The sequence below is a fragment of the Diadema antillarum genome, unplaced genomic scaffold, assembly GCF_040938485.1.
Source record: "Diadema antillarum isolate AM-2024a unplaced genomic scaffold, OU_Dant_1.0 scf00000152, whole genome shotgun sequence".
NCBI lineage: Eukaryota > Metazoa > Echinodermata > Echinoidea > Diadematoida > Diadematidae > Diadema > Diadema antillarum.
In genome coordinates, this window is record NW_027271041.1 from 133,874 (window position 1) to 278,052 (window position 144,179).

The 144,179-nt window shown below is 38.7% G+C and overlaps 3 protein-coding genes across 3 annotated transcripts; all 3 read left to right on the forward strand.

The window, feature by feature from the left end:
• Nucleotides 1-11,417: 11,417 nt before the first annotated feature.
• On the forward strand, nt 11,418-75,556 carry LOC139721929 (hyalin-like). The gene is made up of 25 exons (XM_071633254.1): nt 11,418-11,459; nt 11,972-12,179; nt 18,419-18,565; nt 18,890-19,129; nt 19,565-19,762; nt 23,943-24,182; nt 25,671-25,817; nt 26,779-26,925; nt 27,276-27,422; nt 31,705-31,786; nt 32,390-32,471; nt 32,846-32,891; nt 33,429-33,499; nt 34,172-34,179; nt 34,808-34,920; nt 52,926-53,168; nt 54,647-54,784; nt 55,130-55,378; nt 63,181-63,423; nt 64,896-65,033; nt 65,380-65,628; nt 71,923-72,165; nt 72,568-72,705; nt 73,568-73,783; nt 75,285-75,556. The coding sequence occupies exons 1-25, from the start codon at nt 11,418-11,420 to the stop codon at nt 75,554-75,556; spliced, it is 4,047 nt and encodes a 1,348-aa protein (XP_071489355.1).
• Nucleotides 75,557-77,782: 2,226 nt separating this feature from the next.
• On the forward strand, nt 77,783-82,972 carry LOC139721930 (hyalin-like). Its single transcript, XM_071633255.1, has 5 exons — nt 77,783-77,914; nt 79,239-79,481; nt 79,915-80,052; nt 81,274-81,408; nt 82,701-82,972. Exons 1-5 carry the CDS (start codon nt 77,785-77,787, stop codon nt 82,970-82,972), a joined length of 918 nt encoding a protein of 305 aa, XP_071489356.1. The 5' UTR covers nt 77,783-77,784.
• Nucleotides 82,973-93,140: 10,168 nt separating this feature from the next.
• Nucleotides 93,141-113,173, forward strand: LOC139721931 (adhesion G-protein coupled receptor G7-like). Its single transcript, XM_071633256.1, has 16 exons — nt 93,141-93,147; nt 93,938-94,162; nt 96,469-96,735; nt 97,627-97,761; nt 99,611-99,720; nt 101,531-101,747; nt 102,597-102,716; nt 103,369-103,499; nt 104,565-104,711; nt 105,902-106,087; nt 107,517-107,909; nt 108,394-108,546; nt 109,178-109,302; nt 110,396-110,679; nt 110,919-110,985; nt 112,588-113,173. Exons 1-16 carry the CDS (start codon nt 93,141-93,143, stop codon nt 113,171-113,173), a joined length of 3,153 nt encoding a protein of 1,050 aa, XP_071489357.1.
• Nucleotides 113,174-144,179: the final 31,006 nt, after the last annotated feature.

Below are 144,179 nucleotides of genomic sequence, written 5' to 3' on the forward strand. Positions count from 1 at the left end.
TTCATACAAGCACAAAAAACCATTTTTGTCTAATTTTAATTTAAAGATAACAAATTGTGAAGTTAATAATCAGGATAATGAAAGGTTATGACTTAGCAGCTAAGAATGAGTCTGCCGTGTATGAAAATTTACTTGGAAAAGCTAAAATAAAACGATTGTTTTTGAATGAAAAAAAAAATATCGGAATCACTATCATAATCTTATGAAATTATAAATTCAATCCACTTTCCACAATGATTTTTTTTTTCTCATCAGTCGTCGGAAGCAAAGTTTTTTTTTTTTTTTTTTTTTTTGCTTCCAAAAACCCACAAAGTGTATGGGATCACAGTCTAATGAATCCAACCTGTAATTGGTCGCCCTATCAGGTCAATGTCAGACATGTCAGGCATGATCCGATGAGGCAAAGATCGTCCGATGAGGATCACGCGAGCAATGTCTGACATTGACCTGCAATCGGATTCACAAACTGCGATCCTACGTGTATACACTTTGCTGACCGGCCGGAAAGCTACAGACTTTGCTTCCAACGAATAACCGATGAGAATAAAAATCTCTGTGTTTTGGTGTATAACGTTCTATCTGCATATGTCAAGAGTAGGATCGAAGTATTTAGGTGTCCATATAATATGTATCGCAGTGGGAATAGCTATGTTTACAGTAGTGGCTATGACAATTTATGGACAATATGGCTATATGGCCTTGGCTATGTGCGATTATGTACTCTTTTATCTTCGGAGGAGGGGTCTTTTAGGTGCCGGACTAGCCCTATATACATATATTCCTCTTTGCAAACATATGTTATTGTTGTTTTTCTTAACAATTACTTCAGGATTGGTAGATTTTTTTAACGAAACATAAATTGCCAACAATTCTTCTTAAACCGCGTATGATGAACAATTCAAAACTAGAAGACGAATGTTCACCCAGGCATGAGGATTATTTCGTATCATTCATCCTATTCCATCATAAATAGATACTACTTCCGTCTCCAGGAACGGAGTTTCCACAAGGCAGAATTGACAACAGGCTGAACCAGGTGCAGTTATAACAGGTAGGGTTTATGCTACATTATTTGAGATGCTGAAAATTGTAAGCGAAAAGGTCATATTGAATACACATAGGCCAAGTACTCCGAAGTACTTTTTCAAATTATCTTCATGAATTGTCTATTTAATGCTTATCTTGTTTATATGGACTTTTTTACTATTGTATCACGGTTGCAGGCGGGAGAGAAGAGGAAAAACGTTGAAAATGTCAAGTTGAGTAGCCTGCGACTTTTAAATTTCTAAAAACCTGTCCCTCTTTGCAAATATATCAGTCCCTAGACCAAGTAATTGATTATTTTGCAGAAACAAAAATGGATTGCTCGAATGTGCATGTGATGGCTGATTCAAACATGGAGTCAAAATTACATCCGCTATGACAATTGCTTCGTATCATACATCTTAAATATTCCATCCTATAAAGGTATTTCTTCAGTTCCACCAACTCACTTTCCACCAGCAGCATCGACAACAGCACCAAAAGCAATTACAACAGGTAGGGCTATAGTGCTAATCTATCTAAGATGCTTGATATACTAAAGGTAAAGCCTAAAAAAAAAAAAGTTTTATCGAACGCAATTCTAGTCCTCCATAGTACTATTGAAAGTACTCTTATGGATTGTCTACTTACTTTTTTATCTGTAAGGAATTAATACCATTGTATTATTGTTGCAGGTGAGAAAAAGAGAGCGAAAAATGTTTTTAAAAAGCAAAATTACCTGCACTGACTTGCCAGTCTGCTTGTGTTTACAAAGTCAAACTTTCATCGTCCTCTTTGCAAAGCTTATCTCTTCACGAGGTATATATAGATTATCTGCAATGACCAAAAAAAAAAAAATAATTGTAAGAATGCTACCAAAAGTGTGATCGATCATTCACGATTAGGAGTCGCAATTTCATGCAGCATTGAAATACTTTTGTAACTCTTATTAAAGCATCAGAAGGCACTACTCCAGTTTCAACAACGGAATCGACGACCACAGCTGAACCAACAAGGATTACAACAGGTACTACTTTATTTTAGATGCCACTAAATAGAGCGCAGCAAATATATATATATATATATATATATATATATATATATATATATATATATATATAACGAAGAATAAACCGGTAATGCAATATTTCGCCAACAGGTACTACTTAATTTTAGATGCCACTAAATAGAGTGCAGCAAATATATATATATATATATATATATATATATATATATATATATATAACATGTATAAAACAATGGTTTGACATTGACATTCCGCGTCGAGACTCCTGAAGAAGGTGGATGGAAGCCACCGAAAATTTGAGTTGCTCAATAAACTCTATATTGGTGAAATATTGCATTACCGGTTTATTCTTCGTTACATTGCACAGTGGGCCAGAATGAGCTCAAAGTGCGCCAAAATTATATTCCATGGTTTGTTTTTACCCAAATTTGGTGTATAAGGGTAATTGGGGGCGTAGAATTGATTGAACATAATTTCAAACTGATATGACGTCACTGTGATGCTGTTTTTTCATTGGCTACCAAAAATCTGTCTGTAAATGATGACGAATAAAGCAATGCAAATCTTGGGCTGTTATTTTTTTCTTTAAAGATTAATTTATCTTTACACATTCACTGACACTGCTTATATACTACCATTGAAAACACGATGCTTACATGTCATAGAAAGTGTATAAACATTTGGGTTTCATTAAAAGAATCAAATTAATGCTGAAAGTTCCATATTACACACGTACTGCAAAATGATCTGTTGTCAGTGTAAACTAGTTAGAATAAAGTTTATGATGTACGCTGTACGTTTGGGTGAATTTATTCACTTTATTCTAGCAGGACATAAATGTGCGATAGTAATATCCGATATAGTTCTTATCTCTCTACTTCATAATATAACCTTAGGCCTATGTAATATCAATTCATACAAGCACAAAAACCATTTTTGTCTAATTTTAATTTAAAGATAACAAATTGTGAAGTTAATAATCAGGATAATGAAAGGTTATGACTTAGCAGCTAAGAATGAGTCTGCCGTGTATGAAAATTTACTTGGAAAAGCTAAAATAAAACGATTGTTTTGAATGAAAAAAAAAATATCGGAATCACTATCATAATCTTATGAAATTATAAATTCATCCACTTTCCACAATGATTTTTTTTTTCTCATCAGTCGTCGGAAGCAAAGTTTTTTTTTTTTTTTTTTTTTTTGCTTCCAAAAACCCACAAAGTGTATGGGATCACAGTCTAATGAATCCAACCTGTATTGGTCGCCTATCAGGTCAATGTCAGACATGTCAGGCATGATCCGATGAGGCAAGATCGTCCGATGAGGATCACGCGAGCAATGTCTGACATTGACCTGCAATCGGATTCACAAACTGCGATCCTACGTGTATACACTTTGCTGACCGGCCGGAAAGCTACAGACTTTGCTTCCAACGAATAACCGATGAGAATAAAATCTCTGTGTTTTGGTGTATAACGTTCTATCTGCATATGTCAAGAGTAGGATCGAAGTATTTAGGTGTCCATATAATATGTATCGCAGTGGGAATAGCTATGTTTACAGTAGTGGCTATGACAATTATGGACAATATGGCTATATGGCCTTGGCTATGTGCGATTATGTACTCTTTTATCTTCGGAGGAGGGGTCTTTTAGGTGCCGGACTAGCCCTATACATATATTCCTCTTTGCAAACATATGTTATTGTTGTTTTTCTTAACAATTACTTCAGGATTGGTAGATTTTTTTAACGAAACATAAATTGCAACAATTCTTCTTAAACCGCGTATGATGAACAATTCAAAACTAGAAGACGAATGTTCACCCAGCATGAGGATTATTTCGTATCATTCATCCTATTCCATCATAAATAGATACTACTCCGTCTCCAGGAACGGAGTTTCCACAAGCAGAATTGACAACAGCTGAACCAGGTGCAGTTATAACAGGTAGGGTTTATGCTACTTTATTTGAGATGCTGAAAATTGTAAGCGAAAAGGTCATATTGAATACACATAGGCCAAGTACTCCGAAGTACTTTTCAAATTATCTTCATGAATTGTCTATTTAATGCTTATCTTGTTTATATGGACTTTTTTACTATTGTATCACGGTTGCAGGCGGGAGAGAAGAGGAAAAACGTTGAAAATGTCAAGTTGAGTAGCCTGCGACTTTTAAATTTCTAAAAACCTGTCCTCTTTGCAAATATATCATTCCCTAGACCAAGTAATTGATTATTTTGCAGAAACAAAAATGGATTGCTCGAATGTGCATGTGATGGCTGATTCAAACATGGAGTCAAAATTACATCCGCTATGACAATTGCTTCGTATCATACATCTTAAATATTCCATCCTATAAAGGTATTTCTTCAGTTCCACCAACTCACTTTCCACCAGCAGCATCGACAACAGCACCAAAAGCAATTACAACAGGTAGGGCTATAGTGCTAATCTATCTAAGATGCTTGATATACTAAAGGTAAAGCCAAAAAAAAAAAAGTTTTATCGAACGCAATTCTAGTCCTCCATAGTACTATTGAAAGTACTCTTATGGATTGTCTACTTACTTTTTTATCTGTAAGGAATTAATACCATTGTATTATTGTTGCAGGTGAGAAAAGAGAGCGAAACGTGTTTTTAAAAAGCAAAATTACCTGCACTGACTTGCCAGTCTGCTTGTGTTTACAAAGTCAAACTTTCATCGTCCTCTTTGCAAAGCTTATCTCTTCACGAGGTATATATAGATTATCTGCAATGACCAAAAAAAAAATAATTGTAAGAATGCTACCAAAAGTGTGATCGATCATTCACGATTAGGAGTCGCAATTTCATGCAGCATTGAAATACTTTTGTAACTCTTATTAAAGCATCAGAAGGCACTACTCCAGTTTCAACAACGGAATCGACGACCACAGCTGAACCAACAAGGATTACAACAGGTACTACTTTATTTTAGATGCCACTAAATAGAGTGCAGCAAAATATATATATATATATATATATATATATATATATATATACATATATATATAACGAAGAATAAACCGGTAATGCAATATTTCGCCAACAGGTACTACTTAATTTTAGATGCCACTAAATAGAGTGCAGCAAATATATATATATATATATATATATATATATATATATATATATATATATAACATGTATAAAACAATGTTTTGACATTGACATTCCGCGTCGAGACTCCTGAAGAAGGTGGATGGAAGCCACCGAAAATTTGAGTTGCTCAATAAACTCTATATTGGTGAAATATTGCATTACCGGTTTATTCTTCGTTACATTGCACAGTGGGCCAGAATGAGCTCAAAGTGCGCCAAAATTATATTCCATGGTTTGTTTTTACCCAAATTTGGTGTATAAGGGTAATTGGGGGCGTAGAATTGATTGAACATAATTTCAAACTGATATGACGTCACTGTGATGCTGTTTTTTCATTGGCTACCAAAAATCTGTCTGTAAATGATGACGAATAAAGCAATGCAAATCTTGGGCTGTTATTTTTTTCTTTAAAGATTAATTTATCTTTACACATTCACTGACACTGCTTATATACTACCATTGAAAACACGATGCTTACATGTCATAGAAAGTGTATAAACATTTGGGTTTCATTAAAAGAATCAAATTAATGCTGAAAGTTCCATATTACACACGTACTGCAAAATGATCTGTTGTCAGTGTAAACTAGTTAGAATAAAGTTTATGATGTACGCTGTACGTTTGGGTGAATTTATTCACTTTATTCTAGCAGGACATAAATGTGCGATAGTAATATCCGATATAGTTCTTATCTCTCTACTTCATAATATAACCTTAGGCCTATGTAATATCAATTCATACAAGCACAAAAACCATTTTTGTCTAATTTTAATTTAAAGATAACAAATTGTGAAGTTAATAATCAGGAAAATGAAAGGTTATGGCTTAGCAGCTAAGAATGAGTCTGCCGTGTATGAAAATTTACTTGGAAAAGCTAAAATAAAACGATTGTTTTTGAATGAAAAAAAAAATATCGGAATCACTATCATAATCTTATGAAATTATAAATTCATCCACTTTCCACAATGATTTTTTTTTTTCTCATCAGTCGTCGGAAGCAAAGTTTTTTTTTTTTTTTTTTTTGCTTCCAAAAACCCACAAAGTGTATGGGATCACAGTCTAATGAATCCAACCTGTATTGGTCGCCTATCAGGTCAATGTCAGACATGTCAGGCATGATCCGATGAGGCAAGATCGTCCGATGAGGATCACGCGAGCAATGTCTGACATTGACCTGCAATCGGATTCACAAACTGCGATCCTACGTGTATACACTTTGCTGACCGGCCGGAAAGCTACAGACTTTGCTTCCAACGAATAACCGATGAGAATAAAATATCTGTGTTTTGGTGTATAACGTTCTATCTGCATATGTCAAGAGTAGGATCGAAGTATTTAGGTGTCCATATAATATGTATCGCAGTGGGAATAGCTATGTTTACAGTAGTGGCTATGACAATTATGGACAATATGGCTATATGGCCTTGGCTATGTGCGATTATGTACTCTTTTATCTTCGGAGGAGGGGTCTTTTAGGTGCCGGACTAGCCCTATACATATATTCCTCTTTGCAAACATATGTTATTGTTGTTTTTCTTAACAATTACTTCAGGATTGGTAGATTTTTTTAACGAAACATAAATTGCAACAATTCTTCTTAAACCGCGTATGATGAACAATTCAAAACTAGAAGACGAATGTTCACCCAGCATGAGGATTATTTCGTATCATTCATCCTATTCCATCATAAATAGATACTACTCCGTCTCCAGGAACGGAGTTTCCACAAGCAGAATTGACAACAGCTGAACCAGGTGCAGTTATAACAGGTAGGGTTTATGCTACTTTATTTGAGATGCTGAAAATTGTAAGCGAAAAGGTCATATTGAATACACATAGGCCAAGTACTCCGAAGTACTTTTCAAATTATCTTCATGAATTGTCTATTTAATGCTTATCTTGTTTATATGGACTTTTTTACTATTGTATCACGGTTGCAGGCGGGAGAGAAGAGGAAAAACGTTGAAAATGTCAAGTTGAGTAGCCTGCGACTTTTAAATTTCTAAAAACCTGTCCTCTTTGCAAATATATCATTCCCTAGACCAAGTAATTGATTATTTTGCAGAAACAAAAATGGATTGCTCGAATGTGCATGTGATGGCTGATTCAAACATGGAGTCAAAATTACATCCGCTATGACAATTGCTTCGTATCATACATCTTAAATATTCCATCCTATAAAGGTATTTCTTCAGTTCCACCAACTCACTTTCCACCAGCAGCATCGACAACAGCACCAAAAGCAATTACAACAGGTAGGGCTATAGTGCTAATCTATCTAAGATGCTTGATATACTAAAGGTAAAGCCAAAAAAAAAAAAGTTTTATCGAACGCAATTCTAGTCCTCCATAGTACTATTGAAAGTACTCTTATGGATTGTCTACTTACTTTTTTATCTGTAAGGAATTAATACCATTGTATTATTGTTGCAGGTGAGAAAAGAGAGCGAAACGTGTTTTTAAAAAGCAAAATTACCTGCACTGACTTGCCAGTCTGCTTGTGTTTACAAAGTCAAACTTTCATCGTCCTCTTTGCAAAGCTTATCTCTTCACGAGGTATATATAGATTATCTGCAATGACCAAAAAAAAAATAATTGTAAGAATGCTACCAAAAGTGTGATCGATCATTCACGATTAGGAGTCGCAATTTCATGCAGCATTGAAATACTTTTGTAACTCTTATTAAAGCATCAGAAGGCACTACTCCAGTTTCAACAACGGAATCGACGACCACAGCTGAACCAACAAGGATTACAACAGGTACTACTTTATTTTAGATGCCACTAAATAGAGTGCAGCAAATATATATATATATATATATATATATATATATATATACATATATATATAACGAAGAATAAACCGGTAATGCAATATTTCGCCAACAGGTACTACTTAATTTTAGATGCCACTAAATAGAGTGCAGCAAATATATATATATATATATATATATATATATATATATATATATAACATGTATAAAACAATGTTTTGACATTGACATTCCGCGTCGAGACTCCTGAAGAAGGTGGATGGAAGCCACCGAAAATTTGAGTTGCTCAATAAACTCTATATTGGTGAAATATTGCATTACCGGTTTATTCTTCGTTACATTGCACAGTGGGCCAGAATGAGCTCAAAGTGCGCCAAAATTATATTCCATGGTTTGTTTTTACCCAAATTTGGTGTATAAGGGTAATTGGGGGCGTAGAATTGATTGAACATAATTTCAAACTGATATGACGTCACTGTGATGCTGTTTTTTCATTGGCTACCAAAAATCTGTCTGTAAATGACGAATAAAGCAATGCAAATCTTAGGCTGTTATTTTTTTCTTTAAAGATTAATTTATCTTTACACATTCACTGACACTGCTTATATACTACCATTGAAAACACGATGCTTACATGTCATAGAAAGTGTATAAACATTTGGGTTTCATTAAAAGAATCAAATTAATGCTGAAAGTTCCATATTACACACGTACTGCAAAATGATCTGTTGTCAGTGTAAACTAGTTAGAATATAAGTTTATGATGTACGCTGTACGTTTGGGTGAATTTATTCACTTTATTCTAGCAGGACATAAATGTGCGATAGTAATATCCGATATAGTTCTTATCTCTCTACTTCATAATATAACCTTAGGCCTATGTAATATCAATTCATACAAGCACAAAAACCATTTTTGTCTAATTTTAATTTAAAGATAACAAATTGTGAAGTTAATAATCAGGAAAATGAAAGGTTATGACTTAGCAGCTAAGAATGAGTCTGCCGTGTATGAAAATTTACTTGGAAAAGCTAAAATAAAACGATTGTTTTTGAATGAAAAAAAAAATATCGGAATCACTATCATAATCTTATGAAATTATAAATTCATCCACTTTCCACAATGATTTTTTTTTTTCTCATCAGTCGTCGGAAGCAAAGTTTTTTTTTTTTTTTTTTTTTTTTTGCTTCCAAAAACCCACAAAGTGTATGGGATCACAGTCTAATGAATCCAATCTGAATTGGTCGCCTATCAGGTCAATGTCAGACATGTCAGGCATGATCCGATGAGGCAAGATCGTCCGATGAGGATCACGCGAGCAATGTCTGACATTGACCTGCAATCGGATTCACAAACTGCGATCCTACGTGTATACACTTTGCTGACCGGCCGGAAAGCTACAGACTTTGCTTCCAACGAATAACCGATGAGAATAAAATCTCTGTGTTTTGGTGTATAACGTTCTATCTGCATATGTCAAGAGTAGGATCGAAGTATTTAGGTGTCCATATAATATGTATCGCAGTGGGAATAGCTATGTTTACAGTAGTGGCTATGACAATTATGGACAATATGGCTATATGGCCTTGGCTATGTGCGATTATGTACTCTTTTATCTTCGGAGGAGGGGTCTTTTAGGTGCCGGACTAGCCCTATACATATATCTTATAACTCTGTTTGCCTCTTATTCAGTGTTATTCATGCTTCTGTGCCTTTAACGTGCGAGAAAAAAAAATAATAAATTTAAAAAAAAATGCCGCCCTCATGCGGCCCCGTATGATATAACAGCATTCCTAAGCGGCTGCAAGGTCCAAAATAGACGTAATTTGTCGCAGAAAATCGGCTCTAACACAAAAAGTGGAAGAAGGTGGCAGCCAAATCTGGTATCAGCTTAAAGCTGAGACATCAGGAAATGTGGTGGTAATAGAATTTAGTTGGAAATCCGTGGCAATCTAAACTTTTCATTAGGGTATATTAAAAAGACAAATAATTAGCCTCTTTTCCAGGATATTTAGCGTAAAATATTCATGAACATTAAGTTTCTTTGCATTTTTACGGCATTCATAACGTAAAATGAACTCTGACAAATATGTGAGAGAAATTACAGGTTGATATCTCAAAAACTACATGTTGAAATTTCTTATATATTAAAGAGGTTACAATTTGCTTTGAAACTCTTAAAATATTGTATTTTGCTACTTCAGGTAGGAAATATACCCCTTTAATGCACATACCTGATTTAAATATCTCAATGGTATATTCTTCAAAGTATTGCCTCTCAAGGGCGCATGTCAAAAATTAAAAAATCCCAAGTGCCCAAAGTGACTTTTGGCGCACTTTGGTATCTCTCTAGCCCACTGTGCATTGGAGCCAATACGTGAATTCGCAACATGTTTGGACCTATATATATATTGATTATAATTTTAGGATTCAAATGTACATTTGAAAATAATAGCACGTGTTCCAAAGGAATCCGGCATTTTGAATGGAGCCGCACCAATTAATTCATCGAGAAATTTTAAAATTTATAATCTCAGCTCATAACCTTGTGCAGCCATCGCTGCGACAAGACATATGAACGCCACGTATTGATGGTCCTTTGCCGTACCATGCTAATCAGAGATGTACTCATGCGAGGAACGCTGGGGACAAAATGGGAAATCCCTTTTGGTTTTTTTTTCAGTATCTGCTAATTTGCTTTGACATGCATCAGCGGTTTTTAACCTGCTTCTGTACCTGTTGAGTGTGTAACGATAACTATCGTTATTTTAAGTCGGCAAGGTTGTTGTTCTCGTTCTTTTTTTTTCTCTATCTCTCTCAGTTGCTTCTACCTCCTATTCAATCGCTTTCCCAAGTGCAGACATAATATTATTAAGTCTTTTGAGAGGGTATTTGAGGGGTATGCTGACGTCATTCTGTTACTTTAGAAAGACCCCTTGACGTGATCTTTTTTCCGGGGGACAAAAAGGATTAAATAGAATTTAAAAATGTGTGTACCTTCCATTGTTTACTTTTCAGAATAAACGTGCAAGCTCGATTTAGGGTAGATAACTGAGGTTTCGAAGCATTTAGATATATTACTCACTCTCAGAAATACCCTCAGCTCAGTTATTGTCAAACTCAAGTCAAAGTTATAAATGATGACATTATGAAGTCGCAACATTATAATAAAACGAAAATGTTTATTTTGTCAGCTAACCACTATCACCAACCGCTATCATTAACCACTATCATTAACTACCACTAACCGTACAAGTAACAACCTTTGCCCCGGATTGATGCTATGCTTCTTCATGTCGCAACCCGATTCACGTTTACCTAGTCGAGAATTTGTATTTCTGTGTGTTTTTTTTTTTCTTCTTCTTTAATCAACCAGATCTTGACGAATGTTTCACAGCTTCACATGACTGCCATGAAAACGCAACATGCATGAACACGCAGAGTTCTTTTACCTGTCAGTGTAACACTGGATATGACGACTTCAACCAATCCTTCCCTGGACGAAATTGCGTCGGTGAGTGTTTGCTTTTCTCAGGGTGGTGTTCCTCTTCCAACCTCCCTTGTTCACTGCAGGCAACAATAATTTGTGTTGTTGTGAATATCAGCTGACTGTATGGCTGCTATGGAAAACTGGTATGTGTTTCACATAATAAACTCCTAGAGCCATTAATCATTAAAATATAATTTTGCTTGATTTATCCTGCATTTCGTCTCACGGATTATGGTGTTAATTGCAAATTTCTGTTGAATTCTTGATAAGAACGGAGACCGCAAATCATTTTGATAAGATAAAGCTGGTGATTTCATACGGGTGGTGTTCCTGATATTACTTTTTCTTCAAGAATGATGAGCGCGACTTTCAGATGACCATTCCCTTTCTGCATGTCTCGCATTTTGAATGCCAATTAAAGCTCTATGAAAATTAATAAAAACCCAAATTTAGTCATCATTTAGACTATATAGATTCAATAATGTCTCTTCACAGATGAGACACTTCCAAACATCACTGGATGTCCAAATTCGCAGTCGGTGTTCACACTTCCTGGATTGCCTTACGCGATTGTTTCCTGGATTGAACCGAACGCATCAGATTCATCTGGCTACGTGTCTCTTGTGTTCAACGGACCGGGCAGGAATGGCGGGAACTACAACATCGGGGAATACAACGTTACGTACACTGCGACAGACGGGAGTGGCAATTCTGTCATATGTTTCTTTTCAATTACCATCACTGGTGAGCATTACTGCTGAATTGCTCAGTCAATAAAATCTGTCATGTCGCATACCTCTGTTTCCAGTCCCAGAGAGGATGATTATTTTTCTTAATATGAAAGCATAACAAGTGCGAGAGTGGATCTGCTAGATAGCCATTTTCCTCATAGTATAAAATCGTAATAAGCAAAACTATCCTTTCTAAGCAGATAACAATGTGGGAACAAGTCTTATTGGGGCTTCCTTCACTTAACGCAGATGAGCTTGGTTTACGTAACCTTTCTGCATAGGATCGGGACATGCTGTCTGAGCCATCTCGTATTAAAGATCGTGTTTACCTTCGGGAGTAGTGATTTAAAAAATATTCAAGATATCACTGTTGATGCATATGTGCAGGTCAGTTGTGTCACAAAACAACCTACCATATATATGTATTGAATTGAATTGAAATTGTTTATTGGTATCAACATCGTCGCAGCCAAAGGCCGAATTGTGACGTTTTACAGCAAATGATCTAAAAGAATACATTAAAAAAGCTCAAAAGAGGAATATATGTACAAAAAGATGAACTACACACATAAACATCCATAACAAACTCAAATGAAGTGTACGACTTATTCTATGAAATATAAAATATTACACTTAAAAAAGGAATCGCGAGATTAATTTTGCACAATATCATGATATACATTTCAGATTGCAAAAAAAAACATTCTTTTTTTATCTTACCTCCCATTTCTCTCTCTCTCTCTTTCTGTCTTTCTCCCTCACTCCCTCCCTATTCCTCTTTCCTAAGTATGTTTCACTGTGTCTATATTTCCCTCCTTTTCTCTCCCTTTCATCTCCCTCTCTCTCTCTCTCCCTCTCTCTCTCTCTCTATAAATAACTCAATATTCATATCAAATTAAAATCATTCAATATCAGCCAATATGGTAATTCTTCTAATACTTATATATATATATATAACAATGAATACATTTTCTACATTATGTACATTATCATAAATATCTTATAATTTTGGATACTTCAAAAGATACACAAGCCATTATCAAAATCAGTGACAAGGACCCGAAAGTGTGAAATAATAAAAAAACAAGGATACCACTATTACATGTATACAAAATGATGTCTTAACCCGTGTATATCATTGTATCTATCAGTTACACAAAAAAGTACAGTATACATTAAAAAAAATGCTAGGTATTGACCTTTATTCTCCTTCAATATCCTATGATATCATTGAATTCATATAGGATACAACATATTCTTTTAAACAAACACAAAAAACAATCATACAAAGCTGATAAACAAAATTCACTGTAATTATACTCATACAAGAGATTTGCCGTGATCAAAAAGGAAGAACAAAAAGGAGAAAGAAAGAAAAAAATAAGGAAAAAAATAAGGAAAAATTATATAAGATTAAAGCATTATTGTATCCTGAATAGTCTCAAATCACTAGGTAACCATAAAGATTAATATTGTTGGAATGGGTAGCCCTCCTGTGAAATCCATAACATAACATATACATGTATAATCTTACGCATTGAAAACTCTTGCTGAATTCAAAATGCGTGTGAAGTGTGGTATGGGACTGTTTCTGAATCTACTTGTTCTTCACCGGGGCTCTGAGCGTTGGGTGCCGCTCCTAGTGTTGTGATCATGAGTTTTGATGGGTGGCAGGAGATGATGCAGTTTGGATGTTGGGCGTTGCAATGGTTTGGCAAAAGTCGTACATAGCTGTTGTCTGCGGTCGGCCAAGGATGACAGGTTGCACTTTGCCAACGATTCAGAATATCGGGTATATGTGTTCCCAAGAATGATGCGACATGCTCTCTTTTGAATTTTCTCGATAAGCCAGTTCGTAATTAGCTCATGTACACATTGGTACAAATGACCTTTCTTTTTTCTCAGTTGGTTAGGCACTTCACTCGTTTTCAAAGCGGCATAATGCATAATCTTGCCCGACGTAACACTTCATGGAATTCATGTTCAAACAAAGAATGAGCTTGCGTTCAGAGCAGGTGATCAGAATACTCCATCAGTTGACAATTTAGCAGGCATCCATTTCATTGTTTTGTATTGAATGCAATAACAGCCTATTTCCTTTTATATTGCGAAATACCATTCTTGCTGTCAGGTGGATGTGCTGGCAAGCACCATTTAGATAAGGATTACATGAATAATTATGGCATCACAGATGCTTATCTCAGTGAATTTATAAACCAAAATGCCTGTTGGTACAAATGACCTTTTTCTGCTCATGCGCAAAGTGGAATTACGAACTGGTCTATTACCTTGAGTTGCCGCTCTGTGAGACCACTAGACCACACTGGCACGGCGTACTCCAACACTGGTCTCACAAAAGTGGCGTATACCGTAACGAGGTCACAGACAGGGATACCGTAATGCTTCACCATGCGTAGCACATACAAACGATTATTTGCTCTTTTCACCATGTACTTGTACTCCACATGTGTATCCCACTTAAGGTCGGCTTGTACGAATTCAAACTCCGAGGAGTTTGACTGTCTTGCTATCGCGCAGCGTCACATCGTCTAACATGAGGGTGTTTGGCTCATAGCTGCTCCTTCCAAAGCACACATCCATGGTGACACATTTTTGGGTGTTAAGTCGCATCAGGTTTGTTGCAGCCCTTACAAAAAAGTCCTGTGGTACTCCTGTGGTAATTACCACAGGACAATACCACAGGACAGTACCACAGGAATTGTCCTTTGGTATTTTGGGACGTACCACAGGACAGTACCACAGGAATTCCTGTGGTATTTTGGGACATACCACAGGACACTACCACAGGACAGTACCACAGGAATTGTCCTGTGGTATTTTGGGACGTACCACAGGGCAGTACCACAGGGCAGTACCACAGGACCAGTCCCACAGAACAGTACCACAGCAATTGTCCTGTGGTATTTTGGGACGTACCACAGGGCAGTACCACAGGACAGTACCACAGGACCAGTGCCACAGAACAGTACCACAGGAACTGTCCTATGGTATTTTGGGACATTACCACAGGACAGCACCACAGGTCATTACCACACAGCATTACCATGGTACCACAAGAGAGTACCACACAGGATAGATCGAATAAAAAAAAAGAATCTGGGAGAATAATAGCCACACATCAAGGAATATTCATGATAGGCGCAGTACCACAGGACAGTACCATAGGAACTGTCCTGTGGTATTTGGGGCATTACCACAGGACATTACCACAAGACAGTACCACAGGACCAGTACCACAAGACAGTACTACATACCATTACCACAGGGCAGTACCACACAGCATTACCACAGGACAGTACCACAGGAGCAGTACACAGGAGAGTACCATAGGAACTGTCCTGTGGTATTTTGGGACAGAACCACAGGACATTACCACAGGACAATACCACAGGTCCAGTACCACAGGACAGTACCATAGGAACTGTCCTGTGGTATTTTGGGCCATTACCACAGGATATTACTACAGGACAGTACCACAGGACCAGTACCACAGGACAGTACCACATAACATTACAACAGGGCAGTACCACACAGCATTACCACAGGACAATACCACAGGAACTGTTCTGTGGTATTTTGGGACAGTACCACAGGACATTACCACAGGAAAGTACCACAGGACATAACCACATGACATTACCACAGGACAGTACCACAGGACCAGTACCGCAGGAGAGTACCACAGGAACTGTCCTGTGGTATTTTGGGACAGTATCACAGGACAGTACTACAGGACGGTACCATGGGAGAGTACCACAGGACAGTACCACAGGAACTGTCCTGTGGTATTTTGGGACATTACCACAGGACAGTACCACATGACAGTACCACAGCTCCAGTACCACAGGACAGTACAACCAGAATTGTCCTGTGGTATTTTGGGACGTACCACAGGAGAGTGCCACAAGACATTACCACAGGAACTGTCTTGTGGTATTTTGGGACATTACCACAGGACAGTACCACAGGAAAGTACCACAGGACATTACTACAGGTCCAGTGTTCCACAGGACAGTACAACAAGAATTGTCCTGTGGTATTTTGGGACGTACCACAGGACAGTACCACAGGAGAGTACCACAGGACATTACCACAGGAACTGTCCTGTGGTATTTTGGGACATTACTACAGGACAGAACCACAGGACAGTATCACAGGAAAGTACCACAGGACATAACCACAGGACAGTACCACAGGACAGTGCCATAGGAACTGCCCTATGGTGTTTGATGGGGACATTACAATTACATTATTTCATTATTATTTATTTAATATTACATCATCTGCTGTGTGATATTGTCCTTTGGTAGTCTGGTGGTATATGTCCCAAAATACCATAGGAAGATCCTATGGTACTGTTCCACACAGAAGTACCACACAGCAAATTAACTGCATAGTATCACACAGTAGTACCACATAGCAATACTACACAACACTACCATGAGGCGAAAACACACATATACAGTAGAAAGTACCCCAGAAAAATACCACAGGATATTCTTTTTTTTTCTTAACATTTCATACCACATGACTATCACATCAGGAGAATATCACACAGCAGTACCACAGAGGAGTACCACACAGAAAAATCTTAAGGCGGAACCAAATGAAATAAAACAAGCGCATATTCCTTAATCAATTGATAGATGAGTTATGCTGTCAATTATAGCAATTGATTTTCCATTACTTAACCTGTCCTATACTCCACTACAGTATTACCTATTAAGTGAAAGTGCTGATGTAAAGCATGTGACATTTCATGTGGCACTTCTGTGGTACTCCTGTGGTACTCCTGTGGTACTCCTGTGGTACTGTGGTAAATTGATTGTCACGTGTATCACTCGTACTGGCACTCACGGCAGTGTTTGCATAAAAATATCATTTCCTGCTCGAAATGGTGTGTTTGTCTAGAACAAAGTATTAGAGGATCTTCGTCCTGCTTGGTATCATTTTACAATGTTATAAACATGTGCACTTTTTTTCTCGTTTCTTTAGCATTTTCAACAATGATTTATGAAGAATTTGTTTCTCGATCTTTGATTTTATTAATCTGTTGATTTCTTTTTTTTTTGTACGTACATAATTTCATCAACTAAAGACCATGTTCCATTAAAGTCTTTCCTCCGCGGTTACAACGTTGTACTCGATTTTATCCATTTTCTTTCGATATTTAGATCTGGAGTCTCCGAACATCACTTGTCCCGACGACATCACACAGTCAACAGACCCGGGATTGTACAGTGCTAATGTCACGTGGTCAGATCCCTACGTTACAGATAACTCGGGGGTCTTTACTATCATCTCTACTTCTTCATCGGGAAGTGTATTTCCAGCCGGGAATACCACTGTATATTTTACGGCTGAAGATTCAAGCGGGAACGAAGCGACGTGCAATTTTACAATAACAGTCGTCGGTAAATATTTCATTTATTATTGGTAATTACATTATGACGAGCATAATCATCATCATTTTTATCAATAGGTATTCCATTTTGACCTGCTGACCTTAATTTCCCCTTCCATGCTGCTATAACTTTAATGAGTTGGTTATTTTCGTGGTTAGAAAAAAGATATGTATTTGAGATTTCGTCCACTTAAACAGCGATACAGAGTATGTGTTCGTTTATGTTTTGATTTTTAGATACTGAGTCTCCGAACATCTCTTGTCCCGCCGACATCACACAGTCAACAGACCCAGGATTGTACAGTGCTAATGTCACGTGGTTAGATCCCTACGTAACCGATAACTCTGGGGTCTTTACTATCACGTCTACTTCTTCGTCGGGAAGTATATTTCAAGCCGGGAATACCACAGTATATTATACGGCTGAAGATTCAAGTGGGAACGAAGAGACGTGCAACTTTACTATCACAGTCATCGGTAAATATGTTGATCAAAGGATTATTGTCGGGCATGAATTTCTGGAGTATATCATAATAACTGAAAATCATAAACAGATCAAACGAAGGAACGTGCAATTTTACTGTCACAGTTGTCGGTAAATATTTCCTTCATTATTGGTTGTGACATTTTGACAAGCATAATTATCATCATTTTAATCTATGGCCAATCCATTTTGGCCTCCTGAAATGAATTTCCCTTCCTTGCTGCGGTAATAGGAGTTCGTTATTTACGTTATTACTGTTGGTAGAAAAAAATATATGTATTTGAGATTTCGTCCACTGAAGCAACGATGAAGACAATGTGTTTCTTTGTGTGTTGATTTCTAGATATGGAGTCTCCGAACATCTCTTGTCCCGCCGACATCACACAGTCAACAGACCCGGGATTGTACAGTGCTAATGTCACGTGGTCAGATCCTTACGTAACCGATAACTCTGGGGTCTTTACTGTCACGTCTACTTCTTCGTCGGGAAGTATATTTCCAGCCGGGAATACCACAGTATATTATACGGCTGAAGATTCAAGCGGGAACGAAGAGACGTGCAATTTTACAGTAACAGTCGTCGGTAAATATTTCATTCATTATTGGTTGTGACATTTTGACAAGCATAATTATCATCATTTTAATCTATAGCCAATCCATTTTGGCCTCCTGAATGAATTTCCCTTCCTTGCTGCGGTAATAGGAGTTCGTTGTTTACGTTATTACTGTTGGCAGAAAAAAAGATATGTATTTGAGATTTCGTCCACTGAAACAACGATGCAGATTATGTGTTCGTTTGTGTGTTGATTTTTAGATCTGGAGTCTCCAAACATCTCTTGTCCCGCCGACATCACACAGTCTACAGACCCGGGAGAGTTCAGCGCCAATGTCACGTGGTCTGATCCCTACGTAACAGATAACTCTGGGGTCTTTACTATCACGTCTACTTCTTCGTCGGGAAGTACATTTCCAGCCGGGAATACCACAATATCTATTACTGCTGAAGATTCAAGCGGGAACGAAGCCACGTGCAATTTTACTGTCACCGTCGTCGGTAAATCTTGATTATATTGTTATATTACGTGACTATTAAAAATCTCGACAGAAATGGCATAGACAGGCCTATTTATATTCACAGCAAGGTTTGTACAGGCATTTTATTTCCTCCTTAAAATGGAATCCTTCTCTTTGACTATAGTACTTAGAAAAGAAGCGAAAGAAAAAAAAAAACCATTGTAATGTTGGCACCATTGACTAATAGATTTTAACCTCTTCAGTATGTTCAAAATTCTTCCGCCGTTTAATAGCGGTGAACAGAATGTGTTCATTTACAATGTTTTGAATTCTTTATCTTTTGATTTTCTTTTTCTTCTTGATTTTGTATCTCGCTATATTCTCTGAAATTCACGACTGCGTCGCTACCATTCTGGCGATTTCTCCACATTTATAACGTTGTACAAATTGTGTTCCTATCTATTTCGATATTAAGATCTGGAGTCTCCGAACATCTCTTGTCCCGCCGACATCACACAGTCCACAGACCCGGGATTGTACAGTGCTAATGTCACGTGGTCAGATCCCTACGTAACCGATAACTCTGGGGTCTTTACTATCACCTCTACTTCTTCGTCGGGAAGTGCATTTCCAGCCGGATACACCTCAGTATCTATTACTGCTGAAGATTCAAGTGGGAACGAAGGAACGTGTAATTTTACTATCACAGTCGTCGGTAAATATCGGTTACACTATTTCACATGACTTTTTCGACGAAATTGGTAGGCGTATCACTGATACTAGTCTTCACGGCAAAGTTTACCCGGACATTTTATTTCTTGCTCGAATCCCTCAGTTTTTCCAGTGCTAAGTAAGTGAGGAACGGATCGTCGAACTGGCTGATATCATTGTAAAATTATAAACATATGTAACATTTTACACCATATATAGTACTAAAAATAATATTTCATACAGAATGTGTTCATTCTCATTTTACTTTGTTTAATCTTTGTATCTTTTCATTTTACATGTTGCATACTTCTTGCTCGTTTTCGCTTTTAATCGGCTTTCACAATGTTGTACAAAATGTGTTCCTCTATCTTTTGATCCTTCAGATCTAGAGTCTCCGAACATCTCTTGTCCCGCCGACATCACACAGCCAACAGACCCAGGATTGTATAGTGCTAATGTCACGTGGTCAGATCCCTACGTAACAGATAACTCTGGGGTCTTTACTATCACATCTACTTCTTCGTCGGGAAGTATATTTCCAGCCGGGAATACCACAATCTCTATCACAGCCGAAGATCCAAGCGGGAACGAAGCGACGTGCAATTTTACTATCACAGTCGTCGGTAAATATTGATTACGTTATTATACGTGACTATATCTCTACAGAAATGGCCTAATCATGCATATCAATATTTATAGCAAAGTTTGAACAGACTTGTTTCCTCCTGAAATGGAATCCTTTGACTATAGTACTTAAAGAAGAAGAAAAGAAAAAAAAACATTGTGATATTGGCACCATTATACAGATAGATTTAAACCTCTTCAGTATGTTCTAAATTCTTCCGCCGTTTAATAGCGGTGAACAGAATGTGCTCATTAGAATTTTGAATTCTTCATCGTTTGATTTTGTTTATCTTCTTCACTTCGTATCTCCCTGTAATGTCTGAAATTCATGACTGCGTCTACCATTGTAGTGATTCCTCCGCATTTACAACGTTGTACAAAATGTGTTCCTATCTATTTCTATATTAAGATCTAGAGTCTCCAAACATCTCTTGTCCAGCCGACATCACACAGTCAACAGACCCAGGATTGTACAGTGCTAATGTCACGTGGTCAGATCCCTACATAACCGATAACTCTGGGGTCTTTACTATCATCTCTACTTCTTCGTCGGGAAGTATATTTCCAGCCGGGAATACCTCAGTATCTATTACTGCTGACGATTCGAGCGGGAACGAAGGAACTTGCAATTTTACTATCACAGTCGTCGGTAAATATCGGTTACACTATTTCACATGACTTTCTCGACGAAATTGGTAGGCGTATCACTGATACTAGTCTTCACGGCAAAGTTTACCCGGATATTCTATTTCCTGCTAGAATCCCTCAGTTTTTCCAGTGCTAAGTAAGTGAGGAACGGATCGTCGAACTGGCTGATATCATTGTAAAATTATAAACATGTGCAACATTTTACACCATATTATAGTACTAAAAATAATATTTCATACAGAATGTGTTCATTCTCATTTTACTTTGTTTAATCTTTGTATCTTTTCATTTTACATGTTGCATACTTCTTGCTCGTTTTCGCTTTTAATCGGCTTTCACAATGTTGTACAAAATGTGTTCCTCTATCTTTTGATCCTTCAGATCTAGAGTCTCCGAACATCTCTTGTCCCGCCGACATCACACAGCCAACAGACCCAGGATTGTATAGTGCTAATGTCACGTGGTCAGATCCCTACGTAACAGATAACTCTGGGGTCTTTACTATCACATCTACTTCTTCGTCGGGAAGTATATTTCCAGCCGGGAATACCACAATCTCTATCACAGCCGAAGATCCAAGCGGGAACGAAGCGACGTGCAATTTTACTATCACAGTCGTCGGTAATTGATTACGTTATTATACGTGACTATATCTCTACAGAAATGGCCTAATCATGCCTATTAATATTTATAGCAAAGTTTGAACAGATTTGTTTCCTCCTGAAATGGAATCCTTTGACTATAGTACTTAAAGAAGAAGAAAAGAAAAAAAAAAACATTGTGATATTGGCACCATTATACAGATAGATTTAAACCTCTTCAGTATGTTCTAAATTCTTCCGCCGTTTAATAGCGGTGAACAGAATGTGTTCATTAGAATTTTGAATTCTTCATCGTTTAATTTTGTTTATCTTCTTCACTTCGTATCTCCCTGTAATGTCTGAAATTCATGACTGCGTCTACCATTGTAGTGATTCCTCCGCATTTACAACGTTGTACAAAATGTGTTCCTATCTATTTCTATATTAAGATCTAGAGTCTCCGAACATCTCTTGTCCAGCCGACATAACACAGTCAACAGACCCAGGATTGTACAGTGCTAATGTCACGTGGTCAGATCCCTACATAACCGATAACTCTGGGGTCTTTACTATCATCTCTACTTCTTCGTCGGGAAGTATATTTCCAGCCGGGAATACCTCAGTATCTATTACTGCTGAAGATTCGAGCGGGAACGAAGGAACGTGCAATTTTACTATCACAGTCGTCGGTAAATATCGGTTACACTATTTCACACGACCTTTTCGATGAAATTGGTAGGCGTATCACTGATACTAGTCTTCACGGCAAAGTTTACCCGGACATTCTATTTCCTGCTCGAATCCCTCAGTTTTCCCAGTGCTAAGTAAGTGAGGAACGGATCGTCGAACTGGATGATATCATTGTAAAATTATAAACATGTGCAACATTTTACACCATATTATAGTACTAAAAATAATATTTCATACAGAATGGGTTCATTCTCATTTTACTTTGTTTAATCTTTGTATCTTTTCATTTTACATGTTGCATACTTCTTGCTCGTTTTCGCTTTTAATCGGCTTTCACAATATTGTACAAAATGTGTTCCTCTATCTTTTGATCCTTCAGATCTAGAGTCTCCGAACATCTCTTGTCCCGCCGACATCACACAGCCAACAGACCCAGGATTGTATAGTGCTAATGTCACGTGGTCAGATCCCTACGTAACAGATAACTCTGGGGTCTTTACTATCACATCTACTTCTTCGTCGGGAAATATATTTCCAGCCGGGAATACCACAATCTCTATCACAGCCGAAGATCCAAGCGGGAACGAAGCGACGTGCAATTTTACTATCACAGTCGTCGGTAATTGATTACGTTATTATACGTGACTATATCTCTACAGAAATGGCCTAATCATGCCTTTTAATATTTATAGCAAAGTTTGAACAGATTTGTTTCCTCCTGAAATGGAATCCTTTGACTATAGTACTTAAAGAAGAAGAAAAGAAAAAAAAAAACATTGTGATATTGGCACCATTATACAGATAGATTTATTCCGCCGTTTAATAGCGGTGAACAGAATGTGTTCATTAGAATTTTGAATTCTTCATCGTTTAATTTTGTTTATCTTCTTCACTTCGTATCTCCCTGTAATGTCTGAAATTCATGACTGCGTCTACCATTGTAGTGATTCCTCCGCATTTACAACGTTGTACAAAATGTGTTCCTATCTATTTCTATATTAAGATCTAGAGTCTCCGAACATCTCTTGTCCAGCCGACATAACACAGTCAACAGACCCGGGATTGTACAGTGCTAATGTCACGTGGTCAGATCCCTACATAACCGATAACTCTGGGGTCTTTACTATCATCTCTACTTCTTCGTCGGGAAGTATATTTCCAGCCGGGAATACCTCAGTATCTATTACTGCTGAAGATTCGAGCGGGAACGAAGGAACGTGCAATTTTACTATCACAGTCGTCGGTAAATATCGGTTACACTATTTCACACGACCTTTTCGATGAAATTGGTAGGCGTATCGCTGATACTAGTCTTCACGGCAATGTTTACCCGGACATTCTATTTCTTGCTCGAAACCCTGAGTTTTCCTAGTACTAAATAAGTGATTAACGGATCGTCGAACTGCTTGATATTGTAAAATTATAAACATGTGCAATATTTTACACCATATCTTAGCACTAAGAATAATGCTTTAAACAGAACTTGCTCATCAATCATTATAGTTCGTTTAATCTGTTATCTTTTATTTTGTATGTTGCATATTTTTTTTTTTTAATTCAAGACTCTGTATCGTGTTCCTCTATCTTTTGATCTTTCAGATCTAGAGTCTCCGAACATCTCTTGTCCCGCCGACATCACGCAGTCTACAGACCCGGGATTGTTCAGCGCCAACGTCACGTGGTCAGATCCCTACGTAACCGATAACTCTGGGTTCTTTACTGTCACCTCTACTTCTTCGTCGGGAAGCGTATTTCCGGCCGGGAATATCACGGTATCTATTACAGCTGAAGATTTGAGCGGGAATGAAGCGACGTGCAATTTTACTATCACAGTCATCGGTAAATATTGGTCTTAGGATTATTGTTGTGCATGGATTTCTTTAGCATATCATAACAAGTAATACTAACAGTAACGTCTGTACGATGATTTATTTCTTGCTGAGAGTTGTCTGTTTGACTACGACGTTTACAGCCAAAATATGTATACTTGCTATCAAGGGCGCCGGAAGCGGGGGGGGGGGGGGGGGGGATGGGGGGCATGGGTGGCATTTGCCCCCCCCCCCCCCCCCCCAACAAAATGTTTGGGGGGGGGGGGGGCAAAACGAGTTTTTGCCCCCCAAAGTGCCCCCTGTAACAAATAATTAATCACTGATTTAAAGACCAAAATGAACAATAAAGGCATATTTCTTGTCTAAATGTTGTAATTTCATAACTGAAAATGCAAAAATTTTCGACCCTAACGGCGCGAAAATAATACACTAACAACATACATTATTGTATCTATACACTAATAGTAACTTATGAGTAAATTTAGTGTATAGATGGTAGCCTCGTATCCTCGAGTGTGCCCGCTGAAACATACCTTTAGTAAACCTTACATTTTTCATTTTCTTCTTTGCTTTCTAGCAGTATAAGAATATTTTTTTATTGTTCGAACGATGCGATCACGTTTAAGCTTTTAATGAGTACATTTCAGATAAATTGCAAAGTGAAAGTGGCTCGCTCGTTCTGCTTATAGTAAAATGAAAAGTTTTCATAAGTTATTATCATAGTCCTTCGCAGTGATTTCTTTTACTATGTTTAATTCCTCAGAAATTTAATTTAAAATGCTCTATAAAAGCGACTTTTATACTCTGTTTTTACAAAAAGTCCCTACCGTGGGAGGGGTATCCCCCCTCCCACACCCTCCACTCGCTCGGTCGCTTCGCTCCCTCGCCGAGGATCTCGCACCATCACATTATTAATGTACTCCCGTATGTTAGGATCATAGTCCTTCCAACTGATTTTTTCAATATGTTAATTCCCTAGAAATTTGCTTTAAATTCTCTATAAACGCGACTTTTATGCTCTGTTTATACAAAAAGTCCCTACCGTGGGAGGGGGTATCCCCCTCCCACACCCTCCCCCCGCTCGGTCGCTTCGCTCCCTCGCCGAGGACCTCACACCATCACATTATTATGTACTCCCGTATGTAATAATCATAGTCCTTCGCACTGATTATTTTCACTGTTTAATTCCTTAGAAATTTGCTTTTAAATGGTCTATAAACGCGACTTTTGTACCCTGTTTTACAAAAGCTCCCTACAGTGGGGGGGGGGGGGGGTATCCCCCTTTCCAACCCCCCGCTCGATCGCTTCGCTCCCGCGCCGAGGATCTCACATCGTCACATAAATGTGCCCCCGTTGAGATTTTGCCCCCTCAAAACCAGAAGTGTTCCGGCGCGCTTGCTTGCTATCATCATTGTATAGATTCAAGACTGTATATTTCTCAATTCTCCCAAGAATACAACAATGCACAAATTGGGTTCTTCTATCTTCTGATCTGTAGATCTAGAATCTCCGAACATCTCATGTCCCGCCGACATCACACAGCCAACAGACCCGGGACTGTTCAGCGCCAATGTTACGTGGTCAGATCCTTACGTAACCGATAACTCTGGAGTCTTTACTATCAGCTCTACTGCTTCGTCGGGAAGTATATTTCCAGCCGGGATTTCCACAGTATCTATTACAGCTAAAGATTCAAGCAGGAACGAAGCGACGTGCAATTTTACTATCACAGTTGTCGGTAAATATCCGTTCTGCTGTTTCACACGACTTTTTCTGCAAGATTAGCAATGTACGTGGATCACTAATACTAGTCTTCACGGCAAAGTTCGCAGGAACATTTTATATCCTGCTGGAATCCCTGAGTTATTCCAATACTCAGTAAAAGAGGAAAGGATGGTTGGTATCAGGGTATGATTATAAACATGTGCACATTTTGCCATTTTTTATTCAGTAAAAATGATATTTCATACAGAATTTGTTCATTGTTCTTTTGATTTTGTTTAATTCTTTGATTTTTCTTTTTGTTCAATATATTCTTAAATTCAAGACTCTCTATCTTTGTCGTAATTCCTCCGCGGTTGCAACATTGTACAAAGTTTGATCCTTTGTTTTTTCGATATTTAGATCTGGAATCTCCGAACATCTCTTGTCCCGCCGACATCACACAGTCTACAGACCCGGGACAGTTCAGCGCAAACGTCACGTGGTCTGACCCCTACGTAACAGATAACTCTGGGGTCTTTACTATCACCTCTACTTCTTCTTCGGGAAGTATATTTCCAGCGGGGAATAGCACAGTATCTATTACAGCGGAAGATCCAAGCGGGAATGAAGCGACGTGCAATTTTACTATCACAGTCATCGGTAAGTATTGATCATCGGATTATTGTCGCGCATGAAATTCTTGAGCACATCATAATTAGTACTATCTACAGTAACGTCTGTCCTGATGATCTTGCACAGATTCGTGTGTGACTACGACGTTTACAGTCAAATGATTATTTGTACTTGTTATCGTCTTTGTATGAATTCAGGACTGCATGCACTGGATTCCTCCACGTATACAACAATGCACATATTGGGTTCCTCTCTCTTCTGATATTTAGATCTCGAGTCTCCGAACATCTCTTGTCCCGCCGACATCACACAGTCAACAGACCCTGGACTTTACAGCGCCAAAGTCACGTGGTCAGATCCCTACGTAACAGATAACTCTGGGGTCTTTACTATCACCCCTACTGCTTCGTCGGGAAGTATATTTCCAGCCGGGAATACTACAGTCTCTATCACAGCTGAAGATCCGAACGGGAATGAAGCCACGTGCAATTTCACTATCACAGTCGTTGGTATTGATATTTAATTGTTATTCATTACTTTCTTGATCAAAATGAAATTGATGATATTTACCGAAAATCCTGCTATATGACTTTAGTATTTTTTTTTTTTTTTTTGGTGTGTGTGTGTGTGTACGAATGTCCGCTATTATGTGCAGCCCTTCTGTTGACTGGCATCATTGTTAAAAGACAAAACTGCGTGCCATTGCATAGATTTTCCGCGGTTGGAACGATGCACAGAATGGGTTCTCTATCTTTTGATCTTTCAGATCTAGAATCTCCGAACATCACTTGTCCCGCCGACATCACGCAGTCTACAGACCCAGGAGTGAATAGCGCCAGAGTCAATTGGCCAGATCCCTACGTAATAGATAACTCTGGTCTCTTTACTATCACCCTTACTGCTTCGTCAGGAAGTATATTTCCAGCCGGGAATACCACAGTATCTATTACAGCTGAAGATTCGAACGGGAACGAAGCAACGTGCAATTTTACTATCACAGTTGTTGGTAAATATCGATTATATTATTGTACCTGACGAGGTCATGACAAAAATGGTATCAACTTGCATGCCTTATATTCACAGCAAAGTTGTTAACAAATATCTTATTTCCTGCTGAAAATGAATCCCTGTCTTTGGCTTGTATCAATTTGAAAAAATGAAGAACATTATGATTGTTGGCAACACTGTATTTATAGATTTTAACTGCACAGTATATTTTCGGTTCTTTCGCACTTTCGTAGGGGTGAACGTAATGTGTTCATTGTACTCGGAATCCCGTCAATTTTGATTTTCTTTTTCTTCTTGATTTCGTATGTTGCCATAATTTTTGAACTTCACCAATTTGTATATCATTGTTGCGATTCCTTCGCATTTACAGCGTTGCACAAAATGATCTCCTCTTCCTTTCGATATTTAGATTTAGAGTCTCCGAACATCTCTTGTCCCGCCGACATCACACAGTCTACAGACCCGGGATTGTTAAGCGCCAGTGTCACGTGGTCAGATCCCTACGTAACAGATAACTCTGGGATCTTTACTCTCACCTCTACTTCTTCATCGGGAAGTGTATTTCCAGCCGGGAATACCACTGTTTATTTCACGGCTAAAGATTTGAGCGGGAACGAAGCAACGTGCAATTTCACCATCGCAGTCGTTGGTAGATATTGATGTTGATATTATTCTTTATCCATGAGTTTCTTGATCAAAGTCAGATTGATGATATCGAACGCAAAGTCTGTTGTAAGACTCATTATTTTTTTAATTCGAGGTCCGCTATTTTGTGCAAACCTTGTGTTCGGAAACATCATTGTTCAGGAGTTACCTGCAAAACCGAAAACAATATATGTGACCCTGCACCTCAAAACAAACAAAAAGTCATCAGACATGAATTTTTAGTTAAGACCATATTCTGAAAGAGCAGACTTTAAGCTTTAAAATGATGTATAACTTAAATCAAATGGACTCTCCTAACCTATCTAAATATTGGAAAGAAAGCACAAACTCAGGAAAAGTGGGAACTGAGAAAAGAGGCTCTAAAGTACAGTGTCTATTCAAGCCCTTAATCTTTACCAAACCGTGCTGGCTGTGCGATGATTGGGACAAAAAACAGGAAGTAAACCACCAGAGTAACAACAATGAAGGGATTATCAGATTAAACTGAAATTAAGCATGCCTCATTAACACATTCTGTCCATAATTAATGCCAACTTTCAAAGCAGTAGCACTATCCTTTCAAAAGTTATTAGAGTTGAAAGTGAAGAGTGTGGACAAGGTTTTTCAGAAATGAAAAAGGGATTCTAAAGACACACCTAATCACACTATTCTACCAAAAATGTTCGAGATAAATTGCTAAAAAAAACACACTTCCCTGCCCGTTTTATGATACCAAATTTTAGCATAATGTAAACGAAAACCCGCTCTTTCAGAAAATATGAAAAAGTCAAGTTCGACTAGGTTGACCCATTTCACTTATTTTCAGTCCTCACGCAAAATCAGTGTGTGCGACTTTATGTTCGTTTTGAGGTGCACGGTCACATATATCTTTGATTGAGAACAACTCTAGTCTTGAAGTCATTAAATGTATATGTAGTAGAACCTTAACTTTTCATCATTCAAATTAATGATTTTTGCAGATCATCCGACATACTTTCTTTTATACTTTTTGCAGTGATTCAAATATTTTCTTCTCCCACCAAAATCCAATTACTCTTGTCCACACTGTCAATTCTGAAATTTAAAAAAAAAAAGTAGCTTAATGGATAAGAGCCAATAAATTATCACTTAATCTTCAGAAAACCAAGTATATATTATTTACTAAGTCAATAGAAGTTTTACGCACGGATATCATTTTTGATGACATTCATTTAGAACGTGTATCTCACATAGTTTCTCGGTATCACAGTGGACGATAAACTTTCATGGAAGCCTCATATTATTAATATTAGTAAAATAATTTCGCGTAATATTGATAGCATTAATAGACTTAAATCTCATTTTCCGTTGTCTTCTTTGCTGACGTTGTATTTTTCATTAATATTACCTTTCTTGATAATGGAATTTTTTGCATGGGGTAGTGCCCATCACACTTTATTAGATGAAATATTGTAATTACAAAAAGGCACTTCATATTATTTGTGGCGTTTCACCACGTTCCCATGCAGATCCATTATTTGTTAAATATGATATTTTAAAAATTAAAGATTTGTTTTTCTTTCAGCTGGATCAGTTTATGTTTAATTATAACACAAATGCACTTCTCATTATCTTTAATTCAATGTTTCCATGAAATCAATCTTTTCATAATTATCCCATATCCCAATTATCTAATAAGTTTCATTTACCCATCCTGAGAACTTTATTGGCTCAAAATACATTTATATACACCGTCAATAGATTCTGGAATTCTTTAAGCTGTGATATAAAAAAAATTCTCTATCCTTGAATTCGTTTAAGCGTAAGTTGATTTTTTTTTTTAAATTCATGCTAATATATATACCATTCATTAGCTAACTGGTCTATACAACCTGAGGGTCCATCGCCAATCATTGAATTCATCATTTTGTAATTTTTACATCATCTTAATTGTACAAACGTTGCTGAGCTGCTTGAGCTCCGAAGCACTTCAATCACGTCTGTCAATTTCCTCTTCCGATCCCGATGTTCAGCGTGTGGGCTTTTCCTTTTTTTTTTCCTTTCTTTCGCTTATCCTGTTGTGCTTCATTACTTTCAATGGTATACCCTTTTGTCAAGTCATTTAATGTCGTTGTGCCTTCTCCTATCTTGTTCTGTCCTGTCTTTGTAAAAAATATGTTCACAAGAATCCTTTGAGTGGGTCACAATTTACAAGCATGCTTTTCAGTGGACCTCTCAATTCTTTTTTTTTCTACAAGCGCAACTTTGTATTTTACCGGTATGCATGTATAATTTTTTATTTGTTAACAATTATCTTCTGAATCATTTTGTGCTGTGTTTGCTGAAAAAAGAAAGAATGAAATAAATAAAATGAAATGATGTTGTAACATTGTTGAAGGTCAAGACTGCATACCATTGCAGCGATATTCCAAGGTTTCAACAATTCACAGGATGGGTTCCTCCATCGTTTGACCTTTCAGATCTAGAGTCTCCGAACATCACTTGTCCCGCCGACATAACGCAGTCTACAGACCAAGGATTGTACAGCGCCAATGTCATGTGGTCAGATCCTTACGTAACAGATAATTCTGGGGTCTTTACTATCACCTCTACTTCTTCGTCGGGAAGTATATTTCCAGCCGGGAGTACCACAGTATCTATTACAGCGGAAGATTCGAGCGGGAATGAAGCAACTTGCAATTTTACAGTTACAGTCGATGGTAAATAATTATCAATTATACTGTTTCCCGTGACTCTTTCAAAAAAAAAAATGGAACGTATATCATTAGTATTAAAGGGACATTCCAGACGATTTTCATAATTTCACATCATGTAGTACATAAATCGACAACTCCATGTATAGATTTTTTGAATTTATTGTGGTTCTTGAGCAGAGAAACAATAGTTTGAAAAACCTTAAATTACACTGAACAAGGATGATGACATAGGAGGTTCACATATTTAAGAAATGTAGCAGTGTAATCCCATTACAATACCGCTTGCTAACGAGTTCACCTGTGTATAATCTATGCATGCCTTCTTCTTTTGTTCTGCTTCCTTGAGCCCCAACTCATGCATTCTTATGGTGACTCTGTCATGTCATCATCCTTGTTCATTGCAATTTGTTCTAAATTTTGAAGATATTCTTATTCTTCATCCCAATTATCACAAATTCTGAAACTCTGTCCTCAGTATAACTAACTTATAGTGGTTCAAATGTAAAAATCTGAAAATCATCTGGAGGTTTCCTTTAAGAGCAAAGTTTGGGCAGACATTTTATTTCCTGCTCGAATCCATGTGTTTGTCTAGCACATATTAAAAGAGAAAATACCATCACGTTGGTGGGTAACATTGAACAGTTCTATAAACATGTGCACCCTCTTCTTTTGATACTTTAGCGAATGCAACAATAATTTATAAAGAACACGTTTATAGATATTTATAAATCATTTAAATTTTTTTTATTCATTCTTCCGGGTTCCCATAATTTCTAAAATTGAAAACTGCGTACCATTGTCGTTGTCCTCTGCCGTTATACGAACCCTCTTTCTTTCGATATTCAGATCTGGAATCTCCGAACATCTCTTGTCCCGCCGACATCACACAGCCAACAGACCAGGGACAGTTCAGCACCAATGTCACGTGGTCAGATGCATATGTTACAGATAACTCTGGGGTCGTCACTATCACCTCTACTGCTTCGTCGGGAAGTGTATTTACAGCAGGGAATACCAGAGTATACATTACAGCGGAAGATCCAAGCGGGAATGAAGCCATATGCAATTTCACAATCACGGTCGTCGGTAAATGAATGAATACTAACTACTCATGATTTTCTTAAGAAATGTTAATTATTGAGAACAAAATTCGACATTACTTTCTTGATAGGTGTGTCATTACTGTTTTTCAATGCCAAACAACCCTATTTCCTGCTGAAATTCGTAGTAATATGTAAACTATGATGGGAAAACAATTAATTACGTTCTTAGTCGTCGGTGTTCAAAATCAAGCTAAGAAACATCTCCGTTGGTCTTTGACTGTAGCAGTACTACACAGAAATATCTTTTATTAACGGTATAATTGATAAATATTTCACTTAGATCTGGAGTCTCCGGCCATCACTTGTCCCGCCGACATCAGACAGTCCACAGACCCGGGGCAGTTCAGCGCCAATGTCACGTGGTCAGATCCCTACGTAACCGATAACTCTGGGGTCGTCACTCTCACCTCTACTGATTCGTCGGGAAGTATATTTCCAGCCGGGAATACCACTGTATATTTCACTGCTGAAGATTCAAGCGGGAACGAAGCAACGTGCAATTTCACAGTGACAGTCGTCGGTAAATATTTCAATCATTATTGGTCGTGACATTTTGACAAGCATACAATCTATTTATCATCATTTTCTTCTATAGCCAATCCATTTTGACGTCCTGAAATGAATTTCCCTTCCTTGCTGTGGTGATAGGAGATCGTTGTTTGGATTGTAACAGATAGCAGAAAACGACATGTATTTCAGTTTTCGTCCACTAAGGCAATGATACAGAGATAGTGTTTGTTTGTGTTTTGATTTTTAGATATGGAGTCTCCGAACATCTCTTGTCCCGCCGACATCACACAGCGAACAGACCCGGGACAGTTCAGCGCCAATGTCACGTGGTCTGATGCATATGTTACAGATAATTCTGGGGTCTTTACTATCAGCTCTACTTCTTCGTCGGGAAGTGTTTTTCCAGCCGGGAATACCACAGTATCTATTACAGCTGAAGATTTGAGCGGAAATGACGCCACGTGCAATTTTACTATCACAGTCGTCGGTAAATATTGATAACAATGTTATTCGTAACTTTGTTCTCATAGTAACTTTTCCACCTTTTAGGGCCATGCCATCAAATTGTCTGCTGAAATGACAGCTTGCTCCTCATATATGAATACGTATTAAATGACTTACACTGTGTCAAATTCACATTGCAGTTTGCATAAAAGGAAAATACCTACTTAAATAAGGACAAACTGTTTCGTCGTCATTCCGGATTAGGGGAAAAACATTTCAACTGGTCATTTTGCGGCGGTAGCAACGGTATGCAGAATTATGTTCTTTCATCATATCCGCTCTATCTATTCACAGATCTGGAATCTCCGAACATCTCTTGCCCCGCCGACATCACACAGCCAACAGACCCGGGACAGTTCAGCGCCAATGTCACGTGGTTAGATCCCTATGTAACCGATAACTCTGGGGTCTTCACTATCACCTCTTCTGATTCGTCGGGAAGTATCTTTCCAGCCGGGAATACCACTGTACATTTTACGGCTGAAGATTCGAGCGGGAACGAAGCAACATGCAATTTCACAGTAACAGTCGTCGGTAAATATTTCATTCATTATTGGTCGTGACATTTTGACAAGCATACAATGTTTTTTTCATTATTTTCATCTATATCCAATCTATTTTGAACTGCTATGATTAATTGATTTCTCTTATGCTGTAATATAAATGAGTTGTTAACGTTACTACTGATATTAGAAGAATGATATATTTTTGAGCTCTCGTCCACAAATCAATATTGGTTTGCTTGTGTTTTGATGTTTAGATATGCAGTCTCCGAACATCTCTTGTCCCGCCGACATCACACAGTCTACAGACCCGGGACAGTTCAGCGCCAATGTCACGTGGTTAGATCCGTACGTAACCGATAACTCTGGTGTTTTCACTATCACCTCTACTGCTTCGTCGGGAAGTATCTTTCCAGCCGGGAATACCACTGTATATTTTACGGCTGAAGATTCAAGCGGGAACGAAGCAACGTGCAATTTTACAATAACAATCGTCGGTAAATATTTCATTCATTATTGGTCGTGACATTTTGGCAAGCATACAATGTTATTCTCATCATTGAAATCTATAGCCCATCCATTTTGACCTGCTGATATTAATTTCCCTTCCATTTTGCTATAATGTAAATGAGTTGTTAACATTACTTCTGCTATTAGAAAAATGATATATTTTTCAACTTTTGACCACTGAAGCAATATTCGTTGGCTTGTGTTTTGACGTTTAGATATGGAGTCTCCGAACATCTCTTGTCCCACCGACATCACACAACCAACAGACCCGGGACAGTTCAGCGCCAATGTCACGTGGTCAGATCCCTACGTAACCGATAACTCTGGGGTCTTCACTATCACCTCTACTGATTCGTCGGGAAGTATATTTCCAGCCGGGAATACCACTGTATATTTTACGGCTGAAGATTCAAGCGGGAACGAAGCAACGTGCAATTTCACAGTGACAGTCGTCGGTAAATATTTCAATCATTATTGGTCGTGACATTTTGACAAGCATACAATGTATTTATCATCATTTTCTTCTATAGCCAATCCATTTTGACGTCCTGAAATGAATTTCCCTTCCTTGCTGTGGTGATAGGAGTTCGTTGTTTGGATTGTAACAGATAATAGAAAAAGATATGTATTTCAGATTTCGTCCACTAAGGCAACGATACTGAGCTAGTGTTTGTTTGTGTTTTGATTTTTAGATATGGAGTCTCCGAACATCTCTTGTCCCGCCGACATCACACAGCGAACAGACCCGGGACAGTTCAGCGCCAATGTCACGTGGTCAGATGCATATGTTACAGATAATTCTGGGGTCTTTACTATCAGCTCTACTTCTTCGTCGGGAAGTGTTTTTCCAGCCGGGAATACCACAGTATCTATTACAGCTGAAGATTTGAGCGGAAATGACGCCACGTGCAATTTTACTATCACAGTCGTCGGTAAATATTGATAACAATGTTATTCGTAACTTTGTTCTCATAGTAACTTTTCCACCTTTTAGGGCCATGCCATCAAATTGTCTGCTGAAATGACAGCTTGCTCCTCATATATGAATACGTATTAAATGACTTACACTGTGTCAAATTCACATTGCAGTTTGCATAAAAGGAAAATACCTACTTAAATAAGGACAAACTGTTTCGTCGTCATTCCGGATTAGGGGAAAAACATTTCAACTGGTCATTTTGCGGCGGTAGCAACGGTATGCAGAATTATGTTCTTTCATCATATCCGCTCTATCTATTCTCAGATCTGGAATCTCCGAACATCTCTTGTCCCGCCGACATCACACAGCCAACAGACCCGGGACAGTTCAGCGCCAATGTCACGTGGTTAGATCCCTATGTAACCGATAACTCTGGGGTCTTCACTATCACCTCTTCTGATTCGTCGGGAAGTATCTTTCCAGCCGGGAATACCACTGTACATTTTACGGCTGAAGATTCGAGCGGGAACGAAGCAACATGCAATTTCACAGTAACAGTCGTCGGTAAATATTTCATTCATTATTGGTCGTGACATTTTGACAAGCATACAATGTTTTTTTCATTATTTTCATCTATATCCAATCTATTTTGAACTGCTATGATTAATTGATTTCTCTTCTGCTGTAATATAAATGAGTTGTTAACGTTACTACTGATATTAGAAGAATGATATATTTTTGAGCTCTCGTCCACAAATCAATATTGGTTTGCTTGTGTTTTGATGTTTAGATATGGAGTCTCCGAACATCTCTTGTCCCGCCGACATCACACAGTCTACAGACCCGGGACAGTTCAGCGCCAATGTCACGTGGTTAGATCCGTACGTAACCGATAACTCTGGGGTTTTCACTATCACCTCTACTGCTTCGTCGGGAAGTATCTTTCCAGCCGGGAATACCACTGTATATTTTACGGCTGAAGATTCAAGCGGGAACGAAGCAACGTGCAATTTTACAATAACAATCGTCGGTAAATATTTCATTCATTATTGGTCGTGACATTTTGGCAAGCATACAATGTAATTCTCATCATTGTCATCTATAGCCCATCCATTTTGACCTGCTGAGATTAATTTCCCTTCCATTTTGCTATAATGTAAATGAGTTGTTAACATTACTTCTGCTATTAGAAAAATGATATATTTTTCAACTTTTGACCACTGAAGCAATATTCGTTGGCTTGTGTTTTGACGTTTAGATATGGAGTCTCCGAACATCTCTTGTCCCACCGACATCACACAACCAACAGACCCGGGACAGTTCAGCGCCAATGTCACGTGGTCAGATCCCTACGTAACCGATAACTCTGGGGTCGTCACTATCACCTCTACTGATTCGTCGGGAAGTATATTTCCAGCCGGGAATACCACTGTATATTTCACGGCTGAAGATTCAAGCGGGAACGAAGCAACGTGCAATTTCACAGTGACAGTCGTCGGTAAATATTTCAATCATTATTGGTCGTGACATTTTGACAAGCATACAATGTATTTATCATCATTTTCTTCTATAGCCAATCCATTTTGACGTCCTGAAATGAATTTCCCTTCCTTGCTGTGGTGATAGGAGTTCGTTGTTTGGATTGTAACAGATAATAGAAAAAGATATGTATTTCAGATTTCGTCCACTAAGGCAACGATACTGAGCTAGTGTTTGTTTGTGTTTTGATTTTTAGATATGGAGTCTCCGAACATCTCTTGTCCCGCCGACATCACACAGCGAACAGACCCGGGACAGTTCAGCGCCAATGTCACGTGGTCAGATGCATATGTTACAGATAATTCTGGGGTCTTTACTATCAGCTCTACTTCTTCGTCGGGAAGTGTTTTTCCAGCCGGGAATACCACAGTATCTATTACAGCTGAAGATTTGAGCGGAAATGACGCCACGTGCAATTTTACTATCACAGTCGTCGGTAAATATTGATAACAATGTTATTCGTAACTTTGTTCTCATAGTAACTTTTCCACCTTTTAGGGCCATGCCATCAAATTGTCTGCTGAAATGACAGCTTGCTCCTCATATATGAATACGTATTAAATGACTTACACTGTGTCAAATTCACATTGCAGTTTGCATAAAAGGAAAATACCTACTTAAATAAGGACAAACTGTTTCGTCGTCATTCCGGATTAGGGGAAAAACATTTCAACTGGTCATTTTGCGGCGGTAGCAACGGTATGCAGAATTATGTTCTTTCATCATATCCGCTCTATCTATTCTCAGATCTGGAATCTCCGAACATCTCTTGTCCCGCCGACATCACACAGCCAACAGACCCGGGACAGTTCAGCGCCAATGTCACGTGGTTAGATCCCTATGTAACCGATAACTCTGGGGTCTTCACTATCACCTCTTCTGATTCGTCGGGAAGTATCTTTCCAGCCGGGAATACCACTGTACATTTTACGGCTGAAGATTCGAGCGGGAACGAAGCAACATGCAATTTCACAGTAACAGTCGTCGGTAAATATTTCATTCATTATCGGTCGTGACATTTTGACAAGCATACAATGTTTTTTTCATTATTTTCATCTATATCCAATCTATTTTGAACTGCTATGATTAATTGATTTCTCTTCTGCTGTAATATAAATGAGTTGTTAACGTTACTACTGATATTAGAAGAATGATATATTTTTGAGCTCTCGTCCACAAATCAATATTGGTTTGCTTGTGTTTTGATGTTTAGATATGGAGTCTCCGAACATCTCTTGTCCCGCCGACATCACACAGTCTACAGACCCGGGACAGTTCAGCGCCAATGTCACGTGGTTAGATCCGTACGTAACCGATAACTCTGGGGTTTTCACTATCACCTCTACTGCTTCGTCGGGAAGTATCTTTCCAGCCGGGAATACCACTGTATATTTTACGGCTGAAGATTCAAGCGGGAACGAAGCAACGTGCAATTTTACAATAACAATCGTCGGTAAATATTTCATTCATTATTGGTCGTGACATTTTGGCAAGCATACAATGTTATTCTCATCATTGTCATCTATAGCCCATCCATTTTGACCTGCTGAGATTAATTTCCCTTCCATTTTGCTATAATGTAAATGAGTTGTTAACATTACTTCTGCTATTAGAAAAATGATATATTTTTCAACTTTTGACCACTGAAGCAATATTCGTTGGCTTGTGTTTTGACGTTTAGATATGGAGTCTCCGAACATCTCTTGTCCCACCGACATCACACAACCAACAGACCCGGGACAGTTCAGCGCCAATGTCACGTGGTCAGATCCCTACGTAACCGATAACTCTGGGGTCGTCACTATCACCTCTACTGATTCGCCGGGAAGTATATTTCCAGCCGGGAATACCACTGTATATTTCACGGCTGAAGATTCAAGCGGGAACGAAGCAACGTGCAATTTCACAGTGACAGTCGTCGGTAAATATTTCAATCATTATTGGTCGTGACATTTTGACAAGCATACAATGTATTTATCATCATTTTCTTCTATAGCCAATCCATTTTGACGTCCTGAAATGAATTTCCCTTCCTTGCTGTGGTGATAGGAGTTCGTTGTTTGGATTGTAACAGATAATAGAAAAAGATATGTATTTCAGATTTCGTCCACTAAGGCAACGATACTGAGCTAGTGTTTGTTTGTGTTTTGATTTTTAGATATGGAGTCTCCGAACATCTCTTGTCCCGCCGACATCACACAGCGAACAGACCCGGGACAGTTCAGCGCCAATGTCACGTGGTCAGATGCATATGTTACAGATAATTCTGGGGTCTTTACTATCAGCTCTACTTCTTCGTCGGGAAGTGTTTTTCCAGCCGGGAATACCACAGTATCTATTACAGCTGAAGATTTGAGCGGAAATGACGCCACGTGCAATTTTACTATCACAGTCGTCGGTAAATATTGATAACAATGTTATTCGTAACTTTGTTCTCATAGTAACTTTTCCACCTTTTAGGGCCATGCCATCAAATTGTCTGCTGAAATGACAGCTTGCTCCTCATATATGAATACGTATTAAATGACTTACACTGTGTCAAATTCACATTGCAGTTTGCATAAAAGGAAAATACCTACTTAAATAAGGACAAACTGTTTCGTCGTCATTCCGGATTAGGGGAAAAACATTTCAACTGGTCATTTTGCGGCGGTAGCAACGGTATGCAGAATTATGTTCTTTCATCATATCCGCTCTATCTATTCTCAGATCTGGAATCTCCGAACATCTCTTGTCCCGCCGACATCACACAGCCAACAGACCCGGGACAGTTCAGCGCCAATGTCACGTGGTTAGATCCCTATGTAACCGATAACTCTGGGGTCTTCACTATCACCTCTTCTGATTCGTCGGGAAGTATCTTTCCAGCCGGGAATACCACTGTACATTTTACGGCTGAAGATTCGAGCGGGAACGAAGCAACATGCAATTTCACAGTAACAGTCGTCGGTAAATATTTCATTCATTATCGGTCGTGACATTTTGACAAGCATACAATGTTTTTTTCATTATTTTCATCTATATCCAATCTATTTTGAACTGCTATGATTAATTGATTTCTCTTCTGCTGTAATATAAATGAGTTGTTAACGTTACTACTGATATTAGAAGAATGATATATTTTTGAGCTCTCGTCCACAAATCAATATTGGTTTGCTTGTGTTTTGATGTTTAGATATGGAGTCTCCGAACATCTCTTGTCCCGCCGACATCACACAGTCTACAGACCCGGGACAGTTCAGCGCCAATGTCACGTGGTTAGATCCGTACGTAACCGATAACTCTGGGGTTTTCACTATCACCTCTACTGCTTCGTCGGGAAGTATCTTTCCAGCCGGGAATACCACTGTATATTTTACGGCTGAAGATTCAAGCGGGAACGAAGCAACGTGCAATTTTACAATAACAATCGTCGGTAAATATTTCATTCATTATTGGTCGTGACATTTTGGCAAGCATACAATGTTATTCTCATCATTGTCATCTATAGCCCATCCATTTTGACCTGCTGAGATTAATTTCCCTTCCATTTTGCTATAATGTAAATGAGTTGTTAACATTACTTCTGCTATTAGAAAAATGATATATTTTTCAACTTTTGACCACTGAAGCAATATTCGTTGGCTTGTGTTTTGACGTTTAGATATGGAGTCTCCGAACATCTCTTGTCCCACCGACATCACACAACCAACAGACCCGGGACAGTTCAGCGCCAATGTCACGTGGTCAGATCCCTACGTAACCGATAACTCTGGGGTCGTCACTATCACCTCTACTGATTCGCCGGGAAGTATATTTCCAGCCGGGAATACCACTGTATATTTCACGGCTGAAGATTCAAGCGGGAACGAAGCAACGTGCAATTTCACAGTGACAGTCGTCGGTAAATATTTCAATCATTATTGGTCGTGACATTTTGACAAGCATACAATGTATTTATCATCATTTTCTTCTATAGCCAATCCATTTTGACGTCCTGAAATGAATTTCCCTTCCTTGCTGTGGTGATAGGAGTTCGTTGTTTGGATTGTAACAGATAATAGAAAAAGATATGTATTTCAGATTTCGTCCACTAAGGCAACGATACTGAGCTAGTGTTTGTTTGTGTTTTGATTTTTAGATATGGAGTCTCCGAACATCTCTTGTCCCGCCGACATCACACAGCGAACAGACCCGGGACAGTTCAGCGCCAATGTCACGTGGTCAGATGCATATGTTACAGATAATTCTGGGGTCTTTACTATCAGCTCTACTTCTTCGTCGGGAAGTGTTTTTCCAGCCGGGAATACCACAGTATCTATTACAGCTGAAGATTTGAGCGGAAATGACGCCACGTGCAATTTTACTATCACAGTCGTCGGTAAATATTGATAACAATGTTATTCGTAACTTTGTTCTCATAGTAACTTTTCCACCTTTTAGGGCCATGCCATCAAATTGTCTGCTGAAATGACAGCTTGCTCCTCATATATGAATACGTATTAAATGACTTACACTGTGTCAAATTCACATTGCAGTTTGCATAAAAGGAAAATACCTACTTAAATAAGGACAAACTGTTTCGTCGTCATTCCGGATTAGGGGAAAAACATTTCAACTGGTCATTTTGCGGCGGTAGCAACGGTATGCAGAATTATGTTCTTTCATCATATCCGCTCTATCTATTCTCAGATCTGGAATCTCCGAACATCTCTTGTCCCGCCGACATCACACAGCCAACAGACCCGGGACAGTTCAGCGCCAATGTCACGTGGTTAGATCCCTATGTAACCGATAACTCTGGGGTCTTCACTATCACCTCTTCTGATTCGTCGGGAAGTATCTTTCCAGCCGGGAATACCACTGTACATTTTACGGCTGAAGATTCGAGCGGGAACGAAGCAACATGCAATTTCACAGTAACAGTCGTCGGTAAATATTTCATTCATTATCGGTCGTGACATTTTGACAAGCATACAATGTTTTTTTCATTATTTTCATCTATATCCAATCTATTTTGAACTGCTATGATTAATTGATTTCTCTTCTGCTGTAATATAAATGAGTTGTTAACGTTACTACTGATATTAGAAGAATGATATATTTTTGAGCTCTCGTCCACAAATCAATATTGGTTTGCTTGTGTTTTGATGTTTAGATATGGAGTCTCCGAACATCTCTTGTCCCGCCGACATCACACAGTCTACAGACCCGGGACAGTTCAGCGCCAATGTCACGTGGTTAGATCCGTACGTAACCGATAACTCTGGGGTTTTCACTATCACCTCTACTGCTTCGTCGGGAAGTATCTTTCCAGCCGGGAATACCACTGTATATTTTACGGCTGAAGATTCAAGCGGGAACGAAGCAACGTGCAATTTTACAATAACAGTCGTCGGTAAATATTTCAATCATTATTGGTCGTGACATTTTGACAAGCATACAATGTATTTATCATCATTTTCTTCTATAGCCAGTCCATTTTGACGTCCTGAAATGAATTTCCCTTCCTTGATGTGGTGATAGGAGTTCGTTGTTTGGATTGTAACAGATAATAGAAAAAGATATGTATTTCAGATTTCGTCCACTAAGGCAACGATACTGAGCTAGTGTTTGTTTGTGTTTTGATTTTTAGATATGGAGTCTCCGAACATCTCTTGTCCCGCCGACATCACACAGCGAACAGACCCGGGACAGTTCAGCGCCAATGTCACGTGGTCAGATGCATATGTTACAGATAATTCTGGGGTCTTTACTATCAGCTCTACTTCTTCGTCGGGAAGTGTTTTTCCAGCCGGGAATACCACAGTATCTATTACAGCTGAAGATTTGAGCGGAAATGACGCCACGTGCAATTTTACTATCACAGTCGTCGGTAAATATTGATAACAATGTTATTCGTAACTTTGTTCTCACAGTAACTTTTCCACCTTTTAGGGCCATGCCATCAAATTGTCTGCTAAAATGACAGCTTGCTCCTCATATATGAATACGTATTAAATGACTTACACTGTGTCAAATTCACATTGCAGTTTGCATAAAAGGAAAATACCTACTTAAATAAGGACAAACTGTTTCGTCGTCATTCCGGATTAGGGGAAAAACATTTCAACTGGTCATTTTGCGGCGGTAGCAACGGTATGCAGAATTATGTTCTTTCATCATATCCGCTCTATCTATTCTCAGATCTGGAATCTCCGAACATCTCTTGTCCCGCCGACATCACACAGCCAACAGACCCGGGACAGTTCAGCGCCAATGTCACGTGGTTAGATCCCTATGTAACCGATAACTCTGGGGTCTTCACTATCACCTCTTCTGATTCGTCGGGAAGTATCTTTCCAGCCGGGAATACCACTGTACATTTTACGGCTGAAGATTCGAGCGGGAACGAAGCAACATGCAATTTCACAGTAACAGTCGTCGGTAAATATTTCATTCATTATTGGTCGTGACATTTTGACAAGCATACAATGTTTTTTTTTTCATTATTTTCATCTATAGCCAATCTATTTTGAACTGCTATGATTAATTGATTTCTCTTCTGCGGTAATATAAATGAGTTGTTAACGTTACTACTGATATTAGAAGAATGATATATTTTTGAGCTCTCGTCCACAAATCAATATTGGTTTGCTTGTGTTTTGATGTTTAGATATGGAGTCTCCGAACATCTCTTGTCCCGCCGACATCACACAGTCTACAGACCCGGGACAGTTCAGCGCCAATGTCACGTGGTTAGATCCGTACGTAACCGATAACTCTGGGGTTTTCACTATCACCTCTACTGCTTCGTCGGGAAGTATCTTTCCAGCCGGGAATACCACTGTATATTTTACGGCTGAAGATTCAAGCGGGAACGAAGCAACGTGCAATTTTACAATAACAATCGTCGGTAAATATTTCATTCATTATTGGTCGTGACATTTTGGCAAGCATACAATGTTATTCTCATCATTGTCATCTATAGCCCATCCATTTTGACCTGCTGAGATTAATTTCCCTTCCATTTTGCTATAATGTAAATGAGTTGTTAACATTACTTCTGCTATTAGAAAAATGATATATTTTTCAACTTTTGACCACTGAAGCAATATTCGTTGGCTTGTGTTTTGACGTTTAGATATGGAGTCTCCGAACATCTCTTGTCCCACCGACATCACACAACCAACAGACCCGGGACAGTTCAGCGCCAATGTCACGTGGTCAGATCCCTACGTAACCGATAACTCTGGGGTCGTCACTATCACCTCTACTGATTCGCCGGGAAGTATATTTCCAGCCGGGAATACCACTGTATATTTCACGGCTGAAGATTCAAGCGGGAACGAAGCAACGTGCAATTTCACAGTGACAGTCGTCGGTAAATATTTCAATCATTATTGGTCGTGACATTTTGACAAGCATACAATGTATTTATCATCATTTTCTTCTATAGCCAATCCATTTTGACGTCCTGAAATGAATTTCCCTTCCTTGCTGTGGTGATAGGAGTTCGTTGTTTGGATTGTAACAGATAATAGAAAAAGATATGTATTTCAGATTTCGTCCACTAAGGCAACGATACTGAGCTAGTGTTTGTTTGTGTTTTGATTTTTAGATATGGAGTCTCCGAACATCTCTTGTCCCGCCGACATCACACAGCGAACAGACCCGGGACAGTTCAGCGCCAATGTCACGTGGTCAAATGCATATGTTACAGATAATTCTGGGGTCTTTACTATCAGCTCTACTTCTTCGTCGGGAAGTGTTTTTCCAGCCGGGAATACCACAGTATCTATTACAGCTGAAGATTTGAGCGGAAATGACGCCACGTGCAATTTTACTATCACAGTCGTCGGTAAATATTGATAACAATGTTATTCGTAACTTTGTTCTCATAGCAACTTTTCCACCTTTTAGGGCCATGCCATCAAATTGTCTGCTAAAATGACAGCTTGCTCCTCATATATGAATACGTATTAAATGACTTACACTGTGTCAAATTCACATTGCAGTTTGCATAAAAGGAAAATACCTACTTAAATAAGGACAAACTGTTTCGTCGTCATTCCGGATTAGGGGAAAAACATTTCAACTGGTCATTTTGCGGCGGTAGCAACGGTATGCAGAATTATGTTCTTTCATCATATCCGCTCTATCTATTCTCAGATCTGGAATCTCCGAACATCTCTTGTCCCGCCGACATCACACAGCCAACAGACCCGGGACAGTTCAGCGCCAATGTCACGTGGTTAGATCCCTATGTAACCGATAACTCTGGGGTCTTCACTATCACCTCTTCTGATTCGTCGGGAAGTATCTTTCCAGCCGGGAATACCACTGTACATTTTACGGCTGAAGATTCGAGCGGGAACGAAGCAACATGCAATTTCACAGTAACAGTCGTCGGTAAATATTTCATTCATTATCGGTCGTGACATTTTGACAAGCATACAATGTTTTTTTCATTATTTTCATCTCTATCCAATCTATTTTGAACTGCTATGATTAATTGATTTCTCTTCTGCTGTAATATAAATGAGTTGTTAACGTTACTACTGATATTAGAAGAATGATATATTTTTGAGCTCTCGTCCACAAATCAATATTGGTTTGCTTGTGTTTTGATGTTTAGATATGGAGTCTCCGAACATCTCTTGTCCCGCCGACATCACACAGTCTACAGACCCGGGACAGTTCAGCGCCAATGTCACGTGGTTAGATCCGTACGTAACCGATAACTCTGGGGTTTTCACTATCACCTCTACTGCTTCGTCGGGAAGTATCTTTCCAGCCGGGAATACCACTGTATATTTTACGGCTGAAGATTCAAGCGGGAACGAAGCAACGTGCAATTTTACAATAACAGTCGTCGGTAAATATTTCAATCATTATTGGTCGTGACATTTTGACAAGCATACAATGTATTTATCATCATTTTCTTCTATAGCCAGTCCATTTTGACGTCCTGAAATGAATTTCCCTTCCTTGATGTGGTGATAGGAGTTCGTTGTTTGGATTGTAACAGATAATAGAAAAAGATATGTATTTCAGATTTCGTCCACTAAGGCAACGATACTGAGCTAGTGTTTGTTTGTGTTTTGATTTTTAGATATGGAGTCTCCGAACATCTCTTGTCCCGCCGACATCACACAGCGAACAGACCCGGGACAGTTCAGCGCCAATGTCACGTGGTCAGATGCATATGTTACAGATAATTCTGGGGTCTTTACTATCAGCTCTACTTCTTCGTCGGGAAGTGTTTTTCCAGCCGGGAATACCACAGTATCTATTACAGCTGAAGATTTGAGCGGAAATGACGCCACGTGCAATTTTACTATCACAGTCGTCGGTAAATATTGATAACAATGTTATTCGTAACTTTGTTCTCATAGCAACTTTTCCACCTTTTAGGGCCATGCCATCAAATTGTCTGCTAAAATGACAGCTTGCTCCTCATATATGAATACGTATTAAATGACTTACACTGTGTCAAATTCACATTGCAGTTTGCATAAAAGGAAAATACCTACTTAAATAAGGACAAACTGTTTCGTCGTCATTCCGGATTAGGGGAAAAACATTTCAACTGGTCATTTTGCGGCGGTAGCAACGGTATGCAGAATTATGTTCTTTCATCATATCCGCTCTATCTATTCTCAGATCTGGAATCTCCGAACATCTCTTGTCCCGCCGACATCACACAGCCAACAGACCCGGGACAGTTCAGCGCCAATGTCACGTGGTTAGATCCCTATGTAACCGATAACTCTGGGGTCTTCACTATCACCTCTTCTGATTCGTCGGGAAGTATCTTTCCAGCCGGGAATACCACTGTACATTTTACGGCTGAAGATTCGAGCGGGAACGAAGCAACATGCAATTTCACAGTAACAGTCGTCGGTAAATATTTCATTCATTATCGGTCGTGACATTTTGACAAGCATACAATGTTTTTTTTTTCATTATTTTCATCTCTATCCAATCTATTTTGAACTGCTATGATTAATTGATTTCTCTTCTGCTGTAATATAAATGAGTTGTTAACGTTACTACTGATATTAGAAGAATGATATATTTTTGAGCTCTCGTCCACAAATCAATATTGGTTTGCTTGTGTTTTGATGTTTAGATATGGAGTCTCCGAACATCTCTTGTCCCGCCGACATCACACAGTCTACAGACCCGGGACAGTTCAGCGCCAATGTCACGTGGTTAGATCCGTACGTAACCGATAACTCTGGGGTTTTCACTATCACCTCTACTGCTTCGTCGGGAAGTATCTTTCCAGCCGGGAATACCACTGTATATTTTACGGCTGAAGATTCAAGCGGGAACGAAGCAACGTGCAATTTTACAATAACAATCGTCGGTAAATATTTCATTCATTATTGGTCGTGACATTTTGGCAAGCATACAATGTTATTCTCATCATTGTCATCTATAGCCCATCCATTTTGACCTGCTGAGATTAATTTCCCTTCCATTTTGCTATAATGTAAATGAGTTGTTAACATTACTTCTGCTATTAGAAAAATGATATATTTTTCAACTTTTGACCACTGAAGCAATATTCGTTGGCTTGTGTTTTGACGTTTAGATATGGAGTCTCCGAACATCTCTTGTCCCACCGACATCACACAACCAACAGACCCGGGACAGTTCAGCGCCAATGTCACGTGGTCAGATCCCTACGTAACCGATAACTCTGGGGTCGTCACTATCACCTCTACTGATTCGCCGGGAAGTATATTTCCAGCCGGGAATACCACTGTATATTTCACGGCTGAAGATTCAAGCGGGAACGAAGCAACGTGCAATTTCACAGTGACAGTCGTCGGTAAATATTTCAATCATTATTGGTCGTGACATTTTGACAAGCATACAATGTATTTATCATCATTTTCTTCTATAGCCAGTCCATTTTGACGTCCTGAAATGAATTTCCCTTCCTTGATGTGGTGATAGGAGTTCGTTGTTTGGATTGTAACAGATAATAGAAAAAGATATGTATTTCAGATTTCGTCCACTAAGGCAACGATACTGAGCTAGTGTTTGTTTGTGTTTTGATTTTTAGATATGGAGTCTCCGAACATCTCTTGTCCCGCCGACATCACACAGCGAACAGACCCGGGACAGTTCAGCGCCAATGTCACGTGGTCAGATGCATATGTTACAGATAATTCTGGGGTCTTTACTATCAGCTCTACTTCTTCGTCGGGAAGTGTTTTTCCAGCCGGGAATACCACAGTATCTATTACAGCTGAAGATTTGAGCGGAAATGACGCCACGTGCAATTTTACTATCACAGTCGTCGGTAAATATTGATAACAATGTTATTCGTAACTTTGTTCTCATAGCAACTTTTCCACCTTTTAGGGCCATGCCATCAAATTGTCTGCTAAAATGACAGCTTGCTCCTCATATATGAATACGTATTAAATGACTTACACTATGTCAAATTCACATTGCAGTTTGCATAAAAGGAAAATACCTACTTAAATAAGGACAAACTGTTTCGTCGTCATTCCGGATTAGGGGAAAAACATTTCAACTGGTCATTTTGCGGCGGTAGCAACGGTATGCAGAATTATGTTCTTTCATCATATCCGCTCTATCTATTCTCAGATCTGGAATCTCCGAACATCTCTTGTCCCGCCGACATCACACAGCCAACAGACCCGGGACAGTTCAGCGCCAATGTCACGTGGTTAGATCCCTATGTAACCGATAACTCTGGGGTCTTCACTATCACCTCTTCTGATTCGTCGGGAAGTATCTTTCCAGCCGGGAATACCACTGTACATTTTACGGCTGAAGATTCGAGCGGGAACGAAGCAACATGCAATTTCACAGTAACAGTCGTCGGTAAATATTTCATTCATTATTGGTCGTGACATTTTGACAAGGATACAATGTTTTTTTTTTCATTATTTTCATCTATAGCCAATCTATTTTGAACTGCTATGATTAATTGATTTCTCTTCTGCTGTAATATAAATGAGTTGTTAACGTTACTACTGATATTAGAAGAATGATATATTTTTGAGCTCTCGTCCACAAATCAATATTGGTTTGCTTGTGTTTTGATGTTTAGATATGGAGTCTCCGAACATCTCTTGTCCCGCCGACATCACACAGTCTACAGACCCGGGACAGTTCAGCGCCAATGTCACGTGGTTAGATCCGTACGTAACCGATAACTCTGGGGTCTTCACTATCACCTCTACTGCTTCGTCGGGAAGTATCTTTCCAGCCGGGAATACCACTGTATATTTTACGGCTGAAGATTCAAGCGGGAACGAAGCAACGTGCAATTTTACAATAACAATCGTCGGTAAATATTTCATTCATTATTGGTCGTGACATTTTGGCAAGCATACAATGTTATTCTCATCATTGTCATCTATAGCCCATCCATTTTGACCTGCTGAGATTAATTTCCCTTCCATTTTGCTATAATGTAAATGAGTTGTTAACATTACTTCTGCTATTAGAAAAATGATATAATTTTCAACTTTTGACCACTGAAGCAATATTCGTTGGCTTGTGTTTTGACGTTTAGATATGGAGTCTCCGAACATCTCTTGTCCCACCGACATCACACAACCAACAGACCCGGGACAGTTCAGCGCCAATGTCACGTGGTCAGATCCCTACGTAACCGATAACTCTGGGGTCGTCACTATCACCTCTACTGATTCGCCGGGAAGTATATTTCCAGCCGGGAATACCACTGTATATTTCACGGCTGAAGATTCAAGCGGGAACGAAGCAACGTGCAATTTCACAGTGACAGTCGTCGGTAAATATTTCAATCATTATTGGTCGTGACATTTTGACAAGCATACAATGTATTTATCATCATTTTCTTCTATAGCCAATCCATTTTGACGTCCTGAAATGAATTTCCCTTCCTTGATGTGGTGATAGGAGTTCGTTGTTTGGATTGTAACAGATAATAGAAAAAGATATGTATTTCAGATTTCGTCCACTAAGGCAACGATACTGAGCTAGTGTTTGTTTGTGTTTTGATTTTTAGATATGGAGTCTCCGAACATCTCTTGTCCCGCCGACATCACACAGCGAACAGACCCGGGACAGTTCAGCGCCAATGTCACGTGGTCAAATGCATATGTTACAGATAATTCTGGGGTCTTTACTATCAGCTCTACTTCTTCGTCGGGAAGTGTTTTTCCAGCCGGGAATACCACAGTATCTATTACAGCTGAAGATTTGAGCGGAAATGACGCCACGTGCAATTTTACTATCACAGTCGTCGGTAAATATTGATAACAATGTTATTCGTAACTTTGTTCTCATAGCAACTTTTCCACCTTTTAGGGCCATGCCATCAAATTGTCTGCTAAAATGACAGCTTGCTCCTCATATATGAATACGTATTAAATGACTTACACTATGTCAAATTCACATTGCAGTTTGCATAAAAGGAAAATACCTACTTAAATAAGGACAAACTGTTTCGTCGTCATTCCGGATTAGGGGAAAAACATTTCAACTGGTCATTTTGCGGCGGTAGCAACGGTATGCAGAATTATGTTCTTTCATCATATCCGCTCTATCTATTCTCAGATCTGGAATCTCCGAACATCTCTTGTCCCGCCGACATCACACAGCCAACAGACCCGGGACAGTTCAGCGCCAATGTCACGTGGTTAGATCCCTATGTAACCGATAACTCTGGGGTCTTCACTATCACCTCTTCTGATTCGTCGGGAAGTATCTTTCCAGCCGGGAATACCACTGTACATTTTACGGCTGAAGATTCGAGCGGGAACGAAGCAACATGCAATTTCACAGTAACAGTCGTCGGTAAATATTTCATTCATTATTGGTCGTGACATTTTGACAAGGATACAATGTTTTTTTTTTCATTATTTTCATCTATAGCCAATCTATTTTGAACTGCTATGATTAATTGATTTCTCTTCTGCTGTAATATAAATGAGTTGTTAACGTTACTACTGATATTAGAAGAATGATATATTTTTGAGCTCTCGTCCACAAATCAATATTGGTTTGCTTGTGTTTTGATGTTTAGATATGGAGTCTCCGAACATCTCTTGTCCCGCCGACATCACACAGTCTACAGACCCGGGACAGTTCAGCGCCAATGTCACGTGGTTAGATCCCTATGTAACCGATAACTCTGGGGTCTTCACTATCACCTCTACTGCTTCGTCGGGAAGTATCTTTCCAGCCGGGAATACCCTATCAGAAAAATGATATATTTTTCATCTTTCGACCACTGAATCATTCGTTGGCTTGTGTTTTGACGTTTAGATATGGAGTCTCCGAACATCTCTTGTCCCACCGACATCACACAACCAACAGACCCGGGACAGTTCAGCGCCAATGTCACGTGGTCAGATCCCTATGTAACCGATAACTCTGGGGTCGTCACTATCACCTCTACTGATTCGTCGGGAAGTATATTTCCAGCCGGGAATACCACTGTATATTTTACGGCTGAAGATTCAAGCGGGAACGAAGCAACGTGCAATTTCACAGTGACAGTCGTCGGTAAATATGTCATTCATTATTTGCCTCGTGATATTGTAACAAGCATACCATGTAATTATCATTATTTTCTTCTATAGCCCATCGATTTTGACATCCTGAAATGAACTTCCCTTCCTTGCTGTGGTAAAAGGAGTTCGTTGTTTAGATTATTGTTGATAGTATATATAAATAAATAAATACATATATATATATATATATATATATATGAGAGTTCATCCACTGAGGCAACAATACGGAGCTAGTGTTTGTTTGTGTTTTGATATCTAGATATGGAATCTCCGAACATCTCTTGTCCCTCCGACATCATACAGCCGACAGACCCGGGACAGTTCAGCGCCAATGTCACGTGGTCAGATGCATATGTTACAGATAATTCTGGGGTCGTCACTATCACCTCTACTGCTTCGTCGGGAAGTATATTTCCAGCCGGGAATATCACGGTATCTATTACGGCTGAAGATTTGAGCGGGAATGACGCAACGTGCAATTTTTCAATCACGGTTGTCGGTAAATATTGATTACAAAGTTATTCGTCTCAGTTTTCAATCATAGTCTCTTTCCTATCTTTAACGGCCAAACCAGCAAATTTCCGACTGAAATTACTGTTTCTGCCTTGTATACTAATACGTATTATATAATTTGCACTATGTCTAATCCACACTGTAGTTTGCATAAAAATCGAGTACTGACTGTATATTTTACGGCTGAAGATTCAAGCGGAAACGAAGCAACGTGCAATTTCACAGTTAAAGTCGTCGGTAAACATTTCATTCATTATGGGTCATGACATATAGACAAGCATAATCATCATCATTTTCATCTATAGCCAATCCATTTTGACTTGCGCCCATAGTTATTTGTGATCTTCTGTTTAATCATAGTATCTTTTCTATCTTAGAGGAAAACCATGAAATTCCGTGCTGAAATTACTGTTTGTGCCTCGTAGGCCTATACTAATACATCTTACAGATGTATAGAAATACAGAATACAGAAAGGAAAAAACATCTCAACCTGCGATTTTGCAGCTTTAGCAACGATGTGCTGAATTCTGTTCATTCATAACATCCGCTCTATCTATTCTTAGATCTGGAGTCTCCGAACATCTCTTGTCCCGCCGACATCACACAGTCAACAGACAAGGGATTGTACAGTGCCAATGTCACGTGGTCAGATCCCTACATAACCGATAACTCTGGGGTCTTCATTATCAGTTCCACTGCTTCGTCAGGAAGTATATTGCCAGCCGGGAATACCACTGTATACTTTACGGCTGAAGATTCAAGCGGGAACGAAGCAACGTGCAATTTCACAGTAACAGTCGTCGGTAAACATAAGAAAAGTTATTAGTCATGTCGTTAACAAGCGCATCAGGAGTGATATTATGATTATGCTCCTTTATTTCGTGCTGAAGTAGTAATGTGCGCTTCAGTCTTCTACATTGGAGAACGTTATGTTGGTTTCACCGCGGTTAAAAATCAAGGCGGAGAAGAGTTTTCACTGCGGTTTTAAAAACTTCCAATGATGTTATTTAGCCCACTTCCAATGATGATAGAGAATCCTAGGATACATTCGCAGATGCTAACGGAGCTCTGTTCCCAAAATGATAACACTCGTGATGGAAAGAAGAATTTGTTTGGATCATATTAGAGTGCGTGTTGGAGCATGAAGATGAATCAGTACTGTGATACAGAATAGGCTGTGATCATGCATTGCTTTGATATTGATACACCTAATGAGTGACTGAAACACATCACACGTTTAGTAACGGGTAGGCAGTGCATATAAAACAAAAACGGCCAAATTGATTCTCTGCAATAATCACATGTTTTCATCGTCGCCGCTGTATACGTTCATTTCCGTTTCTGGTAGACCAAAATGTTTTCAGCAATACTCCGTAATGGACATCCAAACAATATTAAAAGAGTAAAATGCTATCTTATAAACTATACGGATTCAATCTTCTCTTACTATAGACCGTGAATCTCCAATCATCACCTGTCCCAAGGACATAAGGAAGCGTCAAAGGCCAAATTCTGCTTTTGTGAACGTCACGTGGCCAAATCCAGTTGTGGTAGATAACTCGGGTTCTTTCTCACCGCCTGTGTCTGTACCCGGGTCAGGCTCGCTTTTCGGTGTCGGCAACACTACGGTCAATGTATCTTCACAGGATGCGAGTGGAAATGTCGGTAGCTGTCAATTTGTCATCACTGTACTTGGTAAGATAGATGCACGAGCCTTCTCGAGTTCCAATGATCCATGGATCACCTTTTCTCTTTGGGCTTCTTAGAGATTTGACATGAATATTTCGAAGCTCTGATTTCCTGATGAATTTCTCATGTTGGTGTCAAAATGCTCCGATGTTTCCTTTACTTTCATGTTGATGTTTTTACAAAAGAAAATCAATCGCGGTAAAATGAAAGAAACTCTTTTAAAGGAATAAGTTCAACGAATAATGTGAAAGTGAAATTCTAATCAAGATTACGTGAGTAGTTAGGTTAGATTGTTGTTTCAAATTGTTTCAAATATGTACATGTATTGCTCTATTTCACATTTCCTTGCGGAAATACCAAGTTACACAATAATTCCTAGAAAGCTTTTGAAGGTTTACCCTCAAATGATGAAACATACTTTCGTATTTGGTTAATCATGGTACCAATCAGTGTACACTTAATTCTATCTATCATACGCCAGATATTCTTGACTTCATATACACATACACATTTATGTTTAATATAAGATTAACAATGGCTATTCAAGTTCAAGTTCAAATTTATCTGTTTTTTCCACAATATACAAACATAAATCTCACTTTCTTGAGTGAAAGAAACAGTGCATACAATTGTACAGAGAAAACAATAATGATAGAAAAAAAAACTAACTATAGCGATACATTACAATAGTTGCTGAGGTAACGGAAGTGAAATAGTTGGCAATATATGCACTGTGTGAAAAAAACGGAGAGACCCACTAAAAAGACAAAGAGTGTGGGCCCCTCTTGTATTAGAATCCCGATGCAAAAATTGAATTGAAGACAACAACAAATCGGCACAAAAAGTTTGTCACTAAAAAGTTTGGAAGCCCACTAAGAGACAGACGGACAAATAGTTATACAAAAAAAAAAACAAACAAACAGAGTAATGAGCATAAAACAGGACTGAGACAGCAACAAGACTATGATAGGAAAAAAACAGACTAGACGCTACAAGAGGAAACAAGACTATAGCGTGATAAAGAGGTAACAGAATGGACAGGAATATGCAACAAAGACAAAGACAACGATCCTCGGAGGTTTGAGGAAGAAAGAGAAGAAGAAAAAGAAGAAGAAAAAAGAATATAGAACAAACCCTTCAACTGCGAAGTATAGGTTCAAAAAGATCTTATAGTCAAGGCTGAGGCAATAGTAACAATAATGAAAAGAACGGCAATGCATGATAATAAAAAGAACGGCAATATTTCGTTTAGTTGAAGAGAAAGTAAACTCTGATAATAAGGAAACGCTGTTTTTTAAGAGACCTTTCAAATAGATATGATCAGTTTTCCCCGTCACGACAAGATAATGTATCACCTTAATTCCGCAACATAAAATTTTAACGATTAACAATGATTGCATGTGTGTCCTCGGATTGAGTGAGAATCGGTGAATGAAATTTCATTTTGAAAATAAAAAAACGACTCTGTTCCTTTGACCCAACAGATCTTGACGAATGTGGGAATGCTTCTTACTACTGCCATGAAAATGCCCAGTGCATCAACAGTAAAGGGAATTTCACCTGTAGGTGTAACGCCGGATTCGAGGACCTTGACCCGTCGTACCCTGGGAGACTCTGCGAAGGTAAAAAACAGCAAGAAAAAGAAATTTGATTACCTCTTTAATTATTCTATCGAGTCACTTTGAACACCATGTTTGCAAATTCAATCGAATAGTATTGTTGCATAGCATAAAAAAATGAAGCCACGGTTATTAATCAAAATATTATGCTTCTTCGTCTACTAGGCCCTTAGTCTTTATCTTCAATGTTAAAGGGAAATGATAATAATCTATATGTATAGAATGGATTGAGTAAAATCAAGTCCCCGATGTCACTCTTAGATCACGTCTTCTACGAGAATCTGGACGTGCACTAACATAACCGGGGTTTGACATGTAGACTGACGTGACAATAACATCTCTTCACAGATGTGACACTTCCAAACATCACTGGATGTCCGGATTCGCAGTCGGTGCCAACACTTCCTGGATTGCCTTACGCGATTGTTTCCTGGATTGAACCGAACGCATCAGATTCATCTGGCTATGTGTCTCTTGTGTTCAATGGACCGGGCAGGAATGGCGGGACCTACAACATCGGGGAATACAACGTTATGTACACTGCGACAGACGGGAGTGGCAATGCTGTCATATGTTCCTTTTCAATCACCATCATTGGTGAGCAGTCACACTGAATTGTGCATCCAATAACTCCTGTCGATTCATGAATCTTGATAATAAATTATTTCCACTGCCCGAGAGGGTGATGTTATTTCTATAAAGCAAGCGCAAGAGTGATTCTCCTGTAATTAGTTCTTTCATGATATAACATCATAATACTGATAAGTAAAACAGTTGTTTCTGAGGCTGGCAGAATGCTTGACCCAGAAATTGTTTGGTTCCATTTACATATTGTACTTGCCTCCCAGTGATGTGCTTGGATATTGAATATTGTTGCATACGAAAGAAAGAAGCTGTTTTCATAAAGTGCTCTGAAATTCCAAAAGAAGCCATCTCATAACGAAGATTTCAAAGTCCTGTATGATTAGGTCTCCTAGGTGTTTGATTTTTCACTCTTGAGAATTTAGGAGAGTTTATTGGAGGCACGTCATGTGACAAGCTATAGAATGAACTGGAACAGAATCAAACTTACTGGAATCAAGAATAATTTGAGGGAATGGATGTGGGTATATTACATCACAGCAGGTTGACCCTATACGTATAACCCCCAAAAATGAAAGGCATCAAGCTATTCATCTTGTAGAAATGTTCCTTTCACAGCGTTCCCAAAAAAGAAAAAAAAAACAGAAACGACGAATTTAAGACTGGTGTTTTGGAAAATGTCTTCACAGCAATCCTGTGTTGATATTTCAGTTTCTGCTGAAATTCCTGTGTTTTAAAATCAAGTCGACAAATTGTGCTTGTTGGTATCATCAAAGTAAAAGTTGAAGACAATTTTTTTTTTCAGTCAAAACGACCTGAAATTCGTGTTTCTATCTACTCCTGCTGGAAATTGTGTTTGTTGTCACTGCTGTTCAATATCAGATATTAAAGCTGTAACTGCTGTTACAGGGACGACCGGAATATAGTTGTTTCTATTTTTATCTTTAGATCTGGAGTATCCGAACATCTCTTGTCCCGCCGACATCACACAGCCAACAGACCCGGGACAGTTCAGCGCCAGTGTCACGTGGTTAGATCTCTACGTAACCGATAACTCTGGGGTCGTCACTATCACCTCTACTGCTACGACGGGAAGTATATTTCCAGCCGGGAATACCACTGTATATTTCACGGCTGAAGATTCAAGCGGGAACGAAGCAACGTGCAATTTCACAGTAACAGTCGTCGGTAAATATCTCATTCATTATTGGTCGTTACATTTTACAAGCATACAATGTTATTGTCATCATATTCATCTATAGCCCATCCATTTTGACCTGCTGAGATTAATTTCCCTTCCTTTCTGCTATAATGTAAATGAGTTGTTAACGTTACTAATGTTATTAGAAAAATGGTATATTTTTTAGCTTTCGTCTCATGAAGCAATATTTGTTTGTTTGTGTTTTGATGTTTAGATATGGAGTCTCCGAACATCTCTTGTCCCGACGACATCACGCAGTCCACAGACCCGGGAGAGTTCAGTGCCAATGTCACGTGGTCAGATCCCTACGTAACCGATAATTCTGGGGTCTTTACTATCACATCTACTGATTCGTCGGGAAGTATATTTCCAGCCGGGAATACCACTGTATATTTTACGGCTGAAGATTCAAGCGGAAACGAAGCAACCTGCAGTTTCACAGTAACAGTCGTCGGTAAATATTTCAATCAATATTGGTCGTGACATTTTGACAAGCATTGAATGTAATTTTTATCATTTTCTTATATAGCCAATCCACTTTGACGTCCTCAAATGAATTTCCCTTCCTTGTTGGGGTAATAGGAGTGAGTTGTTTAGATTATTAATGGTAGTAGAAAAAGATATGTATTTTAGATTTCGTCCACTGAGGCAACGATACAGAGCTAGTGTTTGTTTGTGTTTTGATGTTTAGATATGGAGTCTCCGAACATCTCTTGTCCCGCCGACATCACACAGTCTACAGACCCGGGACAGTTCAGCGCCAATGTCACGTGGTTAGATCCCTACGTAACCGATAACTCTGGGGTCGTCACTATCACCTCTACTGATTCGTCGGGAAGTATATTTCCAGCCGGGAATACCACTGTATATTTTACGGCTGAAGATTCAAGCGGGAACGAAGCAACGTGCAATTTCACAGTGACAATCGTCGGTAAATATTTCAATCATTATTGGTCGTGACATTTTGACAAGCATACAATGTATTTATCATCATTTTCTTCTATAGCCAATCCATTTTGACGTCCTGAAATGAATTTCCCTTCCTTGCTGTGGTGATAGGAGATCGTTGTTTGGATTGTAACAGATAGTAGAAAAAGATATGTATTTGAGATTTCGGCCACTGAGGCAACGATACTAAGCTAGTGTTTGTTTGTGTTTTGATTTTTAGATATGGAGTCTCCGAACATCTCTTGTCCCGCCGACGTCACACAGCGAACAGACCCGGGACAGTTCAGCGCCAATGTCACGTGGTCAGATGCATATGTTACAGATAATTCTGGGGTCTTTACTATCAGCTCTACTTCTTCGTCGGGAAGTGTTTTTCCAGCCGGGAATACCACAGTATCTATTACAGCTGAAGATTTGAGCGATAATGACGCCACGTGCAATTTTACTATCACAGTCGTCGGTAAATATTGATAACAATGTTATTCGTAACTTTGTTCTCATAGTAACTTTTCCACCTTTTAGGGCCATGCCATCAAATTGTCTGCTGAAATGACAGCTTGCTCCTCATATATGAATACGTATTAAATGACTTACACTGTGTCAAATTCACATTGCAGTTTGCATTAAAGGAAAACACCTACTTAAATAAGGACAAACTGTTTCGCCGTCATTCCGGATTAGGGGAAATACATTTCAACTGGTCATTTTGCGGCGGTAGCAACGTTATGCAGAATTATGTTCTTTCATCATATCCGCTCTATCTATTCTCAGATCTGGAATCTCCGAACATCATTATTTTCATCTATAGCCAATCTATTTTGACCTGCTAAGATTAATTTCCCTTCTCTTCTGCTGTAATATAAATGAGTTGTTAACGTTACTACTGGTATTAGAAAAAAAAGATATATTTTTGAGCTCTCGTCCACAAATCAATATTCGTTTGCTTGTGTTTTGATGTTTAGATATGGAGTCTCCGAACATCTCTTGTCTCGCCGACATCACACAGTCTACAGACCCGGGACAGTTCAACGCCAATGTCACGTGGTTAGATCCCTACGTGACCGATAACTCTGGGGTCTTCACTATCACCTCTACTGCTTCGTCGGGAAGTATCTTTCCAGCTGGGAATACCACTGTATATTTTACGGCTGAAGATTCAAGCGGAAACGAAGCAACCTGCAGTTTCACAGTAACAGTCGTCGGTAAATATTTCAATCAATATTGGTCGTGACATTTTGACAAGCATTGAATGTAATTTTTATCATTTTCTTATATAGCCAATCCACTTTGACGTCCTCAAATGAATTTCCCTTCCTTGTTGGGGTAATAGGAGTGAGTTGTTTAGATTATTAATGGTAGTAGAAAAAGATATGTATTTTAGATTTCGTCCACTGAGGCAACGATACAGAGCTAGTGTTTGTTTGTGTTTTGATGTTTAGATATGGAGTCTCCGAACATCTCTTGTCCCGCCGACATCACACAGTCTACAGACCCGGGACAGTTCAGCGCCAATGTCACGTTGTTAGATCCCTACGTAACCGATAACTCTGGGGTCGTCACTATCACCTCGACTGATTCGCCGGGAAGTATATTTCCAGCCGGGAATACCACTGTATATTTTACGGCTGAAGATTCAAGTGGGAACGAAGCAACGTGCAATTTCACAGTGACAATCGTCGGTAAATATTTCAATCATTATTGGTCGTGACATTTTGACAAGCATACAATGTATTTATCATCATTTTCTTCTATAGCCAATCCATTTTGACGTCCTGAAATGAATTTCCCTTCCTTGCTGTGGTGATAGGAGATCGTTGTTTGGATTGTAACAGATAGTAGAAAAAGATATGTATTTGAGATTTCGGCCACTGAGGCAACGATACTAAGCTAGTGTTTGTTTGTGTTTTGATTTTTAGATATGGAGTCTCCGAACATCTCTTGTCCCGCCGACGTCACACAGCGAACAGACCCGGGACAGTTCAGCGCCAATGTCACGTGGTCAGATGCATATGTTACAGATAATTCTGGGGTCTTTACTATCAGCTCTACTTCTTCGTCGGGAAGTGTTTTTCCAGCCGGGAATACCACAGTATCTATTACAGCTGAAGATTTGAGCGATAATGACGCCACGTGCAATTTTACTATCACAGTCGTCGGTAAATATTGATAACAATGTTATTCGTAACTTTGTTCTCATAGTAACTTTTCCACCTTTTAGGGCCATGCCATCAAATTGTCTGCTGAAATGACAGCTTGCTCCTCATATATGAATACGTATTAAATGACTTACACTGTGTCAAATTCACATTGCAGTTTGCATTAAAGGAAAACACCTACTTAAATAAGGACAAACTGTTTCGCCGTCATTCCGGATTAGGGGAAATACATTTCAACTGGTCATTTTGCGGCGGTAGCAACGTTATGCAGAATTATGTTCTTTCATCATATCCGCTCTATCTATTCTCAGATCTGGAATCTCCGAACATCATTATTTTCATCTATAGCCAATCTATTTTGACCTGCTAAGATTAATTTCCCTTCTCTTCTGCTGTAATATAAATGAGTTGTTAACGTTACTACTGGTATTAGAAAAAAGATATATTTTTGAGCTCTCGTCCACAAATCAATATTGGTTTGCTTGTGTTTTGATGTTTAGATATGGAGTCTCCGAACATCTCTTGTCTCGCCGACATCACACAGTCTACAGACCCGGGACAGTTCAACGCCAATGTCACGTGGTTAGATCCCTACGTAACCGATAACTCTGGGGTCTTCACTATCACCTCTACTGCTTCGTCGGGAAGTATCTTTCCAGCTGGGAATACCACTGTATATTTTACGGCTGAAGATTCAAGCGGGAACGCAGCAACGTGCAATTTTACAATAACAATCGTCGGTAAATATTTCATTCATTATTGGTCGTGACATTTTGGCAAGCATACAATGTTATTCTCATCATTGTCATCTATAGCCCATCCATTTTGACCTGCTGATATTAATTTCCCTTCCATTTTGCTATAATGTAATTGAGTTGTTAACATTACTTCTGCTATTAGAAAAATGATATATTTTTCAACTTTCGACCACTGAATCATTATTCGTTGGCTTGTGTTTTGACGTTTAGATATGGAGTCTCCGAACATCTCTTGTCCCACCGACATCACACAACCAACAGACCCGGGACAGTTCAGCGCCAATGTCACGTGGTCAGATCCCTATGTAACCGATAACTCTGGGGTCGTCACTATCACCTCTACTGATTCGCCGGGAAGTATATTTCCAGCCGGGAATACCACTGTATATTTTACGGCTGAAGATTCAAGCGGGAACGAAGCAACGTGCAATTTCACAGTGACAGTCGTCGGTAAATATGTCATTCATTATTTGCCTCGTGATATTGTAACAAGCATACCATGTAATTATCATTATTTTCTTCTATAGCCCATCCATTTTGACATCCTGAAATGAACTTCCCTTCCTTGCTGTGGTAAAAGGAGTTCGTTGTTTAGATTATTGTTGATAGTATATATAAATAAATAAATACATATATATATATATATATATATATATATATGAGATTTCATCCACTGAGGCAACAATACGGAGCTAGTGTTTGTTTGTGTTTTGATATCTAGATATGGAATCTCCGAACATCTCTTGTCCCTCCGACATCACACAGCCGACAGACCCGGGACAGTTCAGCGCCAATGTCACGTGGTCAGATGCATATGTTACAGATAATTCTGGGGTCGTCACTATCACCTCTACTGCTTCGTCGGGAAGTATATTTCCAGCCGGGAATATCACGGTATCTATTACGGCTGAAGATTTGAGCGGGAATGACGCAACGTGCAATTTTTCAATCACGGTTGTCGGTAAATATTGATTACAAAGTTATTCGTCTCAGTTTTCAATCATAGTCTCTTTCCTATCTTTAACGGCCAAACCAGCAAATTTCCGACTGAAATTACTGTTTCTGCCTTGTATACTAATACGTATCAAATAATTTGCACTATGTCTAATCCACACTGTAGTTAGCATAAAAATCGAGTACTGAGAACCTTCTCAAATGAGGACACATTCTGGTCGATGACATTGAGGTTGTTGATTACGTTATTACTATTTTTAGAAAAAAATATATAATTTTGAGCTTTCGTCCACTGAAGCAACGATGCAGAGCATGATTGTGTCCGTTTGTGCTTTGATCTTTAGATATGGAATCTCCGAACATCTCTTGTCCCGCCGACATCACACAGTCCACAGACCCGGGACAGTTCAGCGCCAATGTCACGTGGTCAGATCTCTTCGTAACCGATAACTCTGGGGTCTTTACTATCACCTCTACTGAATCGTCGGGAAGTGTATTTCCAGCCGGCAATACAACTGTATATTTTACGGCTGAAGATTCAAGCGGAAACGAAGCAACGTGCAATTTCACAGTTAAAGTCGTCGGTAAACATTTCATTCATTATGGGTCATGACATATAGACAAGCATAATCATCATCATTTTCATCTATAGCCAATCCATTTTGACTTGCGCCCATAGTTATTTGTGATCTTCTGTTTAATCATAGTATCTTTTCTATCTTAGAGGAAAACCATGAAAATCCGTGCTGAAATTACTGTTTGTGCCTCGTAGGCCTATACTAATACATCTTACGGATGTATAGAAATACAGAATACAGAAAGGAAAAAACATCTCAACCTGCGATTTTGCAGCTTTAGCAACGATGTGCTGAATTCTGTTCATTCATAACATCCGCTCTATCTATTCTTAGATCTGGAGTCTCCGAACATCTCTTGTCCCGCCGACATCACACAGTCAACAGACAAGGGATTGTACAGTGCCAATGTCACGTGGTCAGATCCCTACATAACCGATAACTCTGGGGTCTTCATTATCAGTTCCACTGCTTCGTCAGGAAGTATATTGCCAGCCGGGAATACCACTGTATACTTTACGGCTGAAGATTCAAGCGGGAACGAAGCAACGTGCAATTTCACAGTAACAGTCGTCGGTAAACATAAGAAAAGTTATTAGTCATGTCGTTAACAAGCGCATCAGGAGTGATATTCATTATTATGCTCCTTTATTTCGTGCTGAAGTAGTAATGTGCGCTTCAGTCTTCTACATTGGAGAACGTTATGTTGGTTTCACCGCGGTTAAAAATCAAGGCGGAGAAGAGTTTTACTGCGGTTTTAAAAACTTCCAATGATGTTATTTAGCCCACTTCCAATGATGATAGAGAATCCTAGGATACATTCGCAGATGCTAACGGAGCTCTGTTCCCAAAATGATAACACTCGTGATGGAAAGAAGAATTTGTTTGGATCATATTAGAGTGCGTGTTGGAGCATGAAGATGAATCAGTACTGTGATACAGAATAGGCTGTGATCATGCATTGCTTTGATATTGATACACCTAATGAGTGACTGAAACACATCACACGTTTAGTAACGGGTAGGCAGTGCATATAAAACAAAAACGGCCAAATTGATTCTCTGCAATAATCACATGTTTTCATCGTCGCCGCTGTATACGTTCATTTCCGTTTCTGGTAGACCAAAATGTTTTCAGCAATACTCCGTAATGGACATCCAAACAATATTAAAAGAGTAAAATGCTCTCTTATAAACTATACGGATTCAATCTTCTCTTACTATAGACCGTGAATCTCCAATCATCACCTGTCCCAAGGACATAAGGAAGCGTCAAAGGCCAAATTCTGCTTTTGTGAACGTCACGTGGCCAAATCCAGTTGTGGTAGATAACTCGGGTTCTTTCTCACCGCCTGTGTCTGTACCCGGGTCAGGCTCGCTTTTCGGTGTCGGCAACACTACGGTCAATGTATCTTCACAGGATGCGAGTGGAAATGTCGGTAGCTGTCAATTTGTCATCACTGTACTTGGTAAGATAGATGCACGAGCCTTCTCGAGTTCCAATGATCCATGGATCACCTTTTCTCTTTGGGCTTCTTAGACATTTGACATGAATATTTCGAAGCTCTGATTTCCTGATGAATTTCTCATGTTGGTGTCAAAATGCTCCGATGTTTCCTTTACTTTCATGTTGATGTTTTTACAAAAGAAAATCAATCGCGGTAAAATGAAAGAAACTCTTTTAAAGGAATAAGTTCAACAAATAATGTGAAAGTGAAATTCTAATCAAGATTACGTGAGTAGTTAGGTTAGATTGTTGTTTCAAATTGTTTCAAATATGTACATGTATTGCTCTATTTCACATTTCCTTGCGGAAATACCAAGTTACACAATAATTCCTAGAAAGCTTTTGAAGGTTTACCCTCAAATGATGAAACATACTTTCGTATTTGGTTAATCATGGTACCAATCAGTGTACACTTAATTCTATCTATCATACGCCAGATATTCTTGACTTCATATACACATACACATTTATGTTTAATATAAGATTAACAATGGCTATTCAAGTTCAAGTTCAAATTTATCTGTTTTTTCCACAATATACAAACATAAATCTCACTTTCTTGAGTGAAAGAAACAGTGCATACAATTGTACAGAGAAAACAATAATGATAGAAAAAAAAAACTAACTATAGCGATACATTACAATAGTTGCTGAGGTAACGGAAGTGAAATAGTTGGCAATATATGCACTGTGTGAAAAAAAAACGGAGAGACCCACTAAAAAGACAAAGAGTGTGGGCCCCTCTTGTATTAGAAGCCCGATGCAAAAATTGAATTGAAGACAACAACAAATCGGCACAAAAAATTTGTCACTAAAAAGTTTGGAAGCCCACTAAGAGACAGACGGACAAATAGTTATACAAAAAAAAAACAGAGTAATGAGCATAAAACAGGACTGAGACAGCAACAAGACTATGATAGGAAAAAAACAGACTAGACGCTACAAGAGGAAACAAGACTATATCGTGATAAAGAGGTAACAGAATGGACAGGAATATGCAACAAAGACAAAGACAACGATCCTCGGAGGTTTCAGGAAGAAAGAGAAGAAGAAAAAGAAGAAGAAAAAAGAATATAGAACAAACCCTTCAACTGCGAAGTATAGGTTCAAAAAGATCTTATAGTCAAGGCTGAGGCAATAGTAACAATAATGAAAAGAACGGCAATGCATGATAATAAAAAGAACGGCAATATTTCGTTTAGTTGAAGAGAAAGTAAACTCTGATAATAAGGAAACGCTGTTTTTTAAGAGACATTTCAAATAGATATGATCAGTTTTCCCCGTCACGACAAGATAATGTATCACCTTAATTCCGCAACATAAAATTTTAACGATTAACAATGATTGCATGTGTGTCCTCGGATTGAGTGAGAATCGGTGAATGAAATTTCATTTTGAAAATAAGAAAACGACTCTGTTCCTTTGACCCAACAGATCTTGACGAATGTGCGAATGCTTCTTACTACTGCCATGAAAATGCCCAGTGCATCAACAGTAAAGGGAATTTCACCTGTAGGTGTAACGCCGGATTCGAGGACCTTGACCCGTCGTACCCTGGGAGACTCTGCGAAGGTAAAAAACAGCAAGAAAAAGACATTTGATTACCTCTTTAATTATTTTATCGAGTCACTTTGAACACCATGTTTGCAAATTCAATCGAATAGTATTGTTGCATAGCATAAAAAAAATGAAGCCACGGTTATTAATCAAAATATTATGCTTCTTCGTCTACTAGGCCCTTAGTCTTTATCTTCAATGTTAAAGGGAAATGATAATAATCTATATGTATAGAATGGATTGAGTAAAATCAAGTCCCCGATGTCACTCTTAGATCACGTCTTCTACGAGAATCTGGACGTGCACTAACATAACCGGGGTTTGACATGTAGACTGACGTGACAATAACATCTCTTCACAGATGTGACACTTCCAAACATCACTGGATGTCCGGATTCGCAGTCAGTGCCAACACTTCCTGGATTGCCTTACGCGATTGTTTCCTGGATTGAACCGAACGCATCAGATTCATCTGGCTATGTGTCTCTTGTGTTCAATGGACCGGGCAGGAGTGGCGGGACCTACAACATCGGGGAATACAACGTTACGTACACTGCGAAAGACGGGAGTGGAAATGCTGTCATATGTTCCTTTTCAATCACCATCATTGGTGAGCAGTCACACTGAATTGTGCATCCAATAACTCCTGTCGATTCATGAATCTTGATAATAAATTATTTCCACTGCCCGAGAGGGTGATGTTATTTCTATAAAGCAAGCGCAAGAGTGATTCTCCTGTAATTAGTTCTTTCATGATATAACATCATAATACTGATAAGTAAAACAGTTGTTTCTGAGGCTGGCAGAATGCTTGACCCAGAAATTGTTTGGTTCCATTTACATATTGTACTTGCCTCCCAGTGATGTGCTTGGATATTGAATATTGTTGCATACGAAAGAAACAAGCTGTTTTCATAAAGTGCTCTGAAATTCCAAAAGAAGCCATCTCATAACGAAGATTTCAAAGTCCTGTATGATTAGGTCTCCTAGGTGTTTGATTTTTCACTCTTGAGAATTTAGGAGAGTTTATTGGAGGCACGTCATGTGACAAGCTATAGAATGAACTGGAACAGAATCAAACTTACTGGAATCAAGAATAATTTGAGGGAATGGATGTGGGTATATTACATCACAGCAGGTTGACCCTATACGTATAACCCCCAAAAATGAAAGGCATCAAGCTATTCATCTTGTAGAAATGTTCCTTTCACAGTGTTCCCAAAAAAGAAAAAAAAAAACAGAAACGACGAATTTAAGACTGGTGTTTTGGAAAATGTCTTCACAGCAATCCTGTGTTGATATTTCAGTTTCTGCTGAAATTCCTGTGTTTTAAAATCAAGTCGACAAATTGTGCTTGTTGGTATCATCAAAGTAAAAGTTGAAGACAATTTTTTTTTTCAGTCAAAACGACCTGAAATTCGTGTTTCTATCTACTCCTGCTGGAAATTGTGTTTGTTGTCACTGCTGTTCAATATCAGATATTAAAGCTGTAACTGATGTTACAGGGACGACCGGAATATAGTTGTTTCTATTTTTATCTTTAGATCTGGAGTATCCGAACATCTCTTGTCCCGCCGACATCACACAGCCAACAGACCCGGGACAGTTCAGCGCCAGTGTCACGTGGTTAGATCTCTACGTAACCGATAACTCTGGGGTCGTCACTATCACCTCTACTGCTACGACGGGAAGTATATTTCCAGCCGGGAATACCACTGTATATTTCACGGCTGAAGATTCAAGCGGGAACGAAGCAACGTGCAATTTCACAGTAACAGTCGTCGGTAAATATCTCATTCATTATTGGTCGTTACATTTTACAAGCATACAATGTTATTGTCATCATATTCATCTATAGCCCATCCATTTTGACCTGCTGAGATTAATTTCCCTTCCTTTCTGCTATAATGTAAATGAGTTGTTAACGTTACTAATGTTATTAGAAAAATGGTATATTTTTTAGCTTTCGTCTCATGAAGCAATATTTGTTTGTTTGTGTTTTGATGTTTAGATATGGAGTCTCCGAACATCTCTTGTCCCGACGACATCACGCAGTCCACAGACCCGGGAGAGCTCAGTGCCAATGTCACGTGGTCAGATCCCTACGTAACCGATAATTCTGGGGTCTTTACTATCACATCTACTGATTCGTCGGGAAGTATATTTCCAGCCGGGAATACCACTGTATATTTTACGGCTGAAGATTCAAGCGGAAACGAAGCAACCTGCAGTTTCACAGTAACAGTCGTCGGTAAATATTTCAATCAATATTGGTCGTGACATTTTGACAAGCATTGAATGTAATTTTTATCATTTTCTTATATAGCCAATCCACTTTGACGTCCTCAAATGAATTTCCCTTCCTTGTTGGGGTAATAGGAGTGAGTTGTTTAGATTATTAATGGTAGTAGAAAAAGATATGTATTTTAGATTTCGTCCACTGAGGCAACGATACAGAGCTAGTGTTTGTTTGTGTTTTGATGTTTAGATATGGAGTCTCCGAACATCTCTTGTCCCGCCGACATCACACAGTCAACAGAACCGGGACAGTTCAGCGCTAATGTCACGTGGTCAGATCCCTACGTAACCGATAACTCTGGGGTCGTCACTATCACCTCTACTGCTGTGACGGGAAGTATATTTCCAGCCGGGAATACCACTGTATATTTCACGGCTGAAGATTCAAGCGGGAACGAAGCAACGTGCAATTTCACAGTAACAGTCGTCGGTAAATATCTCATTCATTATTGGTCGTTACATTTTACAAACATACAATGTTATTGTCATCATATTCATCTATAGCCCATCCATTTTGACCTGCTGAGATTAATTTCTCTTCCTTTCTGCTATAATGTAAATGAGTTGTTAACGTTACTAATGTTATTAGAAAAATGGTATATTTTTTAGCTTTCGTCTCATGAAGCAATATTTGTTTGTTTGTGTTTTGATGTTTAGATATGGAGTCTCCGAACATCTCTTGTCCCGACGACATCACGCAGTCCACAGACCCGGGAGAGTTCAGTGGCAATGTCACGTGGTCAGATCCCTACGTAACCGATAATTCTGGGGTCTTTACTATCACATCTACTGATTCGTCGGGAAGTATATTTCCAGCCGGGAATACCACTGTATATTTTACGGCTGAAGATTCAAGCGGAAACGAAGCAACCTGCAGTTTCACAGTAACAGTCGTCGGTAAATATTTCAATCAATATTGGTCGTGACATTTTGACAAGCATTGAATGTAATTTTTATCATTTTCTTATATAGCCAATCCACTTTGACGTCCTCAAATGAATTTCCCTTCCTTGTTGGGGTAATAGGAGTGAGTTGTTTAGATTATTAATGGTAGTAGAAAAAGATATGTATTTTAGATTTCGTCCACTGAGGCAACGATACAGAGCTAGTGTTTGTTTGTGTTTTGATGTTTAGATATGGAGTCTCCGAACATCTCTTGTCCCGCCGACATCACACAGTCAACAGAACCGGGACAGTTCAGCGCTAATGTCACGTGGTCAGATCCCTACGTAACCGATAACTCTGGGGTCGTCACTATCACCTCTACTGCTGCGACGGGAAGTATATTTCCAGCCGGGAATACCACTGTATATTTCACGGCTGAAGATTCAAGCGGAAACGAAGCAACGTGCAATTTCACAGTAACAGTCGTCGGTAAATATGTCAATCAATATTGGTCGTGACATTTTGAAAAGCATTGAATGTAATTTTTATCATTTTCTTATATAGCCAATCCACTTTGACGTCCTCAAATGAATTTCCCTTCCTTGTTGGGGTAATAGGAGTGCGTTGTTTAGATTTTTTATGATAGTAGAAAAAGATATGTATTTTAGATTTCGTCCACTGAGGCAACGATACAGAGCTAGTGTTTGTTTGTGTTTTGATGTTTAGATATGGAGTCTCCGAACATCTCTTGTCCCGCCGACATCACACAGTCAACAGAACCGGGGCAGTTCAGCGCTAATGTCACGTGGTCAGATCCCTACGTAACCGATAACTCTGGGGTCGTCACTATCACTTCTACTGCTGCGACGGGAAATATATTTCCAGCCGGGAATACCACTGTATATTTCACGGCTGAAGATTCAAGCGGGAACGAAGCAACGTGCAATTTCACAGTAACAGTCGTCGGTAAATATCTCATTCATTATTGGTCGTGACATTTTACAAGCATACAATATTATTGTCATCATATTCATCTGTAGCCCATCCATTTTGACCTGCTGAGATTAATTTCTCTTCCTTTCTGCTATGATGTAAATGAGTTGTAAACGTTACTGCTGGTATTAGAAAAATTGTATATTTTTCAGCTTTCGTCCATTGAAGCAATATTTGTTTGCTTGTGTTTTGATGTTTAGATATGGAGTCTCCGAACATCTCTTGTCCCGCCGACATCACACAGCGAACAGACCCGGGACAGTTCAGCGCCAATGTCACGTGGTCAGATGCATATGTTACAGATAATTCTGGGGTCTTTACTATCAGCTCTACTTCTTCGTCGGGAAGTGTTTTTCCAGCCGGGAATACCTCAGTATCTATTACGGCTGAAGATTTGAGCGGGAATGACGCAACGTGTAATTTTTCAGTCACTGTTGTCGGTAAATATTGATTATAATTCGTCACAGTTTTTAATCATAGTCTCTTTCCTATCTTTAATGGTCAAGCCACCAAATTTCCGACTGAAATCATTGTTTCTGCGTTGTATATTTGTACGTATTAAATAACTTACAATGTGTCAAATCCACACTGTAGTTTGCATATAAGGTGAGTACTGATAAGCTACTCAAATGAGGACACCTTGTGGTCGATGGCATTGAGGTTTTTTTTTTTTTTTCCAAAAAAAAAATTCTGCATAATAAACATTCAGGTGCAAAATAAATGTCACATACAGTACATTAAGACAAATGATCCAAATTTGACAGGCAACTGCAAAACAACTAAATAATGTGAATGCGATTCCACTTTATATTAGATACAAGACATTTAGTTTCTCAGTCATTTATTCGTCTACTTTCTTTGCTTGTTTTAAAAATTGACAAAATTGGCTAAAATGTACCGATTTCTTTTTATCTCTTCCAGAAAATATGAAGTATTTTGCGTACAAATAAACCACGTTGTAACATTTTGGATTTTCTGTCGAACCAAGTATTAAGGAACTTTTTGTAATTTCAGTTTTATTCTCTAACATGATATCTTGTATTTCAGCAATAAACCTTTGGGTAGCGTCACATTCCCAAAACAGGTGTAAAAATTGTTTCCGTGGAGATCGAACAAAACTTACAGATGTGTGTGTCGGATAGCCCCATGCAAAAAGTAATTTGTTAACACCAATATTTCTATTATATATGACAAGCATAATCATCATTTTTAACAATAGCTATTCCATTTTGATTTATTTCCCTTCCATTCTGCTGTAATGTAAATAAGTTATTTACGTTACTACTGTTTTTAGAAAAAAAGTATATATACTTTTTATCATTCGTCCACTGAAGCAACATGTGTTTATTTCTTGTTTTGATGTTTAGATCTGGAATCTCCGAACATCTCTTGTCCCGCCGACATCACACAGTCCACAGACCGAGGACTGTACAGTGCTAATGTGACGTGGTCAGATCCCTACGTAACCGATAACTCTGGGGTCGTCACTATCACCTCTACTTCTTCGTCGGGAAGTGTATTTGCAGTCGGGAATACCACAGTATCTATTACAGCGGAAGATTCAAGCGGGAACGAAGCAACGTGCAATTTCACAGTAACAGTCGTCGGTAAATATTTCATTCATTATTGGTTGTGACAATTGACAAGCATACAATGTAATTGTCATCATTTTCATCTATATACCATCAATTTTGACCTGCTGAATTTTATTTTTATGAGTACACTTTTTATCCAAAAATAGTATTTGTTCTCCATGCACAAAAAATACACTGTACCCGAAATGCATAGCCCTCGTGCAATTATGATTATGTATTTCACCTCGGCCTCCGATCCCCGTGGAGTGAAACTGCACTTGAGAGCTAATTAAGCATTTGTCGTGCATTCGTCGCGTAATCATTTCATTCTTGCCATTCTGAATGTTTAGTCACAGTTAGTCTGTTAGATTGTTTTATTTTCTATATGTTTTTGAATTCGTTGTTTAGATGTTGAGGCCCCCAACATTACCTGTCCCCCTGACGTCACACAGTCCACTGACCCCGGCCTCTATACTGCTATTGTTTCGTGGTCACAACCCTACATTTTTGACAACTCTGGGAATTTTACTGTAACTGCGACACATTCGTCGGGAGATGAATTTTCGGCGGGAAATACTACTGTGACGATTATTACTGAGGATGAAAGTGGAAACGAAGCAGCCTGTCATGTTACCATTATTGTTATAGGTGAATACCTCTTTTTTTGAATGTCATTCTCTAGCAGAAGATTCAACTAGAAGCTATCCAAGATCGATGAATCGTATGTGATATTTGATCATTAAACGCTTTCTTTTTCGTTCGTTGTGCTATCAGTCATCGATTAGTCATTAGCTGATTAATAACTATAGTCATTAATATAATATCAAAGTGAATGAAGAGATTAATATTAAATTGATCTAATAAAAATGATGCTTGTTTAGTTAGATAGAATAGTCACATGAGACGGTGTAGACATTGTAGGTGACTGCGCTCTGTGGTTGAATGCTTCGAAATGATGGTTTTCTTTATTAAGATAATGTATTTAAGCGTATAGGTCAATCAGGAGCATTGTAGATTAAAAACATCCATTTTTTGGAAAACATGTAATGCGAATAAACATATTCCTCTAACACTGGTGACACTAGGTACGTAGAAGTATAATGCTAAGATTGTATATTTCTTATTTCTAAAAATTGGAATGTGAATGATTTCAGATCGAGAGTCCCCCAACATCACATGTCCAGAGGATATCCGTGAGGTGCAGGAACACGGTTCCTTCACGGTCAATGTCAGCTGGCCCACTCCACTGGTTGCAGACAACTCGGGTAGTTTCACACCGCCAAGGTCTGAGCCTGAGTCGGGTTCACTCTTTGCCATTGGACAAACAATGGTCGTCGTTACATCGAGCGACCAGAATGGAAATACTGGGCATTGCCAGTTTACAGTCACTATAGAAGGTGAGACGAAAGCATGTATTACACAATGACCTTAACTGCTGTACGAGGATAATTTGTCCAGTGAAATCAATGTTCCCAGGAGAATTTTTCAATTGTTATCATGATATCTGATATTTACCACGTACCTGTTTGTAAAAGTGGATAAAGAGGGCCATAGTGGAAAAAGCTTTTTTTTTTCGAAGGGTTTCGAATTCTGAAGTCCCTGTAAGGATCAACAGCCTTATCCACTGCACGAAAGCTGAAGTGGATGATACCTACTACCACAATATTTCCTTTCATCTTATTGTTACGGTATTTCAACTTGTCTGGTGCACACCTGACGGCAAAGAGACCTGAATAAAGTTTACACATAATGATAATGTACGAAATCCATTGAATTTTTGGTTTTTGGTTTTGAAATAGATTTTAACGAATGTTCGAATGCGTCTCACGACTGCCATGACAATGCAAGGTGTATCAACGCCCAGGGAAATTTTACCTGCGAGTGCAATGATGGGTATACAGACCTTCGTCCATCTCATCCGGGAAGACTCTGTGAGGGTGAGTTTCGCTTGCAATTAGGCCTAGTCATTGTACTCTCATTGACAAAATGTGTTTGTCAGTGCTGGGGATATAGGGAATTTCGCGTTCAATTTCTACGTGTATTATACATTGTCATGTAATGTATTTGATGAACATACAATCACACACACAATCACACACATATGGGACTATCTATTCAGAAAATAGTTCTTCATCGTCGTCTTTCCAACTTTAAGAATAATTGTTAATGTTTTTTTCTTGTGTGCTTAAATTATGACCGTATTTCTACGGCGAAACTCGGACATCGCTGAAGCACATACACATAAAACCAATTCGTTTCAAACAAGGTGTTGCTTCCCATTCACATAGCTTTTAAGCCATCAGTTTTCGAAAATAGTATTTCCATGGTTTGATAATGTTTTCCTTAGTTTATTATTATGATGATTTTGTTTTTCGCCAGTGTATGATACGATCAAATTAACCCTTCTCTTTCATAACAAGCCCTAGTTTTGTCATATACCATTGTGTCTATGAGTTGCAGAAGTATTATCAAAAGCCTTTAAATAGCTAGATTTACACCCGTCATTGAATTGGAATTAGATAAGAAGATAAAAGTTCTTTTGATCTGTCATGACAAGCAGTAATACTGTGAGTTGTTAATTTATTGACAACAATTACGATGATTATATCTGCAACAACATTTACCAGGATTGGATGGGTTGAATAAATGCCACAGAAGCTAAAAGCACTCGCGGGAATACGTTTGAGATATTGTCAAATAAAATTACAAGGGGAAAAAGAAAGAAAAAAGAAAATCCTAAAGTTAGTCGTATCTTACTGGACATAGATGTGGATCCCCCGACCATCATCGGATGTCCAGCCTCTCAGTCAAAACCAACACTTCCGGGATTGCCGTTCGCGTTGTTTTCTTGGATCGAACCAAACGCATCCGATACATCGATGGCAGTGACATTAGTATTCAACGGACCGGGTGAAAATGGGGGCCGCTATAACATCAGTGATTACAACGTGACATACACTGCCATTGACTCGGCTGGTAACACGGCAGTTTGCTTATTTGAGATCATCGTCAGAGGTGAGTTTGAAAGTGATTTCCCCTTCCTCCAGCGTTTCCTTACAAATTCTGGCCTCCGCAATAGTGTTAATACTACGGTGAAAGTTTATCATCATTGAAATCCACAGTTTTGAAGTGAAGTAAATATTCTCGCAGGAGTTACTGTCATTGTCAAAATAAATGTAGGGTGATGGGTACAAAGTGCAAGAAAAACTTTGCACCAACGGGCAGTACCGATGTATCAAAGGATCGTATAGGTTTGGTTGAGACCTAATTTCAGGTTTCTAACATTTTTTTGGTGAGATAATAAGAAACCTCTTATGACAATTGAAAGAGCATGTAATTTCATGAGGAATTCAACGTTTATTTGACGAAAATTGGTTTTGAAATGGCTGAGATATATAAACCAGAGCGATTCTAATAAAAATGCATATTTTGCAGACACTGAACAGTCGTAATGCCTTATGTAATACTGTGGTATGTTATTGTCCAATCAAACATTTTGTCAACACGTTGCAGATTCCATTTAGGGTCGTGCCATCGGGCTCTCTGAATTCTTCATTAGCAATTCCACATTCTACTTCGTTTCCCTCTCTTCCTCTTTCCCTCTGCCCCTCTCTAACCTTCCATGCAGAGCTTGACGGCAGGCACCAAATGGCTTAATAGTTGTACATGTTACTTTTTGTGTCTTACTGATCATATCTTGGTGAAAGTTTTAATGCAACAATAGTTTATAGTATATATACCAAAGTAGGCTGTATAATAATGATGGCTCGGTCACAGTAAGTTCATATTAATGTATAGTTTGTTTGTTTTTCTTCTTCTTCTTTTTCTTCTTCTTTTTTTATTACATAAAATTTGGCAACCTTACATCATCATTCTGGTCTTATCTTCCATCCGTTCTCCGTTTCTTTTTCACAAACACTGATTACTCGGGGCTTACAGCCAAACAAGCTAGCTTTCATGTAGGTTCCGTCATACTTCTCTTTGATCAACCCCATTTCGATTTCGATTTTGACCAGTTATCATTACATGTAATTACTGTGTTATCACCATGTATATTGTTTGTTTTCTGCACATTGTTCACAAGGTAAAAGAACTTGTCTGGTTTCTGTTGTAATGTTCATAAATGAGAAGTATGAAAATAAAATGAATTGAATTGAATAATAAGTGTGGTACCCACATTTATTACGATCGCTTTGTTTTACTATGTTTTTGGATGTTTCAGTCATTCCCAATCCGATTTTCATCAATTAAACTTTGAATTCCTCTTAAAATGGTATGCTGTGTACTATTTCATAAGTGTTTTCTTGGTATCTCGCAAAAACTTAAAAGCCCAATCATTCTCATCTCCACCAATACCGTACCATCCCTTTAAATTGTCACAATGTCTAGAGTTTCAAAAAAGCGCTTTCAACTTAACTTGCGCAAGGCAATCTGAATTCAAGACAAACTGTGCCTTTGTTGTATCGACATGAAATTGTTTTTTTTTTTCTTAAACGTGTGATGTTTTAATAAACAGATGAAGAGTTCCCGAACATCACCTGCCCTGCAGACATCACACAGTCAACAGACGCGGGTCTTTACAGTGCAGATGTTTCTTGGCCAGACACCCAAATCATTGACAACTCTGGGTCCGTCTCCATCCAGGCAAATTACACATCTGGAGACATGTTTCCTGTCGGGAACACGACAGTTGTAATCGCTGTAGAAGACGAGAGCGGAAATGAAGTGATATGCATATTTGTTATCACTATAACAGGTGACAAGTTCAAACTCTTCACCACCCTTTAGCATCTGACATGATAGTGTAGTTGTGTTCTTTTAGCAATTGCATCCACTCCGGTGATATTGGCCAAAAGAGGAACCAATTATAAACATGATAAAGACTACGTATTCTGAAGATAATTGTTATTTTGTAGTGGTCATAGTTCTAAGAAGAATGACTTTTGCTGAACAGTTAATATCTAGTCAATTTATCATCATTTTAAGGCTCGTTTTTCCTCGTTATTCAGGTTGGACATTTAATTACTTAGGTTAACTTTGTCCAGGCTGTCCAATCTGTGATGTTCACTTATGTGTTAAATTGAGACTAAAATAATCTCTTCAAGATTCTCTTCTCAAACTTTGCGGGATTGGTCCGGTTGACTTTAATCAAACACTGTGACGTATGAAGTCGTTTGTATCAGCGGTAGATTTAAATCAGGTAACAAACATTCCGATGACAGGAGTTTACGTTCTTGGCGCCAATACAATATCACCGCATTCATGACATTGCCTACGAAGACTGGGAAAGGAAGAGAGTGCAGTAGGATGAGGGATGTCTGTTTCCCTCCTGGAATCCCTAGTTCGGATAGTTTAAAATTCTTGTGGCTAACGTCTTCCCATCGTAACATTTAGTATTTACTCGAAACAAGCAAGTCGTCTGTTACTCGTCGCAGACTGGTGGCATTCCTGCCGAGTGCTCTTCTTAACATGGAAAGAACCAGTAGTAATGAATCCATAGTCGCGCTGCCCGCATAAGTTTGATGAGGAAAATGATTTGTTTCGCTGGTTATGTGTCTTGATAGAAAACAAGAGGTGTTACTTGTTGCTTGTTGCAGTAATCCCAATCGCAGCTCCGAGGAAGCTACGTCGAGATGCAAATCGTGTCGTCTGCGGTATTATCAATAATGATCAAAGCAATTTGCCACGTCTAAATGACTGTTTTTAATGTTCTTTTAGATCGCGAATCTCCCAACATCACGTGTCCAGAGGACATCGTCAAATTACAGGACCCAAATTCCGCCACTGTCAACGTCTCCTGGTCAACCCCTTCAGTGGCAGATAACTCGGGAAATTTCACGCCTCCTGTTTCCAGTCCTGAATCAGGATCAGTCTTTGGCCTTGGGGAAACTACAGTGAATGTCACATCGTACGATGGAAATGGAAATGTCGGGATTTGCCAATTTACAGTCATTGTAACAGGTAAGAATTCACATTCTCTTCAGCGTTGAAAAAAATATCTGGTGTTAAATCGAGAAAATGGTCTGAATGGACGCCCTCATGCTCATGGAACTGGCCTCCGTTTGGCAATCATTCAAGGTGAATTGAAGTGACTTATAGGGAAAATATTTTCGCCTTTTAATTGTGCTGATATCATTTCAATTCAGCCGGTAATTAAAGCCCTGAAAGCCCGCAAGAAACTGAGAACAGGGCAAACAGAATCATTCTCAAAATCACTCCTCATTAGTGCGCTCCCCCTCTTAACAACATTGATTCATTAGATCAAAACGTCTAAATTATGTGGCTTTCAAATCTGATAAAGTGTAACATACACTTGTGGGTGGCATTTTCAAGGAAGCCTTTGTTTTGAACGGACCTCAAACAAGCAACAGCACACGAACATGCGTCGTATGCCTCGACTGGATATTTCTTTTAAAATATCTTTGGAAAAGCATCGAAAAATGGTTCTGCACGCTTCACGATACAGTATATTCCTTAATCTTGTAGAAAAGTTCCATTGTTTGTGCGCATTTTTTCCTCTCTCGTTCTTCATTTCTCTCTGGACCTTTGGAGACTGGCTGTCTTACTCATAGACACAATTAAAATAGAACTATCCACTGATTACTATTTTTTTTTTACTTATTTCATCAAAAAGCAAAACGTTTGTCAAGTTCCTATGTACCTCTGTGCCTTTTATTCTCAAAACTTTCTACCATACCATGATCTAACTATCTTTTTTTTTTCGCCTCGTAAGAAATTAACGAGAGTTTCAAATTACATTTGACTTCTGCCAAGAAAATCTTAATACCTAATACACTTCAGGAAAAATGTCGCTCTTTGCGTAACCGTAAGAATCTTTTCTGGCTCCTATATTCAAGATATTCAACAAAAAAGTACTTATCCGTCTCAAACACACAGATGTGACGGCCCCTACTTTCAGAGACTGTCCAGCTGATCAATCCGTATCTACACTGGAGGGGTTGCCATACGCAAACGTGTCCTGGAAAGAACCCGTCGTGATTGATATATCGGGAACAATGTCTTTGATATTCAACGGCCCTGGTACAAATGGCGGTCCGTACGATATTGGTGAATACAATGTGACGTACACGGCTTCAGACGAGGCCGGAAACACTGCAAATTGCTCATTCATCATCACTGTCATTGGTGAGTTTTAATAGTCAGGATTCTGGATATTTCTATCGTTCATAACACACACCATGAAATTATGCGCGAGACTATACTGGTGAAATGGCGTCACCATCCGTAGCACACTATTTCGTACCCACGAAAGTGAGTTTGCTGCTTGTATTAAAAGCTTATTGTCAACTTACGCAAACATGGTGATATTTCGTTGAAATAGAACTTAACAAGAATTGTGTAATCCTATTGCAAAGAGGAGAACAGTACATTCAGTTTCATGATTTTGTTGAATGCATATTCATGACAATGCCGACGTAATTGATAAATTAATCGACATCGTAAAGTAGTGCTCAAGGAAAAATAAAAGTGTTATTCAAATTCAAGGAACCACTTCCACTTTATTTTAAATTGGGAGTTGCCAGATTCGCCCCCATCGAAGAGCTGGGGGCGGGGGGGGGGGGGGGGGGCGGGGCTCCTTGACTCCATTGAGAAACACTATTCCTGACGAGGTGCCTGTTTATGTATGATTTTCTCCCGAAAAGAAAATAAAGATGAGACATTATCTTCAACTGCCAGCAAGTGTTCGCAGGCCCCATGTTCCGTACAAAAGCAAGTCTTGTTAACACGTCTCTAAGTATAATGTATGTACAACCTTATACATCTATAATGTCCATGTATGTCTTCTCATACATGGCTGTATCTTTTATATCAATACTTCTAAAAAATGTTTGAAATCTTAAAGTTACAAGGCCTATTATCATTACTATGTTTGTAGTTGTTTTATGTATAACTGTTTGTTCGTCTGTCTCTTAGTGGGCTGCCAAACTTTTTTGTGACGAACTTTTTGTGCGGTTTTTTTGCTGCTTTCAATTCAATTTTTACATCGGACTTCTAATAAAAGAGGGGCCCACACTCTACAAGCTCTGTCTTTTTAGTGGGTCCCTCCGTTTTTTTCACACAGTGCATATATTGAAAACTATTTCACTTTCGTTATCTTAGCAACTATTGCAATGTATCGCTACTTCTCTGTACAATTGTATGCATTGATTTTGTCACTTAAGAAAGTGAGATTTATGTTTGTGTTATATATTGTGGAAAAAACGAATAAATATGAACTTGAACTTGAACTTGAACTTGAATTTATATCTTGCGATTTTAAAAGTTCTGCTTGACAGTTCATAACAATCAAGACAACCTTAACACAGAAGGGAGTTTCACTTTCAGTCTAAACCTGCAGGCCCCATGTACACAAACAAACCTCTTTGAGCAGGCACTCTCCTAAAAAAAAAGACAAGAAAATGCAATGATTTAGATGTGCTCAATGCCCTGAATGATGATTCCGTCTCAGATTACGAATTGCCCAACGTGACTTGTCCGGATGACATCGAGCTGGAGCTAAATCCCGAAACTGCAGCAGCGAACGTGAGCTGGTCTCAACCGACGGTAACTGATAATTCGGGTTTCTTTTCGTTGGCGCCATCTCAGCCGCCACTGGGATCTCTGTTTCAAGTTGGTACAACGACGGTGAACGTGACAGCAAGCGATCCCAGTGGAAACATCGGATATTGCCTTTTTCTCGTAAACTTAATAGGTAAGCTTGGAGGAGGAAATGGGTATGTGAATTGAAACACATTTCAGTTCGGAAATCCATTTGTATGATGAAGAGAACACAGTTTTATGAGAGTCTCAGTGTAGTATTGGATTGACAGCGGTGTAATTTTCAGAGTCACGGGTTGATTACTTTCCTAGTCCTTGAAAAATTAAAGAAATGAGATACGAAAAAGTCATTTAAAAGACCGTTCATTTTTTTCTAATCAAGGCATGAATAAAAAGAAACAATTAAAAAAAGAGTCATTTTGCTGCTTTAAAACTAACAGTTTTATAGAAGAAAAATTACCATTATGTCTCAAAATAAAAGAAGCATAACAATTTAATCCTTCTAACAACAAGATACTAAAATCATAAAATCACTTAACATCTCATAGTATAAATGCTTGTCTTTGCCATTATATTAAATTCCAAAGATTATGACGAGTGCTCAAATGATGTTGACAACTGCCACGATAATGCTACGTGTGTGAACACCAAGGGTACTTTCACCTGTCAATGCCGTGAGGGATATCTCGATCTGGATCCACGCAACCCGGGAAGATCCTGCCAAGGTAAAATCATATTTCATCTTTTCGAGGAACCAAAACTTTGGCATCTGGTAAATTTGGCACTTTAGCAATGTTTGCTTCAGTGGAAACCAATATCGAGGAGGTCCTTCGTATTCATTATTTTTCACTTTATGATCCTGATGAATAACCAGTTCGTGTTCGATTTGTGGTCCATATTAAGGCCGAAATATCAAATTTGAATTTTGAAATTGTCCAATTGTGACCCTGCACCTCAAAACAAAACAAAAAAGTCGCCAGACATGAATTTTTAGTTAAGACCATATTCTGAAAGAACAGACTTTAAGCTTTAAAATGATGTATAACTCAAATCAAATGGACTCTCCTAACCTATCTAAATATTGGAAAGAAAGCACAAACTCAGGAAAAGTGTGAACTGAGAAAAGAGGCTCTGAAGTACAGTGTCTATTCAAGCGCTTAATCTTTACCAAGCTATGCTAGCTGTGGAATTATTTGAACAAAAAAACAGGATGTTGACCACCAGAGCAACAACAATGAAGGGATTATCAGATTAAATTGAAATTAAGCATGCCTCATTAACACATTCTGTCCATAATTAATGCCAACTTTCAAAGCAGTAGCACTATCCTTTCAAAAGTTATTAGAGTTGAAAGTGAAGAGTGTGGACAAGGTTTTTCAGAAATGAAAAAAGGATTCTAAAGACACACCTAATCACACTATTCTATCAAAAATGTTCGAGATAAACTGCTAAAAAAGCACACTTTCCTGCCCGTTTTATGATACTAAATTTTAGCATAATGTAAAAGAAGACCAGCTCTTTCAGTAAATATGAAAAAGTCTAGTTCGGCTAGGTTGACCCATTTCACTTATTTTCAGTCCTCACGCAAAATCAGTGTGTGTTACTTTATGTTCGTTTTGAGGTGCACGGTCACAATTATCGATATATCAGGAAAAATACACAATTTTTCTGGATATCCGTTAATTTCACAATGTTTTTATGACCCAAACTTATAGGGAAGCCCCTCTCCTTTTGTTCCTCCTGTTCCTTGTGCGATTACCGGTACTTGTATTGTATTTAGTATGCTTTCATGTATTGTGACTATTTTGCAATTTGCTTGTAAAATCTTACCTTTGCCATTAATCATTAACACATTTTAGAAGTAAGCCAGTATTGACAACCACGCGTGAATCCTTCTTTATTTATTTTCTATTCCTTTTCTTTTTTACATTTGCTCCGATTACCAGATATTGACGAATGTGCTTCGGTCTCTGATTGCCATTCCAACGCTACCTGCATTAACACAGACGGCAATTTTACTTGTGAGTGCAATGGAGGTTTTGATGACCAGAATATCGCCTACCCAGGCAGAAGTTGTGAAGGTGAGTATTTCACAGTATCCACTTTCTCCAAAACTCATTTTTGGTTCTTCTCACAGCTTTTTGAATAATAAAAAAATAATATATCTTTCCATGAATATGCTGCGATGAACTATCCTCTTGTCTATTTGATAAATGCTTTAATATTCCTCTCTATCTATCACAGAGGTATTTTCTCATGCGATATGCACTGCAGGGCCGATTCAACAATCAACCAGTTTGTGTGAACTAAATGTTGGATCCTATATAGACGGAAACGAGCTGATAGCAATGTATCCTGTCAGTATTGTTGGTATCATTCCGTAGGGCTTCAGTCTTTTATATCCTCCAAGCAGTAAACAAAAAGAATCAACAGTAATTTGAGATCACGTTATCGTTTCACCTCATACAGACGTAACGCCTCCGCAGATAAATGACTGTCCGGACTCTCAATCATTGCCAACACTTCCCGGACGAGCCTACACATATGTTACGTGGGTAGAACCAATGGCGTCAGATACGTCATCCGTTGTTTCTCTTGCTTTCAACGGGCCTGGTACGAACGGTGGTAACTTCAGCCTTGGTGTATATACAGTGACATACACAGCAACGGATGGCGCCGGCAACTTGGCGAATTGTTCGTTTTCAATAAATGTTACAGGTTTGTGGACATCGGGATAATTCTATCAGTAATTTGAAGTTTGATTGGTTTCGTTCGTTTCGTTTCGTCGCCCCAAACATGAGTCTCATTTCCCTGTTTTATCTTGTTTTATTGTCAAATTCAGATGGTTCACATTAGTCAACGCAGCTAAATTTCGATCATGCGATCGGGCTTGAAAAACACTAAATACCAATAATCCCCAGACGTATACACATAGTGTAATGCACTGATGGATCAAGCCTGAAAAAATAATTGCCAAAGTGATCAAGTATCTACAGACAAATCGACGGGAACAAAAACCACATTCAAGAAACTAAATGGGCTAAGGGCTTTTTTTTCCTCCTCCACTGTGATTACAAACACTCCTAATCTAGTCTCACAGTAGTAATGACAGAGTAACCGAGAAATATCTCACCAAGTTTAAGCACTGTCTTTTTCAGTTGGTCCTGTCATTGTATAATCAGATTCTTGTAGTTACACCCAGATGAAGATTGGCAAAGAACGGGAAAACTCCCATTCATGTTTAATACACACGATCAAGGGACCCCCTATTTTATTTGGACTTCGGACCCTGAATCAATGATCCTCTGTCCTCCATTAATGTTGATGGAATACAGTAGTATGCAAATGAAAATATTTTAATTGTCCCTCACAGATAGTGAATCTCCGAACATCACGTGTCCAGGCGACATTGAAGTCGCACAAGATCAAGGCTCAAAGACAGCCAATGTCAGCTGGGCAACTCCGGTGGTGGTAGATAACTCCGGATTCTTCACAGAGCCGATATCTAGTCCAGAATCAGGAGCGCTGTTTGATCTAGGAAACACGACAGTTACAGTAACATCCAGGGATGAAAGTGGCAATGTTGGAAGTTGTCAATTCACCGTGACCGTTATTGGTAAGAACAAGGCGCAGTCTATTTTCTGATGCTCATCTATTCTGTCGATGGAATAATAATAAGTACAGCATTTGTAATGCGCCTTCGATCTAGTATCCTATTCTGAGGCGCACTAAGGAGGGACGTAATTATGAAAAGAATAGCATACATCATAGTCATAATTGTACATAAGAAGGTTGAAAAAGAAGAAAGAGATAGGTTATAGAGATATACACACCAATGAACAATTCGTTGAAAATTCAATCGAAACAAGATACGAACATATGTGATTTCAAAAGCTTTTTAAATGTTTCAATGGTCTCTGCTGATCGGATCCTTAGTGGAAGACCGTTCCAGAGAGATGGAGCTGCAGAAACAAAGGTTGTACCACCTCGAGGTAGAATAAACTGCATGCTCGTATCGTTGTGTTTTTATGTAGCCGCGATCACACTGGCAAAACACATCGAAGTTTAAGTTTGCAAAGTTTCAAGGGATGGGTATAGTATTGGTTGAAGTGAGAATTCAGCTTCTAAGTTTTTGCGAGATACTTATAGAAAACACCCTATGAAATGTTAAAAAGCATACAATTCTTTTTTTTTTCAAATGATAGAATTTATTGAAGATTTCTCGAAACAACATAAATTATACAGAGGATGGATGAAATACATAATTCTTACTTCAGCACAATATAAATCCATTTCTTTGGTACAGACAATTCAAACAAATATCTGTGTTTTTTTTTTCATTTTCTTTCAAATATTCAAGTAACTCCTACTAGCAAAAGTACGATGAATGGATATACTATAATTATAATGTTTTCTATCATCAATGCACAATACCTACACTCATTATGAATGCTATATTATTATCCGATGGATATCATGCCGAAGACTATTTATAATATATTTATTTCTATCATGCGTGCAAGGGTACACAATGATGCAGACAAATGGCTGCACCCAACCAAAAGTGGTTTGTCAGGGACTTACGAAAGCAGCTGATTATGACCAGCCCGACAAAAAGAATTGTCGGGCTTGTCATAATTGTTGTAATAGTGGACCGGATTCAATGATGAACAGAGGACTCAGTTGTTTAACGATAAAATGAACAACTTTAATCCACTATCACAAACTAGCGTCATGTAATGACTGCTGCTCTGACCGTATCACTCAAATATAGAATACATGGAATATGCGTACACTTTTGATAAATGTAGTGCGCTCACATAACACAACATCCCCCTCCTTCTGAAAAGATACAATGACGAATATTTTTAAACTGCACTTGTACATATGGAAACATTCACTTTGATTTTCCAAGTATTATAAATGTGAATCTCTGACACAAAATGCTGAAAAATGGAGGAAGCTTGTGTGAGATTTGCATAGATACGATGAATTACAATCAGGCAGGCAAATGAAATCTATTCTACTTGAAACAGCTGGTCTCACAAATGCAATGTACCAGAAATTCTTTTTATCAGTATAAGTTTTTACATTTCTCATATATACTGAACAAATCTCGACATATCTGGTATCGAAAGATAAAACGAATAAAACGATAACGTTATTCAAACTTATTATCACAAAATGCATGCAGTTTAACGTACACCAGCATATTTACAAATAATTTCACGTATATCTTCGTGATATCTTTAATTGTATAAGACAGGAACATTACATTCATATGGAATGTATATATAGTATATGTAATAGAAACAGAATGATTTAGCATTTTAGTTTGTACTCAGATTATCATCAACACAGGATATGATTTATATATGCTTGTATGTTTGTTGGTTTTTTAACATTCAGTTGAGATTAACTTTTGTATGTGAAATTAGTGAACAGCTACATCATAGTTTCAATGCATAAATGTGATTAACAGTTATACACAGATATAGCATGCAACAAAAATTTTGATAAATGTAGCATATGTCGTAGTTGTTATGGTTCCTGACTTAAATTTCAAATATTGTCTTGTGAAATAAAATGATGTGTTTCACTTGGTTACACAAATGTGCTGTAAATAAATCAACACTAAACATAATGAATGAACATATTATTTACACTGACAATGCTGCTAGTTCATCTTCCAGCATTGCATTACTCTTGGTACCGCGATGGGGGTCTGACTTCACGTCCATATCGCGTTATGTACCGGGTAGAGACTGATTTCCTATCAGATTGTCTTTGTCTTCTGTCTGGATGTTGTCTCCTTTCCTCACTCCTGCCGTCGTCTTCGAAATGAACCCGTTTTGGAACTATTGGTTTCGTTCCAGTTGGCATCTCTCTCAGGTGAGATCTATTTCTCCTCAAAATGCTACCGTTGGGAGTTGCTACTTCATAGGATCTTGGTTCCTGACGTACTTTGCTCACTTCGGCAGGAAGCCAAGTGTTGTCTTTGGGATTCAGAACTCTCACTTTCTGTCCAACGTGCAGAGGTGGTAAATCCCTACCTCCATGCAAGTTGTGATTGTGTTTCATGTTCTCCTGTCTCTGAAACAACAAATCAGGCGTAGACGATTGTTTGGTCAAGTGGTGACTTGGAAGTGTTGTCCTGATTGGTCTTCCAAAGAGTAATTCAGCAGGTGATGGTAGGTTGGAGTCGATTGGTGTGGCACGAAAATGTAGTAGTGCTGTCATGATTCCTTTCACAGTTTGTACCATGCGTTCAGCGAGTCCGTTGGATCTTGGATATCGCGGAGACGATGTAATGTGATCAATTGACCATTTCTCACACATCTCTTGAAATGGTCTTCCAACAAATTGTGGACCATTGTCTGATATCAGAGTTGCTGGTGGTCCGAAGAGACTGAAGATACCACTCAGTATGTTTGCGACTGCCGCACTGGATGTATCCTTCAACTTGCGAACGATTGGATACTTTGAATGGTAGTCGGTCACCAACAGGTATTCTTCCTTGTTGAAAGTAAACAAGTCAGTTCCAAGCTTCGTCCACGGCGAAGTTGGTATGTCGTGAGGTTGCAAGGGTTCTCTTTGTTGCTTGACCTGATTTTCTTGGCAGGCGTAGCAATTCTTTGAGATTTGCTCAATGTCTTTATTGATGTTCGGCCAATACACGGTTTCCCTTGCTAGTCTGCGGGTACGTTCAATACCTTGATGACCCTGATGAAGTTGATTCAGGATGTCTTGTCTGAGGTCTGTGGGAATGATGACTTGATTGCCTTTGAAAAGTACACCATTTGATACTCCGATTTCATCGCGGTATGGCCAAAATGTTCTGACCTCTCTAGGTACTTCCTTGATTGTGTCTGGCCAACCATTCGTGACGATTTGCCACAGAGCTCGGAAGGTAGGATCTCTCGACGTCTCTTGTTGCAGCTCATTTCTCTCCTTTTGTCCAAAGAAGATAAGGTCAATCTGTGATATGTCGATTTCCTCACAGATCTGTTCCACATTGACATCAAGGGGAACGTCTTGATTCTTGCTTGGATTAGGCATTCTGCTCAAAGCATCTGATATGATCATCGATTTGCCTGGCTTGTACTTGACATCATAGTCATAGCCTTGAATTTTGATGAGAAGTCTCTGCAAACGTGGTGGCGCACATCTCAGTGGCTTTCTGGTGATCATCTCTAAGGGTTTGTGATCAGTTTGGACAGTGAACTGGTTTCCGAACAGGTATGTGTGGAAACGTTGTATTCCAAACACGAGGGCTAGCGTTTCTCTCTCTATGTTGGAGTAGTTAGCTTGTGACGATGAGAGAGACTTCGAAGCAAATGCGACAGGTTTGCCTTCTTGCATCAAACAAGCTCCTAGGCCTTTTGATGATGCGTCGACTTCTAGGATCGTTGTCTTCCTTGGATCATAGTACTGCAAACAAGATTCTGCAGAGATCGCTTTCTTCAGTTCGTTGAAGGCATGTTGATGATCGTCTTGCCATATGAATGGCACATCTCGCTTCAGTAGTTCACGTAAGGGTGATGCCTTTTCAGAGAAGTTGGCGATGTGTGGAGCGAGATAGTTAAGAAGACCAAGGCACTTTTGTAGATCTTCTTTGTCTTGAGGTGTTGGCATGGCATGAATGTCTTCGATCTTCTGTGGATCAGGGCGGATGCCATCTCTGGTATATACAGAGCCGAAGAAGTTGATGCTGTCAGTTTTGATGATACACTTCTTACTGTTGAAGACAAGTCCTTCTCTTTGGGCAACTTCCATCAGTCTGTGGAGGTTTTTGTCATGCTCTGCCTCGGTACGTCCAACAACTGCAATATCATCAGCGATACAGATGCATCCATCTACTTGACCAACGATACGGTCCATGTGTTGCTGGAACAAGTCTTGGCTGACAGAAAGTCCGAAAGGTAGGCGTGTGTAGCAGTATCTGCCAAATGGAGTACGAAAAGTTGTCAGCTCCTGGGATTCTTTGGACAGGTGAACAGACCAATATCCGGATTTCGCGTCGAGCTTAGAGAAATACCTTGCTCCGGAGAAAGCTGGGTTGACCTCTTCAAGAGTCGGAATCTTGTGGGGACATCGTTTGAGATTCTGGTTTAATCTCCTGGGATCTAGGCATACTCTCAAGGATCCATCTTTCTTGAGAACTGTAGTAATCGAACTACACCAGTCGGTGTGATGGTCGATTTGTCTGATGATGCCTTGCTTCTCCATTGAGTCAAGCTCAGCCTTGAGTTTGTCTTTGATGTGGACGCTGCACTTTCTTGGAGCATCAATGGTGGGAACAGCTCCTTCTTTGACATGTAGTGTTGCTCTCCACGAAAGTTACCAATACGATCAAACTGTTGCGGATAGAGCACTTGCAGGTCCTCGACAGATTTCAACGGAGACGGTCTGTTAGGTGGACTACGACTCTGAGGGTGCATCTCATGGATTGTTACCACGTGTAACTCACTGCACATAGGTAGTCCAATTATCACTGGTCCTGAAACATCGACCACGTAGAAAAGTTGATCTCTCCACTCGGAGTCTTTGTACTTGCACGTGATCTGAAGGGTGCCCAAACAATGTATCGGGGAACCGTTGTATGCGGTAAGACGTGCTGAAGTCGGGTGTACAACTGCTTGCCACCTGCTTCCATACATGGCCTTGATTGTCCGTAGAGGGAGTGTATTTCCACTCGCTCCAGTGTCGACCTTTGCATGTAAGATGTGTTGTCCACGTTTGCTGGGACAGATAATTCCAATCTTCACGAATGCTTCTTTCTGATGCACAGAATCGATAGATGCGTCTAAGTCGTTTCCCAGTACGATAGTGTTAAATTCCTCAAAATCTTCCTGGGTTTCTCCTTCTGGCTCTTTGGAGAACTCGGCTACCTTTTGTTTGGTTGGCTGCCTGGTGGGTGTCTTCTGTCTTCGTGGTGAAAAACTGCGGTTACCACCATGGCGTTCTCTGCTTGGACTTCGTCCTCGAAGCACTTTTCTGTGTTTTGTCTTTCTGCAGCATTTAGCCCAGTGTCCCTTGGAACCACAGGCTTTGCAAATGTCTCTGTAGGCTGGACACTTGCGTGGTGGATGATTCAAATCACAGTTACCACACTTCTTGCGTCTGTCTTGGTTATGTGATAGAGCATCTACGTTGCTTGCAGAGGAGTCGATCGAACGAAGACACTGTTTACCTACGGCTATGGCTTCATATTTCCTGCCTTCATCAAGGAGGTTTGCTATCTTGTAGCCTTTGGGTTGGTCTAGAAGATCTTTCTGGAACGCCTCAATAGGTGTAGACGCAATGACTAGCTCTGTCACGCGTTCTGAGAGCTCATTTTCGGTAAAGTCACATTCTTTGGCTTTACTCCGGCATCTATTTACAAATTCGTCGATAGTTTCATTTGCGTGTTGACGATATCGCATCAGTTCCAGTCTGTGGATGCGAAAATTCAGCTTGACTTTCAGCTGACCTTCAAGAGTAGACCACAACATTGCAGGTTTTTCTTGATCCTCATTGGATAGACCGGATGCGTTAATTCTACGCAAACCTTCATTTCCTACTGCAATTTTGATTTTGATTGCTTGCTTCTTTGGGTCTTGGACATCGTTGTCTTGGAAGCATAACTCCATGCGTTGTTTGAATAACTTGAATTCTTCCGGCACATCAGCACTATTCCAATTCATTTCTGGATACTTTGCCATCGTGCGTTTTGATTTAGATTGATTTTGAGATACAAATGATACAATGCTTGATATCAACGGCACACTGTGCAAACTTACGGCTGAATGGTTACAGATATAGTTTACAAAGTAAACAAATCAATAATAGTTTGCAAACACAGAAATATGTGACACAAAATCACTACTGATATACATGTATCAATAATATACACTCTCCAAAATACATCGAAACATGTCTAGATGTCAAGATTACCACAGTAATACACAGATGTATATGAATATGTCAAAACATTCATGTACACAAATAACAAATGTGTGTAATTGTCCGTACGCAAGTGTTGAAATGTCTGAGATAGTTTAATGAATTGTACTAATTCTCATCTCTTTTATCCGGTTGCATATGGATTAACTCTCAGTCTGGATCGTGCCGTGTCTTGATTGTCCGTCCTCGCTACGTTGTAGCTTGCAGGGTAGATGAACTGCGATAACGGAAAACTGCGTATGCTCTGTCAGAAATATCCTTCCGCTGAGTGATGGTCTCGGTAGAAGCAATGATGTCGCAATACACGTTGCTATGCCGATAAGATAAACACATTTCTGGCCAGTCCAGGATAATACGCGTCTATCTGCGTCTTCTATTGTTATGTCAACAATGGATGTCAATGGATACGGTGCGCTCAGGTAATGCGAACTTGGTCTATTGTTACGTCAACAATGGAAGTTCCTGGTTGAAACGCTCGGGTATTGCGCGTACTTGGATACAGTGCGCGTCGATAAAGCTTGTTTACAGAACTGCAACTGTCCAATGTGGCGAATGTCAGTGATTCGTGCGACGAAAATGTTCTGACAACATTTTGTACGAGCTACACAGCTATATCTTACGATGTAGAAACGAATATAGAATGCTCTGCAAAGCGTTCATCAATCCGATGATATGTATTCGTATCGTTATTTGCTGATGAGCAGCATGGATGATAAAATAATCGGTTTATTCACGCACAGTGTTACTCACAAGAAGAGTCGTTAAGCTAGTCCATGCACGTATCTGCAGTAGACGTAGACGTGTTGTGCGCAGTGTCCTCTTGGGCGGTTTCAGCACAAGTCACTCATGATGAATTTCCCTAAGAAAACTTTAGTTCCGTGCTGATTTGGCATAAATCCGTGTCGGCACCGCTGCCACCATGTTGTAATAGTGGACCGGATTCAATGATGAACAGAGGACTCAGTTGTTTAACGATAAAATGAACAACTTTAATCCACTATCACAAACTAGCGTCATGTAATGACTGCTGCTCTGACCGTATCACTCAAATATAGAATACATGGAATATGCGTACACTTTTGATAAATGTAGTGCGCTCACATAACACAACAATAATCAGCTGCTTTCAAAAACAAAAACGTACAATTCTAAAAGAAATTCAAAGTTTATTTGATAAAAATCGGTTTTGAAATGGCCGATATATGAAAAGAAGAAATGTTTCAGAAGCAATCCTTTGAAAAGATGAGTCGAGAAATTCATTTACATTATTTCATTATTGTATTTCTCACTGGAGTAGTGTCTAAGTGGGTATATTAAAACGTACTGTCACAATGTAACCTATTCTTTATCGTTTGTCGTTTCAGATGTGGTACCCCCCGTAATCACTGACTGCCCAAATTCTCAGTCATTGTCGACTATGCCCGGGTTACCTCATTCCAGAGTCTCGTGGACTGAGCCTCTCGCTACAGATAATTCGGATCAAGTATCGCTCGTGTTCAACGGACCTGGAACGAATAATGGTACCTACAGTATCGGCGAACATAATGTCAGCTACACAGCAATAGACGATGCTGGCAACATGGCAACGTGCCAGTTTGTAGTCACCATTGTGGGTGAGTTTGAGATAGAGACTACCAGTAAATGGATATTCTATTAAAGAGAGAGAGAGAGAGAGAGACAAGGGGGATATAACAATATGCTCGCTCCCTCTGTTCATTCATTTCCTAACGTATGTTAGGAAATAGATAAATTTCTCTTTAACGGGTATATTATTAGTCCGATGTAAAGTGTCCTGTTACCAAATGACAGATCTACTGAAGATGAAGATCATCCACCTTGACTGCAATCACTATACATAGTCTTGTATATGAGAACTTGCTTTTCATTAGAACGTTTGTCAGTTACAGCAGTACTGTACACCAATAGCAGTACTGCACGAGAGAGAAGCTGTTTGTTTGTTTGTTTGTTTGTTTTTTTGTTTGTTTGTTTGATTGGTATGTTTCTTTGTTTTTTGGTGAATTTTTTGTAGAAAATATGTTCCTTATCACAACATGCAGATTATTCATTTCATTTCATTTCATTTCATTTATTTCCACAACTTGCACAACTGGTTAAAAAAAGAATAAACGATACAGGGTAACATGTCAATCATAATATGCAATACAGGGTGTGGAGGAAGAAGCAAAGGCCATTGACCTGTCAAGGCTTCTCCCTAGTAAACAGCAACAATTATGACACAATACAAAAAAGAAGAACAAAACAAATCAAAACAAATCAAAACAAGACAAAACGAAAACTACTGATATCTACATATATTAGCATAAAGGAAATTATTACATGAAGGCATTATTCTCTTTGCGAATGCTTGAGAGCAAGGAAATTTTGATTTCATTCCAGATCAAGAACGTCCAAGTATCGTGTGTCCCGAGGACATCACTCAACCACAAGATGAGGGCAGCTCAGTGGCCGTGGTGTCATGGCAACCAGCCGTGGTAACGGACAACTCGGGCTCCTCCTCCCCGCCATCATCTCTTCCTCCATCCGGGTCATCTTTCGACCTCGGGGTCACGACTGTCAATGTGACCTCACAGGATCCAAGCGACAACCAAGCGTTTTGTCTCTTCAACGTCTCTATCATAGGTTGGTCAACGTCCGTAGATGGAAGAATAAAGACTAAACGTGCATGCGATATATTCACCTTAACAAAACTTGATGTCTCTGGCATATATCAATTAGGCATTACTTACTAGCGCTATCTGTAAGATGCCGTAAAAAGGTATAATACTAACGATTTCAATTTCTTAACTATTTGAATGCTAATCATATATTGCAGTCACAACTTAAAAACTAAAAAGTATATTTCTTATTATGTCGTCATTATGCGTCATTACATGACAGTAACTTACTTTTTACGTAGACAAAGATGCTTGAGGGTAACGCACAACACGTTTTATGTTTTGCAGCGCGAGTATACTGTCCAGGCAACATCACAACTCTCGCTGACCGATTCAGTGATGTTGCTACGGTTACGTGGCCGTTTCTCGGAGATGGACTGGAGACATCACCCAGGAACGGATCAGCTTTTGCTCAGGGCGTTACACCTGTCACAGTCGTTGGGCGAGAAGACGAGTGTATCTTCTTTGTATCGGTGACAGGTAAGAACATCTTCTTTCATATTGATAATAATCCGTTTCTGGTCGTTATCTGAGTGTTTCTTTCGTTATCTATTTTTTTTTTTTTCGTACAATATCGATTGAAAGGACAGTTCATAAAACTGGGGAAAAAATGATTTTTTTTTTTTCAATCGACAAAGTTTGTCGTCACTACGACGACCTTGGCTATAATCCATTTGATACATGCTTGTACGCGACATTGGCGAAATACATAATGTATCTCTTATACATCGTGCTCACCACCGCTTAACAGTAACTGGAGTTTAGTCAGTGGAGCAAACTATGGCATAATGTCGTACTCAGTAACTCTGTTCCAAACGCCATAGCAATGTGGCAAAGTGACTGGGACATACATCATTAAAGGCGGTTTGTCAATACTGAGCGTAATCATCCGTTCCGCCGCTTTTTAATGAAACTTTGTTCATGATTTAGAAGATTCCGTCGTGCTTAACTCCCCAGAGCTGATAAACCCTGTGTGCCCAAGTTCTTCCTTCGCGAGGCTTGACAGTTTGTCGGCAACGATCGTATTCCAAATACCCGACCAGCCCTTCACTGAATACATTTTGGAAAGCAACATCGCCAATGGAACGGTGGTTGATGTACCATCAACATCAGTTGTCACTTTCGCTATAACGGATCATCCAGATTACAACTGCAGCTTCACAGTGGAATTTACTGGTGAGAAGGCGGGAACGATGGGAGGCAATAGCCTAAGAGGAGGATAAAATGAAAGGCAGAATCTGTAATGGATAGTTATGCATTTGAAGCGTAATGTGGTTAGCTTTGCCTATTAAATTTCATGCAACTTCCATTGAACTATCATCATGATCATGTATTCATTAGAGTGAATGCCGATGTTTTCCATCATAGCCTACTGAATGCCATGAAATCGGCCTGCCTTTTGACTTGCTTAGACAAATTTGTTAGGTAAGATATGTCAAACTCCTTCATAGCTCATAAACAATTAAAATACAAATATCCCGGTATGTCACAGAAAAGACTGACTTTCGAATATAATTTCCCTTCTCAAGGAAAGAACAGGAGATGTCAGCCATGTCAATGCACTATTAGTATACGTCACATGCCGACTGGCTTCTATAGTGCAATCTCCTGCAGCACATTCATTCATTAAATGTTTTATTTCATTTTTCGACAAAAAAACATGTAAACATCACTTTTTTGGTAACAGAAAATAAGGTGCCTAAACTATGTAACATGAAAAGAATGTACAATGATTGTACCACCTTACAATAATTATACACTATCATAAAACTCAAGTGATTAGAAGTAACTAAACAGTATGCAAAATTCGAAAAATTGAGGGACCCACTAAAAAGACCACGCTTGTAGAATTTGGGCCCCTCGATGTTTAATGTTAATACTTTCGTGAGATATGAGAGAGGCCTTACTTACATGACCTTATAACTTCAGGTACCCGGTCGAAGTCTGCAGTTACTTTCGCATTTCTTCCCACGTCTCTATCACATATCAGAAGTGACCTGTACCATTCCAGCATACCCGTCACCAGAACTTATTTTCAGCACGTCCTCCAGCGATGTTGATCCGCAACGTCAGGAGCAGTGCTTGCCGGGTAGTGACGTCCTTTTCGGAACGACGTGTACATTTGATTGCCGCGATGGCTACAATTTGACTGACTCGCCAACGGTCACGTGCCTGGGTAGCGGAGACATCTCCAACCAATTGCCGAATTGCGAAGGTTCGTTCCGTTGCTACACTTGTCTGTTGTCCCCGGCTTTGAAATAAGCACTATAAAACATTTTGCATGTCTTTAAAATCCTTATTACACGCTTCAACCCAATTTCTCACTTATCAGGATATCCACGAACGTTCAATTTTCCTCATGTCATTCTTATGTCGTATATTTATCTCTTCGGTGACTTCCCAAATTGATAATTATGTATCATTGCTATCTTGATCTCCCCTTATCCCAGTACTCATGTGCGCAATTCCCGAGTTACCCGACAGATTGTATCCCGACACAGACGAATGTGATTCGGGAATGCTGATTGATTTTGATGAGTCATGTTCGTTCTCGTGTGCGGAGGGATACAACCAAAACGGGACGTCTCTCGTCACGTGTTTGTCAACGACTCGTCTTTCAGCTGACCTACCTACATGTCAAGGTATCAAAAGCATTCAATCAAAACATGTAATGCTTGTGAACTATGTAGATTTTATAAACAAGACCAGACACCAGAGGTGGCATTAGTAGTATCTTATATAGTGATATGATCAGTTACGTCACTACTCAATAATAATTGCAATACGCGTTGATGCATAAATGCGTGTAGAGAAATCAATGACTCTCCATAAAATGTTAAACCCATGATGTGTATTGGTAAATTACCCGCACTGGTTCTACTTTTTGCTACAATCTCTACTCAGCCGCCTGTTCAAGTACGTAGTGAGATGTAATCCGTGCTAACCTATACGCCTTTCAAGTGTTTGTTTGTTTGTTTGTTTGTTTGTTTGTTTTTTGACGGGGTGTTCATTCGTTGACCAATCTTTTATTTCATGAAAGTGTAACTACTCAGTGGAAATAACTGGTTATACAAATTTGGCGGTAGATTACTTTTTGTGCAAGTGAAATTGTATTTGAATTGTGTGCACAGTTGGCATTTTCTTTTTGTGTCGGAGAATGTTTTATGTGGCAATAATGACGCTTCTTTATAGATACAAAAACTATAATCTACCAATACGAGATTATCCGCAAAAAAAAATCAGGCTTCAAGCGAGCTTCAAGCGGTATAACAAACAACAACTAGAATAGTTGAACTTTGATTTTCAATGAATAGTCTGTTCCTTCTAACCGCACAGTGTCAACCTGTGACGTGCCACAGTTTCCCCTACATCTTATGTCATCGTCTTGCTCGGAGGGGCAAACAGTGGTTTTCAACACAACTTGTAGCTTTGCCTGCCAAACGGGCTATACCCTAGTTGGTAATTCGACATTAAATTGCCAAGCTGACGGGAGCTTCTCGGCGTCTCTACCCACATGTGAAAGTAAGTCTTTCTTATTGTAACTTGGATTGAACATATACGTTTCTTTTTTGGATTTGTTTTTGGTTTTGTTTGTTTTTTGTTTGTTTGTTGATTTTTTTAGTGTGCCGGGTTTGAAATCAGACATTGCTGGGATGCCATATTCCAGATGAAACCAAACTCTCCGACATAAAAGCTCTTTAGGATCGTTTTTTTTTTTTCTCGGAATGAATGATATCAATATCCTTCGTCACGTTTTTGTGCGAATGTCTCTTGTCAACACGTTGTATTTGCTTCCTTTCAGTGCCTTTGGTAGAAGCAAAGCCCTAAATATTGAAAGAGCTTTTAATGCCTGTGAGACATTGAGGCATAATACAAGCACCCATTTACATTTTTGTTGACCAATATGCCCTTATCTGCTTTTCTCACAGTCGTGACGTGTTCAATCCATCATTCCCTGCAAATCTTACTACTGCAATCCCCGGTTGCGAGGAATATTCTGAAATAGACTACGACACATTGTGTGAATATTCCTGTCAAGACGGGTATGCACTTATTGGCAATTCAACACTACGATGTCAAGAAGATTCTATGCTGTCAGCAGAGCTGCCTGTTTGTGAAGGTGAGCATAGTAGTCGATTCCTTTGCCTTTCTACAAGTACTTAACTAAGTATGGAGTGCGTACTAACCAATGATAAAATCAAGATGAAGACAAGTTTTGTGGGATAGAAACCAATTTAATTGCTCGTCATGACATGATCTTGGCTGCACCAGCCGTAGAGGATCTATAGATCGTATGGAAATTTATAAATGTTCAGGGCCAAAGGGTTAAGAGATGCTGCAACTTTGAATTGATATTGCTCCAGGGGCGACATCGTCGTGGCTGAAGGACTGCACAAGTTTAGAAATGACAGGTGTTTTGCAGTGTCAGTTTGACTATTGAACGGACTCGCGTATCTTTGTGATATAAATACTGTTTCAGCAAATTAGCCAGATCTGTTCCCTTCCAAATGTTTTCTCCAGAAATCGATTTCTGCAAGACCTTTTCTCCCTGTCCGACCGTTGCGACCTGCACCAGTGCGTTCAATTCATTCTCCTGCGACTGCAACCCTGGTTTTAACACACAACGGACTGAGAGCGGAGGGACGGTGACTTACTCCTGCGTCGACATACAGGAGTGCAGCCCAAATGCTAGCCCGTGCGACGTTAATGCTGTATGCAACAACTTTCCTGGAAGTTTTGTGTGCACCTGCTTTGAAGGTTTCCAAGGCAACGGATCGTATTGTGAGGGTAAGTTTACATTCACTATCATGCGGTGAATATCAAGCATTTAAGGATGCTTGTCAGATTTCAGATTTCATTTAATCTTGTGTTTGCGTAGGATGTGTTTTGTTCGTAAATAAATGCAATATGTTTATACATTATATGTATATAAATCTTCATATTCTTATATTTCTGTGTTTCACCTAAGCAAAGGAACATATTAAAAACAAACATATACATCAACATTCGGATACGATTGCAAACATATCAGTAAAACTGTCAAAAAAAATACCAAAATTAGCATGACGAGTATACGTTCAAAGGTTGTAGGTATGCTATGGTAGGTAGCAGCAAGAAATGATTATCCCTTATTTTCAGCTGACCTAAAATTATTCATTCAATTTTAAATTATCTAATGTGTTCAATTCAATTTAATGAAAATGATCACGGGATAGTCGACCAGGTGTTACGTTCCCTCTATGAACCCATGAACAGGCTGTTCATGGAAGAACAGTTTTATTTTGACACAGAAAACTAAAAAGAGCGATTTAAGGTTGAAACTTTTAGTTCATTCAGTTTTGGTCTTTAAGTACACCACCAAAAGATGAGGGTAATGACGGATAACTTGCGATGAGTATAAAAATGAGAAGTGCCTGATCTTTAGAGAACGAACTTCGCATATTTGACTGTATAGAAATTCTCAGAGTAATTTCAGTAATTAACCCATACAGGAATAATTCTGGTAGTTAATGTACAGAATGGCCAACCTTTATATAGGGTTTGACAAACCTCTTCGAAGAGGTAGTTAGCCCCTCGACTTTATCTTGGGACTTAAAACATCAAACAATTTGATGGATTATTAGCATGTCCGTTCCCCAGCCTGTCAGCATGTTTACAATGTTTCTTATTTTCTACCAGCCGTGAACCCTTGCCTATCGGAGCCCTGTCAGAATGGTGGTACCTGTAACCCGTCAGCCGATGATACCAGCTACTCATGCACTTGTCCGGCGTCTTACACAGGAATCAACTGCAATACAGAAATCATTCCTGATGGTTTGTTTGTTAATCTTTTTTTCTAATGTAAGTTTTAATACTACATATTACTGTGCACCAGTTTTTCGATTTGAGAGCGCATTTTTTTTGTTTTCTTTTTACCTTTCTCAACCCCAAACGCAGTGTATTGTGTATAAACATATCAAGCTTACATTTACTTTTGATTTTGACATCATAGAGTTTATTGCTCACTCTGAGATGTTTTTTCTTTCTTCTGTTAGCGTTTGAAATAATAATACATGTGGGTTTTTTTTATTGGTTTGTTTCAGAGCCACCCAGCGTTCTCACTGATCCTTCATCAAAAGAAGTGGACGCATTGAGTCGAGTTGAGTTGCACTGCTCCTTTGCGAATGTCGATAGTTTCGATTGGTACAAGGGAAACACAGTGATCAGTGGGAACACCAACATATCCCCTCTCGTCATCAATCCAGCTCTTGCCGAGGATCAAGGCTACTATTTCTGTCAAGGAATTGGGACTAATCAAGATATTGTGAACACGAGTAGGGCATTATTGACTGTGAAAGGTGGGTGAAGTTGTGAACCATTGGCCATAACCATTTCCTAGTCATTCATATTTTTTTAAAGAAATTTTATTCACATAAACATTCATGTACAAAATAAATGTCACATACAATACATATAGACAAATGATCCAAAATTGACAGGCAACTACTTAACGACTGAATAATGTAGATACGATTCCAGTTGATATTATAGATACTAAACTTTAGTTTTTTTCAGACACACATAAAACTACTTTCTTCGCATGCTTTAAAAATTGACAAAATTGGCTAAAATGTAATGATTTCTTTTTATTTCTTACAGAAAATATGAAGTATCTTGCATACAAATAAGCCAGTTGTAACATGTTGGGTTTTCTGTAGAACTAAGTTTAAAAGCACTTATGGTAATTTGAGTTTGAGTCTGTAACATAATTTGTTGTATTTTAGCAATAAACCTTTTTGTAACAACACATTCCCAAAACAAATGTGCAATTGTTTCTGTGGAGCTCAATAGTAAAACGTACAGAGGTGTGTGTGTCAGATAGTCCAATTGCAAAAAGTAATTTATTAACACCAATATTTCTATGCAGACATTTATACTGAAAATAACGAAGTCTTTGATTCAGGGTAGATATAAAAGAACATAGTATATTTTGATTTAAGTCATTCATGCTTCTGGGAGACCAATCTAGACAATGGATGATTTCTGAAGTCATTCTACGAATTACGGTCTCTCAATCTTCCGATACTTGCTTTATAAGTATACAGAATTTGGACACCTGATTTCAAATATTAGACGATCTTCAGTTCATACGCGCGTCGATATCAGCCACGTCTTGTTTTTTGTTACTAGGAGACAGGTGTAACAGGCGCTAGTGGAGTCTAGGCCTGTGTCTAATGACTGTGATTTCGCACCGATCTCGTGCCTGACAAAATCAAGCACTCCCGCCACCCCGACCGTGCCGGCGTTGCTGGTTCTTTCCAATATTAATTGAATGCAAGCAAAAGATAAAAATTGTGATTTTTGACATTCTTTCAAATTTTGCGCTAAATATGACATTTTTCGGTAAAAATGTGATTGACTGTAATAATAATTCTGCCCGTATGTCATTCCTCAGTATTGTTGCAATACTTTCAGCATGGATGTCGAGCATTAACAAAAAATGATGTCGAATTTTTTTTCTAGAGCCTTTTTTATGTTTGGCTGGTCTACTAATACTTACTCAAGAAATTCATCAAATTTTCTTCCGGTAATGTTCATGTATGTGAATGCATTGGTTTGTGTCTGTGTGTATCTTTTGCCGATACCTATATGTAATGTCTTTGAACATCGTTTATGATTGCAGGAGTTGTCACCTTCGTTGCTTCAACGTCTTTCAATTTGAACTTCACCACTGCGCTCTTAAATAAGCTGTCACAACAGTATCAAGAAACCTCTACTTTTCTTCAAACCACGGTGAGTATGTTGTGTAATAACTTCGTCTATACTCTTTCCTGTCTAGTTGTTATATATTACCCTTTTACTTAACAAGGAAACTCGGTGAAACTCTCTTAAGTTAAAAGATAGAACAGTACTTTTCACCGTCACAAGACGTTTTCAGCAAACTTTATATAATTGATGTGTACATTTTCTAGTATAGTTGTTTACTGTATATACTTCACTAGACGGGTCTTGTACTGAGCTATTCAACACATTCCCTTAGTGTCTTGGCAGAAGTTAAGGTTGAAATTTTGGTCAATGTTTAACCCTAACTAGGCCGGGGGGGGGGGGGGGGGGGGCTCCGAGGCCGCCGCGATGTTTCATGACTTTTTTCTTTCGAGTCTCCCGCATCGTTTGACACCAAATTTGCGATGCCCGGGCGCGCTGTTCCGAAGTTACTCGTAAGTATGTATATGAAGGTCACACCAATAATTGCTCAAAAACGTGAATTCACGTACAACTTCAATGCAAACTGTGCTTACAGGCAAATTTCATAAAAGCATGATTATTTAGGGGTTTTAGTGATTAAAATCAATTAATAACATATCTTCATATTCGGAACAATGTCGCGGACAAATTTCATTGAAAAACAATGAAAAACAAGAAAGGTAGAAAAAAACAAGGAAATAGATAACAATTTCAATAAAACAATAGAATACTTCAGAAATTCTGATGGCACAAATTTTTTTCTCTTACATTTGCTAAGGACACTAAAAAGAATATTTACTCAAAAATGTGCCTGTTTTGAGCTTTATTTAGTGATTTATACCAAAAATTCTGGTCCCATGCATTATTATGCATAAATGAGCATAATTTTATAGCATAAATGATAATTCTTTTAAAATCAATTTCACCGTATTTTAGATTACGTCACAGACGATGTGTGTGCCAGTTTTCGTCGCGATTTTACTTATCATGTCACTGCTTACTCATCGGTTTACACATACACACCAGTATTGCATGTTGCTTTCACCTTCAGAATGATTAAAGGACAATTCCAGTTAGAAGTTAGTAAAAAAAGAAAGAAAGAGTAAAATGTTCTTGAACAGTCAAGTTAATATGTAAGATTATGTAATTAAGCTGATGTCATCGCCCTGCAACTTTTACACAGAGTTTGTATACAAAATCTTGCAATTTGCAAGTTTTTATGTTTGTTTATTTGTTTGTTGTTGTTGTTGTGTTTGTTTGTTGTTGTTGTTGTTTTTGGGGGTTCGAACGCGATCATTCAACAGTCCCAAATCCTAATACATGTATCTCTGGCCGATCATTATTTTGGTGTCACTCAGCCAGGATTAACATAAGGTTTTACACTTTTATTATAGTTTCTGTACATGAGCAATGACAAATTGTGATAATATGACATTATCAGTTCACTCGCGTGCATATTCATATCAACTGTTCGAGAATTGTTTTGCAAAAAAAAAAGAAGAATGGATCATCTTTAACAATGCCTAACTATTTTCAATCAGATTTTGATAAAATTGTCATTTTTGTGCTTATACTACGTTTGTCTTTTTATAACTAAAGGTATCTGTGGTCCAGAATTGTTTTTTAGGTTTATTTTCAAGACATTCTCACTCAAACATAGTAAATTGTGGAATAAATTCTCCGTACACTCCTTATTGGTTGCCATGATCACAGCCTGGCCAAGTTCGTTGCTCTGTGAGGAAATATCACTTGTTGGTGTAAAAATCGAATCTACAGGTTTTTGACGTAGAACCATAGCTACGCGGGAATCTTGTTTTACACTGACACATTAGTGTTATAAATTCTGTCTTGCGTAAAGCTCGAGACGGCCATTCAGAACGGGCTTCCCCAACAAGTATCGGTGGTGATCAACAAGTTAGAAGAAGGAAGCGTGGTGGCAGACTACCAGATCTATCTGTATAATGGGACAGCTTCAGATGGTGATCAGCTCGCAGAAATTGGCTCCATACTGACCGATTATGCCCAAAACTCCGGTGGTTTGGTTAATCCCAACTCAATTGGTCTGGTGAGCACGGGTAAGAAATTGAAACGGCTGTTCATATTTTCACCTCGTTTGTGACAACACTTTCACATTTTTGTTTCTGCTCACGTCCAGGGGGATTTGGTCAAAGAGTTGAATTAATCACTTCAAACACTGTAGGATCTATAATGCCTCTTTCTCCTTGATTCCTCACATTAAAAAAATGGATACCATACTTTGAATAGACTTGAAACTAAGTCAAATCTTTTTGTAGGGTAAAAGTTCTGAAAGAAAAGATAACGTTACCAGTTCTGTCCTTAATTTCATAATTTATTAGCTCGTACAAAATGAAGTGCTAAGTGAAATACCACGAACTACTTAAGACCCCTATACTTCACACAGATTACTTAAAATGATTTCCTTACTCATTATCTATACGCTGAAAAGTGGGAAATAGACTGGGTATTTCGCATTTTGTTGGAAAACGCTCTTGGGCTTTTAATCCTGACAATACCTCGGACATAAAGAACAACTGACATTAGAAGGCCACAACAAACTACGTATGTAATGACTGGCTATTTCGCATTTCGTTCGAAAACGCTCTTGGGTTTTTAATCCTGACAATATCTCGGACATAAAGAACAACTGACATTAGAAGACCACAACAAACTACGTATGTAATGATTGAAATATAGCTATCAACTTGCAGCAATAAGATTTCACACGATGAGATTCATTGAGTTCTAGCTCGAGAATGTTAGTTTTACATGTATTTAGTTATGAAAATAGGACTGCTCCACGAGTTAAATATTCGGCATGGGAGTCAGTGGAGCGGTGTCAAATCCTACATTCCGTCACCACGATGATAAATTAATGTTTGATATTCTTCTACATCTCCTTACAGTCACATGTCCTCCGAAGACTTTTGTAACTCAATACGGAAATGCATCATTTCCGTCCGGTGACCTTGGCAGTAGAATTAATGCGACAGATGGGCCAGTCTGTCCCGAAAGCAAAGTCAATCGTAAGTACCGCCAATGCCGTCATCTCGCATTCAGGTCGTAGCATAGAGAAAAACAAAGTTTCAGAACCAGCAATTTGAAACCCCATTGACGTCTTAATAATAATAATAATGATAATAATAATAATAATAATAATAATATATAATAATATATAATATAATAACATAATAATGATGATGATAATAATAATGATAATGATAATAGTTATACAATACATTTATCAGGCCCTTCACTGATGTTTCTAAGCGTCTTAGTCAGTAGCTGTCAGTAGTTATGAGAAAGTTGTAAGTAGGAGATAGGCTTATTAGCATCTAATAACTCGTATTTCTTCACGAGACAGTGGTATCGGTTACGATGGCACATTCAAATCAGATATGGCCAAGATGTCATCCGCTGACATGCCTCTGCTTGGTCTCAGAAACACGCTTTCAATAATGCCTTCTTACATAGATATGTTATAGATAGTGATTTAGAAATAATGAATCCTTAAAACTTTTGCCTTGAAAAAAGGTTATACACTGTATATGTACATAACATTTCTGGGAAAATATGATTCCAATGTTAGGCGGAAAAAAAAAATGTCTTACATAATAGTTGTATTGATATAAGAACGAATAATCCTCACTACGTTTTGATTGGCCATGGACATGGCAGGTGGTCAGCCTGCCATTGTAGCTGAGTGCGAAGGAGATACGATCTCACCGTGTAACTGGGTGATGGAAGATGTGGACGAGACCTGTGGACGAGACCTCACCGCCGATGAGCTTCTGGAAATTCTGCAACAGGTAAAGCTATATACTCAGGTCTCGTACGCATTTCTGTTATGGGAAAACCTGAAATCAATATGTCTCTAATGTACCACTCGATAAGAAGACGGAATTTTATTCGCTTTCCATAATATTATGCTGCGATAAGTACCAAGTCCAATCATGACAATTATATACACTCACTCATCAGTGCTTATAGTCATGTTCACTGTAAATCATTGCTCAATGCTGTCTGCTATGTACCGTGCGTTTCTGTGGAAGTAATCAAACACAAGCACACACACAAACAGAAAATCTGTATGTATGATTATTAGCCTTCAGCATAGTAAAATTTGTACACTGAGATAATTTATTGAATAAACACACACACAAAAAGCAGTCCTTGCGTGTCAAATCATAACTATTTTTTACCATCTTTAACTTGAGTCTTTCGCTGTTTAGAAGCTACCAGCTATGACATCACCTTGATTAGAGTTTTATCAATTTTTTTTTCTTTCGATTCTATTTTACTATTACTTTGTTTGAATATTTGTGGGGCAAAAGTCACAACAAATACAACACCACGTAATGACTAACACCTACTTTCTTTTAAGTAATAATAATAATAACGATAATAATAATAATGATAATAATTGACAGTGCTTATATAGCGCATAACACAAAGTGATACTGTCCCTATTTTAAATGATAATGAATAACATTTATATAGCGCTTAATACTGATGTTTCTAAGCGCATTGATCTGGAAAAAAAAAGAAGTATGACATTAAAATAAAATACAGCATTATGTAAATATGCATCATTTTGTCGCAATGTACTTCAGTGATTTTCTAAGCTACTGCAAATGTTATAGAAATGGATTTGCATGAAAGATATAACAAGTTTTCATGCAATGAATCTGTGGACGATGAACCTCTCAGTCAAAACTAACATTACACAGCTATTCCGCAGTGTCAATTGGATTTATTTTTCTAGTATTGGCGTTATACACCATGTTAAGGCAGAAACATTTTGTTCAAACTGTTGTGTTTATCCAACGAAACTCCAAAGACAGTTATCGATGGTTCGTTTCTAACGGTTGCAGGAAAAAGTGACCACTGACAATGCAGAGGTGGTCGCGACTCAAGCTGCTGAAATAACGGAAAACACAGAAAGTCTCACCGCAACAGGGCTCGAAACGGTTGCTGACATTCTCCAGGATATCGCTTCTGTAGAGTCCGTCGACACGGAGGTATTGTTCACAATTTCACTGGCGTTATTTCTTCCAGTCTATATTATATGTGTATATATATATATATATATATATATATATATAATATCTACATATATAATATATATATATATATATATATAATATCTATATATATATATATATAAATATATATATATATATAAATATATATATATATATATATATATATAATATATTTTTTTTTCGGGGGGGGGGTGGGGGGGGGGTCTGTTAAGTATGATTTCATATGTCTTGGGTATACACAACAAAAACTACCTGTATGAAAAATTGTTTTATGTTTTGTAAGAAAATCCAGAAAATCATGGACGTTCTTTAATATTTGTTATCAAAATCCACCAACCAATCTTAACCAGCGAAATTTCCGGGCTTCCGTTCATAGTTTTTAGGGGGTGCCTCTTGGAGATGTAAGACTTTTCGAGAGAAAAGTGAATGCACTTTACTTTCTTTATTTCTTTCTATTTTTATAGGGGAAGGCGATTTACAACCTACTGACATATTATTTTCTCTTTGAGGCTTATAATTACATCTGCAGTGACCATTTGCCAAGGTGTCTACTCCTATTCCATCCTTACCTCCCCCTAACCCCCACCAAAAAGAAAACACTCGAGAGATGAGGCCAGGTCGACAAGATTAATTTCTTCACATGTCTCTATTTCCTCAGAGAGTGCCGAAATGTTTGGTTAAACGTGTAAGTTTGAAAACTGTGAACCACTAAAGGTGAAATCCCTCATAAGAATAAGCACTGTCCCAAAGCCAAAGCAGGATATCCCCTACATCGGTGACATGTAATACGAAACATACCTAAGGCTCCTAATAAACCCACAAAGTTTGTCTCCGAGGACACCGTATTTTGCAGACAGTTTTCATGCGTAAGGTTTACGGAATGTAATTCGAACAAAGCATAAAAACATGCGAAAACAAAATAAGACATATAAGATTACGAAAACGATATCAAACAAAGATTGCAATTTCTGCAGAGCTATTCCTCGACTCGTTCTGCGAATGAAGTACCGCGTAAGGATTTCTGCCGTGATATCAACGATTTGATGAAATTGTGTACACCAAGTCGCAAGTAAATCGCATGTGTAGTGGGAATAGAGTGATTAAAATTGACAAGTTCCTAGTGAACATAATGGTGAAAATATATTGGTTGTATGATATCTCAACAGGTGACGGAATTGGTCGTGGATGTTGTCAGCAACATGGCAGACACATCGGATGATGAATTACAAATGGCGCAGGAAATGAGCGGCGCTGTTAGCAGAGCAGTACAATCCATGGAGGAACAGTTCGTTAATGTTGTGATCCCAGAAGACGAACCGCTGACAGTGACGGAGCCCAACCTAGCCGCAGTGGTAAGTCAATCAGAGTAAAGACATTGGCGTGGCAGTGTTTTGATAGTGATGACCTCATTTCTTTACCGTGTCTCAATATTACATTATATTAATCAGTAAGAATATTTTTACAAAAATAAAAACTCCGCTAGATAAAATTGTAACACAAAGAAAATATATGTTTAGTGATATAAAGGATAATGATGATAATGATCCTCCTTGTATAAGGGAGCCTTTCAGAGTTAACACCCCTCTAGCAATCCCCATAATCATTATCCTAGCATTGCAAGGTACCTGCAGTTATGCAACTGGGTCGAGAAAGATTGGGTTGGTAAAGACATCTTGTACGGTACATGTCTTGTAAAGACATCTTCCTTGAAGACATCTTGGACATAGGCACTTGACCGGATTTGAATTTGGGTCCTCCGATTGAAACTTAAATATACCGCATACCACAGCGCCCTCACACAAAATACCCGCCATCCGTAATGTGAAATACCATGTCAAATCTAGACTGCACTGCATGACCTTATAACTTACGTACACTGCATAATTGGTACAGCAGTTCGTAGGTCAGGTGTTTGTACGAAATATGTATATTTCAGATGAACTATGGCATAATGGATAAAAATCTTGACTTTCAATCGGAGGTCCCGAGATTTTTAAGTGCTTATTCGTCCTTGCTGTTGTTACCCATCACACCCCTCTCGACATAGGTGTTTAAATGGGTACCTGGTTATACTAGGGTATCCAAGGCAGGGTGCTCTAGTAGAGCAGTGACAACACTGAAGAAGCTACCTCCGATAAAGAAGACTATATTTTATAATGGGTATTGTCAGCCTTATCAAATCATGATCTTTGAGGCATTACCAAGTTCCATGTATGTGTCTGTCATGTTTATTATTACAAATATGTTATTACCGGTCTGGAAATATAATTTTGTTCAAGAATTACAAGAAAGCACAAGGGTATATCAATGAGGGATGTTTACATTATTTATACCTGTATACGAAGAAAAAAATGGTAACATATATGAAATTTTTTGACCGAAAGAAAAAGATTAGATTTTTCCCACTGTTGTCATTTTATTGTCAAGCGAAGAAAGTATAGATAACTATGTCAGAAGAAACTAAACGTTTGTATTCAATGTTAATTGGAATCGTAATCAGGTATAAACTGTAAGTAGCTGCCTGTCAAATCATATTACTTGTTATATGTATATTATGATGTGACATTTATTTGTACTTTAATGTTGATATGTGAATAGAATTTCTTTGTAGAAAAAAGAAAGACACGAAACGGAAACGGCTCCATGACCACGTGAATGTGACCATTTTACAATACAAAGGACGAATCCATTAATAATATCTTCCAGTGTAGTCGTCCTTGGCGTTGATACCTCTCTCTTTTTCTCTCTTTCATCGTCTTCCCTCATTCTCTTTCTTATAAGGTTGATGATGTTGCGCCGGAAGAAAGTCAGGATGGTTTTTCAGTTCTTTTGACAGTCACAGGTGTCGATGATACCATTACAACCGATGATCTTCGTCTTGAGCAGGGAGATACCACGGAGACCCAAATTGTTCCGCCGGAAGCAAGCATTTTCATTCCGAGTGAGGTTGTTGCGAGTGCGGGTACAACCCGCTTTTTTGCTACCGGTTTCCGGGACCCGTCGCTCTTTCCGTTCTCATTCCAGAATGAAAATAACACCGAACAGAACGGGACCGTTATTAACACGGATTTTAACAGGATCGTTAATTCTCGTGTCATATCGGCGTCTGTCGGGAATCGAGTGATAGAAAATTTGGACAAGCCTGTCAAACTTTCGTTCGTGCCACTTATGGAGGTAAGCTATATAGCGATGTTTGTAGATTTGTTTTTCATCTGGTTTGATGTTGCAGTGTGCTCTTTTTGTTAATCATCATCTTATATTTGGCGCAGCAAACATAGCAGGAAGGGTTATTTTTTTGCACCACTAAATCTGACAAGCTATACAGAGGAATGCACTCCAAATGATTTCAAACTAGCATCTCTCTACCTTCACCCTATCAAAGATGAATTCACTTACACAATTCAGTACTCGGTTGGATAAGTTACTTTGATATGGTTAATCCTCAGTAAACAAGAGAAATAGTCATTTCCAATCGAATGGAGGAATGCTGCACAGTTTGATCGCCCGTTGCACGTCCGAACTTGTCCCAATCCTTCAGAGTGTCCAGTTGCTAGTAATGAGACTATAATCATAACTAAAATGAATACTTTTACTTATAAAGGCCATTGGCCAGTTGAGCGTTGGATCATTTTCAAAAGCAACATTTGAAATCTTGCAGAATGCTACGAATCCAATCTGCGTGTTTTGGGACTTTGACGCTAACAACGGCATGGGTAACTGGTCGACCAGGGGCTGCCGGCTGAGCAATACCAGCACCGATGAACGACCGGCGTGTGAATGTGACCATCTCACAAATTTCGGAATTCTCATGGTGAGTCAAATGTTGTTAGTGATTATTAGACCGGTTACAATAAGATAATAAAGTCACAGAGGGAAGTAAGAACTCTGTCGTGTTGGACCTACACTTCCAGACAAATCATGTTCTTTAGGAAGTAAAAAAGAAAGACATAAAATAAAAGTGTATGCATCAATAACGTTTTGATCACTTTTCGTGTCTCCGTCTCTTGGTTCCATTTCATTAAGACTCAATTAGAATAACAACACGAATGTTGTGTAAATGTGAAAGGTTGACAGTGGATCTTCTCATAACAGGGTGGTCGGTGGGGGATCCAGAGGGGGGCACACCGGGCGCCCCCCCCCCCCCTCTTCATTTTCTGTTAAAACGAAAAAAAGGGGAAAGGGGGGGGGGGCGTACGCCCCTTCTCTAATTTTGCAAATGCGCCTCCCCTTTAAAGAATGTCTCGATCTACCCAGGATGGTGGAGATTATCAGTGAGGACTATGACAATTTTCAATGTAATGCTCATTTAAATAAACAACTGACTACGGACCAAAGACTCATACCTGCTTTGTGTGTCCATCATTTATACATGGGAATTTGTCCCGAGGATGAATTCTTCAGTCAATAACATTTTTACTCTACTCTTTCCTTCTCTATACCAGGATATATACGGAGGTTCTGCAATCTCAGACCAAGTTGACTTCATCCTAGAAATCATCAGTTACGTGGGGTGTTGCATGTCGATCTGGGGACTGTTAGTCACCATTCTAACTTATGCTTTTAACAGGTGAAGATTGCTTTCAACAATGTGTTTGTTTTATTTCCGTCATAAACATACATACAGATATAAAAGACATCATAAGGTACAATGAGAATAATACATCACGCATAGAATGAAACATACAAACATAGCAAATGTGTAGTGTGACACATCATCGATATGCGAAAAAGAATAGAATGTAGAATATTGAAAGATAACGACTGGATAGCCCATAATCAGCTGCACTTTTCTGGTGCCGCTGGTCTTCCATGGGGATCAGTTATAAAGAGGTAAGAAAGAAAAAAAAGTAGAAGGTTACAAATAAAAATACGAAATCATAATAATCTCATGAAATATTGTTTTGTAGCAATATTGTACTGGATCTCAAGGCGATATAAACTTTTTGTGATGTGTAAAAACAATTCTTCTATACCCAAGCAAATAGGGTAGATTTACGTAATTGAGATTAAAGTAATTCAGAAAGGGACTGTTTAAAATCCTTCAGTGACGTGCAGTCACGGGCAGCATGCGGAAGGGTATTATATAATTTGGCTCCCCTGTAGAAAAATGCACGTTTGCAAAAGTTTGTCTTATGAGACATGCATCAACGAAATAGTTTAGTGTACCATTGTGGTGGTCATTTTGGATACGGCAAAATCATCTATTGTATCTAATTTTTCACTATTTACAAATAGAAATACATCTATTGGAATTCCAACTTTTGGCTGCTGTTTTAGCGGCAATCTTGGATAGCTTATAACCGTCAAGGTTGCACAAGTTGCATCATCCACATTCGGATGCACTCGAAATAGGGTAAAACCATCAGACCTCTGGAACCCAGACTACATGGTGAGATGTAAACTGCGTGACTAATAACCATAACAGTCAGATTATAATGATCGTTGACGATCTCTGTATATATATATGACAGGATAATTACATCTGAAAGTATGGAAACCATTCTAAGTTAGTCACATAATATCTCAAAAACAAAGTTGCGTTCTTTCTTTATATTTGTATGTTCCTTCAACGTTGAGAACTATCATTTTATCAAATGCATGGTCATTGTACGTGAGGAAGAATTAACAGTAGCTGCTTGGGGATTGTTTATGTCTTGCAGGAAATTACGGGATCGTAAACCAAACCAAATTTTGATTTCGTTGAGCTGCGCACTCCTTGGTCTGTACGTGACCTTTGTGCTGATGATCACCCTTGACACGGAGCGAGGGGTGGAAGAGGTCGAGCCTCTCCCATGCTGCATTCTGGCGGGCTTTCTCCACTACTTCATGCTGGCGTCGCTCTTCTGGATGGGGGTCGAAGGTTACAACATGCACGTCATGTTTGTGCGCGTGCTCAACACATATCTGCCTTACTTCATACGTAAGGCGTCGCTGGTTGCATGGGGTGAGGTTATATCGTACACTTCTGCACTTCTCAAATACCAATTTTCAATACTACTAACAGTCAGCAAACTAATGAAAATACATGACACGCGCATAAATGTAGTTTCAGCCGTTTGGGTTGATAGAAAAGCGTGCAGTGTCAAAAATGATGATGATGTCAGCGTATTCTATTGTTTCTTACATGACCAACACACTAATCTAGAGTAACTGAGAAAATAACGTTTTGGTTATTCGTTCCAGGATGTCCTGTTCTTATCGTTGTCATAACTGCTGGAGCGACACGTCAAACATATGCTGAAACCGACTAGTAAGTTTTGTCGGTTGACCCCGAATCGTTCATCATAAAACACACCCACACAGACACACACACGCACGTACACACACAGACACTCACGCACGCACACTCAGACACACACACACACACATTATATATACAACATACATAATTTGAATTAATGTTGAATCAGTCGTGTAATTCTTCCTGAAAATACATATTTTTGTAGCTAGTATTGCGTTAAAAATGCATTTGTTTAGTCTATTGTATTTTTTTCTAAGACTTGGAATGATCTACTCAAGGTAGCCAAATTTAGTTGATGACTACTGACTTCGAGGGGATCGTATTTTTTCTGAACAATTATTGACTTTAAATTTGTAAGTGCATCTGGGAAACACTTTGTGATAACGAATTATCAAATTTTATATGTTGAAGGCTTTGTGAGTGGATATTTTTATTTAGTAGAGTCAGACTTATTTTGTCTATTACATTAGGTTTTGAGTTATTAGGGGATTGGGTAATATTGTCAAATTTACTGTAATAATCTCACGTTTATGTCGAGTATACTGTGAGTTATTGGGAGATTGTATAATACCATCAAATTGGCTGTTAAAATTTGTTGTTGGATAGAAAAGAAAAAAAAGCTGATTTTTTTTTTATTCTTTCTGAATGTATATGCCTAATATATGGGATATACGTATAAATTTTGTTAATTCATTGAGGCGAGTTTTATATAATTATGTTTACAGTAGAGTCTACATAAATGAAAGGTTATCAGTATTTTCATTATACCTTAATTTATCCAGGTTATCCAAGTTATTCTTTCCTATTTTTGATCTTACATAAAGGGTCATTATTATCGTAATGATAGATTATTATTTCATTGAAAGTGGTTACGGTATTTTCATCATTTACATTTTCATCTGCCCATCCCTCTAAAAATAAATCTTGCTTCAGCAATTCTATGCTGCGTTTGGATTCTTTTGACGTTAAAGTTCATGAAATGATTCATGGCAACAACAATTACATCAACAACTTAAAGATATGATCAAGTGATCTGTCACTTTGGAGCACAATGATACCCCAATAATGTTCTTGATATATCCCCTATATGTTTTTTTTTTATTATACGTCCAATGAAAAAAATCATTCTCAGCTGATAAATGCCAATTTCTATTCTAATGGGCTTGTTGATGATCGGAAAGGAGCCATGTGAGTCCATTATCTGCATATAATGGGATGAGCTGATGTTGTTAGACAAGGAGGAGATTTCAGAATTAAATCACTAAGTATTATAGCATTGTTATATTCATTTTCATATCTCCTGAAGATGCACATTCTCTCACCGCATGACAATTTACAATTAATATCAAGGGATCTTCAAATCATACATTGCATATGAAAGTAATCCAACGTAGTTGAAAATAATTGAAATTTGCAGATGAATTATCTTTTTCTCCACTGATCAAAGTGGGCCTAGTTCAGGTTGGGTTATGTTGTTGATGTTGGTAAAATACTAACAAGACGTAACGATGACGGAATGCCATCCTAGCTCACACTGTATAAGGTGCTATTCAAAGCCAAGCACAATTTTAGATATTAATATCATTTTCCCCTCCCTGTTTGTAACTGCAGTTGCTTCTTGACCCTTTGGCCGTTGGTTGGCGGCGTGCTCGTTCCTGTCGGCCTGATCATGATTTTCAACCTCGTAGTTTTCGTTCGTGTGATAAGACGACTCAACAAAACGGTCAAAGGTCGATTGATCGACGATACAGAAAAGCGACAGCGCCTCCGACGCTTCCAAAACGCCATCTGCATTCTGCTGTTGATGGGCCTCACCTGGGCCCTCGGCTACCTCAGCATTATCAGACCAGCGAGCGAGGCTGTTCTCGCCGTGTTCACCGTGCTTAACTCACTACAGGGATACTTCATATTCATGCTGTATTGCGTGAGACAGCCGCAAGTGCGTAGAATTTGGCGGAGTCAATTCCAGTGCTGTTTGCCCGAGTCTATGCGGGCTTCTAGCTTTAGATTCACTTCTGATAACACCAGTTCAACTTTCAAGAACAGTTCAGGACGGCTCCTTCCGTCAGGTAGAAAGAGAAAAGCAAAGCAGAGCAACAACTCGAGTTCGCAAGGATTCCGCCCCGAAAGCGTGGAAAGGACTCTCCCAGAAAGAGTGCCGAGGGCGCCCTATCAAAACGAAGGATTCGATTCGTAAAATGAAAGAAATACGCTGTAGGCCTACTGCACAGGTGTACTGGTATGTCGTGAAAAAAACGGGATTGGACTTTAAATGGAAGTGTGTTTTAAAAGTAGTAATACTCAGAGGCAGCTGAAGAAACAAGAATAGTGCTATCAAACTACATCATAAGCGATATAAGGATTTGTCACAAGGTTAGAAAAAGCCTTTAAAGGTTGTTGTTTTCTATAATCAGAGCATTGTTTGTAATTCTGACTGTGCTGGGTTGTTTTTCCGTCTCGCTCCTCAACACTACTTGGAAAAAGTCATTTCTAGCAATCACTGTGTTTTTGTCTTTCATTCCGTTGCTGTTTTCCGCTTTATCTTTGCTCAAAATGTATGAAAAACACAGATATTCAGATTATGTGCATATAATCGCAGAGTCATTACATTTTGTTTTTATATGATATATCTTATAATGACACTACTTTGCTTGTGACATGTTTCTCGACTAAACAGCTTTCAGTATGAATGTAATGATACAATTAACACGCGGAGAAACAATGTTTCTAAATTTGAATCTTTTATATGAGTTTATTATCAACGTGAAGAGTCCTTCATGTCTCATAATGGCTGCAAAGCGTAGTTCAATCGTGTATTCAACTTTGAAAGCGAAAATATGCAGCTCTGTGATGATAACATTTGAGCTTCAAAATGGAAAGGAAAATAAGAGTTTGCACGATTGATCATTGAGCGTATTTAAGCCTTATCAAACAAAGCATTATGTGCGTACAAACGACTTTTATTTCATTCTATTCTTCATGTTCAGAAACATTTCGAATAATCAATTATAATGTGAAACTTACAGTGCTGCTCTCAGTCTGTGCAATATATATTTTCTTTGTTTTACCTTCTTTTTTATTTATCGAAACAAGTAAGTGTTTATGAAAATACACAAACCAGGGAGGTGTTAGAGTAGGAGAAGAAACTAGAATCTCTCCTTTGTACATATTATGCTCCGCGCGGCCGAGAAGTTATACACTCTTTTGCAAGTGTTAATACACGACTTTGACAAAAGAGAGCATCTCTGTTAAGAATTCTTCTTGCCTTAATCACAATAAACCGTTTGGTCCCTTTTTCTTGATTTTCGGTTGCAACTATTTTGTGTGCAGAGAACAGGACAAGCGAAGTGAAATCAGTTAAAGATTATGCTTCTTTGTCTGTGAAATGCTGCTAAAAACGCAAAACAAGCACTGGCCGATTATTTCATCCAAAATGTTAACATCCATGTGCTTAATCGTGCGAACAAAATTATGCACATAATAAGCAGAAGATGGTTAAATATTTTTTTTTGGTAGGTCCTTTTTAAACATTCCTTTTTCAGTTCTAGATAACGTGGAGATTTGAAGAAAAATTACAAGGGTTTGTTCTGTAACATTGTTACCAGCAAGTTCAATTCATAATTTCATAATTTCCTGTGAAATGCAGCTTAAAATGTCTAATGTCAAGAATTTTTTCGTGGTCATCGTATTCAAAGTGTATCGAAGAGCGACTTGGAGCACGAAACATCAAAATCAGTGAAATCCTAAGCATTTCATTGAAATGCTATATAGAACTTCCGCGTGTAAGTTTGCACAAATTGCGCAGAGATTCCACTCCGTTTCTCTGACACCTCCCTGCGCCTTATGTTGGGCGAAAATAGACAAATAGATTTTGCCGTGTGGTATTGTGTGTTTCCACGTGGCACAGTCATATTATGAATTTGTGGTTTTTCTTAATCTTCCCTTCTTCATTTTGCGTTTTGCATTTGGATGAAAACAGAAGTGGTACCCAATCAAACAATGATAACCAGACATACCGTGATGTGAAAAATCATGTTGTAGAAAGTTTTACGCCACTGAAACATTATCCTGTATGTAGAACATTTTCGGTCAAGAAATTGCTCGACCGTCACTGTGTTTAAACCTTTGCTAACCGTCTATAGAATAACATAACTGAGGATGTCTCAAGGGACTACTAGTATGTTACCGCAACAATAAATTCGCAGTAAAAACCCTCATGTATTTGATTTATTTCAATGTTTGCTGCATGCATCATTCATTGTCTGGTTATTATAGATGTTGTTGTTACGTTTGGATGTCTATCGTTACGTAATGTCTAGGTCCCTACCCGACCCGGCCATTGCCAATGTTTCTCAACTCATATCATTGTACATAGTCATGTTGCCATTATTTTGTATGATTAATATCAGAAAGCCATGGTGACTCAGAATTTGTGCTAACGGTGTATCAGTATCCAGGAAGGTATCTTGTCTCTGTGTTGACTTTTGGCTTTCATTCCCAGAATTTTATGAGACTCAGACAACAGTTATAATTTGTCTGTATATACCTGACGCTATGTTATGCAGATAAATTTGTTCATGTGGACTGCTAAATACATGGACTCTTACCCTATTCGTTTGTGTCAAATGGTTTGTGTGTATTTGTATGCATGCTTGAAAGAGTGTTTATCGAGTTCGTGTGCTCGGATTATGGTTGAAAGGACGGCAAGGTGGCTCCGTAGGTATAGCGTATCCGCCTTTCAATGCTGTGTCTTTACTCTTATCATGCCGTCCACTCTGAGCAGAGACAAACCACTAGATGATCTGTTCTTCGTACAGGACAAAACATGGAGGTCCCACCCTGTGTGAGAGAGTCACAACCCTATTACATAGATCAGACCAATAGTTGAACAACTGGTGCAACTGAAAGCTTGGCCATATGCAAACTAGTTATCAACTGGTCGCAGGGACTGGCTCCTATCAAATCCCATGTGTCCTCGCACCGATTGTCCACCTAACATGCATAGACTGGAACCAGTCGCAGATAAGTGTTCCAGTTAAAATCAACCGGAACCCGTTGAAAATTTTAATTTGATGGTAACTGGTGTTTCCTTCTGAGATGTAAAAGATCCTCTGACTTCCTTCCTTCATTTCAAAGAGAAGGGTGAAATGTGACCGGACATCACAAAACCAACATTAAGTCGCATACACTGATTATGTGTTAGGACCCAAATAAAGTGAAATGGGTCAACCCAGCTAATCTTGAATTTTTCATAAATTATTTTCTGAAAGAGCAAGTCTTCTATTCTATATTAACGTTTGGGAATCATAATACATAACGAACAGGAAGTTGTGTTTTTAGCAGTGTGGTTAGGTGTTTCACATAGAGTCCTCTTTTCATTTCTTAAAAACTCTGTCCATACTCTTCACTTTCAACACCTTTAACTTTGGAAAGAATAATGCTACTGCATTGAAATTTGGCATTAATCATCTACAGAATGTGTTGATACAGCATACTCAATTTCAGTTTAATCTGATGATTTCTTTTATTGTTGTTGCTCCGGTGGTTAACATCCTGGTTTTTTTTCTTCCATTCACCGCACAGCTAGCACGGCTTGGTAAAGATTTAAGCGCTTGAATAGACCCTGTTCTTCGGAACCTCTTTTCTCAGTTCACTCTTTCCAGAGTGTGTGCTTTCTTTCCAGTATTGGGATAGGTTTAAAGAGAGTCCATTTTGAATTGAGTTTATACATGATTTTAAAGCTTAAAGTCTGCTCTTTTAGAATCTGCTCTTAACTAAAAATCCATGTCTGGCGACTTTTGTTGGTTTTGTGATGGAGGGTCACAAATGGTCCTCCCCTCATACATACAACTGCACACCATGAAAAAATATTATTACTTATCTTTTAGTGATCGTGAATTCTGTAATCTCATTGGTCAATCAACAACTTAATATATCCCGTATTACGTGGATATGACGTCATGATACTGTAGTACACAGCCAGCTGCGCGTGTACCAAAGACGCTTATAGGAAAGTGCGCGCTAATCCTGTACAAGACAAATGGACAGCGCGCGGCCGGTCCTCAAGCGTATTGCGCACATAACCTGAGACCACTAGACGCTTGATAAACAACAGCAACTTATATCTATCTGTCTACTGCACTGCAGTATCTTATGGCATGTACGTGTACGTATTTGTATGCGCGCATCGCATGCAGTAATCAGCTCGCGAGACGTAGGCCTAAGTCAACATGGTCATGGCTGACAGCCGGCGATTTCAACATCATTCACGAGGGGAAATCAGCGAGAAGAAGGTTAGCACTTACACTAAAAGATAAAATCGTTACCCCCAGCTTGTTCTTACGAAATACGGAAAATATCTACGGTCTGGTGCCATATTCCATTCGGCCTTCGGCCTAATGGAATATGGCACCAGACCGTAGATATTTGCCCGTATGTTATTACATGTTTTAGTGCAGCTGGACATTGGCTAACGACAGCCATCGTGTCAGATCGTGTAAAATTATATTCCAGTCTAGTCTCACTAATTTACACTATAACTTATTGATTAGTCGACAAGAACCAAAATAATAATAACTAGAGAAGCACTCTGAGAGCGCAGACCTCCGCCAAGTATGCAGCTCATTTCCACCACTGATCTTGTTCTTCCGTAGATATATCAGTGATTTCCACCCATACGTTGTACTTATAGCATTGTGTGCTGTGCCGATTTCCCAATATAGAAGCCTTTGTTACGTCATAAACCCTCAGTTGCACGGCGCGCCCTGCCTTAGCAAAAAACTAGAGCACGCACTTTAGTGCGCACATGCGAACCTCAAATATGCGCAGCCTGAACTCCCAAGTTCATTGACCCTATACCTGTCAAAATATCAAAAATCCTTCATAAATTCCCCCAAAATTCTAGGATCACTATCAAAATTTAATCGTCTGTTACTTGTATCATCCTAAACCTTTCCTGCAAGATTTATTCAAATCCGTTGACTAATTTTTGAGTTATTTTGCACACGGACAAACCAACGGTAACGAAAATGTAATAATTTGGAATAATCTCTAGTAATCGTCATCAATATACTATAATATGTGACCCTGCACCTCAAAACAAACAAAAAGTCGCCAGACATGAATATTTAATTAAGACCATATTCTGAAAGAGCAGACTTTAAGCTTTAAAATGATGTATAACTCAAATCAAGTGGACTCTCCTAACCTATCTAAGTATTGGAAAGAAAGCACAAACTCAGGAAAAGTGTGAACTGAGAAAAGAGGCTCTGAAGTACAGTGTCTATTCAAGCGCTTAATCTTTACCAAACCGTGCTGGCTGAGCGATGAATCGGACAAAAAACAGGAAGTAAACTACCAGAGTAACAACAATGAAGAGATTATTAGATTAACCTGAAATTAAGCATGCCTCATTAACACATTCTGTCCATAATTAATGCCAACTTTCAAAGCAGTAGCTCTATCCTTTCAAAAGTTATTAGAGTTGAAAGTGAAGAGTGTGGACAAGGCTTTTCAGAAATGACAAAGGGATTCTAAAGACACACCTAATCACACTATTCTACCAAAAAAGTTAGAGATAAACTGCTAAAAAAGCACACTTTCCTGCCCGTTTTATGATCCCAAATTTTAACATTATGTAAAAGAAGACCCGCTCTTCAGAAAATATGAAAAAGTCAAGTTCGGCTGGGTTGACCCATTTCACTTATTTTTAGACCCCACGCAAAATCATTGGGCCGAATGCATAAAACAAGCAATTGCTTGTAAGCAATTGCTTCAAGCAAAAGCACAAGCTCGTCTAGCAAAAGGTCTAGCTCAAGCAATTGCTTAAATCCATATGCATAATCTTTTGCTTATGCTAATACCTTTTGCTTGTCGCGCACAAGCAATTGCTTGCGTTTTCAACAAAAGGGAAGTCACGCCTGTGCGAACACAAGAACAAAGGCGAGTGTGGCAGCATGTATTTGAAAGGGCATGTCTGTGTGGAAACATTTCCTGACATAGCAGAAGAGCTATGAAATGCACACACAGACACATACGCACACATATACACACACACGTATTACTGGCTGATTCCCATCACTGCAGCTTACAGTAGCCCGGATCTGCAGATTGCACGCGGAGAGAGGTCTCCTTGCTCTCCACCGAAGTCATACATCCTACCTGTTTTTCATCACATTTTGCGTGCTAACCACTGGAAATTCCTGTTGTTGAAATGAAAAAGTTTTTTTTACACTACTTATGAGTAATTTCTTGTAGATTTATACCACTCCCTCACAAGTGTGGTCTCTCTTTCATAAATATGAAAAGGATACTTAAAAGGGTACGTTCCGGTTAAGCTCAAGCTCATTTTACAGAGCTTGGAAAATCGTAAGCAATTGCTAGCAAGAACTAGCAAAAGGTATGTTTTATGCATACGTTTTTAAGCAAATGCTTGGTTTCTAAGCAATTGCTCGCGGGCAGCAAGCAATTGCTTGTGCTTGCTAGCAAAAGCTTCTGCTCGCAAGCAATTGCTTGTTTTTATGCATACGGATTCGAGTAAAAGGCTAGCACAAGCAATTGCTAGCGTTTATGCATTCGGCCCAGTGTGTGCGACTTTATGTTCGTTTTGAGGTGCACGGTCACATATAGTGGCCACGATCGAGTTCTACTGAGCCAGCTGTTTGTGCACAACATGAAGATGGTGGTCAGTATAGGCCTCCTACAGCTGGTGGACAATGGCATAATTATTATAGGTACTGGCATTGTGTAGGTTGTGGTACTCGAGGTCCAGTAGGAAATAATATGTGTTGGGACTAGTGCCTGGACATAATTATAGTATACAAATTGGGCCTTTTGACTGCTCCTGAGGATGACTGTGGAAATTATCATTCGTAAGGTGCTTTTCATCGACCGAACTATCACCCCTCGGCTTACGACTCGGGGTGATAAATTAAAACTACAAAGATCGGTATGAAAGGTACCTTGGGCATGTTGGGAATGATATCCACCATCAACCGAATACAGAGCAGTTGATATTTGGATTTTGTTTTGTTTGCTTGTTTTTTTTTTATATACCTCATCTTTTAACACTGGAAACATCTTGGCCTAACTAGTAACTATAATAGCTATGTCTAGAGCTGGGGTTAGTCAGATACGAAGTAGGCCTTGGCCTAACCTGTTATGTAACGTTAGATCTGACGTTCTTAGTTCTAACCTTAGACTTAGCAACAGGACTTGATTATATTCCTTGCAGTGTAATTAAGGACTCAATTGAATGCATTGGTAAATCGTTGACACATATAATAAACCTCTCATTAATGGAAGGACATGTTCCTGATGAATGGAAATTAGCTCGGATAACTCCCGTGTTTAAAAATGGAGATGTTTGCGATCCTCGCAACTACAGGCCGATTTCTGTGTTACCCGTCCTATCGAAGGTAATTGAAAAAAAGTTGTTTTTAAGCAGACTTACACATATCTCACGGAGAACGATATCTTGTGCCCGAATCAATTTGGTTTTAGGCCAAACCACTCGACAAGCCTTGCACTCTTAGCGAAGCGAGCGAGCTTGAAAATTTTGATATTCTGCAGTTGCAAAACTGGAGTTTGAGCTATATATTTCGTTTTGGAAATAAATGGGAGCGCATCGGGCGCAACTGCAGGCAATTATTGGCAGCAACATTAGGAGAATGGCATAACGATTCAATGCGAGCGAGCGAAGCGAGCAAGCTTGAAAATTTTGACATTCTACAGTCCCAAAAAGGGGTTTGTAGCTACAGTATATCTTTCACTTCGGAAATTAATGGGGAGCGCATCGGGCGCAACTGCTGGCAATTACTGACATCAACATTAGGAGAATGGCATAACGATTCAATGCGAGCGAGCTTGAAAATTTTGACATTCTAGAGTCCAACAACTGCCGTCGTAGCTATGTTTTTCGCTTTAGAAATTAAGGGGGAGGCGCACCGGGCTCAACTGCTGGATGCGAGCAAGCGAAGCGAGCGAGCTTGAAAATTTTGACATTTTACAGTCCAAAAGCTGCCGTTTGTAGCCATATTATTTCCCTTTTATTCATATACATACATATTTATTTCATTTTCTTTGTTTATTCATTATTTTACTTTTTTTTTTGGGGGGGGGGGGGGGGGGGGCAAAAATGCGTTTTGCCCCCCCCCTTTTTTGGATTGGGGGGCGGCCGCCCCCTCCCCGCCCCCCCCCCCCCCCCCCCACTTCCGGCGCCTATGATGTGACGTGCGTATACGTGTGCACATAGCTGTGTGTGTGCCCTAACAAACAAGTCCTGTGGTACTCCCTGTGGTATTTGTCGGTACCACACAATGTACCACACACAAGCAATGTTACCACAGGAACTTTGTGGTACTGTACCACAGGCTTGTAGGGTACTCCCTGTAGTACTTGTCAGTACCACACAATGTACCACATAAATATATGTTACCACAGGAAGTGTGTGGTACTGTATTACAGACTCATGTGGTACTCCCTGTGGTGTTGGTCGGTACCACACAACGTACCACAGAAATATAATTATGTTAACACAGGAACTGTGTGGTACTGTGTCACAGGCTCGTGTGGTACTCGCTGTGGTACTTGTCGGTACCACACAAATACAACACAATGTGTGGTATAGGATAGTACCGCGCAGGACAGTACCACAGGACAGTACCACACAGTACAGTACAATGGGACATTACCACAGGAACTGTACTGTGGTATTTTGGGATATTACCGCAGGACAGTACCACAGGACATTACCACAGGACATAACTACAGAACATTACCACAGGACCAGTACCACAGGACAGTACCACATGACCAGTACCACAGGACAGTACAACATGACCATGCAGTACCACAGGACATTACCACAAGACAGTACCATATTATGCCATTACTACAGGGTAGTATTACACAGCATTACCACAGGACAGTACCACGGGACAGTACCACAGGAATTGTCCTGCGGTATTTTGGGACGTACCACCGGACAGTACCACAGGAATAGTACCGCAGAACAGTACAACAGGAATTATCCTGTGGTATTTTGGGACGTACCACAGGGCAGTACCACAGGGCAGTACCACAGGACCAGTACCACAGAACAGTATCACAAGAACTGTCCTGTGGTATTTTGGGATAGTACCACAGGACAGTACCACAGGTCATTACCACACAGCATTACCACAGGGCAGTACCACACAGAATTACCATGGTACCACAGGAGAGTACCACATAGGATAGATCGGGGGAAAAATGTGGGAGAATTTTAGCCACATATCAAGGAATATTCGTGATAGACGAGTGAAGGATTTCAGGACAAACATGGCCCTACTTAATAAACTCTCCTACTCCTAACATGCTTGTAACCTCAAACGACAGTCTAATATGGCCAAGTGCCATTCTAGTCCTATAATAGATCTATATAGTCATCCTATTCCTAGTAAGTCATCACTCGTATCAGTACATATTTGTGTATAATTATATATATATATATATATATATATATATATATATGGCCGTCTATCCGTAATGCATTAAGGCATGGTTAGTAACTAGACTATACTTTATCATCAAGATATGAAATTACACTTTCATAACAATATTCATGATGTTGGGAGTAATAATATAACATAATTAGACAATCTTAGATAAGTTCAAAGTAAGTCCCATCACTAAAACTTTGACTTTTTAAGTCTTTTATGTATTTTCTAAAATCTAGAGTGCTGTTTATGAATATTCATGAGCTATGTAAAAATTTGTACCACAGGAGTACCACAGAAGTACAACATGAAATGTCTCATGCTTTACATCAGCATTTTCACTACATAGGTAATATTGTAGGAGTATGGGACAGGTTAAGTGATAGAAAATCAATTGCTGTAATTCACAGCATAACTCATCTATCAATTAATTGAGGAATGTGTGCTTTTTTGTTTATATTTTTGTTATTTCAGTTGGTTCTGCCTTACAATTTTTCTGTGTGGTACTCCTGTGTGATACTGCTTTGTGATATTCTCCTGTGATAGTCCTGTGGTATAAAATGTTAAGAAAAAGAAGAAGAATATGCCGTGGTATTTTTCTGTGGTACTTTCTATTATATATCGATGTGTCATTTTGCCTCGTGGTATTGTTGTGTGGTATTGGTATGTGATACGACTGTGTGATACTATGCACTTGATTTGCTGTGTGGTACTTCTGTGTGGAACAGTACCATAGGATCTTCCTGTGGTATTTTTGGACACATACCACAGGAATATCACAGGACATAGTTCCCGTGGTACTGTCCTGTGGTACTGGTCATGTGGTACTGTCCTGTTTACCTGATGCAGTAATGCTGCGTGGTACTGGTCCTGTGGTAATGTCCTGTGGTACTTGTTCTGTGATACTGTCATGTGGTAAAGCCCTGTGGTACTGTCCTGTGGTAATGTCCCAATATACCTCAGGATAGTTCCTGTCGTAATGTCCTGTGGTACTCTCCTGTGGTATTTACAGATATTTATAAGAACACAACAAATTTGAAGAATATAACTTGCCACTGTGATAACCGTTAGTCGGTTACGGAATGATCCCACAGATGGCACTGAAACAATTTCCGACAACAGGGAATTCCAGCTCTCTACAGTTCTTGGAAAGAAAGAATGGCGATCGATACGATTCAGTTCTGGAGTATGGTACCTGATAGGAATGTCGCTGCGTGGCTCTCGTCAACTGAGTAATCTGTTTGATGCTATAGTCCTGTGCTGAAAGATGTTTGGAGTACAATAAAAGGATTAAACGACAACGTACCTGTTTGAAGAGTGATCCTCATCTTATGAATAAGAAGAGTGAGAGCTAATGTGTGAGATCCCGTTCGCGGAGGCGCGGTCAGTCTTAATCGCTACATGCAGGTCAGAGTGCACCTACATACCCGGTAGATGTACAAGTTGAAGGCCTACTTCCCTTATGAGACCATCGCTAAGTTGTAGTTCGAACGTTTTGCCTTTCACCACTATTTCACCACAATTCACCTATATTTCCTGATATATAGGTGGGCGAGGAGGGCACACAAAATAAGGATCAAATTTCAAACAGGTAAGTTCTCGTGTAATCCTTTTACTTTATTTCATAAACGTTTGATCTAAAAATGTGAGAATTCAAAGATAATCTGGACTGCATGTAACATCCTACACAAGGTGTATAGTACCAGAAAAACACACCAGTGTATACCTACCACCAACAATTAGCTCCGCATGGTGGTACAATGAAAACTCAACCTCCCTGTTCCAGGTTATAAGAGTATGCAATATTGTAAATGAATGATCATCACTGTCATAGGCGTACCCAGGATTTTTTAGAGGGGGGTGTTCAGTGGCGTACCGTGGGTCAAGACATTGGGGGGGGGGGGGGCGCACCTCATGGAAGCAACATCAGAATTGCATAACTGTACAATTAAATGCGAGCAAGCGGAGCGAGCGAGTTTGAAAATTTTGACATTTTACAGTCCCCAAACTGCCGTTTGTAGCTAGATATGTATATATTATATGTATTTGCTTTGGAAATTAAGGGGGTTGCACCGGGTGCAACTGCTGGCAGTTGCTGGCATTAACATCAGGAGAATGGCATAACGATTAAATGCGAGCGAGCGAAGCGAGCGAGCTTGAAAATTTTGACATTATAAGTCCCCAAACTGCCGTTGGCAGCTATATTTTTTCGCTTTAGAAATTAAGGGGAGGGGGCGCACCGGGCGCAACCGCTGGTAATTACTGACAGCAACATCTTGAAAATTTTGACATTTTACAGTCCCCAAACTGCCGTTTGTAGCTATATTTTTTCGCTTTAGAAATTAAGGGGAGGGGGCGCACCAGGCGCAACTGCTGGCAATTACTGACAGCAACATTAGGAGAATTGCATAACGATCAAATGCGAGCGAGCGAAGCGAGCGAGCTTGAAAATGTTGACATTTTACAGTCCCAAAACTGCCGTTTGTAGCTATATTTTGTCGCTTTAGAAATTAAGGGGAGGGGCGCACCGGGCGCAACTGCTGGCAATTACTGACAGCAACATCAGGAGAATTGCATAACGATTAAATGCGAGCAAGCGAAGCAAGCGAGCTTGAAAATTTTGACATTTTACAGTCCCCAAACTGCCGTTTGTAGCTATACTTTGTCGCTTTAGAAATTAAGGGGAGGGGGCACACCGGGCGCAACTGCTGGCAATTACTGGCAGTAACATCAGGAGAATGGCATATAACGGTTAAATGCGAGCGAGCGAAGCGAGCGAGCTTGAAAATTTTGACATTTTACCGTCCCAAAACTGTATGTATATTTTTTTCGCATTGGAGGGAGGGGGCGCCCGGTGCGCCCTCTGGATCCACCACTGGTAGTCAAGGGTGTCGGTTTATGTTCATGATTGGGGGAGGTATGACCAGCGAGGGGGCGTCAAAGTGACCAAGCGGGAGAAGGATGTCCAAAATCTGCACTTTATATAGAGCATCCCCTAATTTGTTTGTGTTTGTGAGTGTGTGTGTTTCATATAGATGGAAAAGTTAGGAAATAGCCAAGGTCAAGTCTTATTATTGGCAATGCAAGGCATTTTAATATAGACTAGTATGTAAAGCAACACTGCAAAATCAATGATCAAGCTTTGATAGCAAATGTGTACAACCTATCAAACATTGCGCAACATTGCAGCGACTCTTTTTGCCATTCCGATATTCTGAGTACACTGCGCACATCCTGCTTGTATTCAAAATGCCAACAAGGAATCACGCTGAATCACAATCTTTTGTCGTCTCCGGGCTTTTTGAACAATGTTATACCTCTTTAATTATATGGTTAAAAGAAATCTTTGAAAAATATCTTTTTTTCTTGATCATCCTTTCATGTCGATTTCAAAAGCAGTTTACTAACCTTTGAATTACCATTTTCGTAGGTTTTTTTCTTTTTTTTTCTTTTTTTTTAATCAGCGGATGAGGGGGGGGGGCACGTGCCCCCCCCCCCATGCCCCCGTAGTTACGCCACTGTTCCTATAGACCTAGATATCTAGTGAATTTTAGGCGCAATAAAGTCATCCAACCACAATTTGTAGACTCACACTCAGTTATTTTTCAGTTTTAACTTTGAGTCATTGAAAAAAATTCATATCTACTATTACTAAAGATTACCAAGTCCATGTGCTATTACTAATTACATTGAGTAGCAAGTAACTGGCTACTCCCAGAGCTTCCAGAGCTTGCTGCTTCTAGTAGGCTACTATACTGACTGTACTTGGTAGTCAGTGGCGTATCTAGGGAAAACGGCGCCCGTATGGCAAGCGCGAAAATTGCGCCCCTAATTTCTGAAAAAGTGTTCAACCCCAACCCCATCCCAGTAGGGACTTTAAAAAAGTCCTCATGATATGCTTTTTGAAGCACTTAAGAGGGGTCTTTTGAGGGTGATTTAAATGTAATTAGGCAACCCTAAATATTGATATATTTTGGCGAGCGAGCGCAGCAAGCGAGCCGAAGATTTTTATATTTCAGCTTTATACATAAGATGGAATTCTTGTCATTTTTGGTTATCAAATCTTCGAATTACAATTCTAATCATAGTGACGGCCTTATTGATAACGATTTGTACCAACAGTGTCCAACCCCATCCCGGTAGGGACTTGAAAAAGTTCTCATGATGTGCTTTTTCAAGCACTTATAGAAGGGGTCTTTTGAGGGTGTTTTAAATGTAATAGATATTGAAGAATTTTGGCGAGCGAGTGCAGCGAGCGAGCCGAAATTTTTTTTATTTCAGCTTACAAAACATGGAATTCTTGTCATTTTTGGTTATTAAATCTTCGAATGACAATTCTAATCAAGATATAGTGACGGTCTTATAGATAAGGATTTATACCAACAGTGTTCAACCCCAATCCCATCCCGGTAGGGACTTAAAAAAAGTCCACTTGATATGCTTTTTCGAGCACTTAAAAGGTTTTTTTTTGAGGGTGATATAAAATCTGATAAATTTTGATAAATTTTGGCGAGCGAGCGCAGCGAGCGAGCCGACAATTTTTGTATTTTACCTTACAAAACATCGAATTCTTGTCATTTTTTGGTTATTAAATCTTACGATTCTAATCAAGATATAGTGACAGCTTCATAGATAACGATTTATGCCAACAAACTAAGGACTTGGAAAAATACTCTGAATTACTACGAGTGAGTGAGCCGAAATTTTTATATTTCCACGTCATCATTACGTTTTGTTCTTCTTATTTTTTTTTTTGACAAATTTTGGCGAGCGGATGCAGCGAGCGAGCCGGAAATTTTTATATTTCAGCGTTACAAAACATGGAATTCATGGAATTCATGTTTTGTTTTTATCTTGTTTGATTTGGTTTTCTGCCCCCCCCCCCCCCATTCTCCTTCCCCCCGTCCGGGCGAGGTTTTTTTTCCTTCTTCTTCTTTTTTTCTCTCGTTTTTTTTTCACGTGCCCCCTTGCCCCCCCCCCCCCTAGATACGCCACTGTTGGTAGTTGATACTACTGACTTAGCATGTCATGTGCCTATAATAGGCTGCAGCGCAGCATGCATTGTACGCACATAATATTATGCATCATACACAATTTACGGTACCGAGTACGGTATAATACCGGTAAACGGTGAACATTATGCGCAATGTATCTTCGCGATTCGGTCAGAAAGCAAAGCATGGGATCGGGAATGTCTACTGTTTGCGCGTCAGCTTCGCGCGCGGTGCAGTAGTAGTAGTAGTAGTAGTATTAACACGTACTGTACACGAGTTCTTTAGTGCGTATGATATTATGTAACTCCATAATGTATCATCATCCACACAAACATAAAAACAAGGAAGAGAGAGAGAAAAAAAAATGAACGCAAAAGAAAGGAAAGGCGGGATTCAAAACGGAAATAAAAGCGGTAAAGACAGCTTTTGTTTCATTTGTCAACATCTAAGCATTGCTGAAGAGGGGTGTTGAATAGCTCAAACACCTCCCTTTTGCCCAAGGGGGATGTTTGAACACCTTAAACACCCCCCTTTGGCAAAGGGGGGTGTTTGAACACCCAAAACACCCCCCCCCCCCTCGGTACGCCCTTGATCACTGTTGTACAAACCAAACTCAGTATATGGGTGAGAATTTTGAACGATGTACAATTGCCAATTTTCGTACCTTATGACATTCTTTCCCTTAGAACACGCCAGGATGATCTAAGAAACCAGATGTGTTCATGTCATCTCAAAGACTGGTAAATTTCCTTTCAGGAAATATATGGTTTGGTTGACTTTTGCCTGATATTTTTCATTTCACAAGGACTTTGAGCGTAAAAATACGGTAAAAACGCTATTTTCACAAAAATTTTTGTTTTTCAAACTAATGATGTGCATTTTTAATGGTACGTGGCATCTAATATCTGACCATGTTCTGGATCTGACATATCATGGGTATGTACCACAAAATTATAAGAACTTTATGAGCACGTATAAAATTACAGAGAACAATTAAAATATCAAAGTCCTAAACAGACGAACGTCCGTGATGCTTTTATTTCTATCGCTGTTGCAAATTCTACTTTGTTGTCCCAACTGTAACGTATACGAAAATTTGGTGTTCCACCTAATGGACATATCCTGCAAAAATTGTACGTCTGCTGGCTGTACATGGGACGTAATATTCTTTTATGCAAAATTATACTGAGTTTTCGTCACGGACGTGCCTCCGCTATTTTCTAATAAAAATCGTAGCCCATGAAACGTTATTGGCGATATTGTTCTGAGTCGTAATCAACTAAGATCTAGCAACACGATAATATGTTTGTTTTGAGTTTCTGTCCATCCTTTGTCAAATAGGAACCGAAATTATATTTTTAGACGAACCTCCAAGAAAAAAAGAACGTCCGTGATGATTAAAACGTTTTCGAGTGGGACACCATCTTGCTTTGATGGCGAAGGTGCATTTTACCTTTGGCTCTCTAGCCGAGGAGCTGCATGCCATTTTTGGAGCGGACTGAGGTTCGTCCGCAGTTTTTGGACCATGCAATTCACCAAAAACCAAGCAAATAATTAATATTTTCTCTGAAAATTCACCTCCTGATCCCCCTCTGAGCAATACATATGTTGTAAGGATGTCAAATTTCTTATAATTTGCATTGACAATACATTTTCAAATTTTTGAAAGAGTTAGGAAGGCTAGGTACTCTCTGCCGATTAGTTATCCGTCCTGGAACATGACCCTAGTAGTAGAACGAACGTCCGTGATAATTCCAGAGAACGTCCGTGACGTATGCAATCCCTCCGATAGGGATAACTTGTCCCGAAAGTGTCCTGTATTCTTTAAAACTTTTGGCTATAATAGCGACAAATAAAGTTTTACAAAGTAGAAAATGAGTTTAGAGCAGTAGTTTCAGAATTTTTAAGGCGTTATGTGATCATGATGAACAAACAATTGAAAATTTACTCACAATTTTACGCTTGTTTTCCCTTTAATTATACAAAAAACAGCTAAATGCTTAGAACAAAGTTATAGGAAAATGGAATTTTGCGTAATCTGTAATTTCTGTGCGTTTAAATTTCTTTCTAATGAGGTTCTGGAGACAATTTGTACTGTTACAGGTTCTGAAAGTTTCGCTCACGGACGTTCTGTCCGAGAAAGGAAATTTCTGACAATTACAAATATATCACTGCACATAAGATTAATGTTAGTTGAAAATATTACCAAATCACCGAGCCGCTCATACCCGAAAGTGAATAGCGTTCAGCACTCAATTTACCTGTAATATCAAACGGAAAACTTTTTTTTCACGGATGTTCGTTGGTTGAATAAGTCAGTAGATTACATAGTAGGAGAAAGAGGATCAGTGCCACTTTTTAGTGACAGGTGCTCTAAGTGTTTATCTTTTGAGTACGGTAGCTGCCGTCTCAAACAGAACACATCCAGTTTTGGTCTCCATAACGGACGTTCGCTGTAATTGTCATGATATTAAATGCCTTAATTCATTCTTATTTTTCTCTTCATGACGATTTTTCTCTCATTCCCTCAATAGCCTGAACATGCTGCGACCAAACTGAAAACAAAAACAAAACAAAACAAACCAAAACAAATCCGAAAAGTGCTACGCAATCACATTCAGGATAATGACGGAAGAAGTCTGTAATGAGCATGTGTTGAATAAGAAACGGAAAAGTTTCAAAAGGACGTGGAAGCAGTTGAATGAAAATGACTGAGAAACAGAGAAGGGATCGAGCTCCAACACACAGAGAAAAGAATTGCCAGTGCACTCCCGTTATACCAAATTCCTCTGGAGAAGTTTTTGTTTGTTTGTTTATGTTTTTTATTCATCGAAATGCCGTCACAAGCAAACAAAAATCATGCAGTATACAATTATTGGCTGATGAAAACACACAATTCCTCCGCTTATCATCACATGGTGTTGTTTTATACTCATCAATGAAAAGCAATATTCATTTGTAATTTTTTGCAAGATTTCTTTTTTCATTTTACATTTAAGAGACAGAGAGATCGTCAATTTGTTTGTGCTTTTGTGCTTACTTTGAAAACACATGTTAAAAAAGTAATTATTAAGAATAGGTTTAAGGTCGCACTTTGATACGTTCGCTCTTCCAAAGATTCGTTTCTCCGATGTCCAAACGTTTGTTATTCCAAAATGGAAAAAAAAAATGTAGTTAATTCAGGGGGTTTGTTATTAGAAATGTTCTTCGAAAAATAGATATTAAGGATCATTATTTTTAGGTCCGTTCTTCTAAAAGTGGAATGGGCCTGATATTCGTTTAGGTGAAAACGGTTATTATGAGGTTTTGAAATTGGAGGATTTTAGTTGTTAACTTGTTTCTCCACATTTGGACAAGCGAACATAATTTTTCATGTTCCAATTAATAAGCCTTTCGGTTAACCTTCGGAGATTCCTATCATTTACCGAATAAAAAAGCTTCATAATTATACGAACTCTATCAATTTTCGTATTGACAAACTGTATGAATAACGAGCCTCCGAAATGACGCGCTACAAAAGGTTTGTTATAACAAACCATATTGTATTATCGAAGTCACAAACATCCATCCAAGTTATATGGACTTATTGTGTCTTGTTATGACGAAACTTTGCAGTATCGAACCTATTATCATTTCTGACTAATATAATAACACAAATTCTCCTCGGTAACAGTGTGTAACACAAGGAGCAAACACAGAGGGATTTCTTCCTAACGTATTCGTTTGCCCTCCCCAGCTAAACTTCGTATTTCTATAACGGAACACATTTCTGTTGTTTTTCTATATTAATTCTTTGTCATAATTTTAGCTGTGATCATGTTCGTTATATAAAAAGCAAATTTCGCATTGTAGACTTTATATAACAAGGTTAGGACCTGAATATTTACTTAATGATAACGAAATTTTAATAAATATATTCGTTCTCAAGGATGGACTACGTCACTGAGATTACACGTACGTTTGTACGTTCATTTACGAGAGATGGAAAAACTGTTTTCTTTGATTCCTCAGTATAAGAAGATAAACAAGCTTATATAATTGAGAATTGGTAATATCTATTCAGGATCTTGCAGAGGAGTTTGTTCTCGACATGAAATTGCTGTTTGTTGTGAGTAGAATGCGTTTTCAACTCAAGAGAGCTGCATTGTTCAATATCTTGTTTGTTCCGAACGTCCGTGAGCTACATGCGAACCTCCGTGATGAAAACTATGCTATGTTTGTTGGGTTATAGAGACTGCCCAGATGAGATACATCTTAAAAAGGTATATTATTATTTGGGAGTGAGGATTAAAGTATGGGATAGTGAAATAAGAGGTGAAAATATTGAGTTTCTGTAAAATGCGCGTAAAGTTAAGAAAGTGTTTAGCGGAAGAGCAATATTTCCACAGAAATGACGAATTTAGTTAAATCATCAGTTGTCTACCATTACGTACAGGTTAAGAGTACAAGCTTAATATTCTGCAATCACGTACACATGTCCCTTAAGATATTTCGTTAGGATTTTGAACCGAATCAGATCTTCGAAAACTATGTTAATTTAATGGTATTCAAATGTATGTGCAGTACTATTCCTCACGGACGTTCGCTGCTCTGGACATGGTAAACTTCAGAGGTGAATAAAAACTTGTTCCTCTGGGGAAATCCTAGTATAATTGGGTTCATATTAAAGCTTGAGTTATACTCTTTCAGGTAAGATGAATGACTTGGAGAATTTCCTACTTTTTAAATTTTGCCTTGTTTTGGCTCAATTGTGCATCGTTCAAAATTCTGACCCATATACTTAAGTTCATGTCTTACCCTAGTGATGCAGGAACTACTGCAGTACTGCGTGAGCAAATCCACTACCGGTACTTGGCGTGGCGATGGGTTTGTTGTAAAAGGCCTGGAAAGTCTCTTCCCTGCTCCAGCCAACATGCTGCAGAACATCTGACATGGGAACGGAATTGCATGTGGCCTTGGAAGTCGTTGCTGCTCGCGTGGAGTGAGGCTTATACACATCTACATTGATGCCAGAGCGAGTCATTACCTCCTTGAGATAGTGAAGTATCTGTAGTGACCCGCTGATATGGCTTCCTATATAAGTATAGCTAACGAATAGGTACTTTTCTTGACCTCGAATCGAGCTGGTGCGGCGTAAATCGTCGGTGTTTTCACGAATCGACGCTATTTCGATTTTGGTCAAAATTTTCAAAATCGAGATATTGGTACCAAATGAAAGTGCTTTCAAAACTCTACCAAATCCCAAAATTTTAGATCACAAAATTAATTATTCTTAATTTTGTCAAAGAAAGAAAAAAAACGACGGTACTCGAAATATCGAGAAATTGAGAAAAAGGGGTTTCACGAACCGACGCAGTAAAGATACGCCGGTTCGTGAAACCCGAATTGCTAGGGTGAAGAGCAATGCGGGTTTTACGAACCGTCGCAGTTGCATTATTTTGAGCTTTGTTCAACTTACTGGCCTAGAATTAGGTTTTGGCACTAATCCAGATCTCAGAGTGAGAACCAAACCTTCTGAAAGATGAATGACGACCTAAGCCAGCCCACTGTCCACGAGTGAAGTGAATGGTAAGCTATGATCCTATTAAAATCATGCTCAAAATAACAGTTTCAGTTGGACTAGGTCCCATAACCATTAATTGCGGTAGAGTGTAGTCCCATGTATTCAATCGCGTGATGCTTATGAAGCCTAGTCTGTAAACGCCATCCAATTTCAAATTAGATCCCAAATCATATTATTTATAGTTTCTTTTCAACTTATGTCGTTACTTCTGAGACTGCTGAGTACTGTAGTCGTAACGTCTGTGTGCAAGACATGCAAGATGTCAAAATCTCGAAGACACTCATGACTCATGGCTATGCCTTGACTTGAGTTGAAAATGAAATCATGAGATTGACAAAGTAGTAAGTAGGCCTACTAAACTAAAAAAAAGTAAAAAGTCTAAAAGTAAAACTCAAAGGAAGAGTACAGAATAAAGTTAGACATGTTAGACTTTAACTTTCAAGTTTAACTATTAAGTCTAGGTTAAGACTTTACTTGTAATGCCAGTTACTAAAACTAAGATCAGCTGAAGTCTAAGTTTAAGACCAAGTCAAATTAACACAGAGTCTACAGTCTAGCTCTAGATCTACATCTAGACTAGTGGTAATAGTAGGTAGAGTCCACCCATTTTTCCCCCAATTTTTACTGGTCCATTCCTGAAAAAGTTACTGGTCAGTGTCCAACAGTGATTTTTCCTGGTCAGGGACCGTCGGACCAGTGCCAGTGTGCAGCGTTGGTGTAGATGTCATCTATGACAGTATGTGGTCTAGTGATACTACCTAAACACTACGAGTAGTACTCTACAGGTTAGGTGGCTTTCCTGTACAGTGCAGTGTTATAGTATACTTGTGAATTCAGCCCTAGTACCGTACTGTGTGTAGATATGTGACATTATGTCTAACGTTAGTTCGAGTGGAGTACCTTTGAAGCACAGCGGTGGGGCTTTTTTTCCCTAAAACTTGTGAATGCGGCCCAACCAAATGGCGTTTACATATTTACGCGTGATTGATAGTGATACAGTAGCGCTGTCGATTTCCACAGCAGCCATACATAATCTTTTGTCCTTTCTTCTTTCCTTTTTTCCCTTTGTTCTTTCACCCTTTTTATTCTTGGAATCGAAGGACTTCTAAGAAATGTCCCTCGACTGATTTAATCAGGACTCTTGAGTCCTGGTAAACCTAACCTAACCGAGTAACCGTTAACATTTGTTAGGCCTAACATAACAGTAACACTGACTTAGCCCTGTATTGACTTTGTCTTTGGCCGACTTACAGAGATGGCGAGTCTAACTCTTTAACGTTAGTCTAAACGTAGTCGTTAGATCTGTCAGTGTCAGTGTCACCGGTTATTGTATATGGTGCCATCTCTAACGTACGTTAACAAGTTGATGTTAGTTATCTATGTCAACTTACTGATTCAGTAATAGTGGTACTGTCATCCTGTTGGATATCGCCGCAATATCATCCGTGACGTGTTAATTTCGTGTCACAAAGACAAAAGTTGCCAAGATCTAATAGTATTAGATGTCTAGATCTAGATGTAGTCTAGATCTATAATATAAATTTTGTGAACCACTGGTAACTTAAAAGTGAAAGGTCTAGACTTCACTTAGTCTATAATTAGACCAGACATTCATGAGGCAAAGGCCTATTTAGTAGATCTATTCTTATTCTATTTTAACGTCAATTCCTACTAACTCGCCACGTGTTCTTCTTCTTCTTCTTCTTCTTCCGGGTGAAGTACTGACCTCTGGAAAGAGTATTTTCGTACTTTGTGCAGTGCTGAAACTAGTGTGCCACGCTGCATTGTTTGATGCTTTTTTTTTGTTGTTACAATTGATGTAATATACACTATAAAAAGTAAAAAGTGCTCTTTGTGCAAGTAAAATTAGCTCCTCTTCCAACTAGATTTGACGCAGTGTCACCCCGACCAGCTGCCTCCTAAACTGTTCGAGGGAAGAAGCAGCTGTCACACTGGTCGGGAGCTGGTTCCAGAAGAGTATGACACTTGGGAAGAAGGAGTTTTGAAAGCCAGAGGTCCTGCAGAATTGTTGTCGATATTGAGTAGGTCTTCGTCCAGATGATCGTGTTACCGGGTAGATGTAGGGTGGTTCAGGTGGAATAGCAATCAGTTGATGTAAGATGCGGAACAGCATGATGACTTTCAGCTGGGCCCTTCTTTCTGCAAGAGATTGCCATTTCAAGGAGTGTAGCATTTCACTGACACTGTGTCGAGGGTGAAAGTCTCCCAGAGTAAACCTAGCGGCACGTCTTTGAACCATTTCAAGCTTCCTGATTTGGTCTTGGCAGTGAGGATCCCAGGCTGTTGATGCATATTCAAGGATAGGGCGGACATATGTCACATAGGCTTGTTCTTTTATTTTCTTGGGGCAGCCATGTAGGTTTCTCTGGAGGAATCCTCGTGTGCTGTTGGCCTTTTTACATGTGTTGTCTATATGTGTCTTCCAGCTTAACTTTGAGTTGATATGTACTCCAAGGTACTTAGCATTGTCCACAACTGGAAGCTTGACTCCATGAAGAGAATAAGAAGAATGGATGACATTTTTCACCTTGTTGGTCACTCTCAGGACTTCACACTTGGATGGATTGAGGGACATCTGCCAATTGGTTTCCCACCCTTGGATGTTGGTAAGGTCTTCTTGGAGTCTGTCTGCATCCGTCTGTGAGCTAATGTGTCGGTAAAGGAGACAATCATCTGCAAACATTCGAAATTCAGACTGGACAAAACTTGGTAGATCGTTTATGTAGGTCAAGAAGAGGAGTGGGCCAAGTACTGTCCCCTGGGGCACACCAGAGATGACAGTAGCTGGGTATGAGTTGGTTCCTTCAAGCACAACCTGTTGTTTACGATCTTGAAGGAAAGCTCTGATCCAACGAAGAAGGTTCCCCTGGATACCATACAAGGCTAATTTCCTCAGGAGTCTTTCATGTGGTACTTTGTCAAACGCCTTGGAGAAGTCTAATAACACTGCATCTATCTGCTGTTTATTGTCAAGTCCCTTGGCGAGGTCATGGATGGTCAACAGTAGCTGGGATTCGCATGAGTGGTGCTTTCGAAATCCATGCTGCTTCTTGGATAGGATATTGTTAGATTCCAGGTGGTTGATAATCTCTGAGAATATTATGTGCTCAAGTGTTTTGCACACAAGTGAGGTCAAAGAGATTGGTCTATAATTGCATGCCTCATGGCGGTTGCCTTTCTTAAAGATCGGTGTGATGAATGCAGATTTCCAGTCCACTGGAATCGCTCCCTGATGCAGAGTAGACTGGAATAGTAGTGTAAGGACAGGTGCAAGTTCTGTCGAACACTCCTTTAGGATACGTCCAGGAAGGTTGTCAGGTCCTGATGCTTTGTGCGGGTTGATCTTAGATAGCAGTTTTTCAACACCTGCAGATCTGATGTCAATATTGAAGATCGTTGGGTGTGGGCTGGCTTCGAGGTCAGGGATGTTGCTCATGTCTTCCTTTGTAAAAACAGAGGAGAACTGATCATTTAAAACAGCTGCCTTTGTTTTGCTGTCACAGCGTTATTCCTAAGGCCAAGGACTTCCGGGTTAGTGATTTTTTTTTTTCATAAATACCAAACAGCAGACGTGTTTCATTTGCATTCTTGCGCAGAATTCATGAAAATATGTGCAGTATCAAAGAAATATGATGCACATGACAATGCCAGTGTTTTATAGGTGAATGGTTAATACCTTTAAAAGCTGAATGATAATGTAGAGTCTAGGTCTAATTAAGATGTTACAGTCTCTGATAAGAAACAGGTTTGATTGTCATAGACTGTTTCCCAAATGCAGGTACATGTAGTAATATTCAGCTATTTCAATGCAATGCCTTGTTTACAAATACATGTAGATTTATATTCATGTGAATGATAATTCAATTTCTACATGAGACATACTAAGTGCTAAACATAATATCTTGCATCAGTAAAATGTGTAAATGACGAGACAATTTGAATATGCATCAAATACGAACAGCAGCATTTTTTGACATTCTTTGATCCTGCATAGGCCTACCATTTTGTTTTATGTTTAATATAAATAGAGCAAAATAATTTCAACTTCAGTTTTGTTGGCTGATTTTTTTTTTCTTCTCAAAATTAAAGTTGTATCTTGTGCCATGATGTTTGATTTTAATCAAAAGTTCTTAATTTCTTTCTTTTCTTTCAGATGACTGGTGCCATGTAGTAGCGAAGAACTGGACTGTCTCAGAAAAGAAAAGGAAAAGTACAGGGTCGTGTACATCACCAACGGATGTGAATACAATGGTAATGTAGAGTCTAGGTCTAGTTAAGATGTTAAAGTCTCTGATAATAAACAAGTTTGATTGTCGTAGACTTTTTCCCAAATGCAATTAGTAATATTCAGCTTTTTCAAAGCAATGCCTTATTTACAAGGACATGCAGATTTATTCATGTGAATAATAATTTAAATTCTACATGAGACTTACTAAGTGCTAGACACAAGATCTTGCATCATTGAAATATGTAAAAGGCGAGACAATTTGAATATGCATCAAAGACGAACAGCAGTATTTTTTTGACATTCTTTGATCCTGTATACCGTTTTGTTTTATGTTTAATATAAATAGAGCACAATTATTTCAACTACAGTTTAGTTGGCTGATTTCTTTTTCTCAAAATGAAAGTTGTATCTTGTATCATGATGTTTGATTTTAATCGAAAGTTCTTAATTTCTGTCTTTTCTTTCAGATGACTGATGCCATGCAGTAGCGAAGATTTGGACTGTTTCAGAGAAGAAGAAAAAAGTACAGCATCGTGCTGATCATCAAGGAATGTGAATACAATGGCTTAGGAAAGAAGACAATCTACAGATAGGATAGAAGGGAGAAATTGGGATGAAGGGCGACAACATAAGGACGGTATGTCTACAGTGAAATGTGATTGTAAAGTGGAAACATGAAAGGAGATCCTAAGATTGAAGGTGAAAACAATGCATTCCATTCTGTGATGTCGTAATTACAATTTTTGCTACACTTTAATAACACTACAGAGAGACATTTATATCAAGGAAAGCTTCATGTGGATATGGAATGTTAGATTTTTTTAAGTGTTCATTGGTATGTATTTCATGATAATAAATCTTGAAGGTTTTGTGTGGTAATCATAACCTTGTGATAAATCTTGATAGATTTCTAAGTGCACATTGGCAATATTTAGATGATGCTGTAATCAGATTAAATTCTATTCTCCTTTATTCTTTTATTTATTATTTTGTTGTCTTCAACCCACTTTGAATGTGTCACGTATGATTCTTATAAACATGGGAACATGCACTCCATGTAACTGATAGGACTTCTAACAAATTGACATAATTATTCAACCATCACTAGACAGTTCTGTTATAAGATGTTCTTTATCTAACTAAAATTGTAAATTATGATACGTGTATGTTCCCATGCAAACTCACAACAAAATACAGAAATTTGATTTCTTTTAATAATAATTCATTATGTCTCTAAATTTACAATTAAAGAAAGTGATTGCAATAAGGATGTCAAACATTGTATATTAAAATAATTGATTATTCATTTGTCTCCATCCGTAATAACGCACGCAACTGCAGTGTGCAGCTTGTAGGCTGCTGTGAAAAAAAAAAAAATCACAGGCAGCCCAAGCAGGATTCGAACCCACGACCTCTGGATTACTAGACCAGCGTCATAACCACTAGACCACCGGAGTGCCCTGGCGCTACCTTTACACATGAATAATTAAGTATAGAAGGGCTTGGGGGCGCTTCGAAGTTTACTGCTCTTATTGAATATGTACATGTCATTTGCAACTCAACTAAAGATGATTAAACACACTGAAATTCTTACTTTAAATGATATTCATAATCTGTTTTTTTTTTTCTTTAATAGCTTGGGATGTACACTTTATACACTGTATCGGTCTACATTTCGCCTACAATATGGAATTCTTTACTTCGAGACGTTTGTTTTTAACAAACAAAAAATTAAGAGTCCTTTAAAGGTGCTGTAAAACAGTGGTGTTTGTTTGTTTGTTTGTTTTTTGGTGGGGGGGGGGAGGGGAGTCAAATTAATCTTGGCCCCTCTCCGCCGTCTTTTTTTTTTCCTTTAGCTGCATTTTTTTTAGTCATCACATGAAAATTCGTCTCCATCCACCCCGTAGTTTTGCTGATGACCTTTCTTTTTAATTATTTTAGCCACATACAATTTTGGCTGAATTTCCTCACCCCTCTTGTGAATTTGCTAGTACATGTACTAAAACACATTCTCAGAATGTGTTTATAGTACTGGTGGATTAAGGATTCACAGGGAGGGGGGGTCGGCCAAAATTTCTCTTTTCTCATATGTAACAAGCCTACGGGGCGAAAGGCTGATATTATGGGCTTTCTACACACATTTTTAGATGCTAATTATTGGTTAACATGAGCATGATCATTTATGTTGTGATTTATTTGTTTCCTTATATATGTATGACTTCTATTAGAGACTTAATTGGCTTGGCACTCCTTACATCGACCTATTTTAGACACCCATTTCCTTCTCTCTCTCGTGCTTTTTCTCTACTGTCCTGTGAATAGTGTAACTACATGTACATGCAGTGCCTCTTCTCTTTTGTATGATATACATCAAGTTTTTATCTGAGCATATGGGTGTTGCAGCACTCTCAAGCTTCATGCATATGCAGCAACATCTTTGTGTGTTCATATACATAGTTATGCTTGATATATTAATTTGAGAATGTTATTCTTTCTCTTGTATATGTTCCGTCCGCACTCTATAGATGTAAATGTACGATGTAAGATTTGGTGTGCATGTTCGAACTGTGTTCCTCTTTTTGTGAACACACAAGAACTGATATAATAATGAACTTGAATTACACATATTCTTGAATCTTGATTCCATCTCCATTTGCCATTAGATATGTATTGATTTATGGAGCTCTTCCACAATTGTTATCCTTCCCATTGTCATTACTCATCTCTGAATAATTCAAATTTGATATTTTATTGAGGACCTATGTTTCTTCGATTACATAATGTACCTCTTCAATATATTGCTGCAAAAGGCATAATAAAACATGACCATTATATATTTAAAATGAAGCTTGAAATTCTGATAGTGTTGATATTTATGTATTTTTAGGAGTTTATCAGTCTCGAAGAGTGTTTGCAGGATGAGTTTTATGTTTTTATATGATCAGGTGCAGCTATCATAGAATCTGTTGAGCAGGAAAGAGAAAGATGGAAAATGAGGAATTATGAGTGAATTCGCATGCGAGCCAAATGACAATAATGACACTGATAAAAATTGTGACAAAGTAAATGTCACAAATATGTGGAATAATAAGAAATAAAGAAATTAATATATTATTTCAGAGAAAGAAATAACAGAGTGCATGTATGAGTATGAAAGATGAGTAAATACAAGTAATTATTACTGACTGGCACGTCTTTTCCCCAAGATTGAGCGGTATCCTTCATCTTAGAACAAACATTCATAATTATTATGAAAGAAGTGAACTGAATTTGAATTAAAAATAATGTGAGAAAATGAAAAAGTAAGTTAATAAAGTAAAAAAAAAAACAGTAAAAAGTAAAAAATATGAAACACAGTATACCGAGTACATGTATTACCAAATGATAGATGTCCAAATGCAAAAGTGTTAAATAATAATATATCCACAAAAAAAAGGGGGGGCAAAGAAATCTTTGGAACGATCAACCACAGCTATAATAACAATACATGCGTGTACTAAATGAAGATGAAAACAATGACAACACTCTTTTTAGAACAATTAAGAGAAACTGGCTTGTATTATCATCTTAATTATCACTAAATGTATTGTAATCATCACAACAATCATTACATGACAATTAATTTCAATTAATAAGGTTATTGTTGATAAGCAGGTATAGCCCTAATAGTATTTGTATGTAAACACATACGAAAATGAAATAGCGACGGTTCGTAAATACACGCGTATTGCACGTTACCTATTGTACAGGCCCTACAGCGCGGGTCTCACGAACCGGCGAAATACAACTTACGTCGGTTCGTGAGACCCGCGCTTAAGTACATAACCTATGGTGCGCGCAAGAAACGATGGATTTACGAACCGACGCAGTGAGTTTGAAGACAGAAATATCGTAAATTTTTTGAATTCACACTAAAATTACACTATGGATAGGAAGAACAACTTCCACTCTCATCACCCTGTCAAAATTTACACACACAAGACAGGAAAAGTCATTGAAAACGTTGTCTAAAACTTGTGAGATCTTTAAACGCGATTTTCTCAGAATTGCATTTTCGCTCAAAAACGAAATAGCGTCGGTTCGTGAAAACGCCGACGAAATATTCTTGGAGGCAGGCAAGAACACAAATACGCTTATCCTGGGGATGTGCTGCAAGAGCAACCTTTAAACCAGTCCTCCCTGGTCTGCTCTGTTTAACTAAATCTTGAATTACGAATGTATATACAGTGGGCGACAAAAGCGTACCATCAATGTTCAGTAATTGCAGCGTTTGCACTCTCTGAGCACTGACGAGGGCAATCAACATACATGTCTTCAATGAAAGATCCGCGACATACTATCTAACTCTGGAAACATGCGAAGATAATCCAGGACAAGCTTGACATCCCATGTAGTCGGATATCTGGCCCTGGAAGGCTTAAGGCGAAAGACTCCCCAGGCCCGTAGCCAGGATTTTTCAAGGGGGGGGGGGGTGCGGTCACCAAAAAAACGGACCTTCGGTACCAATACCAATGATGACACACACACACACACACACACACACACAATTATATACATATATGTATATATATATATATATATATATGTGACCGTGCACCTCAAAACGAACATAAAGTCGCACACACTGATTTTGCGTGAGGACTGAATATAAGTGAAACGGGTCAACCTAGCCGAACTTAACTTTTTCATATTTTCTGAAAGAGCGGGTCTTCTTTTACATTATGCTAAAATTTGGTATCATAAAACGGGCAGGAAAGTGTGTTTTTTTAGCAGTTTGTCTCGAACATATTTGGTAGAATAGTGTGATTAGGTGTGTCTTTAGAATCCCTTTTTCATTTCTGAAAAACCTCGTCCACACTCTTCACTTTCAACTCTAATAACTTTTGAAAAGATAGAGCTACTGCTTTGAAAGTTGGCATTAATTATGGACAGAATGTGTTCATGAGGCATGCTTAATTTCAGGTTAATCTGATAATCCCTTCATTGTTGTTACTCTGGTGGTTTACTTCCTGTTTTTTGTCCCATTCATCGCACAGCCAGCATGGTTTGGTAAAGATTAAGCGCTTGAATAGACACTGTACTTCAGAGCCTTTTTTCTCAGTTCACACTTTTCCTGAGTTTGTGCTTTCTTTCCAATATTTAGATAGGTCAGGAGAGTCCATTTGATTTGAGTTATATCTCATTTTAAAGCTTAAAGTCTGCTCTTTCAGAAAATGGTCTAAACTAAAAATTCATGTCTGGCGACTTTTTGTTTGTTTTGAGGTGCACTGTCACATATATTCTTTGGACGACCGAACTACAAAAGTTGTATAAGAATTTGCGCGCGAAGCGCGCCGCAAATTTTGAATTTTGACTGTTTTAATGACGTTTTAATGACGTTTTAAAGTCTCGAGGAAATTTGTATTTTTGTCTGTTGCATGCAATCGCGTTACGGTATTTCATCTAGGAAATAGTAAAAACTCATTTTGCCAGGAAGTTGCAAAGTTTAATTGTGTTCGAGACTCTGCGCGCGTAGCGCGCCGCAAAATTGAGAATAGTGATTTTCCTGGTGTTGTTTTAACTTTTATTTTTTCTATTGTATACCCGCGTTAGCAGGCCTGAAGCCTGGATTTTTAAAGGAAGGGGGGATTGCGTTAATTAACAAAACGGTCCTTTGATACTGTCCCGGGAGGGGTAGCGACAATTAAAAGGTGGACACCATGCTCATACATGGACTTTCAAAATGGCCCCTAAACGAGTAATGATCATATGATTTTTTTTCGGGCCTTAAAAACAAGTATTCCTTAAATGTTTCCTGCACCCTAAAGAAGTACTTCATCATGATTGAACAATATACCATTTTCCCACCGCTTCGGCCTTTTTGATACCCTTTGATTATATACGCTCGTACATCACACTTTCCATCTAATCCGTGAGAAAAAAACGACCCTTATTACGCATTTTCTTTAGCGAGTATGGTCACGGTGTCCACCTTTCAGTTGGATTTTTCCATCCCATTGGATGCTGTTTGGAAGATGAAACATTCACTTTACTATACAGTATATCAGCCGTTGGTATGCGAGTTTGTCAAAAACGAAAATAAATAAGAAAATGTTTAAAACAAAATAAATTGTAAATGTGAACCATTTATATTTTGCCTCCTTGTGGTAGGATATTTCCAGCATTTCCGAACTTTCAAATAATCATTTTAGATTTAATGATATTAAAGGTAGTAGATCCGATTCGCAAACATCTCCAATATCAGTCAAATGTCATATTAACCATCATGCTAAGAAGGTTTTCTTTGTGAAATTTGGAGGTCAGTGAAATTCAAAAATTAAACATCCGTTAGCCATTGGAAGAAGTTGAGTGCAAATTCAGACCTCAGGCTTAGTGCTCAGATGTTTTCCTATTTGATTTGATCTCTCTTACTGTGCACACTAAGATACATACTGGAATGGTTATTTCTTATTTATTAAATTATAGTAGCATATTTGGTTACTAGCTGTCTCTAGGCATTTTCGAATTTGGGCTGCAAAGAGATCCACTACCTTTAAGTTAGAAGAGAGATAATTAAATAATGATAAAATCAACAAACAAAAAAGAATGAGTTTCTTTTGTAATACTATCTGACAAACTTTTTACTTTACCATTTTACTTCATAGCTCAGCACTTTCCATTATCTCTCATACCCTCTTACCCATTACATTTAAATGAAATACAACTAAAATGAGTTTGCGTGCCTGCATAATACTCTTTGGAAATTATAAGTGAAAATGTTGTTAGGTTTTGGCTCACTTTAAAATGAGAACCAATAGAACTGTCACAACATGAGAAAATGTATAAGTAATAATCAACACTACATTTCCGAATTTGGCCTGCAAAGAAATCCGCTACCTGTAAGTTAGAAAAGAGATTAGTAAATAATGATAAAATAAACA

Excerpts from the sequence above, each read along its gene's own strand:
- LOC139721929 (XM_071633254.1), top strand. The coding sequence starts at position 11,418 with ATGACGACTTCAACCAATCCTTCCCTGGACGAAATTGCGTCG. Across the intron at positions 26,926-27,275 it reads CCCTACTGCTTCGTCGGGAA|ATCTAGAATCTCCGAACATC; the intron begins GTATATTTCCAG and ends TTGATCTTTCAG. Across the intron at positions 72,706-73,567 it reads TCCGGGAAGACTCTGTGAGG|CCTCTCAGTCAAAACCAACA; the intron begins GTGAGTTTCGCT and ends TCGGATGTCCAG.
- LOC139721930 (XM_071633255.1), top strand. The coding sequence starts at position 77,785 with ATGTCTTTGATATTCAACGGCCCTGGTACAAATGGCGGTCCGTACGAT. Across the intron at positions 77,915-79,238 it reads ATTCATCATCACTGTCATTG|ATTACGAATTGCCCAACGTG; the intron begins GTGAGTTTTAAT and ends ATTCCGTCTCAG. Across the intron at positions 80,053-81,273 it reads CCCGGGAAGATCCTGCCAAG|ATATTGACGAATGTGCTTCG; the intron begins GTAAAATCATAT and ends TCCGATTACCAG.
- LOC139721931 (XM_071633256.1), top strand. Across the intron at positions 99,721-101,530 it reads CTACTTTTCTTCAAACCACG|CTCGAGACGGCCATTCAGAA; the intron begins GTGAGTATGTTG and ends TCTTGCGTAAAG. Across the intron at positions 101,748-102,596 it reads AATTGGTCTGGTGAGCACGG|TCACATGTCCTCCGAAGACT; the intron begins GTAAGAAATTGA and ends ATCTCCTTACAG.